The sequence below is a fragment of the Hoplias malabaricus genome, chromosome 9 (assembly GCF_029633855.1).
Source record: "Hoplias malabaricus isolate fHopMal1 chromosome 9, fHopMal1.hap1, whole genome shotgun sequence".
Classification (NCBI taxonomy): Eukaryota; Metazoa; Chordata; class Actinopteri; order Characiformes; family Erythrinidae; genus Hoplias; species Hoplias malabaricus.
Genome location: NC_089808.1, coordinates 2306653 through 2414440, shown reverse-complemented (window position 1 = coordinate 2414440; position 107788 = coordinate 2306653). Strand labels below are relative to the sequence as shown.

Here is a 107788-nt window from a genome sequence, read left to right as displayed (position 1 = left end):
GGTTTCCTCCCACAGTCCAAAAACACACGTTGGTAGGTGGATTGGAGACTCTGTAGGTGTCCATGTGTGCGTGTTGTCCTGTGAAAGACTGGCACCACCTCAAGGGTGTATTCCCGCCTTGCACCCAATGATTCCAGGTAGGCTCTGGACCCACTGCGACCCTGAACTGGATAAGATTTACAGACAATGAATGAATTTTTTTAAATCAGTGACCAAGTTACTAGTTTGCTGAACCAGGATCACTTGATTTCTCCAACTGTATTACATGTCAAGTCAAATGTATATGTATAGTTATTTGTAGGAACCAAGATTTACAAAGAGGATCCATCTCTGAAATCTTGTGTGAGCAGTGGGGCAAAAGCATCAGTTTACCAGAATTCCTGCAGTGGTCAACCAACCCCTGGGTCTACAGCCTTTATCTAAGGGGAAAGTTTAATTACTGAAAGCTATGCTAAGCAGGTACGTTTCCAGCCTCCAGAGACTTAGACAGACTGTCCTGAACATTAACTGGAAGATTATTCCAGATTTGGAGGACTTTATATTAAGAAGCTTATTCCCCACTGAAATCTTAATAGTAGAAAGCCAGAGTACTGTGACTTGAGTGAATGTGGTGATTTATAAATGTTTTTGCAAGTATTCAGGGGCAGGACCATGACGGGTTTTGTATGTCAATAAAAGAGTGATAATACAACATTTAAGCCACCCCTGGCTGCAGCATTCAGAACTAGCTGAAGTTTGTCAGGAACATCCTGACAACAGTGCATTACATTATTCCACTCTGAAAGTAGTAAAATCACGCATTACTGTTCCTGCTTCATGAGGGGCTAGGGCATTTCTTAATTGAAGATAAAGAAAAGTTATCCTAGACATGTGTATCTCAAAATCTGACACCAGGATTTTTTTGCTGCTGACCCAGGTGCTACAGAGAACTATTTACTCTTAGTGTTTTACAACTATTAAACAGTCAGTGGTTTATCATTTGGTTTGGCTCTTATGTTCAGCTGCGTATTATTCACACAAGGGAAACTGACATCATATTTACATACATTTTAAATCAAGCAACTGGTTCATTTAAACCAGTTTATCTGAACAGCAACAACAGGTTGGCCTTAATTTTTGAATAATGTAGTTAGGCACGGCTTTTATTTTGCTGACCCAAGCCAGCTACTTCGGAACACAAGTCTAGTTGCATTACTAGATGACAAAGCAGCTCATTCATTATCTGTAACCCTTATCCAGTTCAGGGTCGCGGTGGATCCAGAGCCTTCCTGGAATCATTGGGTGCAAGGCAGGAATACACCCTGGAGGGGGCGCCAGTCCTTCACAGGGCAACACAGACACACACATTTACTCACACCTACGGACACTTTTGAGTCACCAATCCACCTACCAACGTGTGTTTTTGGACCGTGGGAGGAAAACTGACTCCTCCACACTCCTCACAGACAGTCACCCGGAGGAAACCCACGCAGACACAGAGAGAATACACCACACTCCTCACAGACAGTCACTCGGAAAAAACCCACGCAGACACAGGGAGAACACACCACACTCCTCACAGACAGTCACCCGGAGGAAACCCACGCAGACACAGGGAGAACACACCACACTCCTCACAGACAGTCACCCAGAGGAAACCCACGCAGACACAGGGAGAACACACCACACTCCTCACAGACAGTCACCCGGAGGAAACCCACGCAGACACAGGGAGAACACACCACACACCTCACAGACAGTCACCCGGAGCGGGAATCGAACGCACAACCTCCAGGTCCCTGGAGCTGTGTGACTGCGACACCTACCTGCTGCACCACCGTGCCGCCCAGAAAGCAGCTCACATTTTCTGAAATGAAACTTCCCATTTAACAGACTCCATCACTCACTCTTCTACTCAATGAGAGATGCCACACATGGTCAATTCTCAACATGAACTACGGATGTGCAGATCGATACTGAAATATCGGTACCTCCGATACCAGACCTTTATGCTCTAAACTCGATTCTTAAATCTTAATTTTGATACTTTAGTAATTGGAGATAATGTGTTTCATTAACTAGAACACAGTGGAAAGTAACTAAACTAGATCTTGTAAAAATGATACACAGTTTGTGGGAACTACTTTTTCTTCCGCCTGGGTAAGTGCCTAATGCTTAAGGGCAGCGGCAGTCACTCAATCTGAAGACAGACACAGTGGCAGAGCATAAACAGAGTGATGTGGAGTTATTTCAGCTCTGTCTCTCTTCAGTCTCTGGCGGAGTCCTTCGGTGCTGCAGGTAGGCACTATCCAGGTACAGAGGTAACAAAATAAATAAATGCTTCAACAAATAGCTGCATGAGTTCAGCTTGGAGTAGTAATATGTGTATCACTGAGATAATCTCACATAGACAAAAAAAAAACCTAGATTTATTCAGGCAAGGGTTCCTAAAGAGCTGATTATTTAAAGTGGATTACACAAACTAGGTGTCAGGAATTTATAGCGAGGCTATATTGTAAATGTGGCCGCTACTCTCTATGAAGCTATGATTTGAAATTCACCACTTTTTTATTTTTAGATGTACCAGACACCCCTAATAGCAAGCAGACAGCGGACATGGTTAAGTAAATAAGTAAAATTTATTTATACAAATCCACAAAGTGCTTTGTAATGACATGACACAACATGAAATACAACACAACCCATCAAAAAAAAAAGTTGGTAACATTGCTGTCTTCTCCAATTACCCAAACGCCTGCTTCAAAAGGCAGGTCTTTAGTTTCTTTTTAAGAGTTTAATTTCCTAGTCACATCTTCTAAGCTGGTAGGCTGGAGGGAATCCAAAACAGAAGGAGATGATGAGAGACTAACATTTGAAATGCATGTCACAGGCTTAATGCTGGACCAAATGGCCATGACCTGATCAATAAAAAAAGAGAAAACCCTATTACAATCATTGACAGAAAAACATGGCCATGATGCGGGTGGTGGTGCAACAATATTATTAATAGTTTTAAATAAAATCTTAGGATTTCTCTTAGAAAGTAAAATTAAATTAGCAAAGTATGCAGACCTAGCCTCCTTTACTAAGGCATTGAGCCTTCCATTATCTTTAGACCTGCGACACTTCTGTCTCAAAAAACGAATCTCATCGGTCATCCACAGAGCTTTATTATTGATAGCCATAGATTCTGACATTTAAATGTGGCACTTTCTCCAGTATTATATCTCTCATAGTTGTTGGCAATGCAAAACAATTTGTTTTCCAGAATAAAAGTCTCTGTGAATGTAAAATCTGTGTGAGGAGATTATGAAAGAGTTCTATCCTGTACAGGTCAGTAATCTGAGGGGTCCGATGGTGGACTAGCAGTGGTCTACAGTCAGTGGTGTGCAAATATCTTATGCCAGTGGATCGATATATGCTCGCTGTCTGGAACATTAGGCACAATTGCACACAGTATCAGATCTGTATCGCTGATACCAACGGAAAAGGAAATCGGTGATATCGAAGATCACTACTACGGATGACACGCAGGGCCAAATAGAATTTGCGTTAACGGCACCATTTTATTTTTTTTAACCGCGTTAATGCGTTATTATCGCATTAACCTCGACAGACCTAGTTTGATCATAACTGGTAGTACTTCTTTAAAGTAGGTTTGTTGGAATTGTGTCGAGTGCACAGGTTGCGGAATTTGATGAAGATATATATATATATATATATATAATTTTTTTTTCTTATTCTGGCTGCTGGAGTGGGGGAAAATGCGTCTAAACTCTCTTCTATAAAATCTGCAATTTGAAAAAAATATATATATAATATATGAATATGTGAATATTTACTGACGTGCAAACCGACAGATTTGACGATATGTTTAGCAAGAGGTTTTATTTAAGTCAGCCTTTTGGGTGGCTGAGAGAGATTACTGAGCGCTAGGACATCCAATCACGGGTCGAGAAAAAACCGTGGGGTGGGACAAGCGTACGCCTGTTCCCGTTCAATCAGAGTTTAGAATGGTGTGATTGACGCTAAATCTGACCAATGACAGCGCTAACAGCCTGACCCTGAACCTCCTTTGTCCACCTCAACAGACGCCATCTTAACCGACCGTCGGGCGTCAGAGCGGTTGTATAGTTAACGGCGAGCTCGGGTTGTTTTTGTTTGAATAAAATAGCAGTCTGTGATAGGATTAAGAAAGGGAGATATTAGCCAACGAGAGGCAGATACAAAAGTGCGAAATGGCCACGGGAGCGAACGCCACCCCGCTGGGGAAGCTTCACCCGAGCATCGGCGCAAAGCGCGGCTTCGACGCGGGTCCCGGCTCGGGGCTCATGGCTGCGCCCGGGCCCGCCGTCTCCTTCCCACTGCAGAACTTCCAGCAGCATCCAATGCCCAGTGTGTCCTTACCACAGTTCGCGGGAGTGCCCGCGCCCACATTTGCGAACCCTACCTCAGCTGGTCTGCCGAGCCAAGGAGGAGGTAATGTATAACCGCGTGGAGTGAAACGGTAACCTAGAGGTGGGCGATATATCTAAAGAAATTACAATACCACGATAACGATAGTCGAGGATGCGTTTGTAGTAAATTATATGACGGAGATATCGTTTTGATATGTTATAGCAGAAAACAAAAGTGTAGTTATCACATATAACATTAACACTTCGCGGTAATGCCCAGTATTTGACATGTCATTGTTCAGCTAACCCTCCCTGATAAAGTCTCCAGAATGTTCTGAAACTGCACCTGAGGGGGGGGAAAGGTGTCGTAACATTAATTCACTGATAGCAATGGTGTATTAATCCGTCTTTATTTAAGCAACTGAACGAGCTGTGGTCTGATGGGACCCGTTTGTTCGGTGCTCGTCCTAACGAAGAGGTGCAGTAAACGGCGTGATCTCTAGGGCGTTGAAGGGACTGTAACTGTAACTCTGTCAAGCACTGCGGCTGAATAATTAATTATTTATTTAAAAGAAGTAAACAAATGTATCCCTCATATAAATAAACCCTCATTTATTGTGGTTGCCTCCAGCACTTGATTTAAAACATTTTGCATCCAAATCCTAGGTAAACCCGGGATAATTAAAAAAGAACTGAACACTTGTTTAGCAATTAAAAAAATACATATTCAGGGAACACACAGTAACATTTATTATTGTTGCTCCTGGGCTTTGCTTAGTGTTTCAGAGTGTAATACACCTTTACAGCAGTGTCCTGAAATCGGTGGAGATGGAGGTGGTTTCATACCTTCCTCCAAAAGTTACATAGTACAGTTTCTGCACTGCTGAGCCTGGGGTATCTTCTACAGATGCACTATTCTCCCTGTTATTGGTCATTGAAGCATGCCCATGGTTTGAAAGCTGTAATTTTTAGGTTAAAAAAAAAATACTAAACACTACCTTGTGTTCCTTTTAATATTGCATTTCCTTTTTTTGTTTTACAAACATTTTTCCCCCAACATTAGGGACATTGTAATAAAAACAAAATGAAATGATGTGCAAATCATTTAAACCCTGTATTTAAAGAAGCACTGTCGTATTTTAACCTTAAAGGCTAAGCACCACTTAATGGACCTCCATGAATATTCCACATTATTGTAGTTACTGACAGATATAAGTATGAATTAAAATGAAAATAGCAGCTTAATTTGCTTTAAAACTGACAATTTTATTAAATTGACGGAAAAACCCGAGCTCTCTACAGAAATTCTCGAACGCGACCGTGACGTCACTGGTGGACAACAGCCGAACGACGCCGCGGTAAAACACCGTTATGACCGACTGTTATGACAGTATCTAGCTAAATAACCAACATTATTCATGACAATAGCCTAGCAATAAGCTAAACTCAAATGTAGAGGTACCGTTATTCTTGTAAATGTGATCGAAGTCGAACTCGAATTCATCCGACACTATAAACCTCCGTAATGCAGCTACGTAGCCGAGTATAATCTGAGCCACCGAGTTTAGCGAGTCAAGCTAACGTTAACTAACACCAACTAAAACAGGCGAAGTGAGTGTCCTTAGCAGTATTTTAAACCTTATTCCTTAAATTAGTAAGAAATAACATGTTTTCTGACTATCAATAAACACAAGTTAGGGACTCATTCCACTGTATTTACTTGTTTGACACTTACATGTAGCTGGTGCTTAGCCTTTAATATGACAGCTTCAAAATGATTGAGATGCTCCTCTGACCTGTAATAAGGAGAATAGAGCCTCTCTCACCTGTGTGGCTGCTTGTCTAAATTTTTAGCTGTGCAACTTCAGAATCAGGAATCGGAAGCTCCCTTGAGAACTGTGTAGCTAACTCTTTTATGGCAAATCACTGGCAGCTTGTACTGGTTTTGTGCATTGTACCTTGCCTTTAGAGATTTCTGCAGGTTCTTTGAAGCCTTTAATGATATTGAACTCAATTAAATATGCTGACCTATTAACAATTACCCTTTAATTCATTATAAAATATTAACACAATATCTCAATTTCAACACACACAATTTCGGCTTTGTTCTATGTCCTGTTTGTCCAAACTGTTCTGGAAGTGTTTTTTTTCCCTCTTAAATATATGCTGTGAGCATAATTGAAATAAATCACAACAGTTGTTTGTCCTTTTGTTTTGTGGGATTAGTCCTGGATATTTTACCGTGGTGTATTCAGTATATGATGCTAACTTTATTATGCTAAGTTATTTATTTATTGCTAACCAGTGTTTTTACAGAGTAAACTCAGTTAATTTTATTCTTTTTGTTTTTTGTTACATAACTTTTGACAGATGTGGGTCAGAAGAAAAGGAAAAAGAGCCGCTGGAGCAGTGAGACACCTGATCAGAAGACTGTTATCCCAGGAATGCCCACTGTTATTCCTCCAGGGCTCACCCGTGAACAGGAGCGAGCTTATATAGGTAATTCTTGATCACGTTTCCTCACCTAAATGTCTGAAATTCTATTTGCGTTTTAATGGTGGACATTTTTTGCAAAATATTTATACTCCACTCCGCTCCTTTTTAATTTCTTTTCAGTCCAAGTTATGTGCCCATTGCTTCATAACAAATTGCACATCATACAGAGGACGTGGATGATGAATATCTTCAGTTAAAAAAATATTTCCCTGGGATGTTCAGACATTACTGATTGTGCATGCTAAAGTTCTGCCCACAAAAATCAGACGCAGTTCATATGCAGCTATTTGCCGTAAAAGTCATTAATGTCTGATCATGCTCACCATGCTTGAAACACTAGTACAAGGTGCCTTATTTTAAATTTCTCCAGTTTAAACCCGACTATTAGTTGGGGGTGTGTTATGATTGCATGAAAGGTTTAAGAAAGGCACTGGTTCTCATGGTTTGGAATGGTTTGCATTCTTGGTAAGGCTTGTGTTATCAGATATCTATAATCAGACACCCACTGTCACTCTCTGATGTTGCTACTTGTTGTGAATTGTCTTCTGGCTGCAGGATGTCATCACTGCTCATGTTAACCATGGAAAATGCCTTAACCAGTCAGATTGGGCAAAGAACAGGCAATGCAGGCCTAACATGAATTGCAGTCATCTTCATCTCCAGTGTTTGAATGTACTGTGTAATGAAATCACTGTCCCCATTCCTGTTGGGTGCTTGCTCTGAAGTGGCATGTGGTTTAGTTGTATTTAAATCCCCATGTGACTAATGCATCATGTACACTGGTGTTCTCTATCCTTGATCACTTAACATTTTCTTCAACGTTTGGCCACTTGATTTGATGTTTGTCCTTTTAATTTTCTCTCAATTTACTGAGTATAAAAAATGTGCTCAAACAAAAGTGGTCTAATAGCTGTTCCACACTTGTCTTGTTATTCAAATGTTATTTATATTCTAAAAATTGGGGATGGGGCGGCACGGTGGCGCAGCAGGTAGTGTCGCAGTCACACAGCTCCAGGGGCCTGGAGGTTGTGGGTTCGATTCCCACTCCGGGTGACTGTCTGTGAGGAGTTTGGTGTGTTCTCCCCGTGTCCGCGTGGGTTTCCTCCGGGTGCTCTGGTTTCCTCCCACAGTCCAAAAACACACGTTGGTAGGTGGATTGGCAATTCAAAAGTTTCCGTAGGTGTGAATGTGTGTGTGTGTGTGTGTTGCCCTGTGAAGGACTGGCGCCCCCTCCAGGGTGTATTCCTGCCTTGCGCCCAATGATTCCAGGTAGGCTCTGGACCCACCGTGACCCTGAATTGGATAAGGGTTACAGATAATGAATGAAACATAATATAGATAATAGAAGATGGTTTGAGTCCATGTAACATATGTTAAATAATAAATTCAAGTATGAATATTAGGGGTACATAATAATGTAGTTCGCATGCCTAAAGGATCATTTTTGTTTTGTGTGTGGTTTAAAAGTTGCTACATGCTGTAAATCTAAAACTAAATGTTTGGTTAGGCTTCTGCTCTAATGGTACATCACCACTCAAGTGGCCTGTCAATAACAGTGTTATTGACATTGTTGAAGTTTGTGGTTAAATTATTTTCCCCACTTGTAGTACTGACTTACCTTTTTGATCTCTTGACGTTTGTTAGTTTTTGCATTTTTCTTGCTCGTTCTCGGCAGAAGAGACAGTCCATGGAACATAACTGTATACCTGTAAGGCTTGTAGGTTAGCGCACAGTCTGTCAATCATCAGTTTCCATTAATTACATCCACAATGTGTGTAGCCCAAGTCTTATCCTCAGCCTAACTTTATTCTTGTGCTTTCTTTTTGGTGAATATGCAAATGTGGTGCATTCACATTTTTTAAACTAGCATGCTTTGTTACTCCCCAGTTAAAAGTGTCATGGCCCAAGTCACTGAGCTTTAGGAATGATAATTTTATGATGTTTGCTTTGGCAGACTTCCTATTTTTGTGACCTCACACACATCCCTATAAGTCTCACATTAAATGGGAGTGATGTTTTTAAGCAGAAAAGATTTATACAATTGTGCAGAAATTAAAAAAATATTGTATTGCAGTGGAAGCCTGCCTCAGTGAACTATCGTTAAATATTTTTCTTTTTGTTTCTCCCCTCCCCTCAGAAATTAAATGCTTATTTCAAACCCTTCCTGCATTTCTTATTTCTAGTTTTAATATTTAGTGTGTTTTTCTACTGATTATTAAATGAATGTGTCTTAAAATGCATGCTTGTTGTGTAGTACAAATTACTAAATATGTTTTCCATAAATTCCCTGAACTTAGGAAGGGGTTCCGATTTTTTTTTTGTAGCATTGAAGGTCTTAAATGTTGACCTTGATTTATGTCAAATTTTCATTTGTTTTAACCTTAATGATTTGTGCCACTGAAGTGAAATGCACTCTGTTTTGAGGTATTTTTTGCTGCTAACCGCATTTTTCTCCATCCTTGTTTTTTCTTTTCTTTTTCTTTTCTTTTTTTTTTTCTTTCCTAACCTGATTTCTTCCAGTCCAACTGCAGATAGAAGACCTGACTCGTAAACTGCGTACAGGAGACCTGGGAATCCCTGTTAATCCTGAGGACAGGTCGGAATAACCATTTAAACCCAACAACAGTAACTCTTTCTTTACCTCTTCCTCAATTATGAAGTGCAATTTTAAGAGAAGTGTATTTGATTTATATGCAGTGCATATATGAATATATATATAGAGAGAGTTAAAAAGAAGTTAGTAATTATCTTTTAGAAAAGGTGGCATATAGATTTCAAGTTATTCTTGTTTATTATGTAAGTACTCCGTCAGGGAATATCATAGCTTTGCTTCTCCAGTTTTTACGTTAACCTGTAAAATTTAGGAATCCTATGCCACCTCTTATAAGGTAGCTTTCTTTTTATAGCAGTGTGGAGTTTGTTCTCCCTCTCCCCACCTAGTATTTGCTTGAATTCAGTTTTTAATTTTGGTTTATGGTGAGTTAAACATCTGGAGAAGCAAAGGCATGACCAGACTGTGGCACTTAAAGGAGAATTCCATCCACAGATAATTTTCATATTTGTCCGTCAGTGATGGGCACAGACAAAAAACAAGAACAGAACCATGCTTTTCAGTATATTGAATGCTTGCTACAGAATTATGAATCACCAGGTCTGCCAAAAAGAGATTATTTATTTATTTTAAGAAGTAAAAAATGAGGTTATCTTCAACGGCAAAGCCATTTCTCTATCTTGGAAAGCATTTAGCTTCTTCTGTTATTGGTAAAACGCTAAAGACAACAAATATGAAAATACAAGGGACATTATGGTTGAAATTCCCCTTTTAACTAAGCTATTAGCTTTAAAGTAAAGGAAGCATTTCAGACTGCTCTTACTGCCATTGCAAGATAAATTGACTGTGTCGTATTAGGCCGCTCCACATAAAATTTTTTGATGTAGATGCTGTGTTGTTGCTGCATAACAGTGACCTTTGCATTTGGATGATAATACTTTGTATTTGCACAATATGATTCAGCGCACATGTATCTCAGTATTTATGTTTATTATTATTCATTATTTGAATGCATCTGTTTATAAAAATGCCTGGTAAGAGTAAAATAGTATGTCCAACTTTGGAAAAAATATTTTAAAATGCATTTTACCAGATTGAACATGTGGTAAACGTAAAGATATGCATTTTTCTTATATGCTTCCTTTATTTTAATTAGTCCACTTATATTATACAGTCCCTTTAATCCAGAAAACAACTTATTCAGTTAGGTAGAAATATACTTTTTGTTTGTTTTTTTATGGTTTAGAGAGGTTTTACAGTTTGTAGATCATATAACCTGCAGTTCATACAAAGGTTATTTATTGATATTATTCTTAATTCCAGTAATTATTCATTTTCATACTAATTTAGATGTTGTGACAGTTTAATTTTCTTTTTATGATGTTCCTCTTTGGAGCATAGAATTTGTTGTAATGGCATGTCTTCATGCTGTGCTTGAAGAAATGTTTCTCAGAGTACCAGGGGACACAGATTTTGGCTAATTTCTTCTCTTTTAGTTTTATCCATAATTTGTGCACACCCGATTTCCAAACAGGTTGGGACAATGAGCAACTGAAAATAAAATAGAATGCAATGATGTGTAAATCATTTAAATGCAGTAAGTACAAAGTACATTTTATATGTTGCTGCTGAAATAATGTAATTTTTTAATGTTTGCCCATTTGATGCCAGAAATTCCAGTTGATACAGGGGCATGTTGCGTTCCAAATATTTTAAATGTTTGGGAAGTGAGGAGATAATTGCTGTCATTTCGAAAGTGAATTGTTTCCCATTCTTGCTTGTTGTAGGAGGTCAGCTGCTCAACCACTCAAGGTCTGTTATAGTGTTTATCATTTCAGTGGGTGACAGGTCTGGGGTAGTTTAGCAGCCAGAATCTCCTAAGAGCCATGCTTTTCGAATTTTAATTCACTGCCAACTGAGGGCCTGAAGACCACAGTTGTCCAATAGTGGTTTTAGACTTTGTCCTGTGCGTACATAGATTTCTCAGAATTCTCTATAAAAATTATGTACCGTAGAAGGAAAAAATTTGAGTTATTCTTGAATTATTTGCCAATACAGTCTTTTCTAGAATGGTGAATCCCCCTTTACTTCTGAGAGACTCAGCCTTTGTGGGGTGCTTTTTTTAAAACTCAATTTTGCCAATTAAGCTGATTTGTTTTTGTAGAATTACACAACTTGACCAATTTTTTTGTTTCTGGCATTACATTTAAAATGGGCACATTTTAAAATAACCAACTAAACAAATTGTTTCAGTTTCAACATGTAAAATTTTCAATTAACTATGGGGTTTAAAAATGCATTGCATTCTGTTTTATTTTGTATTTTGCATAGTCTCCTAAATTTTTCCCATCTGGAATTGGGGTTTGTAATTTTTGTAATAATTCATCTGTATACTGTATAATTGAATGTATATTAAAACATTGCATATGGACTGAAATTAGTTGTTCAGTCTTAAAACTTACAATTTAAGTAGCAAAAATTATTATAATTTATTTAGCTGTGCTTGTTGTTTTTTGTGTAAGGATGAAAGTATTATAAGCTCTCTTTAACCCAGATTGATGATCAGTTGACCCAACTTGCTAAAAGTCTCAATTACGCATTAAAAATACAATTTTGTTGGTTGTTCTGACGGTCACTAATGATTTTCCATAAAGGGACTTCCATGGTTTTGTCCAGGAATGCTAACATTATTCCAGATTTCCACACTGGAACACTTCTCTTGGAGGAGAACTCTGACGCTGTTTTCTGGAGTAACCATAACCCTAATAACAATGGCTTGCACTTAGTTTGCATAAGCCTCTAATTTTAAAGCAGGAATATTTAATGTTGCTCAGATGAGAGTGTCTCTTTGCTAGCCACAAGCCCAGCTCTCTCTTCCTGCCGTAGTCTGTCCAACATAATCTTAATCCAAAGTTTTTACAGCGCAACAAAAACAAGGTCCTTTCTGAAGATCAGTTTTACTCCAGGATTTAGGAATGATCACTTCCCCATTTCCAATAAGCAAAACAAATTCTGGGGGTATTTCAGGTTGTCGACGGTGGAGTTTGTGATCCAAACAGAGAGACTTTCCTCTATCTTTTTTTTTTGTTAACTTTTATTATTTTTTATTCACTTTCCTCCTCTTTGAGTTGTCTCTCATGAACATGTTAACACAATGCAGCTCTCTAATTTTTTTGAGAGTTATCTGAAAGGTTGACTTCTTAATCATTATTCATTTTCTCTAACCCAAATTCCCCCTTTCGTAACCTTTTTCAAATGCAGAGCTTCGTAACGCAGCATAACAGCAGCTTCCAGGGGTAAGGTAATGATTGGAGCCACCTCTAGAATGCTCTTCAGGAGTGGAAAGTCTGCCACAGACAGCCAAAGATATTTCATGTGCCAGATGTCCACTTGCTCCAGTGTGAATGGGTAGTTCAGCTTCCACAGAGACACCACTGCAAGTGTTGGTGGCCCCACTTGAAAAATAGAAATGAATATATTTCTTTCTGAGAGTCCAATAGACAGATACAACTAAAGCTCCAGACAGGGATCATATACTGGCATCTATCAGCATTTCTTTTGGGAACACTCACTTTTTCTTAGACCTAGGTAACAGATTGTTCCCATTGTTGTAAAATTCTGCAGTGGAAATCCTCCATTATTTTTTCCCTTATCTGCCAGTGTTGGTCTTTTTTTCCCCTCATTTCTACTTTAACTCTACCATGCTTTGATACTACTCTGGCATTCTGTTTTCAAGTGACCAAAAAACAACAAAAAAAAACCATGAATTCAGTTAATAGCTAGGGCTAGTGACATGAGCAAATTCTTTTGGTATTTGCCAAACCTTAAACAAAAATGAACTTTCAGAAATTAATGGCACTTGAATTTTCCTGTCTGTTCCTCTTTTCATCAATAGATCCCCTTCTCCTGAGCCGATTTATAACAGTGAGGGGAAGAGGCTGAATACACGTGAGTACCGTACCCGCAAAAAGCTGGAGGAGGAGAGGCATTCACTCATCACTGAGATGGTTGGGCTGAACCCGGAGTTTAAGCCCCCTGCTGACTATAAGTAAGCGTTTCCCTTATATAGATTTGTTTTATTTATCTATCAATCTATTAACATAATATACAGTGGAACCTCTACCTACGAACTTGATCCGTTCCGTGACCCGGTTCGTAAGTGGAAAAGTTCGTTTCTCGAGTCAATTTTCCCCATTTAAAATAATGGAAAAGCAATTAATGCGTTCCAGCCCCCGCCCCGAAAGTCACCCTTTTTGCACTGATATATGTTTACGACGCTCTCAAATTAGTAAAAAAAAATACATGTAGCGTTACTAAAAAATAAAAGAGAAATACAGTGGTAACAGTAATAAAAAATAAATAAAGTTGTAAGTGGTTACACATCGCTACCTTGAAGACGTGACGACTGGCTGGAGGAGTAACACAGGCACTGGCTGTATGACTGGGGGTGGGGGGAATAACGGAGAGTAGGTGGTGAATGTGGGGAGACGAAGCGTAGATACGGCTTAACTTAGCACGAATTTCAATGTCTGGTATTTACACTAATGCTACAATGTGCTAATCTTAAAAGCTCACTCAAGTCTGGGCACTGGGAGACTCACCTATTGGGGTCAGTGGCCATTTACAGCCGCCGGCTCGGCAGAGCCTCGTGTTCGTTTTTAGAGTCGTGGTTTGTTGGTGGAGGCAAAAAATATTCAAATGCCCGGTTCGTATCTTGGAAAGCTCGTTAGTACAGGTTCCACTGTAGCAGAAAAAAATTATAATGTAGAATGTCAGTATGTGACCATATTCTGGTTGGTATAGCTGTGGAAATCTGGATTCTTCCCTAAAATTTGAGTTTTCTATTTTCTCTAAGACCTCCAGCCACCAGAGTCAGTGATAAGGTGATGATTCCACAAGACGAGTATCCGGAAATTAACTTTGTTGGACTTTTGATTGGGCCACGGTAGGTATTATATGCACTTGGCAATTTGCTTTAATTCTAAGCGAGTGGGTACGTGTATAATCAGAGCATCTGACACACTGTCACATTTATAGACTTCTTGGACTTTCTATGTATATTATGTAGATAAATGTTAGTCACTGTTTCTGCTACTTTGTCCCATAGTGGCAATACGCTCAAAAATATCGAGAAAGAATGTTGCGCCAAGATCATGATTCGTGGTAAAGGCTCTGTGAAGGAAGGGAAAGTGGGCCGTAAGGATGGGCAGATGCTTCCTGGGGAGGATGAGCCTCTACATGCCCTTGTCACTGCTAACACCATGGAGAATGTCAAGAAAGCCGTAGAGCAGGTGAGGAATGTTTCTTTGAATCGGATTAAAACAGTGTAGAGAGATCTTATTCAGTTTTTGTCATATCAGATTATTTATTATATATTTTTTGCTGCCAATTTTTACAAAACTCGAAAGTGTCTGTTAGTTGATGTTCTGTTGTTTCCTGTAGATCCGTAATATTCTAAAGCAGGGCATTGAGACACCGGAGGACCAGAATGACCTGAGGAAGATGCAGCTGAGGGAGCTGGCTCGACTCAATGGCACTCTAAGAGAAGATGACAACAGGTAAGGGTTACTTCATATCAATCTGCCTCTACACGGGACCTTCTAAGGTGTCTAAATACACAGTTGGTTGATTTGTTTCCTTGTTTATTTGCTTGGTTAGTGAAGTATTAGCTCTGAATCTAATAAGATCTGGTTAGATAGTCTGGGTCGTAGTATTTCGAGATAAAATTAGTTTATTATTTAGAAATTAACGACTTTATTTGTTATTTTTTTTTAAGCTGTTCTTTAAGGCTGCAGTGAGTTTTTCTGATAAAAGAAAAGCTATGGATGTCATCCATATTACCTTTTTTAAATCCTTTATGATGTATATAACCCATCACCAGCATGTGTTTATTGTTATTTGTCTGTTAAATTACAAGTTAAAATACTAGTAATGCTTTGTAATTGCAGTTTCATGTAATTGTTTAAATTCTGACGGAGCATCGATAATAATTAAGCCGCAGCCTGCCGCCGCTGCTAAATATATGTAGCGGAAACACTGCTCGTGCATTGGTGTGTGTGTGTCACTCTGCAGTTACACTGCCACAACCCCAAAGCTGAATTTCAGCATCTTCCTGTAAACCAGGGGTCTTTTTGAAACTATAGGCCGTATACATTTGACTGGCCCCTTTAACTACAGCAGAAAAGCATGTGGTCTGGCCAGGGGTAGATTTGGGTAGAGACGTATGGACGTGTCTCTAAACCAATTCTGCGACTACTGAATTGTCCCAACAATACGTTGGTCTGTCAGTGTTTAGTCAATGTATTTTTGTACAAAGACCTTATTCTGTACTCTGAGTCCTGCCCCGTGAACTAACACCAGTAACAGGATAGGCGTTAGTGTTTCGCCTTAACGTGTGAGAGGCTGTGGGTGTAAGGAGACAAAGCATTTTAAACACGCAGCTGTGTGAGAGGCACCGTCCGCTTTGTGTCTCGTATTGATTGAGGGACACTGCCACCAGCTATGATCACGTTTTAGGGTCAGTTCAATCCAGTGTTTTGGAGATTCAGCAAAAAGGTTTTCCCAGTGCACTACACTCACACGTGCACTACAAAACTCAATATGCGTTCGGAAACGTAACGAATTGCCATCCTGTCTTCAGTGCTGTTACATTTTTTGAAATATTATGACTTTAATCTTGAAATAAAAATAGCTTTAACTTCACAGTATTTATGACTTTGACGTGGTGTATAGAGTGCTGCAGTACAGCCTCCTGAAAGGCTGAAAAACTGAGGTGGCCCTTTGATTAAAATGTTTGAGGACCCCTGCTCTAAACTGTATTATTATTTAAATATAAATCTTTAAAGTGTACTATTTAGGGTGTAGGGCACTCTTTGCAACGGGAGTTAAATGTGGTGCCAGGAAAGAAACAAAGGCAGCATATTTTTCACATTCCTCGTTTTCTATCTTCTGCCTTTTTACTCATTCCATAATTCCAAACCACGCCTGAGGGAAATATCTGGCGGTGAATTTTCTGCTGTCTAGCGTTGTTCATTTTTTTTGGTCTTCATTTCAAATTGAACCATGTCCATCCAACTGCAGACTATCACAGCTGTTAGCCTGACTCTCAATCCTCCACAAATTAACACAACAACTCTATGGTGTAGTCTGTCAACTCTGATGTGACCTCAGTGAAGCTGGTCCTTCGTATGATCAGAAACTGACAAAAACACATTTGTTGAAGCAATCATTTGTGCTGTTATTGCTTTTAAGGAATTACTTTTCCTTACCTGCTATGTAATGCAGTGGCTAAATTGCACCAAAGTGGTCTCATTTATTAGGGTCTTGTTTCTGTTGGTTTCTATCACTGCTCATTGAGCTCCACTGGTTTCCGGTTGCTGCTCGCATCAAATGTAAAGCCTGCACGATCGCTTACAAGGTGACGACAGAGTAGGCACCCTACTACCTACATTTGCTCCTAAAGGCCTATGTCTCGCCTTGGCCACTGAACAGCGCCTTGCTTTACCCCACATCCACACTACCCAATTCAGACTGTTCTCTTCCATAGTTCCCAGATGGTGGAACATGCTGCCTAACTCCACCAGAGCAGCTTTTAAGAAGCTCCTAAAAACTGAGCTCTTTAGAGAACACCTGCATTAGCCAGTATAACTATCTGATGTGTGTAGACATACTCTTTTATTGTTGCATTGTTTTAATTTTTATATTTTTGTACTATCGTTGTAAGTCGCTTTGGATAAAAGCATCTGCTAAATGAAATAAAGTATCATTCAAAAGTAATGTTTGTGATGTCACTTATCCAGCTGTAAAGTTTGTGAGTGTTGTCACGTAGTCCCCCACAATTGTCCCGAGTAGTCTCATTCATTTGTTTTGGTTTGGCCGTTTTAAACAAATATTTTCTTTAAATTCTGTAGTTATGGGCTAAGGAACGTTTGAGCCAGTGACGCCACACATTTTGATTAGTGATTATTAAGCACTATTTCATTATGTGACATTGCACCAGATTGGTATCGTTCTTTAACGCTGGGGGCTTGGGATGTGTATAGCTTGGTCCTAAATATATACCTCTCAGGCACCTCAACATCTGCGCCTTTCTACAGCATGTAAAACTGCTCCCAAATGTGGGGAGGCTTAGGCCAGAGATTTTGACATATTTATATATATGTCAGGTTTTTTAATGACATATTTGTTCTATAATGAAACCGAAAATGAATGCTATTGGGAGTTGATTCCCTAGGAGCTGGTTCTTTGATAGGGTTTGTGTCCTAAATATGTCCCTGGCACCATAACACCATCTCATCCTGGGTAAAATCCTAGTGCCCAATGCAGTCCTCCAGGTGGACGGTCGTTTCTGGTTGAGAGTACGCTGTGCGCGTTTGGCTGCCACTTCTCACCAGTGTGTGAATTGAGCGTTCTGAGCAGTGTAGATTGTAAAGCGTCCTTGGGTATCTGCAAAGGCTCTATATAAGTGTAACGATAACTAACTAACTAACTCAGCACCTCCTTTCTACAGCAGACAATGTAGTTTCCAAAAAGAGAGGCAGAACATTTGACCTGGTAACAATTTTGCTCAAAATAAAATTCCTGTAGAATGTGGAAGGGGGAAGTGTGATTGGTGGGAATGTGCATTTCTAAGACAGTGCAGTTCTACCTCCTAATTTTTAAAATATTATATAAATCTTTTTAGAGAATGCTGTTAATATTGGCTCATACTAAACTGCATTTTACTTACAATTTAGCATTCACAGTTAAACAATTCAAAACAGAACATTACATTAAGACATTTCTGTTTGTATCTTACAAATATCTTCCAATAAGACCATGCTTCCTGCATGACACCTGTTCGCTGTAATGGAGGACATTTGTCAAATAAATTATGCAACTTTGCAGACAGATCAGAGGCTGTGCCTTCTGTCTTTGTTCACGTCTGTAAACTTGTGAAAGGTGCAAAAGAAAGTGTCAGGTTTTTAAGGTTTGGGCTTTTAAATGTGCTGAATTTTTCTCATAGGATTCTGCGCCCGTGGCAAAGTTCTGAGCCTCGCAGCATCACCAACACAACCCTGTGCACAAAATGTGGAGGAGCTGGACACATTGCCTCAGACTGCAAATTCACCAGGTAACTGACAGTGTCTGAGGGTGAATTCTGTTTTTGTTTTCTACAAAGTACTGACACATCTGACAGCACTGGTGTTTTCCAGAGGGCAAATAAAAATAATAACCACCTTTTTATTGTAGCTCTTATCCCCAGAGGCAAGGTGAGCCACCACAGTCAGCTCAGGATAAAGCACGTATGGATAAAGAGTATCTTTCTCTAATGGCTGAACTTGGAGAGGCTCCGGTTCCTGCCTCCAGCGGTGGGCACAATACCACCCAACCCAGCGGCCCTCGAGGAACTGGGCCCAGTAACAACCAGCCACCTCCAGTGAGTGCAAAGCTTAAATTAGAAAGCCTACAGCATCTAATTCCAGGTCTTTTAAACCTTTATTCATTGAATTGGTAAGAAATAATGTTTTCTGACTATCAATAAACACAAGTTAGGAACTCAAATTCCACTGTATTTATTTGTTTGACACTTTCATAGAGCTGCTGCTTAGCCTTTAAACATTTACAAATATGTGCTGAAGCTGACAGGGTTAATTTCAACTGATGGAGAAGACAGAGTAAGGTAAGTATCCAGAGATCAGAGGTTTAACTGAAGATAGATGTGGGTTTGATATTTGGCAAACAGCAGGTCACTGTTGTACTTTGTCTGTGTTATAAATGATCATTAATGACTTAAGGAACGTCTACGGTTGTGGGCAGTCGTAGTGCTCTCTGCTTGTTTACATTCTGAGGCTATGTGTCTTTTTAAGGTGGAACGGCACAATTTTGAGGGTAAAGGGGTAATGCAGCTGTATCCTCAATTTGGTTCATGCTTTTCAACATTTGGAGTTCTCTCCGTTGTAAAAAAATACTCCAGATGCCTCTGCCATGAGCAGAGAGACGGAGAAAGACTAGAAATCCAGGACTGAGCCAGTTTGCCTTTACACTCATTTGCAGACACTGGCGCTTCCTAAACATGTCAACCTAGTTTCCATCATGCAAATAGTGATGTAATAGTAATCAAATAGTGATTACAATAATGAACTATGCCTTAACCATTAATAAACACATTGTAAACCACTTTAGAACAAGAATACACATTTAAAAGGTGTATAAAGTGGTACCCCTGCTTCTGTTTTACCATAAACTCTGAGATTGTTTTCAGTAAATTCACCAGGGTTCTGCACGTCTACAATGCTGAAACTTTATTCACTGTTTTAAACCGTCCCTCTCTTCTCAGACACGTCCTCCCTGGATGAATTCTGGCCCCTCTGATAACAGGAGCTTCCATAACATGCATGGTGGTCCAGGTGGTCATGGAGGCCCACACAACTTTCCTCCTCCCATGCCCAATATGGGTGGGCCACCAATGCCCCCCAATCCAAATGGCATGCCCCCACCATGGATGCAGCCACCACCTCCCCCGATGGGCCAGGGCCCAGCTCCTCCTGGACACCCAATGGGTAAGTAAAGTAAAAGAAGCAGCAGCACTTCTGTAAGTGTAGTATGTTACTGAGTGTTCAGATTAATTTCAGGAGGCACCTTTTTTTAAAATTGTCCCTCCAGGTTTGATGCCACCACCAATGGGTATGATGCCACCTCCTCCACCTCCTCCCAGCAGTCAACCACCTCCGCCACCATCAGGACCTCTGCCACCATGGCAACAGCAGGCTCCTCCCCCTCCACCAACCAGCAGCATGGCCACCAGTGCACAGCTACCATGGCAACAGAGTAAGTGTATGGTAATATCTGTAAAAGGCCGTGTTCTGTACATGGAAATCTTGGTGCTTTTACATATAAATTTGTTCTGAACACACCAGTATCCTTTATTTGGTCGCTGTGGGCCCCGCACCTTTTTCCTGCAGTGAAAGTACACGAAGTATTCATCCTGTTTATGTTGCATTCCCGTTTTTCATTGTTGCAGATACCACTACCACATCAACTCCAGCCACAGGAAACCTGCCTCCCTGGCAGCAACCCCAGCCTTCAGCTGCATCCGCAGCACAGCCCCCACCTCCCATGGGCAACCCCTCTATGGTACCCCCTCCCCCTGGAGTTCAACCCCCTCTGCCCCCTGGTGCCCCTCCCCCTCCTCCTCCCCCACCTCCAGGCTCAGCAGGTATGATGTACGCCCCGCCTCCCCCACCTCCACCTATGGATCCAAACTTTGTCACCATGATGGGGATCCCAGGGATGCCCCCTTTCGGTATGCCCCCAGCTCCTCCACCTCCACCACCCCAAAATTAAACCCCACGTTAAAGCGGTGGCCAAGCTCAACCACAGAAGAATGAAGATGGACAACAAAACTTGGATCTTGTTGGTGCTTGTTGTATTGATAATGCAACTGGCTTTGGACCAGCTCTTGTGTTCAGATTTTCCCCCTGCTTGAAAAATGGAAATTGAGAGGTAGGCGTGGTTGAAATGTGTACATTTGCTTAACTTAATTTGTCTCTGATTTTAAAAATTGTAGTGTTTGATCAGTTCATTGGTTCTTTGTGTTTGTACTTTGATGTGCAGGGAATGGTCTGTATGTATGTATTTGCAGGGCCTTTATTTCACAGTTGGCTCAAATGTCAGTGCAAATTGACATTCCAAACCACAGTAATTGAAGTTATAATACTAGGCAGGAATTTTTTTTTTTCCTTTGTAAAGATTTGACAAAACGTATTGTATTCAACATCTTTTGTTCATTCATATCCAAAACCTGAAAAGCTTTTGTTGAAGATGTTGCCTTCCTTAAGTATTTTTGTAATGCTACATTCAGCTAAATAAAAGTTGAAATGGCTTTAAATTAAGGTATGACAAGATGTACAGATTGACAGCTTATTTTGCTAACGTAGTGCTTTATCAATATTTAACGTGGCTGATTTCACTTGTACGTTTAACTAAGATGGGTATTTGTTAATATCTGCCGAAATATAATTGAAAATTTAGTCTTTAGGTTTTGAAAAGGACTGCAGCCTTGTTTATGTTCTTGTCTCGTCTCTGCACTACTTTGTCCCTTGTTAACTACTTGCGTAGTTTGTTACACTTTTGAAAGACCATTGTTGGACTCCATGGACGCCCACTGAGGAAATCTTTGCAAAACGTACTGCAAACTTTAAAATATGGCACAGTTGAAGTTAAATAACTTCATGCCTTGATCTCCAATTTAGTTTTTCCCTGGTGGTTTTCTTGTACATCCAACGTTAGCCTGCTAAATATAAGGCAATGTAAGTACATTTCAAACCTCTTCCTGTTAGTTTTCTTTTCCTCCTCAGCAAGCCGTTACTCAATTAAAACGGGAACCGCGATACAGATTCAATAGTGGAGAGAGCCACTGAGAAAAACTGAACCTACACAAATGAGTGCAAGACATGTTTAAGAAATGTAGACAATAATGGGTAAAAGGAAAGTGCCATAATCCACAGAGTTACACAAGTGTATATTTCAATAAAACGCTACAGAAAAGTTTAAAAATCTGAAGTAGCCGCCACGATTTTTCCTGCTTTTACTACACATTATTAAATGTTCTAAATGAGATGGATGTTATCTATAATTTTTGTTTCTCTTCCACCATAAATGCCATTTTAGGAGGCAAATCTTTGCTTCTTATTCACAATTTTTATATTCTCGTATGTAGTTCCACATTAATTGGTTCAGACTGAGTCTTGTAGGTGTTATTCTCCAGCTTCTTACTTGAATTTGTACAACCTTAAACAGGTGGCTATGCAAAGTTAACGATGGCGCTAGTTTTGAAACAACTCTCAGACAAAGTGTACGTCATGTCACTAAAATATCCACCTCCCTAGTGACACACTTATTGGTGTTATTTGATGGCATTGATGCTTTTGAAATAACTCTTACTCCTAAAGTTGTTTTTAAAAATGCACATTGGTATTTACAACTTTGTGTAAAGCATGAAGCGCAGTCTTTAAACCTTTCAATTAGGGATTGCATAAATACCTTTTTTTCCCCAACCAAGTACGAGTATTTTTGTACTTGTCGATACCGATACTTAGAATTAAGCAATCAGGAGCATTGTGCAATAGTGTAGTTATTAATTACATTTTTGTTGAACATTGTTCACTACTGGATCTGTCCATCTTTTATTTAGCATTTTCCCCACGTTACACCACCAATTATTTGAATTTCCCTCTAGGATCAATAAAGTATCTACCTGTAAATTGGTAAAATGAGATGCAACAATCTCTTGATATGCGTTTGCTCAGTGTTGTGCATCTTTGGTAAGACAGGTTACGTTATACAGTAACAGCTGGGAAGTTTTGAGTTGTTTGCTCATTAGCGCAGCAAGGAACAGGGGGTCCTCGACTTACGACGTTGATCCGTTCCTACGTCGCGTCGTAAACCGATTTTCGGTGTAAGTCGGAACATACGTACATACTGTACGTAAATAACATACTGTAAGAACTTATCCTATCCTAACACCTGTCCTCCTCGGTCCCGAGCCGCGTAACCGCGTATTCTTCCGCCGCGCCGCACACACCAAACACGAAGTTCACGTTACGACGTTTACGACGCAAAACCACTTAAGTCGAAACAAGGCTTTATACAGTAAATGGGAGATGTGTCGTAACCACGAAACATCGTAACTCGGGACTTGACGTAACCCGAGGACCTCCTGCATTGGGAGCCTTGCTTGTGATTACGAGTACGAGAAAATGAACATGGTATCGGGCAAATATCGAATACTGTTATTCAACTAATGTTTGTCAAAAAGACGCATGGCTTACTTGGACTATGTCAACGAAGACCAGTGTACCACCAGCTAGATACGTTCTTGCTGACAAGTGACCCATTTCAACATAATAATAACATTAGTTTCAAGATCATTTTGGTGAACCAACAGTATGTAAAGTCATTCATAGCGCATGCAGAGCCTTTGGTAAACTAAGGACCATGCATAAACCCTGATGCTACAACCCAGTTGAACTACAAAGTGCGTTTCTATGAATATGGACCCTCTCCAGGAGTCATAGGCTGCACAGATGGAAACCATATTCCCATAAAATACTCGTTTACTCCAGATTTATTCATTGTCGGTAACCGTTTATCCAATTCAGTGCCGCTGTGAGTCTGGAGCCTACCCACGAGTTGTTTCAGTGCCTTTCAAAAACACTCAGGTTCAAGCCAAGATCATTGCAACAGATGTTCCACACAACCACCTGAAACACGGTGGAGGCCCAGTTGAAGAGGATGACAATCCAGAGGTACCACCATTTGCAACAGATGCCAGAGAAGATGCTTTTGCACTGTGTTATTTTAAGTAGATATTCTCAACAATATCCTTTTTTTTCCCCTTCTGCTCAAATCATTTATATTTTACATGTAATAAGCTAGTGCATTTTAATTTTAAAGTGAATGTGTACATTGTTTGGTCCATTGCAAAAACAACTATTACAACCAACATATATATTTTATTGTTGCCCTGTGAAGGACTGGCGCCCCCTCCAGGGTGTTTTCCCACCTTGCACTCAATGATTCCAGGTAGGCTCTGGAACCACCGCGACCCTGAATTGGATAAGCGGTTACAGATAATGAATGAATATATATTTTATTGATTAATGTACTGCTGTGGCATTTGAGATAATTGCACGTCTCTCTCCATCTTCATTTCCAGTTCGACTTGCAGGATCTTCATTTTCATTCATGCTCCTCGTTAAGATATTTTACCTTATGTTCATGAAATTCAATCGCCAACCTTTCCTCGATAGTGAGTCTTGTTGTACGGATCAGTAGGCCGACTGGCAGACACTGCCACACTTCAGGATGTGGAGAAGAAACTGCTTTGCAACTCTACTTCCGTTCTGTACACGACATTCGCCTTGAAACCAGATCAGTTTCGATAAAAACACATTAAATGACACTGACTCAAAGGTGATTAGACATTTGTAATAAAACATCTCTTTAGAGGTTTGAGAGGCATAGTGTTGTATGTTAAAGATAATAGAACTCAGGGTTCTCCTGGATCATAAAATTGCCCTAGTTCACTCATGTTTCGGGGTCCTTGTTCTATTTGCCTTGGTCCAGCATGATCAGGTTCCTCTATATGGGCAATACAAACAGGCTATAAATAGCTTGTGAGCTCAGTTGTCTGGCTGATGCACTTGCTGAACCACATTGTGGCTCTATATAAGTCTTCATTACAAAGGAGACAAAGTGATGAAAAGAAAGATTAATCCAGAGCTTTAAATGACGTAGATCTCTTGATTTTCAAAGTGGTATTGATCAGGCAGCGTGTTATTGATGATACTTCCGGATAGCTATGTATGTTAAAATTGCTTTGAGGGAAGTGATAAACGTATCAGAGATGATACATGATCTTTAGAGGTGGCTCTTTCATCATCTAATGAAGAGAAATACAGAAACTTCCATCCTTTTGGGGCCAGTGTTCTGAGTTCTCTACTGAACTGTGGATGACGTGGAAGCATTTCCATGCATTTACCAAACCATTACAAAATTATGGCTATCGTCATGAAAACGCAGGAGAAAATCTCAAGGCTAATTTTTGCAAAACTGAGACAATTCCAGGTGTGATTTGTATGATGTTACTTGTAGTAAAACTAAGCATTTTTTTTTCTTTTCATACTATTATTTCTGTCTATTTACAACAAAAAAATAAAATTGTAATGAAATCTAAAGAACAGTTTTAACTGATGCAGAGAACTAAACGAAAGACCAATTAAAGAAAAATATATATGGTTAAATGCCTAAATATGATGCATTAATTAAAAAAATTACCTACATTAGCATTTTTAGTTAAAGGGCCACATAATCTGTGATTTAAAAAAAAATCAGATTTATTGTATTATTATTTCATGTGTCAGGCTTTAAAGGGTTAATTGCACAACACCCATTTTTGCATTATGCTACTATTTGCACTTATTGTAAAGGCTAACTGCATTTCATGTTCTTCTACAGAGCAATGACCATAAAGTTGAATCTATCTATTCATTCATTCATCCATTATCTGTAACCCTTATCCAGTTCAGGGTCGCGGTGGGTCCAGAGCCTACCTGGAATCATTGGGCGCAAGGTGGGAATACACCCTGGAGGGGGCGCCAGTCCTTCACAGGGCAACACACATACACACATTCACTCTCTCACACACACACCTAAGGACACTTTTTTTGAGTCACCAATCCACCTGCCAACGTGTGTTTTTGGACTGTGGGAGGAAACCCACACGGACATGGGGAGAACACACCATCTCCTTACAGACAGTCACCCGGAGGAAACCCATGCAGACACAGAGAGAACACACCACACTCCTTACAGACATTCACCCAGAGGAAACCCACGCAGACACAGGGAGAACACACCACACTCCTCACAGACAGTCACCCGGAGGTAACCCACGCAGACACAGGGAGAACACACCACACTCCTCACAGACATTCACCCAGAGGAAACCCACGCAGACACAGGGAGAACACACCACACTCCTCACAGACAGTCACCCGGAGGTAACCCACGCAGACACAGGGAGAACACACCACACTCCTCACTGACAGTCACCCAGAGGAAACCCACACAGACACGGACACCTGGAGCGGGAATCGAACCCACAACCTCCAGGTCCCTGGAGCTGTGTGACTGTGACACCTACCTGCTGCACCACCGTGCTGCCCTGAATCTGTCTATCTATTGTACTGAAATGATTTGTTATTGTTTAATTTGTGTTAAAGGCTTCTAGACATGACACAATTGTCACATATAAGAAGCCTCTAAAACGGCATCTTTCTATAATAACAGAATGCAAAAATAGTATTAGATGTCCTTTCATTAGTACACTATGGAGTATGCTGGAACATGCAACCTTTGTGTTATCTCCAAACAATTTTATTGATTGGTTACATCTGTCAGCCTCAAACATTGGCTGTGTACTACATGCACCACACATGCCTCTTGGGCATTTTGTATAGGACTGCTTTCTCGGTTCACGTGATGGGACATTGTTCTAGTTTTGCCTGCCTGGAATGTGCAGCTAGCTATAGTTTCCCCCGTTGCATTGGGATACACTAATATGTATATGTTGATGAATGGTGAATATATACCTGCAGTAGAAGTTATCTCCCTCTTTCTGTTTCAGGATTGGCCTATAATACCCATCCTTGCCCTGTGACTGATAAAATATAATAATGTTCATATTCTTGCACCATGACTAATACTGTTGTCCCTGCATCACGATTCATTAACACTATATCCCTCAGGACAATGATGGGTTGCACAAAGGTTAGTCAATAATGTTGACCGATATAAGTAGTCTTCCTGCACTATGCATTAATTAATGTATGGATGCGTGAACAAACGAACGAACGAATGAATAATAAATCCCCCTCCTGTGTTTGTTTAATAATATTCCCCCTGATGGACTATGATTGGTTAATATGATTCGTTCTTCTTCAATGTGATTGGCCAATAAGATTCACCCTCCTGCACTGTGATTGGTTAATAATATTCCTACTACTGGACTATTATTGGTTGGTAATATTCATCCCTCTACGTTGCGATAGGTAAACATTGATACCACTTCCTGGATGATGATTGGGTAATAATATTCCGTTAGCTGGACTGTGATTGGCGAATTCTTACCGTATTCACAATAGTGTGCAGTGATTGGCTGACAGCGTCCCTGGCGCAGAAGGCGTGTCTTTGCCGGAACACTGGTGAAGGGAATTGGGATTTTCTTCTGCCTCAGACGCCGTCCGTGTCACGTAGCCCGGCATCCTCGAGCACAGCGAACAGCAGGTATACAACCCGTCAGCAGAAGTCCCCGCTTGTGAGTAGACATGCCGAAGCCCCTGACAGACCAGGAGAAGAGGAAGCAAATCTCCGTGCGAGGTCTCGCCGGAGTGGAAAACGTCGCCGACCTCAAGACCAACTTCAACCGTCACCTGCACTTCACTCTGGTCAAGGACCGCAATGTGGCCACGAAGAGAGACTACTACTTCGCCCTGGCGCATACCGTCCGCGACCACTTGGTGGGAAGATGGATCCGGACACAGCAGCACTACTACGAGACCGACCCCAAAGTACGACCCTCCGCTCCTACAGACACGGCAGGCAGCGACGGGGGGAGGGCGGGGAGGGGAAATAAGGATGCTGACATTGAATTCATATTACAATTATCCGTTCCACCTTAAACGGGCAACAGTTTAATGGTGGCGCCCGCAGTGATACTCAAATTTACTTATTATACAGATTGTCCGCTCCACCTTAAAATGGTGCAGAGGTTCCATTCAGAATGCCTCACCATTAAAGGTGGAACGGACAGTTACAGACGGAGCTGTGGAGCAAGAGGAGTCTGAGGACATTGCTGTTGTGAAGTGCGCGCGCATCGTCCGTTAAACAATGAGCATTTTTTAAAAAATAACCGTTACATCAACTAATACTGCTGACTGACCTATCATAGATGACCTGTTACTATGCTGCAGTCCAGTCTGTCTGAGGGCCCTTATATAGCTCGACTGGCCTCTTACATAATGCTGCACATTGTCAGGATGTCCGCTGTTGACATTGGTGAATCAGACTGCAGAAGCTTTCGCAGCACTTTTTTATCGTGATTTAAACGCTGAAAGGAAATCTTTGTTGTTTACCGCAGTGATGAAGCGCAGAGAAGCCGCCAGGCATCAGGCCTTATTTAGTCAAGTGTTACATAATCGTCCGCCAGATTAATTACTTGTCTCTACAGCCTCTTTGTGTGCAGCAGTCGTGGAATACAAAAGACCATTTTTTATTTAGATTGGAAGGCTTGCAAGTTTTACAACACAGATAAATGGTGGATTTAGAAAATGGCTTCTCCCGAAGGAAACCTAAAGCCTATTAGTCTCTGTCTTTGTGTGTGTGTGTTGTATTGTGTTATAGTGTTGGTAATGTGTGTGTGTGGGGTGTGTTACCACTTGGGATGAATGGCTGGCATCCTCACAGATGGTCTAACCTTTTTAGAGAGATCACAAGTGTAGCTATATATATGTATACGCACACACACACACACACATGTGCAAATGTCAGGTCGCGCACACATTTTGTTTTACACCCTAATTCAAGCCTATGGAAGAACATTCCCCAAGACGTTTTACCCCCTTTTCTAGCAGAGATATGTCCCAGTATCTTGATTATAATGCTTTATTTTCTATACTAATACAAACCTACAGAATGTGTTCTAAAGAACCGTAGCTGAATGGGTCATCAGACTGATTCTGAACCAGCCATTGTTTTAAGATTTTGGTTAAAACGAAACTCTGATATACTACATCTAAATATCAATTTGTTTTTATTAAGTTTTTCAGAAAAAATAGCATGGATAGTGATGCAAGATCATTTGTTTATTGATCTTAAATGTCATTAATCTGACTATTGAATCATAATAGATCTAACATTTGACGTATTGCTGTTCTTTTTCCCCCCTTTCCCTTGTTGTAATAGGCTTTTATGAATGCATTCCTGCCTGGGACAGTTAATAAAAACAATTTGATGTGATGCTGGCTGACTCTAGGTGTGAGTGTAGGTCGTTTGACCGAAGAGAAAGTGTATTAGACACTAAGTGATTGTCCAAGCTCTGAAGGCTCAGAGGGTGAGTAGACTCGGTTGGTTTGACTATCAAAGCTACACTCGACACCCACACCATTGCATAGCAACGTGAGCCTCCCTGCGTGAGCATCAGATTACAGTGTCCACGTCTTGAGCTGCACAGCAACCACAAGAGTGCGATTCAAAAGCTTCTGCTTTGACATGTAGCAAACATTATGACCTCTAAGAATGGACCTTTGCCTCTCTGTCTCCCTCTGTCTGTAGCGTGTATACTACCTCTCTCTGGAGTTCTATATGGGTCGCACTCTGCAGAACACCATGGTGAACCTGGCTCTGGAGAATGCTTGTGATGAGGCCCTGTACCAGGTGAGAAATACACAAGCAATTGTTGCTGACACCACTGTTTTTTCACCTGTTGCCACTGCTCCTTATTTGTCCATGTCTTTGTTTACTGTAAGCCAAGTCACCATTTGGCTGACCTAAACCATCTGTTTGACAGAACTAAACCGTCTGCTCACACCAAGAACAAAAATTTAAGCTACTTCACCACTTCCTTTCCAGTTTTTCTTTAATTCAACCACATTTTCAAATAATCTTCCACTGGAGACAAGAAAACCTGCATCAGTACATAATTTTAGACATCAGCTGAATACCAATTTGTACAAACAACGTTGTTTTTATTTTATATATTCTACTTTTTAAATCACAAACATTGCTGGTTTTATCTTAAATTACAATTTTTTTAAATTACTGTTTTATTCTTGTTTTACTATCTTACTTTGCTTATTTGCCAACATAAACCTAGCCTTACTTAAAGGCTAAGCACCACTTAATAGACCTCCATGAATATTCCACATTATTGTAGTTACTGACAGATATAAGTATGAATTAAAATGAAAATAGCAGCTTAATTTGCTTTAAAACTGACAATTTTATTAAATTGACGGAAAAACCCGAGCTCTCTACGGAAATTCTCGAACGCGACCGTGACGTCACTGGTGGACAACAGCCGAACAACGCCGCGGTAAAACACCGTTATGACTGACTGTTATGACAGGGGATCAACGGTCTTTTAAACCTTATTCCTTGAGTTAGTAAGAAATGACATGTTTTCTGACTATCAATAAACACAAGTTAGGAATTCAAATTCCACTGTATTTATTTGTTTGACACTTTCATAGAGCTGGTGCTTAGCCTTTTTTTGTGGTGGCAATGGGAATCAAAGTTTGATGCTTGTAGCAAAAATAGAGCCTCGTAAGTATGATCCACCACCCAAAAATACTGGTTGTAATTTTTCAACTGTGGATACTGTTGAAGGGGTGCTAACAAAATTGCCAATAATGGTAGAAACAGTGCATCTGTGTCTAACGCACTGGCAGCTCTGTATCACTTGGAAATAAATACATATACAGATCTTAACTTGCTCTTTTCTTCGTAGCTGGGACTGGACATGGAGGAACTGCAGGATATTGAGGAGGATGCTGGGCTGGGCAATGGAGGATTGGGCCGATTGGCAGGTCAGATTTTGTTCCCAATTTATCCCTAAACAGTATGTAAGTGTGTGATATTTGGAGTACGGTTACACAATGTTTCCTTTTAATACTCCTCTGTTCTCTATCATAGCTTGCTTCCTTGACTCCATGGCTTCTCTGGGCCTCGCAGCATATGGCTATGGCATTCGATATGAATTTGGGATCTTCAATCAGAAAATTGTTAACGGCTGGCAAGTGAGTGACTGTGGGGATATCTGTTTAGAAGGGCAATAATAATAAAAGTAATATAACCTGCTGATTATTCGCTAGCACTGCATTTCATTGACCTACTGATGATATCTGATAGGCAGAGGAGGCAGACGATTGGCTGCGTTACGGCAATCCATGGGAGAAGGCTCGTCCAGAGTACATGCGTCCAGTTCACTTCTATGGCCGTGTGGAGCACCATCCTGATGGAGTCAAATGGGTGGACACACAGGTAATAACATAAAAATCAATCAGCAATGCTGAGCCTTGTTCCTGGAACGTAGATTAGTGTACTGCGAGGACACAGACTCCTGATTGTGGGAGGAATAAAGGAATATAGACCATTAGCTGTGCATTTAATGGTGCAAATGTTCAGAGCAAAGTATTCTATTACAAAGTAAACTGTAGGGCACTGTATTATGTGAACTTCATAAATCAAATCACAACTGTATAAGGGTCATGCAGTTGCGGTACACTAATCTGGGCATGTGTCATGTGTATAGTACTCACTAATTATTATAAAGCATTGTGAATGGCACAGACATCTGTCAGGTTCAGCCTTATGAGATACCTCTGTTATCAGCTGTAATGTGAATTTGTTTTTACAGGTGGTGTTAGCTTTGCCATATGACACTCCAGTGCCGGGATATAGGAACAATATTGTGAACACCATGAGACTGTGGTCTGCCAAGGCCCCCTGTGAATTCAACCTCAAGGACTGTGAGTACTCAATCAAGAAAACTTGAGGAGTATATTTAAGGAAATGGAATCGCAACATGTAGTTTTAATTTTTCTGTGTTGTCCAAAAATGTCTGCCGTTTGATGAAGTCTAGCTAAATGAAGCTATATACTCTCCTCCGTTAAGTTAATATTATACACTCTAAATGTCATAGCAAATCTGACATGGCACCACTGGTTGTTTCTCAACACACACCATATCATTCAACAGTCAATGTCGGTGGCTATATCCAGGCTGTTTTGGATAGAAATCTGGCTGAGAATATTTCACGTGTGCTGTACCCCAACGACAACGTGAGTAAAGCTTCATACTAGAGCAATGGTCAATTTACAGCCCTTAGGATTTGACACAGAAGTATGGGTAAGCATCGCTCTGCAGCCGCTGTGTGTTTGTGTATGTATGTTTGACAGTTCTTTGAGGGGAAAGAGCTGCGTCTGAAGCAGGAGTACTTTGTTGTGGCTGCTACTCTTCAGGACATCATCCGACGTTTCAAAGCATCTAAATTTGGCTCCACAGAGGTGGTGCGCGTGGACCTGACCAAATTACCGGACAAGGTAATAACACACCGCTGGAGGACAGATGTAGTTAGATTTGCTGTTAGCTTCTTAGATTATAGAAATGTTTGGCTTACAATCTGACTGAGGATTTGTGGCATTAGATGGAAAAAAAAAATCCACAGATCCATGAATATAATAATAATAAGCCGGTTGTGTTTCAGTGAAATCTGTATTGCGCAAATTTAATGCAGTGTATTTATGATGCTATTAATCCATTTCAACCAGGCTTCAGCTCCTGGAAGAGATTAAATGCTGTCTTTGTCCTCATCCTTGTCCCCTCTACTTTGGCGTTTTCCAGGTGGCTATCCAGCTGAATGACACACACCCAGCACTTGCCATTCCAGAGCTGATGAGGATCTTGTTGGATGAGGAAAAATTGACTTGGGACACGGTGAGTTGGAACAGTGTTATTAACTTGCTAACCCTTCAGCAACCTGTCTTTCATGTTTGGTCTTTCTTTGATATGTCTCAGGATGGTTTGATATTAATTGATTATTCCTTATACATTCTCCTGCAGGCCTGGGATATCACTGTGCGTACCTGTGCTTACACAAATCACACAGTGCTGCCAGAAGCTCTAGAGCGCTGGCCTGTCGACCTCTTCCAGAACCTCTTGCCACGCCACCTGGATATCGTTTTTGAGATCAACCGACGCCACCTGGAGGTGAGCGAAGGAATTGTCTCTGCTGTAATTTACTTCTGCAGTCTCATTCTCAGCTCTGGATCTTGCTGATGTTTTATTACATTTGTTCTTCATTAGACTCTTAAATGTTATCATGTAACAGAATTGGGAAGATGTCAGTCTCATTTTCTTCCCATCTCTTTCTTCCTCTCCTTAGCGCATCTCTTCTCTGTACCCGGGTGATTTTGACCGTTTGAGGCGCATGTCTCTGATCGAGGAAGGAGGACAGAAGAAGATTAACATGGCTCACCTCTGCATTGTCGGCTCCCATGCTGTGAACGGAGTAGCTCGCATCCACTCGGACATCATTAAAAACACAGTGTATGAGCCTTGTATCAAACACACATAGAGAGTTTAAGGCTAGACTTAAGTGTCAAGAACGTGAGGAAGGTTCCTGTGGGAAACAGTGTATTAAGGAAGTGTACAGCAAATCGGACACACAAACTGATAACCAATATTTATACAGCATGAACGGGTTGAGGAAAAACAGTGCTGTTTATTTATATTACTTGGCTTTGCTTGTTAAATAATTCTTTGAGTTTTACAACTGTAAATGATTAAAGGAGTGCTTTGTCAACACTGATATTTTAAGATGATGGACCGTATATAAGCTGCACTTAAAATATAACTGTAAATGAAATAAAAACACATTGAAAGATGATAGTTTTTGTGTGTAGATATACAGTTAATTTCAATGAATGTCTTCTCACGAGCCCTGTTCTAGACTTTTCTGAAATCTTGTGTGTTGTCTCTAGTTTTAAGGACTTTTATGATGTGGACCCTCAGAAGTTCCAGAATAAGACCAATGGTATAACTCCACGTCGCTGGCTGGTTATGTGCAACCCTGGGCTAGCTGAGGTCATCGCTGAGGTGAGGACCTAGCAGTAAAAATGCTGGAAGGATACAATTTAAAGGGTTTTTAATGGTAAAAGGGAAAACGGTACTGTTTTTGTTTATCCAACATATAACGGGCAACTGTGGCTTTAGCATTTTTGCTGCTTATTTATGTATTTTATCCCCTCCTCCCTCTTAAATGCATTAGAGGATTGGTGAGGACTACATTCGTGATCTGAGTCAGCTGAAGAAACTCCTGAAGTTTGTGGACGATGATGCCTTCATCCGAGATGTTGCCAAAATCAAGCAGGTGAAAGTCATCTTTCAGTGAATAGTCACACATTTTGATTTGTTTCTGCTTAATAGACATATGTGGTTATTATAGGTTAAAATACAATGAAAATATTATCCTCCTCGTTCACACTAGCAGGCGACAAAGTGACAAGTGTCCAGTCATTTCCGGTGGAAGACCGTGATTCAGCAGCAAGCGAAAGAGCGAAGATGAGATTTTCACAACTTTATGCAGATGAGTTATGACGTGATGAAGTGACATTCTAAACAATTGGCTGCGAGAAATTGGGTGAACCAATTATAGACACAGGGTCCGAAGTTCGGTCAGCGCCTGCTCTCTGAACCACTCACCCCGGATACAACAGGAGCCCACGAGACAAACCTGGGGCAACATAACCGAGTTGTTGACTGCTGGTGTGAAAGTTAAAGTTATATTAGCATCTGGGAATTTAGATTTTTTTTTTTTTTTATCCTCATGTTAATTCATGTTAATTTTTTTTCCAAACACAATTGTGTGACTCTTTTGCCTAAACTTTGATGCTTTTACATTTGACCTTTTACCCATATTCCGTCCATGTTGAATCATCCGTGTATATAATTCTTCCATCGTTTTAATCTGTGTATGCTTTCATTTCAAAAAGGAAAATAAGATGAAATTTGCCGTGCACCTAGAAGAGCATTATAAGGTGAAGATAAACCCCAACTCCATGTTTGACATTCAAGTGAAGCGGATCCATGAGTACAAGAGGCAGCTGCTGAATTGCCTGCACATCATCACCTTTTACAACCGTAATTACCGTCTCCTAAAGCTCTTAAGAACACCCTTTACAGCTGTAATTACAGCACCTTATACACCTCTATGTCAAGCACAAATCTAGATTCTGTCTAGTCTCACTCTGAACTGAAGACCACAACTAATTCCACATTTCAGTCTCGTTAATGATTTTTATTAAGTGGTTTCAGAAATGTGCTCCACAAGAAAGTGCTTAGAATTAAACAAACAATCATTTTTATTTCCTTTGTGTGTTAAATTTAAATTGACAGATTCATATGATTCATAGGTAATTTGAGTCAAACACTTTCTCTTGGTTATGTTCCATGAGCCGTTTTACTTTAGCTGCTTACTTCGGCTTTTATAAATGGAATATATGTAAAATAAAATCACATTACCATTAATTGTGATACTTAATAATGCTGGCCCATACTTGACAATTGTCAGGGATTTCCATGTGTTTGAGCCAAATTATTCTCATAGTGTAGAAATAATAGTAAAATATGCTTTCTGTCTGGACTCATAGGTATCAAGAAGGAGCCTAACAAGGCATGGACACCAAGGACGATTATGATTGGAGGAAAGGTGTGCTTAAATTTCACTGATAACTCATTTGTAATTCGCCATTTTTAAATTAAACTCAAATTAGAAAATATTGGCCAATATTTGTTCTTAGCTCTTCAAACTACTCTCAAATATCTCTTTCTGCTCAACTTTGATGGTGTCACTAAGTTATTGAATGTTCCCCCAGGCTGCCCCGGGATACCACATGGCTAAGATGATCATCAAGCTCATCACAGCTATTGGAGATGTGGTGAACAATGACCCAGTAGTGGGCGATCGTCTTAAAGTCCTCTTCCTGGAAAACTACAAGGTTACGCTTGCTGAGAAAGGTGTTACTGATGATTTAGCAATCACAGATTAGCTTTAGGGAGTCAATATTTATTATGATACAGTAACATAAACAATCAGGCACTGCTGATGGAAGTGGAGTATAATTTAAAACACTTGTATTTTACATTTAGCACATTTTATTGTTTATTGAAAGAGATTTTCTGAGCTAAATGGTGCATTAAGTCATTGTTTCTGATTTTTTCCTCGTCTTTTCTGTTCCCTCTGTTCTGTCTGTAGCCATCCCTGCGGCTGACCTCTCCGAACAGATCTCCACAGCTGGGACAGAAGCTTCTGGAACAGGAAATATGAAGTTCATGCTAAACGGTGCTCTGACCATCGGCACAATGGATGGAGCCAATGTGGAGATGGCAGAAGAGGCTGGAGAAAAGAACCTCTTCATCTTTGGCATGAGAGTGGAGGATGTTGAGGCAATGGATAAGAAAGGGTAAAACTAAGAGAGAAAAGACAGGGTTGAGCTATAAACCTAGGTACATTAATGTATTGGTAGTTCTTTATTTGTAGCATGGATTTTTTTAGCCTTTGAAACTAAGCTCATGGGTTTCAGCATTGTTTATAATACCATTGTAACTGGCATTTTACCTATATACCTCTCACCAGGTACGATGCTCTTGAGTACTATAATCGTATCCCGGAGTTGAAGCAGGCCATGGATCAAATTTCAGGAGGGTTCTTTAGCCCCAGCCAGCCAGACCTCTTCAAGGACATTGTCAAGATGTTATTGCACCATGACAGGTCAGAACCAGGTCTTTTACCTTGTCCTTCATGTTGTTTTCAATCCACTGATCTCATTTTCCCCTCATGGCATATGAAACACATGCTCACATGGTTGTATTGAGTGTTGTGGTTCTTTTTGCAGGTTCAAAGTATTTGCTGACTATGAAGACTACATCAAATGCCAGGAGAAAGTTAGTGCTCTGTACAAGGTATGTTTTTACAAATCTCATTTAAGCAATAATACACTGAAGTGTCGCCTGTGACCTTGTGCCTAAGACTGCAGTACACCAGTGCCAATATCTTGCGTTATAGCACGAACCTCGAGTGTATTATTGTGTCTGCATGGGTTTCCTCCTGGTGACTGTCTGTGAGGAGTGTGGTGTGTTCTCCCTGTGTCTGTGTGGGTTTCCTCCGGGTGACTGTCTGTGAGGAGTGTGGTGTGTTCTCCCTGTGTCTGTGTGGGTTTCCTCCGGGTGACTGTCTGTGAGGAGTGTGGTGTGTTCTCCCTGTGTCTGCGTGGGTTTCCTCCGGGTGCTCCTGTTTCCTCCAACAGTCCAAAAAACAAAAACACATGTTGGTAGGTGGATTGGCGACTCAAAAGTGTCCGTAGGTGTGAGTGAATGTGTGTGTGTGTGTGTGTTGCCCTGTGAAGGACTGGCGCCCCCTCCAGGGTGTGTTCCCGCCTGGCAGCTGACTATGCTAACCAGGGATAGAAATTAAGGCTTATTAAGCTCTGTTAGCCACAGCTTATCATCATTATCAAGCAAAAATTAATCACAAAGCATATCAATATATTTTTATCCCCCAGCATTAATTATACCATAGCTCTGTTATCACTATTTATTTATTGTTAGACTGTAAGATAAAGAACACAGGAAAAAAAATTACTAGCAATGTCTTGTGAGTGCTGGCATCTTTGCTCTGTTATGTGGAGGTGTAATACTGAAAGAGCTTAGGTCAACAAGCCGTAATCACCCTAGAAAATAATCCTAATCAAATTGCTAGGCCAGGACTAACCGTGGTATAATTTCATGTTTTTTTTTTATGACCGATTATGGGGTGTTCTCCAAACAGAACCCTAAGGAATGGACCAAGATGGTGATCCGCAACATCGCTGGGAGTGGCAAGTTCTCCAGCGACCGTACCATCTCCCAGTACGCCCGTGAAATTTGGGGTGTGGAACCTAACTTGGAGAAGATTGGTGCCCCAGATGACCCTCGCTAGGCAGCAAGCAGGAGCTCCGTACACTAGAGGCATTATTACATCCAGTTCATTTGCCCATTGTGAATGTTCTTCTGTCACCAGTGGTTTTGTAATTGTTTGATTATGTGAGAGTTGTCTCCCTATGGGACAGCAAAGGTACTTAACACCACCTGGTTTATTATGGTTCTCTGGACTCAGTCACAAAAATGTAGTGTTCTGCTCTCAGTGTGGTGTGTTTTACATGTGTGTGAGAATAGCGCGCCTTTGATTTAAGCTTCTGGTATGACCCTAATGAACCAAACCCTTACCTTTCCAGCAATATTAGATGAAGAAAGGCTTCAGTTTTGGTGCAATATGTTTATGTAGTTAATAATACTATGTCTTCCTATTTAAACAGAAAGAATGAAGACACAATCACAAACACTGTGACATTACGGAGGATTTTGGCTGAAGGTTAAATTTATTGCTCATCCACCAGGGTTGTTGTTACAAGCATGGACTCCTACACGTGTAGAGTGTTTGTAAAGTGTTACATCATGTCTCTGCTGAACATTTTATTTTGTAAATGTATCACAAAAACTGAAATATTCTCCGGTTGAAATACAGCTGTTTTTCCACGAGTATTGTTTTACAAACAGTATAGACACTGAGATAATTTATCAAGTCTCTACACTGCCTTCTCTCCTACATCTCCTGTACTTGCCGCACATTTACAAAAGCTGCCTTAGTGTGTGTGTGTGTGCATGTGTGCGTATGAGAGAGCTTGTTGATTGTCATCTGCAGCTTCCTCTCATTCTTCCTAGTCCTCAGCTTACTCTGAATCATGAGTCACATTTAATGATTTCAAAACTGTAATCCAGATCGCCACACAAGGCTAGTATATGGTCTATTAATCTGTTATAGGAAAAGAATCAGGACTACTATAAAGGTTTTAAACTGTGTAGAAAGTGTTACCACTGGCTTTTATATATGATATAACGTGTAGTTGCTGATTAAAAAAAACACTGTAGGTAAACTATTACGTTAAGAATGTGTTAGTGAAGAGAAATGACCAAGGGAACTGCTGTAAAGGGTTGTAGTCCTCTGCAGGTTGGTGTAATAATAGTGAAAATATCTTATATCTATGCTTCGAATGTTATGAGTAGTTGCTGACAGGGCCCTCAGAGACATCTAACTGCTATCACTGAAAACCAATGAAGATATATTTAAATAAAGATTAAATGATCATATCACACAGACTCACTGACTGTTATTTGTGGCGGTTAGGGGTTTTAGATTCCCATATGACACACACATTTTAGTTTTATCAGAACTTAACAGTGCTTTTAGGTGGATTTCCACTTATTTTACAAAGTATGTACAAAGATTTCAGTTTTTGTTTTGCAAACATCAGGGCCTTGTTCTATTTACTACATCTGTAAAGAATCTCTAATCCTGCCTTCATTCAAAAAAAACCCAGCAGAAACGAATCCACAAGTCTATTCCCTAATGAACTCTCCATTTCATAAACAAACACGAGGATTGTGACAGAGCAGCACCCCCCACGGCAGGTGGCAGCATTTACCTCCAAAGTTCTGAGTAGGAATTCGGTTCTGCTGTAGAAAGAGTTCGTGTCAGTGATGGAACATTCAATTCAACTCAGTGAACCGACTCTTTCAAAGAGTGCGTTTAAGTAAATGTACCTGATGAAATGAATGTATACATTATTTATTAAATACTTTTAAATAATATATTTATATTTCAACACGGTTTCTGAACTGTTAGTGCTTTACTTAAGGAAATGTACATCTGTTTGTTTAATTACAAACAGGGAATCATTTTCGTTATAGATGTACACATATATATGTTTTTAATTTAACAAACCTCGTAAAGCTAAATCTGATATAACGTATTTGTGTGTGTGGTTGTAACGAAGCATACTGTGTATGGTGAAAAGCAGGATACCGTGGTGTTTGTCATAATTCGATTCGGTGTTGTGAATCGGTTCGTCTGATTCATTGAAAAGAACAGACTCAGAAGGCTGACTCGGTACAGATTTGTGTGTCAGTAGCCAGTAGACATCAGCCAGCTGTGAGGAGCTGCGCAGTGTCCGGTCTGTCAGAAGTGTTTGTGTTTGTGGAGTCTACGTCTGAATGGACTATGAAAAACGACTGAGCAGGTCTTGAGATGTTTTACTTGAGGCTCGATGACGCGCAAACCGGGAAGACTTTAAAATCCAAGTCACAAGACCGCACACTGTCCGACTCTGAATGCTGGGGTGCTGCTGAACCTGTGATTTATTTTTCTGTTACATTATCTCATTAAAGGTATGTATTAGCAAGTAGCACGGCTTTCCTCCTGAAACCGAGCGTTTGTTTGTAGTGTACAGTAGTCTATTACACTTCCTAATCTCCGGCTGTAACGTATCTAACGTTCGTGAGTTCTTTCCTCTCAGAATCAGATACAGATATAAACTCACGTATTGGCTCTGAATCCTCTTGTAATCACGTAAAACATGTAAAGACAAACATTCTAAAGTTTATCTTATGACGAGTTAGAAGTTGGCTTCTTGTTTTCTAGTTTCCATTTTATACTTCCACCTTAAATGGTCGGCTATAGTCTCTGCAGCACTTAAGGTGGAACGGGAAATTTGAACAAGATGCTCGCGAATAAAGGTCAATGTCAGCTTCTTGAATTCCTTCTATAGTCTTTCCCCGTGTTTTTAGAGTTTCCTTAAAATAATTGGGTGACATTTTGTGTTAAATTTTCTGTATCTTAACAGTTTTTGAGTTACAGTGCATTTAGGACCTGTGTTCCTCTCTCATGACTTGATTCTCTCAGTCCTACAGAACATACAGGACCACAGTATTGTCTCCTGCTCTGCATACTTTTTTAACCCCTTTCACCCTGTCCCTCAGTGGTCAGGACCATCACAGAGCAGGTATTATTTTGGTGGACCGTTCTCAGTGCTGCAGCATGACATTTTTTAAGGTCAGTGGGTCACACACACACAGCAGTTCTTCTGGAGTGTGGTGTGTTCTCCCTGTGTCTGCGTGGGTTTTCTCCGGGTGACTGTCTGTGAGGAGTGTGGTGTGTTCTCTGTGTCCGCGTGGGTTTCCTCCGGGTGACTGTCTGTGAGGAGTGTGGTGTGTTCTCCCTGTGTCTGCGTGGGGTTTCCTCCGGGTGACTGTCTGTGAGGAGTGTGGTGTGTTCTCCCTGTGTCTGCGTGGGGTTTCCTCCGGGTGACTGTCTGTGAGGAGTGTGGTGTGTTCTCTCTGTGTCCGCGTGGGTTTCCTCCGGGTGACTGTCTGTGAGGAGTGTGGTGTGTTCTCTCTGTGTCTGTGTTGGTTTCCTCCGGGTGACTGTCTGTGAGGAGTGTGGTGTGTTCTCCCTGTGTCTGCGTGGGGTTTCCTCCGGGTGACTGTCTGTGAGGAGTGTGGTGTGTTCTCTCTGTGTCCGCGTGGGTTTCCTCCGGGTGACTGTCTGTGAGGAGTGTGGTGTGTTCTCTCTGTGTCTGTGTTGGTTTCCTCCGGGTGACTGTCTGTGAGGAGTGTGGTGTGTTCTCTCTGTGTCTGTGTTGGTTTCCTCCGGGTGACTGTCTGTGAGGAGTGTGGTGTGTTCTCCCTGTGTCTGCGTGGGGTTTCCTCCGGGTGACTGTCTGTGAGGAGTGTGGTGTGTACTCCCTGTGTCTGCGTGGGTTTCCTCCGGGTGACTGTCTGTGAGGAGTGTGGTGTGTTCTCTCTGTGTCCGCGTGGGTTTCCTCCGGGTGACTGTCTGTGAGGAGTGTGGTGTGTACTCCCTGTGTCTGCGTGGGTTTCCTTCCGGGTGACTGTCTGTGAGGAGTGTGGTGTGTCACCGCGACCCTGAACTGGATAAGGGTTACAGATAATGAATGAATGAATGTAAGATACAGGCACAGTGCTTAAAAACTTAAGCAGCACTGCTGTGTCAGATCCACCCCTACCAATACAATACACACTAACTCTCACCAACGTGTCAGTATTACTGCAGCACTGAAAATCATCCACCTCCCAATCTACCTGCTCTGTGGTGGTCCCTAGAGGATCCTGACTATTAATGAACAGTCCATGGAGCTGATTAAATGCACATTAAGTGCAGTAACCATGACAGCCAGACTGAAACACTTCATATAACTTCAGAATGCACAACCAAATGTACCGTAGCATTTCCCTCAAAACACAACCTTATATCTCCAACATAGCAACCTTTACAGGAAGAGATAAAAACCTTAATTTTGGGCACAAGTGAGCTCATCTTAAATCAATATATATTCTCTATATATTTTCTCTATTATAATTGAGATATCCTCATTTTTTTCAAATGTGTTTAGAAACAGAATTGCGTAAGTTGCTTGTTTGTGGTGAAAATGTTGGTCTGTCCACAGAGCGTGATGGAGATTATTGTGAAACCTTGATCATGATGTTTAACACCACTTGTTTATACACTTACCCAAATCTTGCTTGGTTGTTTACTTGGTTTACTAGTTTAACTAGTGAGCTAACCTTCTTTTTCCGCTATTGCTGTAATCAAACAAGGCTTGTGATTGCTGCTAAGATTTGTTTGATTTCTCTTGATGGCCCCCATAAAACAGATGGAGAACGGCGGCTTTTGTAAGGACAATTCCAACAGCTCTGATGATGAGTTAGTGGATCTGAGCGGTGCGGTGCCAGATCTTGCTCAGGATGTGCCTTTCCTTGACCAGGACCTCAATGCAGGTAAGACCCCAGACACAGTACTGATCTTGATCTCATGTCTCTGATGAATACTGGAGATTATATAGTTTTGTCCTGGTGAAAAAGGGCTTAAAGGGAATGTCTACAATTGTGGGGAAATGCATTTCACATCTTTTAATGTGGAACAGTGTTTGATGGAAAATAATGACTATTGTTTATGTGGCTGAAGGTTAACTTGTTTAACTGTTTTGTTGGGACACATTTCCACCGTAAGTGATCCGAAACTGCAAAAATTAGCACCTATGTAGTAGGCATAGAGCAATATACTCATTTCAGTTCATGTATTTAATGTTTGGAGTTCTCTCCATTGTCTTAAAAAACTCACGAGGCCTCTGCCAAGAGCAGAGGCAGAAAAAACCTAGCTGTCCGGGACAGAAACAATTAGTATTTTACTCATTTACAAACACTGGGGCTTTGTAGACACATTAGACTGGTTTCGAACGTACAAACAGACTGGAGAGCTGGCAAAAGGTGAGGAAAGGTGGGCGACACCGTGGTTTAGTGGTGAGCACGTTCGCCTCTTAGCGCTGGGATCTTGGGTTCAAGTCCCATCTGGGTGGAGTTTCCGTGTTCTCTCTGTGTCTGCGTGGGTTTCCTCCCACAGTCCAAAAACATGGAGGGTAGGTGAATTGGCTTCTCTAATAACTGTCCTGGTGTGTGAGTGAATGTGGAATCCTGGGTGAAGCCCTAGTGCCCGATGTGTGTGGACGGTCGTTCCTTGTCGTTCCTGGTCGTTCCTGGCCGAGAGTATGCTGTATGCGTTTGGCTGCCGCTTCTCGCCAATGTGTGTGTGTGGATTGAGTGTTCTGAGAAGTGTGGATTGTAAAGCGTCCTTGGGTGTCTAGAAAGTGTGTGTGTGTGTAAACAGTCAGTAAGTTACATGTTTCATCTGGTGCTGCCTCTGATGTTGGGTTATGACATGGGGGATGGGGAGCAGAATAATTATCAAAGAATCTGTTGGAGAAGATTGAGTGGAATTATCAAATTAAGTGGAAAATGAGGGTTTCTGTTGAAACCAAGCCAAGGTCAGGTAGACCAGCAACAATTTCAATTACAGCTGCCAGGAACATTTTTCGGGATGCAAAGAAAATGAACAAAGAACGTGGGCTGACTTACAGGACTCTGGAAAAAAAATGGTTTGGCTGTTTCAAGATGCACAGTAAGGAGGCACTTGAAGAAATACAGGTTGCATGGTCGAGTCACCAGAAGAAAGCCCTTACTACACCAAAGCCACTAAACAGCCCACTTGCAACATGCCAGACAGCACAAGATTTCTGGAACATATTTGAAGTGATGAGACCTTTTGGACTGACATTTGGAGGAGTCAACATCCCATCCCTACTGTAAAACACAGAGGTGGGTTGCTGAGGTTTTGGGGATGTGTGAGTGACGCAGGCACAGGGAACTTGGTCAAAATTGATGGCAGGATGAATGCAGCGTTTATCAGAACATACTGGAGGAACATGCTCTCATCAGCCAGGAAGCTGCGCATGGGACACACTTGGATGTTCCCAACATGACGACGATCCAAATAGGGAAGGTTCTGAAGCGCCCATCTCAGTCTTGTGACTTCAATATCATTGAGACACTTGGGGGAGATCTCAGACATGCAGTTCATGCAAGAAAGCCCAAGAGTTTACAGGAACTGGAGGCATTTTGCCAAGAAGAATGGGCAGCTTTGAAGTATGTAAACTTTTTATGAGGGTCATTTGGGTAGTTTCTGCTGTCATTATGATTTTAAAAAGGCAAAAACTATTGTTTGATGATAATAAACGGCTGGACCCAACCACTAACCATGAATAAAAGAAATGCTGTTGTATTTTCGTTATTATTTTCTGAAGAAATATCCAAAGATCACAGATTCTCCCAGCGTATGAGACTTATGAGCGCAACTTTATAATATCTATATATCTGCAAGCTTAAATTAATATAGATTATATTTTTAACTTTCAAATATGGACTTTAATTAGGTCATTGTTCCAGAAAATCACAATTTTAGCACTGGGAACAAGCTAGAGATAGGAAAGTGTAGGCTACATTTTGGTGCTTTTGGTTGAGTTTGGATTTGCCCAAGTCAATAAACATAAATAAAATAGCACAGCAAGGTAATTGCCGTTCATGTATTATTGCTGTAAATCTATGATACTTATATAAGCATTACCAAGCTATCTGTAGTATGTCCTGCTCAAACAGTACCTTCACTCTCCCCTGTGCTGCTTCTCAGATACTGGTGACGCTTTGATGATGTCAGACACATTCCACTAGAGGAAGTCTTCTGTTAGTTGTGTTAAGCGGTCCCTGAGCTGAGGTTTACTTCAGTTCTCACTTCTGTTTTTTTTTCCCTGACACTCACAAACACTTTTTGAGGTTTTAATACTTTCTTCTCTTAAAAGTCACTGCAGTATTTTACTAGAGAAACATATTGTCTGTAGCTGCAGATATAAAAATGTGAGGTGTTTGGTTACTTTCAGTTTCTTGTTGACAGCTTTGCATGTTATATGCATACGTGAGCACACACATCTTTGTTCATGTGTGTGTGTTTCAGTGGAACGTACATGGGTACACTGGATGAATATGTGCCAAAAGCATTATTTGGACTTAGTCATTAATAGATTGTTTTCCAACTTTTAAAAATCTGCAGAGAAATTGCTTTCCATTCCAGTACCAGTACTGAAACATTGAGCATTTTGTGCCTTAAACCTTACTAGGATATAAATTGAGCAATTTATATTAGGTTATGGGTGGGCAGGTAGGTGTCGCAGTCACACAGGTCCAGGGACCTGGAGGTTGTGGGTTCGATTCTCGCTCCGGGTGACTGTCTGTGAGGAGTGTGGTGTGTTCTCCCTGTGTCTGCGTGGGTTTCCTCTGGGTGCTCCGGTTTCCTCCCACAGTCCAAAAACCATACGTTGGTAGGTGGATTGGCTACTCAAAAGTATCCGTAGGTGTGAGTGTGTGTTGCCCTGTGAAGGACTGGCGCCCCCTCCAGGGTGTGTTCCCGCCTTGCGCCCAATGATTCCAGGTAGGCTCTGGACCCACCGCCACCCTGAACTGGATAAGGGTTACAGATAATGAATGAATGAACATTAGATTATATATAAATCTACATGCAAAATTTCACTGGGAACATCAACAAATTGTGCAATTTAAACTTCTGCTTAACATTCTAACATTATGTATTTGTCTGGTTTGGCAATAATAGTGACTGCTCGACTGAGGGGGAAAAAGTTACAGTGATATGGGTTGGCAGTAAGACACTATCAGAATTGTGACCAAATAAATCAATGCACTTTTCTGAGTGGGCTGCAGATATCCGTGTTCTTGCGGCGTAAACAACGGCACGTCATGAGAAAATTGAATCAGAGACATTGTAAAACACAAAAAAACAAAAGATTAATCAGTGTTTAGTACACAATTAGCTTAAACATTCCCAGTAACAAGCAGTTAATTTGTTTTAAATACAAACCTTTTGTTGTACTTTTTTAATGTCATACTCCTTGTGGATTATTCAGTGTATTTTATAAATGCACCGTTTTATTATACTAAATAAACCACAAAAGTAGTGTATTACAGCAGTCACAGTTGTAAGAAATGCTACGTACCATGAACACCTTAAGTGTGAAGGCAGAAAAACCTTCATTCTGTTTCAGAAGAAAGTGCCTCAATTCACCAATTACCCTTATGTCAGCGATCATGAAATCTCAGTGGAGGTGGAGCAGCTGCAACAACAACAGAGAGGTCTGTAGTGGAATTATTGACGTCTCGATTGTTTTAAAGATATTGAAGCGCTGAGAGTTGATTGACCAAGCAATATTGCGACTTTGCTGACGTGCAGAACATTTGAGGCAGTATCAAACAAAGCTAAATTTCATTAGACTTATAAAATATCTGTTAATGAGAGAACTGGGGAAACTCCATCAGATCACTTTACTGAGTAATTTATATCCTCTCTGCTTTGCCTGGCTCAGTTCCAAGCCTCCATGTTTGGAGCCAGACGGTGTCAAAGGCCACGAGAACTCGCAAGACACTGAGCTATTTCCCATGCCTCCAAACTCTGTGTGTGTGCTCGTACTTCCAGGAACCAGGGAGCATGTTAGAATTGTGCAAGAAAATGGGCCTGGAGGAAATCAAATGATTCTTTTCTGAGCAGTTGTTTTATAAATTTTTACTTCTTTTACTCGGGGAAAACAGTAAAGAGCCTACTGCGTGAAGAATGTCCCTTCTGTATCATATACATTACCTTTATAAGATAAAAAAATTGAGGTACTCTCAATAATTAGGTAAATATTATTTTATAGTTCTATCATTTAACTATTGGAATATCAAGTGATTTGGATGTAAAATTCAGAGAGGAATAAGATGTTAAATCAACATGAGAGAGAGATAGAGAGGGGGGGACAGAGACAGAGGGGGAGAGAGAGGGGGGGAGGGAGAGAGAGAGAGAGAGAGAGAGACAGACAGACAGACAGACAGACAGAGAGGGATGGAGGGAGGGAAGGAGAGAGACAGAGAGGGGGAGAGAGACAGAGAGAGGGGAAGAGAGTGAGAGAGAGATTTGCACTGTAGAATAGAATAATCCTTAATTGGTGGGTGTTTACTCTTAAACATCTTCGCTTGTGGCTTTACTAAGCATCTATTCTTATATCATTCTGATATCAAAAAACATTAACTGGTTCGATGGTTTGAACTGGGCCGGTTCGATCCGCAGAGCTGGCAGTTCATGACTGAAGTGCCCTTGAGCACGCCACCAAACCTAAACTAGGGCTGCCCACTGTTCCGTTTCACTGCACGGATTCTGTGTGCAATATTCTGTGTGCAGTGGCCAATAAAATGATTCTAATTCTAATCTACTCTCTATTGCCAAAGGTATTCACTCACCCATCCAAATAATTGAATTCAGGTGTTCCAATCACTTCCATTTGTGAAAAAATCTCTCAGGAGCTCAGTGAATTCCAGCCTTGTACAAGGATAGGATGCCACCTGTCGAGGTCGGGGTGGGGGCGGGGGCGGTTCACGAATCAAGTGCAAATTCAAATCAATAATTTAAAACATTGCTTACAAGCATAGGCTGCACATGCTCTGACCTCGTGTGTATTTTATAGTTCTAAAACTCAGAGACGACACACAGCTCGCCTTAAACACTATATTTCAGAACGTGTGCTTGTCACTGGACAACGGAAGCCTTGATAAGAAACTGAACTAATTGTATGAAACAAATTGTGGGAGTGGGGTGAAGATGGCTGCCCTCACAGTAAAGCACGACGGGAAACTGTACTGGGAACAACAGCAACTCAGCCAGGATGTGGCAGGCTATATAAAATGATAGAGCGGGCAGCAGATGTGTTTTTTCTTCTGCAGTCAACTTTCTTCAGAGTCAGTTGCTATAGACCTCCAAACTTCATGTGGCCTTCAGATTCGCTCAAGAACAGTGTGTAAAGAGCTTCATAGAGTGGGTTTCCATGGCCAGGCAGCTGCATTCAAGCCTTACATCACTGAGCGCAATGCAAAGCATCGGAGGCAATGACGAAAAGCATGCCAGCAGTGGACACTTGTTCTCTGGAGTGATGAATCATGCTTCTCCGTCTAGCTTTCCGATGGGAGAGTCTGAGTTTGGCGAATGCCAGGAGAATTGACAGAGAGAGAGAGAGAGAGAGAGAGAGAGAGAGAGAGAGAGAGAGAGAGAGAGAGAGAGAGAGAGAGAGAGAGAGAGAGAGAGAGAGAGAGAGAGAGAGAGAGAGAGAGAGAGATATGAAGTTTGGAGGTCTATAGCATCTGACTCTGCAGAAAGTTGACTGCAGAAGAAAAAACCCATCTGCTGCCCGCTCCATCATTTTATATAGCCTTATATAGCTCTCTCTCTCACTGGAACTAGGAAGCCACGCCCAACTCCTGAAAAACAACCCCACACCATAATAATCTAGATAAAGCTAGACGGAGAAGCATGATTCATCACTCCAGAGAACAAGTGTCCACTGCTGGCATGCTTTTCGTCATTGCCTCCGATGCTTTGCATTGCGCTCAGTGATGTAAGGCTTCCTGAAAGGAACCCTTAACGCTTCAGCATACCAAGAGATTTTGGACAATTTAACTCTCTCAACTTTGTGGGGACAGTTTGTGGATGTCCCCGTCGTGTTCCAAAATGATTGTGCACCAGTGCACAAAGCAAGGTTCATAAAGACATGGATGAGCGAGTTTGGTGTGGAAGAACTCGACTGACCTGACCTCAACCTTGGGATGTATTTGAGCAGAGAATGCGGTCCTGACCTTCACTTCCAACATCAGTGTCTGACCTCACAAATGTGTCAGAAATTCCCATAAACACACTTCTAAACCTTCCTATAGGGTTTGAAGCTGTTATAGCTCACATTTTTTTGGTCCATTGTTCATGAGATTTTCACACAGTGTAAAGAACAGCTGCTGTGTTCATTATGTAGTAAACCAAAACTTGATGGAAATGTTTCTCTTTGGAGAGCGATGTTAAGTACCTTACTCTGTTCTGGTTTCCATTGATGATTATAATGGAGATTTTAAGCTTCTCTTTTCTTTGTCTTTGTCTTTTACTGCTGTGGTGGAGTTTTTTTGTCCCATGTTCTGTTCCTGATATTTTATCCTTTTTTCAGTTTGTCAGACATAACTGTAGCCTCTTGACTTTTTTGTACAATCAGTGATTTATTGTCTAAAACAGAGTCATTGTAAACATTCTCAATATGAGGTATTTTCTGACTTGAATAATGTTGGAATTTTCCATAACGCATGCTGTTGTAGTTGCCATGCATTTGGGGCTTGATCTTTGTCTCATGTATTGATGCTGATCTTGTGCCTTGTACAAACACAGTCCCTTTTCTTGAATATTGGCAATGATACAAGACAACAGCTGATATCTACATACCACAATAAAATTGTTTGTCATGAGCTGAAATTTAACAGTGATTTTATCTGAAATTTCCATGGCAGTTAACAATAACAAATTTCCTCTCTGTAGTAGCTTTCTGTTCATATATTTTCTCACTATTTATTGCTTTCACCGTTATTGTGCATTATGTACTGACAAAAGGCCTCTATGACAATTGTGTAGGTACAAAAGCTTATAATTTCTCATAGTATTTCACTCATCATGATACATATGATCTATAAAATGTAAGTATTATGACATCATTTTGAGTAATTTAAATTATGTTCCATAATTATTTGATGAGGATGGTAAAAGGTGATGCTGGAAATGTTGGCAATTGGCTCAGTTTATAAATTAACTGAAAGAACTATAAAACAAAAGCAAAGTAAACCGAAAACAGCTTGAAACAAACCAGAAGTTTGATAATTATTAGCACCCCTGCATTAAATATTTGTGTAACAAACTGCACTTGCCAGTTAAACAAACTAAATAAACTAAACAACCTACACTTGCCAATTAAACAAACTAAATAAACTAGACAAACTACACTTGCCAATTAAACAAACTAAATAAACTAGACAAACTACACTTGCCAATTAATCAAACTAAATTAACTAAACAAACTACACTTGCCAATTAAACAAACTAAATAAACTAAACTAAACAAACTACACTTGCCAATTAAACATACTAAATAAACTAAACTAAACAAACTACACTTGCCAATTAAACAAACTAAATAAACGAAACTAAACAAACTACACTTGCCAATTAAACAAACTAAATAAACTAAACTAAACAAACTACACTTGCTAATTAAACAAACGAAACTAAACAAACTACACTTGCCAATTAAACAAACTATATAAACTAAACAAATTACACTTGCCAATTAAATAAACTAAACTAAACAAACTACACTTGCTAATTAAACAAACGAAACTAAACAAACTACACTTGCTAATTAAACAAACGAAACTAAACAAACTACACTTGCCAATTAAACAAACTAAATAAACTAAACAAACTACACTTGCCAATTAAACAAACTAAATAAACTAAACAAACTACACTTGCTAATTAAACAAACGAAACTAAACAAACTACACTTGCCAATTAAACAAACTATATAAACTAAACAAATTACACTTGCCAATTAAATAAACTAAACTAAACAAACTACACTTGCCAATTAAACAAACGAAACTAAACAAACTACACTTGCCAATTAAACAAACTAAATAAATTAAACAAACTGCACTTGCCAATTAAACAAACTACACTTGCCAATTCAACAAACTAAACTAAACAAACTAAAAGTTGTTCTGTAACAAACTACACTTTCCAACTAAACAATTCTCCCTTTATGATGCTAAATCAGACTGAAGAATGCAGAGTAAGGCATCAGAGATCTGCAAGAGTCATGTGTCAACTCCTCTTTAGCTCACTCCACAGGTTTTAATAACGTTCAGGTCAGCTATTTAATTTTTTTTTTTTTTTTCATTGAGTTGGATAGAGGTTTTTTTATCAGTGATGGACAGGTTTGTTGTTTTTAGGCAGATAATGTTTCAAAATCTCCTGTTACTTAATGAAGCACCTGAGGCATTGTTTCAAACTTATTTGTTTCTGAAAAGCTTTATTTTTCTCCCATCTGGCCAGAGAACAAATTCCAGTTAAAGAACTGACCTGTAATAATGACAGTTCATCCATCCATTATCTGTAACCCTTATCCAATTCAGGGTCACAGTGGGTCCAGAGCCTACCTGGAATGCGCAAGGTGGGAATACACCCTGGAGGGGGCTCCAGTCCTTCACAGGGCAACACACACACGCAGACACAGGGAGAACACACCACACTCCTCACAGACAGTCACCCGGAGGAAACCCACGCAGACACAGGGAGAACACACCACACTCCTCACAGACAGTCACCCGGAGGAAACCCACGCAGACACAGGGAGAACACACCACACTCCTCACAGACAGTCACCCGGAGGAAACCCACGCAGACACAGGGAGAACACACCACACTCCTCACAGACCGTCACCCGGAGGAAACCCACGCAGACACAGGGAGAACACACCACACTCCTCACAGACAGTCACCCGGAGGAAACCCACGCAGACACAGGGAGAACACACCACACTCCTCACAGACAGTCACCCGGAGGAAACCCGCGCAGACACAGGGAGAACACACCACACTCCTCACAGACAGTCACGCAGAGCAGGACTCGAACCCACAACAGCCCATGAAAGTTCATTATGTTATGAAACAGCCATATTATTAAACTAACACCTGTTGGCCTGGATATATCAGAGATTTTGTAGTAAACCTTTCTTTAAAAAAGCTCTAGCACCTTGTTCTTATTAATGAAAGAAAAGGCATTTCAAATTCTTTAACAGAAATATGGTGTCTTTTTATTTTATTTTTTTTATTTACAAATGTATTTATGTATTTTTAATCTTAAAGGCTACAGTAATGTGGGCCGGGGCCAGATTAGTGGTTTTGGCTTGATGGATTTGCTGGATGAAAGAGTGCCAGGGCTGGGGACCTATGAAGATTTTAACACCATTGACTGGGTGAGGGAGAAGTCAAAGGACCGCGATCGCCACAGAGAGGTGAGTCAGCATACTTTAGAAAATGTAATATTACCTGTAAATTAAAATTTACAAAAAAGGAAAAGACAAGTTACATTTTTTATTCCTTCAAATATACAATTCCTCTTTAAAAGATGCAAAGCTTCTGAACATAAATAAACCAGAGAGAACAGTGTTTTCCCACAATGGCAGCCTTTTAATAGTGGTAATATTAGTTTTGATGAGCTCTGAAATGACAACAAATAGGTAAAATTAGCTTAGTGTAAATCACAAACACCATTTCAGATATTTACATGGGGTGGGTATTGCCACTGTCGCACAGCTCCAGGGTCCCTCTATTTGTCCATCTTGGGTCACTGTGTAGTGTGTCCTCCCCATTGACTATAAAAGTGTATAAATATTGGCTATAAAAGAACCCCAGGTTTCAATTTATTGCAAACTGATGAAGAAAATTTACCTGCTCATTTGTGTACAATCATTTTCAAAAGCTGTTTAGATGAACTCAGCCAATGTTCTCTCTGTGTGTCTTAGATAAACCGAAAGAAGAAACAGTCTATTGATGCACTTCTCTTCAGTTTGAGTGATGCTTTCTCTGGGTGGCTTCTCATGCTCCTCATTGGATTAATGTCAGGTCAGTGGCCCCTGTACAAACACAGACAACATCTATCGACTTCCTGTTTACTTTCTTGTACGCTGTTACAAACGTTCCATCATTAATCGATTGCTTGAACACATAATGTGTGTGTACATTGCATGCATCATGTTATGGTCGTATTTTTGATATATTTTCGTATTCACTCTGTATATTATTTTAGTCTTTTTCTGTCTCTAGTTCTCTTACATTATTGGTCAAGATAAAGTTCCCAGTAAACATTTAGCCGTTGATTCAACGTTGAACTAACGTACTGACTGCCGTCTAATCAACGTTCTCTTAAGGTTGAAAATGAAAGTTGAAAAGACGTCCAAACACAGACATTGAAAAGACGACTATTAGACATATTTTGGACGTCCGTTGACGTTATTAATTGGTCCCGAAATAAATTACTTGTATAAAACGCATTTTGGACGTCCACTGACGTTATCGATTGGTCACCACTTAACTAACTTATTAAGATGGATTTTGGACATCCATTGACGTTTAAAATATGTCCTTGACGGACAGACTACTTTTAGACCTATTTTGAACGTCCAGGGACGTTCCTTGTTTACTGGGTTAACTTTATTGACTTAATGGTCTCTCCCTTGCTCTGCAGGAGCCTTAGCTGGTGGTATAGACATTGCAGCTCACTGGCTGACAGACCTCAAGGAGGGAGTGTGCCTCAATGGCTTCTGGTTCAATCATGAACACTGCTGCTGGAACTCCAAAGACACCACCTTCCAGGAGAGAGATAAATGCCCCCAGTGGAAGAGCTGGGCTGAGCTTACGGTGGGAGTCACAGAGGTGTGTTCTGGAAGATGTTCACAAACACAAACAGTTAACATAATCTCGTCTTCTCTCAGTGAAAACCTGATCCCAGTTTGTATGTGAAACATTGCAAACTTAAGATGTGTGAAACATGTGACATCTGTATTATTGGGAAAATGACTCGATGTATTAGGAAACTTATAAAACCCTTTAGCCTGTGTTTTCCTGTGAAAAGCCTAAAATGGTTAGACGCTGAATCACTCTTCTGTGATGATTCAGGATGTACGGTGTTAATAACTCCCTCTAGAGGCTAAGAGTTATAAACAACTGCAGAATTTTGCAACTGCAAGATCTGAAACCAGCAGTGCCCGGTATGCTAAGCCTAAACTTAAAAACTCTTACTGTTCAATCACTACACAAAGATCATATGTTTATACTTTTTTCTCCTTTTGGTTCTATTTTAGAAATTCAACTAGGACCTATTTCACGGTCGTTGTATAGGATTGGATTATTATTCTTCCCTCTGTTTGTGTTGATGGTCATAATTGTGGTGGGGTTGAATGCTTTCTCACATGGTCCAAAACCACAGTGTTAAACTGAGTTCAGGTCTGCCATAATACTTATAATAATAATAATACTCATACTAATATTTTTATAGATCAATTAGGGACCCCTTGTGAGCTATGGATTGGGTCATCATTGAACAAAGCTCTCCCATCAGGGTATAAAGGCAAGGCGAGTTTATTTATAGAGCACCTTTCGTACACACTGGCAATTCAAAGTGCTTTACAGCGTGATACAGAAAGATTACAGTAGAATTTAAAAAGTGAAAGAAAATAAAAACAAGATTACAGTAGAATTTAAAAAGTGAAAGAAAATAAAAACAAGATTACAGTAGAATTTAAAAAGTGAAAGAAAATAAAAACAAGATTACAGTAGAATTTAAAACGTGAAAGAAAATAAAAACAAGATTACAGTAGAATTTAAAAAGTGAAAGAAAATAAAAACAGGATTACAGTAGAATTTAAAAAGTGAAAGAAAATAAAAACAAGATTACAGTAGAATTTAAAAAGTAAAAGAAAATAAAAACAAGATTACAGTAGAATTTAAAAAGTAAAAGAAAATAAAAACAAGATTACAGTAGAATTTAAAAAGTGAAAGAAAATAAAAACAAGATTACAGTAGAATTTTAAAAAGTGAAAGCAAATAAAAACAATTAGAAAGTATAAAATATAATTAAAACAGAATATTAAAAACATTTAAAAACTATTTCATAAAATTTAAAACAATAAAAAAGGACGTTTATTAAAATGGTAGTAGAAATAAAATAAGTAAATCTACATTTTTAATTCGTGTAGTAAGTGCAGCTCTGCTCAAACAGGAAGGTTTTTAGTCTAGATTTGAAGGTAGTAATATTTGGGGCAAATCTGATGTTTTCCGGGAGTCTGTTCCAGGTGCAGACTGAAAGCTGCCTCCCCCTGTGTGGTTCTGATCCGGGGGAACCAAATAAAGGTTAAATAATTGAAAATAATCTCTAATTTATATGTGCAATGTACAAATACTAGAGAGACGCCAACAGCTGGAAACCAAATCTTTGTATGTGTCAAAATACTCGGCCAATAAACCTGATTGGTCAGAATTATGTGACCTGTTGTTTTGATTTGCACCAACGTTTCTGTAAGGGATCAGGTGATCTTAAACCCTAACAGCCAAATGAACCCACAGCGTAACCCAGCCTTCAGACCCTGGCTTTCTAGCAGTAAAGCAATCAGCCATGAATTCTCTAAAAAAAAAAACCTCTAACTTCTGTTGTAATATGTTGTGGATGGACCGTTTGTGCTGACACAGTCTGATCGTCTTCTAATGTTGACTTTTTTAGTCACTTGTGGAGCAGTTTCACTTCTGTTTTTTTTTTGTTTGTTTTTTTTTCTCTTCTGCATTAGTGTTACAATCACAGACTGGGGATTTTAACTCTTCAGCTCTGTTTACAGATGCCTTTTGTACATGTTAAATGCTAATGCTAATGTCACACTAGCCACTATTCAAACGCTTATTTTTGTGTGCCTTAATAATAAACCTTTTTTTTAAGTTATTGGATGTTTTTTCTCTTGATCCAAAATCATGGGCGTATTGTACATACTGCACACATTTCTGGAAACCTCTGAACTTATGGTTATGGCTCATTTATTCAGGCTTTTCTTGAATTTGAAACTATTTTTGTTTTATCCAAATGAATGATGACGCTATTCTTTGTGTATGCACCAGGGGGCGAGCGCGTACGTGGTGAATTATTTGATGTACGTGAGCTGGGCTCTGTTCTTCTCATTCCTGGCAGTCATCTTGGTCAGAGCTTTTGCTCCGTATGCCTGTGGCTCAGGAATCCCAGAGGTAAAGTGTGTGTGTGTATATACAAATATGTGCATGATCATTATTGCAATTCTGTATATTTCTTTTTTTTTTAATATGTCTCTCTTTAGTTTGTTTTGAATCCTGTTCATCTCGTTTATCCCAGTCTGGTAATGTGTAAACAATATGCCATGGACTTATCCTCTTCAGCAACTCCCTGCTATATCTCCATTCAAGTGTTTGTGTTCTGAGAGCGGATCTGAGCATTAGCAAATCTCCTTTCCTTGTCTAAGTCTGCCATGACATGTTTCTCCAGTGTGGGAGAGAGAAGGCACCTGTTTGTGTGTGATTTATCCGCTCTGCCACATTAGCTAAGCCTTAAGAAAAGGAATAAACGGCCTACAGACGTTAAATCACAGTTATTTATATAAAGTTGTGCTTCCCAAGAAAGGCATGAGCGTCAGCTGTGTTACAAATCACCCTGAGAGATAAAAGCCTTAAGACAAAAGAAACTGTTAAATCTTTAATTCCTCAAACGTTAGGAAATCTCTGAGCAAAAAGGATCTAAATGAATGGAAATGATCTATTTCCTCCATGGGCCTTTAAGTGGTAGGTTCCTGCCAAGAACAAGACACTATCACAGAAATGATAATCTGGGGAATGCTGAAGTTTCGCTTAATCCCTCCCTTAGATCCAGACATCCTGAGTGGATTAATGAATTAACAGTTATTCAAGATAAAGTGTCTCTCAAGACTCTCCTCCATTAGTATCCATCCCCCTTCAAATATTTAATACATACTGCTATTGTCTTGGGCGTCGTTTTCTTTCTCCTCTTCTCCTTTCTCTCTCTCAAACCTCCTCTGTCCTGGTCACACTCATTTATTTGTGTTTTTCGTTCTCTCCTTTCTTTCCTTCTCTCTCTCTCTCTCTCTCTCTCTCTCTCAGATCAAGACCATCCTGAGTGGTTTTATAATCAGAGGGTACCTGGGTAAGTGGACGTTGTTGATAAAGACCATCACTCTGGTTCTGGCTGTTTCTTCGGGCCTCAGTCTGGGAAAAGAGGGTCCTCTGGTACACGTGGCGTGTTGCTGTGGCAACATCCTCTGCCATCTCTTCACCAAATACCGCAAGAATGAGGCCAAGAGGAGGGAGGTAAGAGGAATGAAGTGAAGGAGGAAGTTATAAGAGGGGGGGGGGGGGTAGAGAGAGAGAGAGGGTGTGATGGTGAGATAAGGAGAAGTAGTGGGTTATTGAAGTAATTCCCAAAAAAGATAAGGGTAAAATGGATGTGAGAGAAACTGTGAGGTGGAAGGAGAACAACGAATAAGAGAGGTTTCTTTGTATTTAGGCCTAAAGTACAGTAATATAATATGTAACGATTGGCCTCCTACTCCTCCAGAGAACATTGCCAAGCTGGACATCAGGCACAAAGCTATGCTCTAGATTTTCAGTTAAAAGCAGACCCATTTGAACTGGAGCTGATATTAAAAGGAGGGCGCAGCCAAAATTGAAATTTAAGCAGTTTCTTCCTAGCCTCAGATATAGTTGATTAGTAATTGCCTATTTGGTGTTTAATGTAAATTATATTATTATTATTATTATTATTATTATTATTATTATTATTAACTGTAGCTATGAGGCTAATGTACAGGGGTTGGATAATGAAAGTGAAACCCCTGTCATTGTAGTGTGGGAGGTGTCATGGCTAAATTGGAGCAGCCTGGTGGACAATCTTCATTAACTCCACACTGCACCAGTAAGACCATGTCCATCCAATGGTTCAAACACTGTGTCCTGAAGGCGGTGCCGTGTATCAGGACGACAATGCACCAATACACACAGCGAGACTGGTGAAAGACTGGTTTGATGAACATGAAAGTGAAGTTGAACGTCTCCCATGGCCTGCACAGTCACCAGATCTAAATATTATTGAGCCACTTTGGGGTGTTTTGGAGGAGCGAGTCAGGAAACGTTTTCCTCCACCAGCATCACGTAGAGACCTGGCCACTATCCTGCAAGAAGAATGGCTTCAAATCCCTCTGACCACTGTGCAGGACTTGTGTATGTCATTCCCAAGACCAACTGACGCTGTATCGGCCGCAAAAGGAGGCCCTACACCGCACTAATACATTACTGTGGTCTAAAACCAGGTGTTTCACTTTCATTGTCCAACCCCTGTACATAAGATATGAACCACATTTCCAGAAAAGTTGGGTCCTGTGCAAAAATGTACATGAATAACATATGGATATCATTTAAAATATATTGAATGGACAAAATTACAGCTGCAATTTTTTTTTACAAACTATTGTGTGTGTGTAAATGAACAGTAATTCAAAAATGATTTTCTCAACTTAAAATAGTAAAGAACTTGGGGATTTCTTCATCTACGGTATAATAATATCATTAAAAGTTTCAAAAAAATCTGGAGAAATCTCTCTATAGGCAAAGGACAAGGCCCTAAACCGATATTGGCAGCCTGTGGTCTTCAGGCTCTGTGAAAGAATGTGAAAACATTTCACTTTACAAACTACAGCGATTGGTCTCCTCAGTTCCCAAATATTAACAGAGTGTTAAAAGAAGAGATGATGCAACAAAGTGGGAAACATGCCCCTGTTCCAAAGTTTTTGGAATGTGTTGCTAGCATAAAATTGGTAAATATTTTTCAAAAAACAATACACTTTCTTAGTGTCATTTACAGTGTTGCCTTTGTACATTTTTCAATTAAATTTAGGGTCTAAATTATATGTGCATCGGTTAATTTTGTGTAAAATGGGGTTTGTATATTAACGGGAGAGTATGCCCCAATCAATAAGCATCCTGTGAACTACACGGACAAACCTTGTGTGTTTGTTTAACAGCTATGGTTAGTAAATGTTAGTATATTGAAGTTTGTATCATTGTGTGTTAATTATTATACGGTGGAGATGATCCGTGTTGGTGTTAGTAGATTATGTAGCTCTTCTTGTGCCCTGTTTCTTTGTGTATCACACTGTCCTGTTGTATCGTCTCAGGTCTTGTCTGCAGCGTCTGCTGTGGGGGTGTCTGTAGCTTTTGGGGCCCCTATAGGAGGAGTGCTTTTCAGTCTGGAGGAGGTATGGATTGGAGCATTGAATGAGTTAACCTTCCTTGTAAATGTATTTTGAATTGATTGTAGATGCCACCACATCCTGCTACTCACTCACTTACACGAGTTTATGTAATTTAGTTTAATTTATTTGATCTGATAAATCTATTATCCTTTACTGTGACACCAGAACTATTCATCAATAAGACTTTTGGTTTATAAACTTTTTCATTATATGCATTTTACTAAGCTTTAAAAATCAAAGAAGAGTCTAACACAGTACAATCCTAAAAATCATTATACAAAATAGTATTTGAAGTAGTATTACACAGCAATCTTACGTGAAATTATTTCCCATGTATATTTTAATCAATTAAAGGAGCAGTCTGTCATATGTTTACTGAACTATATCATAAAATGACCAGAGATTAGTGAAGCATGCTTAGTTGAAGCACTGGAGTCTGTGACAGCAGTGCTGCAGCCAGTATGTTCTTCTTTAAGAGGTGTCTGTTGCAGAGAAAAACCCTATTGGTGTTTCAGTTTGTGATCCCGCCCACTGTCTAACCTCAGTAAAGTTTCCAATTTTGACACACAATAGCAGAGCAAAAACATGGCGTGCTGCAGCCATGGTTGACTGAGTATGACAAGAAACAAAAGTAAAACTAGAGGAAATACTAGCAATATATTTGAAAGATGGAGACAGCCTACACTACAGAGTGTACAGATTAGTCTACAGAGTGTGTAGCCTCTCCAGAGCGTGGAGCACTACAGAGGACAGGAAAATCTATGAAAAACTACAAGACACTATACAGTGCTTGATATAAATGTTCGCAAATAACCAGTATCACCTGTAAGAGAAACAACACACAGTGGTTCACTCAGTGGGCCACTGAACAAGAGTTTACAGCCTTCCAAATTCCAAATGTATTCTAATTTTACATTCTTCTTAAATGATGCAGCGCTGCTGCTACCACTGTTGTTTCTTAACCATTCAGTGAGGAACATAGCCTCTAGTATGTGCTATTCTACTAATCTCTTGCTAATCTAGGAAACACCAGTTGCGTTTATTTTGGGAGTTTAGTGTCATGTACTGTATTATCCCGACTCGTAAATATAGACGTTCGTTTTGATTGAAATCCCAGTCTGGTTATAATCCGAGTTGTGATTCTCCTGAACAGGTAAAGAAATCATTTCTGAAATGCTCTATAAGAACAGACACACATGTAACCATTAAAAGTGTAAACTCTGTGGTTTGTCAGTTTTTAATTCAAGAATCTGAGGAATAACATATGAATTAAAGCCTAGGTTTGTGTTTAAAATTCATAATGTGAGGAATAATGGCAAATTAAGGCGCATAATTGATTTAGTTTGTGTTTTAAATGAATGCACTGAGGAATAAAGACATAATAAAAGGTGTAAACTCAGTGGCTTTTTTGTCTTAAACAAAGAAATTGAGGAACAAAAGCAATGTTTCAGAAGCTTACTTCAGCCTTTCATAGTCACTTATTTAAGGAGGAATATTTAAGGTTAATATAGTTCTTTATAAAACCGGTAAATACAGGAAAAAACAGCACTTTTCTGAGTAAATAACTTAATTATGGCACATGCTGTTTAGCTATAAAGGTCCATTTTATAAAGTTCTTAAACTCAAATTGCTCTCATAGATGTAGGTTCAGTTTTCCTCAACCTGACAAACAGTGTGAGCTTTGTGTCTGGGGATGGGGGGGGGGGGGGGGGGGGGGCAGTGTTTGGATGTGGTGTGCAATAATTTTTTTTTTAAATGTTTGTGTGAGTGTCACTGATTGCTCCATTAATTAAAAAGTAACAGTGAAAATCAAACTATTGATGTACTTTTGCATAAAGGAATAAATAAATGTGTTGTGGGGGCACGGTGGTGCAGCAGGTAGGTGTCGCAGTCACACAGCTCCAGGGGCCTGGAGGTTGTGGGTTCGATTCCCGCTCCGGGTGACTGTCTGTGAGGAGTGTGGTGTGTTCTCTCTGTGTCCGCGTGGGTTTCCACCGGGTGACTGTCTGTGAGGAGTGTGGTGTGTTCTCTCTGTGTCTGCGTGGGTTTCCTCCGGGTGACTGTCTGTGAGGAGTGTGGTGTGTTCTCCCTGTGTCTGTGTGGGTTTCCTCCGGGTGACTGTCTGTGAGGAGTGTGGTGTGTTCTCTCTGTGTCCGCGTGGGTTTCCACCGGGTGACTGTCTGTGAGGAGTGTGGTGTGTTCTCTCTGTGTCCGCGTGGGTTTCCTCCGGGTGCTCCGGTTTCCTCCCACACTCCAAAAACACACGTTGCAGGTGGATTGGCGACTCAGAAGTGTCCGTAGGTGTGTGTGTGAGTGAATGTGTGTGTGTGTGTGTCTGTGTTGCCCTGTGAAGGACTGGCCCCCCCTCCAGGGTGTATTCCCGCCTTGCACCCAATGATTCCAGGTAGGCTCTGGACCCACCGCGACCCTGAACTGGATAAGGGTTACAGATGAATGAATGAATGAATGAATATGTGTGTTGTGGTTTAGCATTATACTCCTTTAGCTACACTGATATATTGTCACACTTTACAGTTCTTGTTATTGATTTCTATTATAATGTGTTATAACGTTTTTCTTGTTGTTTACAGGTCAGCTACTACTTCCCCCTGAAAACTTTGTGGCGCTCCTTCTTTGCTGCTCTGGTGGCGGCCTTCACCTTGCGCTCCATTAACCCGTTCGGGAACAGTCGTTTGGTCCTGTTCTACGTGGAGTTCCACACTCCATGGCACCTCCTGGAGCTGTTCCCCTTTGTCCTCCTGGGTATTTTTGGAGGCCTGTGGGGGGCATTCTTTATACGTGCAAATATTGCCTGGTGCCGGCAGAGGAAGACTACTCGGCTGGGCCGCTACCCTGTCCTGGAAGTTCTGATTGTAGCTTTCGCCACAGCGCTCTTGGCCTTCCCTAATGAATACACTCGCATGAGCAGCAGTGAGCTGATTTCTGAGCTCTTTAATGACTGCAGTCTGTTGGACTCCTCCAAGCTGTGTGACTACGCCTCACAGGGCAAAGTTGGTGAAAGAAATGCCAGCTTTAGTGAGAGCAGTAATGGGCTAGCTGACCGGCGGGCAGGTCCAGGGGTCTACACAGCTATCTGGCAGCTCATCCTTGCGCTGTTCTTTAAAATGATCATCACCGTGATTACTTTTGGCATGAAGGTATTGCAGCTAGCATATTCACACACCTTTTTTCTCAGATTCCTGTTAAATAGTGCATAAGGGATTGACTTAAAATTCAAAGTGTTAAATGTAAATGTAAATGCACACTAATATTTAGGCTCTCAACTCATTTTTTTCTTTGCCTCAGGTGCCGTCTGGTCTGTTCATTCCCAGTATGGCAGTAGGGGCAATAGCTGGCAGGCTGCTGGGCATTTGCATGGAGCAGCTGGCATACTACCACCACGACTGGGCTATGTTTAAACATTGGTGCTCCCCTGGAGCTAACTGCATCACCCCAGGCATTTATGCCATGCTTGGGGCTGCAGCATGTCTGGGTAAGGTATCTTCAAATGTCACCCAGGGTGTATATGATGTGATATATCGTATCATATCAGCTTCAGCAGATGTGAAAATGTAGCATTTCCAAAAAATGAGCTTGCTCCTAGTTTTAATTAGCATTGTTTGTTTAGCTAAGGCCTTGATACTTATTGTCATGCATTGTTGCCCATTTGTAGCATTGAACTTTCACAGCTTCAGAACTTGCAAGCTTAAAGCTGGCAGGCACATGTGCGCTCTAAACGGTTTCAGAGGCGAGCTGGGTGAAGGGTTGTTAAATGGAGATCACTGAGCTATGGAATCACATCAGATGAAGAAGAGGTGTATTCGGCTGTTTGGGTTTTCCAAATGGTTTGTTGTAGTTTTGTGTAACTGTGCTCTTTGATCCACAATCCCAACTAAGTTCTCAGCACCGGTGTTCCGTGACAGAGCAGGAACAAACATCCTTGCATATGTAAAACTTTTTCAGATCCCAGCTGTGACTGCCTCGATACTTTTGCATGAATGATTAGAATGCTTGTGTGCAAAGCCATTTCCTGAGAGCACTTGGCAGCCTTCACATGCACTTTGTCACATTTTTATTTATTTATTTATTTTTTATTGTTCTCTGTATCTCTTTATTCCATTCTCTTTCTTGATTCTTCTCGTTCCAGGATCGTCTCCTCCATTATTTTTTTTTTGCATCGATTGTTCTCTTTGATTCATTTTTCTCTCTGTATTTACTCCATTTATTCTTCTCCACTATTTCTTACATTTTTCTTCCCATTTTTCACCCTGCACACTTGTAGCTTTCCATTGTGTTGCCTTTCTTTGCTTTAGTTGTCCGTCTCTGTTACTTTCTCTCTGTTTTTCCGACACTCAGCAGCTGTACTTTTATTCATTACTCGTTTTTTTATTCTCTATTCTCTTGATGACTCTTAATTTGTTGTTTTTCAGTTTTTGTTTACGTCATCTTCTCTTTCTATATATTCCTCTCCCTCTTACCAAATGATAGCCGCAGTCCGTCTACAGCTACAGTTTTTCTGTGCATCTCACCATGCCCTTACATTCTCCCAGGTGGTGTCACTCGAATGACAGTCTCTCTGGTGGTCATCATGTTTGAGCTGACTGGTGGGCTGGAGTATATTGTGCCTCTGATGGCAGCCACAATGACAAGTAAATGGGTGGCGGATGCTCTTGGTCGAGAGGGCATCTACGAGGCTCATATCCGTCTCAACGGTTACCCCTTCCTGGAGCCCAAAGAGGAGTTTGAGCACAAAACGTTGGCCATGGATGTGATGCGGCCAAGAAGGAGTGACCCTCCACTATCTGTGATAACACAGGAAGGAATGACAGTGGAGGAGGTGGAAGGGCTAATATCAGACACGTCTTACAGTGGCTTCCCTATTGTTGTCTCACATATGTCTCAAAGGCTAGTGGGCTTCGTGCTGCAGAGAGACCTGCTGATATCGATAGGTGAGCCCAAAACTACTGTTTTACTTTTGTGAGCAGAGCCAAGGTTAGGCCAAATCCAGTGTGACATGAAACAGCACCACATGGGAAATGTGAAACATGCTTTGTCATTATTGTCATTAAATCTGTTAAATGGCAGTAACACACACACAAACAAAGAAACAAACACTCACACACCATCTGGGGAACAGTTGGGGGATTAGGTGTCTTTCTCAAAGGCAACTCACTCGTGGACTGAAGGAGTAGGAACCTGTTGATTCCTGCCGGCTGGTTTCTACCGATGATATTCCAGACCCAAGCCTGCCTCTCTAACCTTGTTGTGTTGGGTTCGAGACAGTCATTGGCTGCTAAAGTTAAGCCCCGCCCACTCAGCAGATTCTGCACACCCTAACCCTGATTGCAAAATGACTCTAAGCCTCTGAGGAGCTGTGCGTTACTAAAAGACATAATTGGTAAAAAATATTTGATGTGGCTTTACCTGTGTTTGTCGGTCGGTCTTTTTCCAATCAGGGTAATGGCTTACGTAGCCGGTTGTGCATAATCAGCTGGGTGGGCGGGGCTTAACTTAGGCAGCCAATGACTGTCTAGATCCCGCCTTCTGACAAAAGTCAAAAGCGAGAAACTTCTGGAGGCAAAAGTGAGACTGAGAAGAACTTTAGAACCTATTTTGACGCCATGTGCCTTGTACTAAATTTTGGATTGGTATTGGGTTAATAGCTTTAGTTTCTGGATCACTAACACCATTCTAACATTTGGAGCTTCGGAGGTCCTTCACATTATAGAACACAGCTTAGTTTGTTAGGTTTTAAAAATGAATACAAAGTAAAAAAAAAAAAAGAAGAAGAACACATTAATAAAGATAACAAATATTAAATACACGACAGTCAAAAAAAAAAAATTACTGAAAAGTTGTAGGCCGAAGCTTTAGCTTATTGTGCCTACCCTTCTTAAATAGCTAATTTACAATCATTTTACTTCTGTTTTTAAAAACCACATGAGGGAATTTAACATTCCACATATTTTACTTAATGCTGGGATACATGAAAATATGTCTATTTCTTTTCTATTGGGTTTCATTGGACAATGAAACTGAAACACCTGGTTTTAGACCACAGTAATGTATTAGTACAGTGTAGGGCCTCCTTTTGCGGCCGATACAGCGTCAGTTGGTCTTGGGAATGACATACACAAGTCCTGCACAGTGGTCAGAGGGATTTGAAGCCATTCTTCTTGCAGGATAGTGGCCAGGTCTCTACGTGATGCTGGTGGAGGAAAACGTTTCCTGACTCGCTCCTCCAAAACACCCCAAAGTGGCTCAATAATATTTAGATCTGGTGACTGTGCAGGCCATGGGAGATGTTCAACTTCACTTTCATGTTCATCAAACCAGTCTTTCACCAGTCTCGCTGTGTGTATTGGTGCGTTGTCGTCCTGATACACGGCACCGCCTTCAGGACACAGTGTTTGAACCATTGGATGCACATGGTCTTACTGGTGCAGTGTGGAGATAATGAAGATTGTCCACCAGGCTGCTCCAATTTAGCCATGACACCTCCCACACTACAATGACAGGTGTTTCAGCTTCATTGTCCAACCCCTGTAAGTTGTGTGTACACAGTAGAACACCTCTCTTAGTAATAGGCACCTTAACATGGATTCACTGCATTATCTATGTTATGGCGATGGTCTAAGTGCGACCAGGACGGAAGACCGATTCTCAGAAATCAGAGGAATAAAGACACAGTCAAGTATTCACGCTAGTCTCTAGTTTATTCAAACGTTTGTTGCAGTAAATATAGGACCCCAGTCACGTACACCCCACCGTCATGTGCCCCTTTTGCACGTACACCAAGCATCATGTGTACCGTTCATTTCCCAAACTCAGACATTCCCTTAACTGGCACGTATCTGTTATCTTCCATTTCACTTCTGTCAGCAAAAAGATTGCAGACGGTTAAGTCAAGTTCAAATCTATCTAGGGACCTTACTTCCCTATTCTAATCTCTCTGTTCCCCTCTCTCCTGGGTCGTGCCCTGAGGACACAGTGTAATAAGCCCTTTAAGCCCACAAGCTTAAGCACAACATGTTCTATACTTCAATCAGGATGAATGTGTCTATAACAATCATTATACAGTAAAGTGGTGGATTATTATCATTATTAGCGCATTACAATGTTGTATTCCATTTTCCCATCACAATCTACACATCATTCCTTACTTGATCACGGTTTTTCTCTTCCAGATAATGCACGCTGTTGCCAGGAAGGCATTGTAGGCGCATCGCCTATACTCTTCACTGAGCACATTCCATCACAGCTGCAGGGCGGGCCTCCACCACTCAATTTGCGAAGCATTCTGGACCTCAGTCCAATGGCCATCACTGACCACACACCTATGGAGATCACTGTGGACATCTTCCGGAAGCTTGGTCTCCGCCAGTGCCTCGTCACACAAAATGGGTGTGTGTGAGAGTGTGTGTGACAATGTGGGATATGTTAGTACTGTTTCATTTAAAACAAGCTGTGTTTATTAGATCATTACCTCAGTTAATCGTAGACGTAGGTGTAACAACAAATATCTAAAAACAGGTTCCATCATGACCCTCTGAAGGACACTGCAGAAACAGCACTATGTAACGTGTGGAAGAGTATAGGAAACCACCCTCATTGATTTCAGTACAGTGCTGTAAAAATGAGCAAAGTCCCAAATCTTACCTATTGTTCCTTTAAAGTCTTCTCAGATTATTATTCTATTCAGCTCTCTGCTGAGACGATGCAATTCTGAAAATTTACATTGAATGTGACAGGATTGATATGGATTGAGTGAGAGAGGGAAAGAAAGGGCAGTGTGTTTATCTTTCTTTGCCTTCCTGTAGCCAAACGTATTCATAGAACAACAAATGGAATCGTGGAATAATTCTAATAATCACGATAATAATACGTTGACTTAAGAAGAACCATATATTGCTCCGCTGCTTAAAGCAGGAGACACAACATAATTACATCTGTGAGTGATTGAAGGATTGAGAAACAATTTATAACACACACACACACACACACCTGAAAATTTGTAGGTGTGTTAGTGTGCACACTCTCTTGTCTTGATAAACAATAAGCTAGTAAAGTCAGCACAGGTGTTTTATTATTTCGACTTAAACTTTTTTAATCATCAATCTTAATTTCTCTCCAATTTTTATCATTCTCTCTCTCTCTCTCTCTCTCTCTCTCTCTTTCTCTTTATTTATAGGCGTCTCTTGGGGATCATCACAAAGAAGGACATTTTGAAGCACATGGCTCAGATGGCCAACAGAGACCCTGACTCTATTCTGTTTAACTAACGGTTTTCCCATGACCACACATCTGAGGATTGATTCGATCGTCCAAGCCAATGTGTGTGTGTGTGTATTGTGTGTTACTAATGCAGTTATGAGTGTGGCTCCAGGCTGCTTTTATACCAGTGGAGCAAGGCATGCCTGGACATGTCCCAGCACTAGAAAATTATTTATTTTCTTCTCTGGCCTCTCCTGAATCTGCAGAGTCTTGATGAGAAGTCATGAACTGTGTAGACACTGCTGTTGACATTACACACAACCTGCTATACACTGCTGTATTCCCAATACAAATACATACACACACACACACACACACACATGCAGTCATTCTGCGACACCACTGGAGTAACAATTACTCCCAACACTTGTCTTTAAAAAAATGTGAGATCACCAAAATATGCCTGTTCCCAAAATATAATCTATTATGCTGTTATCCCCTGAGCTGCACATCATTGAAACCACTGGGGTACCAGTTAATCCAAACACATCACCACTGATCCACATCTCTCCCTAAAGAGAGTACTATCCCCAAAACACGCCTCAACCTTCCCATAACGATAACATAAATGATAAAAAATATAAAAAATATTGCCTCATGTTTAATTAAAAAAAATGCTCATTGTAGAGAAACTTACTGCATTTTTGCAGTAATGCAAATAGGAACTAGGGGTCTAGAAATCATAAATAATACTTTTAAGGACCAGTGCACATATGTGTCTTATTATTTTCTGTATTTAAATTTGACAGTGGTAAATGTCTTTGGGGAGAGTTTTGCTTTTACCACACTCCTCACAGACAGTCACCCGGAGGAAACCCACGCAGACACAGGGAGAACACACCACACTCCTCACAGACAGTCACCCGGAGGAAACCCACGCAGACACAGGGAGAACACACCACACTCCTCACAGACAGTCACCCGGAGGAAACCCACACAGACACAGGGAGAACACACCACACTCCTCACAGACAGTCACCCGGAGGAAACCCACGCAGACACAGAGAGAACACACCACGCTCCTCACAGACAGTCACCCGGAGGAAACCCACGCAGACACAGAGAGAACACACCACGCTCCTCACAGACAATCACCCAGAGGAAACCCACGCAGACACAGAGAGAACACACCACACTCCTCACAGACAGTCTAAAATAAGTAATTTAGTCATTTTTGATCTAATAACTCTGAGGAGCGTCAGACGTCTGGTTCCTGTCAGTACCACTGTGAACAGTGTTTACTCCAAGTTTCTCTAGAGTGGAGCATTTGACACCAACTTCCTTTGAATTGTTTATATATAAATCATTATATTTTTTCTTTTCAGAAAAGAAATTAGGAAAAATCTGAAGATTTACTTCAAGAATCCTCATTCTCTAACGTGATCTCATTGTGAAACCATAGCAAGTGGTGCAGCAGTGTGTGTTCGAGCTGCAGGTGATGTGTCTGAACTCGTCTGTCAGACAATCGCTGTGGGAAGTGGGCGAGAGATGAGACGAATGTGTATCATGTTTAAAAGTCACACACGTTCTCGCACTCTGACAGTCTCTCGCTCAGAGCTCAGAAAGAGCTCTGTTCCAGTGTCCTGCTGCTGTGCTGCCCAGACGTAAACCAGAGACAGGGTTCTGTTTGAGCTCAGATACCTTGCGTAACTCTGAAATGTTGCAGTTCTGTTCTAGTTTCTGATTGTTCATGTGTGAGCCTGAGCTCAGCTGACCATCAGCCAGCGCTGTTCTATGTGTTGAAGGGATCTATGTCTTAAGCCAGGGTTTAATGTACTGTAGCGAATTATAGACCGTTATAACCACGTCCACTTGTCTTCAGACGACAGGCTTTTATGGTGCCACTCTGATCTCAGTGCTCACTGCTTTGTTGTATGTGGCTGTATTTACATGCAATGCAGTGTACGCATACTCTGTTCGACTGCAGCTCAGGCAGTGTTTACCTTCAGCAGCTGATGACCACTAGAGGTCACTGTTTCTCTCAGGACACTGCTTTCAGTGAAGCATACCCTCACTCATATTTTCTACTTCCATTTCTCTTATTTTTCCTCATAATTGCTTTGTTCTTTTTGCTTTCTTTTCCTTTCTATATGTTATGTCACATTCTCTACTCTCTCTCTCTCTCTCTCTCTCTCTCTCTCTCCCATACACACACACGCTGATGTCATCATTGCTTCATCCCTCTTCTTCACCCCACTGATTTTAATTACTGATAATCAATTCTGTATGTGTGTGGGTTTGTGCACTGATTTTTTTTCTGCTCTGCACCCACTGAGTTTGCTGTGACCTCATACAACCTCGGCAAATGATCTCGTCTGATCACTCGCTTCTTTTGTTTCACTAGTGCTGACAATCACATAACTACATTGGAGCAGGCTCCTCTGAGAGGAAGCTTAACCCCACTCTGGGAGAGGTTCCTGGAGTTTATTTACTGTATTCCTCATCATCCGCATGCTCGCTATTGTCCTCGCATGTTTTTAAAGCCTCTCCTCCAACTTCAATGAGTTTCTTTCCACGCGAAGGGCATTTCATTTGTTTGTGCAGTGTGAAAATAATTGCAGTTCTAAAACTACTCTTGGCTTGCTCTCTCTCTCTCTCTCGCTCTCGCTTACTCACTTACCTTTTTATTGCTGTTTCTCTCACTTTTTCTCTCTCTCATTTCTTATTACTTCTCTCACTCTCTCTACCCTTTTCCTTTACCTTTTTTCTATTTCTCTCTCTCGCACACTCCCCCCCCCCCTCTACTGTAATACACTCTCCGTCTCGGAGGCACTATTGTTCCCCCTTGTCTGGGCTAACAGTCGCCAGGATGTTCCCCGACTGTGTTTTGCCCCCTCACTAAAAGCCCAGCCCTCTTCCACTCTTAGAGAGCCAATTTCCGGACCTGTCGAGCAACAACAGCCAATTCTGGATTATTATAATAGAGTCAAGGAAAGAAATGCTCTCACCCTTCTCTGCTGATTGAAGCAAACATTTGTGTGTGTAGAGGTGTGTGTGTGTGTGTAAAATGTGGTGGAATGATGGCTTATGCTTTTTTAAATTTTATTATAACCCCCCCCCTTTAGAAAACAAGAGAGTGCGGTGAGAGAGGCCAGAAAGAAGGTTAATTAAACAGCGCTCGCTCACTGGTCAGCAGCCGGATCACTTTTCACAAAGGTCCCTTCTGTGTGGCACAAGGGTTATATGAGAGAGAGAGAGAGAGAGAGAGAGAGAGAGAGAAAAAAATATTGCCTAGTAGGAGCCCCACTGCTGGCTTACTGAGCCTCCACCAGCTTCTTTGCTGTAACTCAACACTGTATTGGCTTTAAGGTCGCACTCCAGGGCTGAATGAAATGTTGACTGGAACAGGACATGCCACAGACCCCCCCCCCTCCACCACCACCACCAGCAACCCCCCAACTCCTGCTCCTTATCTGCAGAATGTGGCCCACCACCCTGTGGAAGAATGTAGGAGTTAGTGCTTTATCCAGCTGTGGTTATTAACCACCTGCCAAAACGGACCTTTGCTTTAACTAATGTGCTGTTCAAACTCAGGAAGACAAACAAGCAAAAATCCAAAAGCCAAATGAACGCTGTTGAGGAGACGTTTGTGGAAAAGGCGTCTGTGTTTTCTCCCCTTGTTCTTGCTGCGGAGTGAGAGTGACTGCTCGAATCATCCCTAAGGGACTGCTGTTACTGGTCTTTGTAGATATGCTTCTCTCACGTTTATACGGAACGTCTGAGTGACACGGGCACCTTCGCTAGCTCTAGTGACAGTATTTTGGGCTGTCAATGTGTTTTCCAGTCCTTTTTCTTGAATTATTCCCTGCACTCCACCTCTGTGCTTTGTAACGGACGATGCTGAGATACATAACGATGACTGGAAGCACCCAACAACAAAATAGTTTTACGTCTGAGGCGTTGGTGGCTGTTTACGTTCATCAAAGTATAGTTTAATCAGCTCAATAGTTGGACCAAGTGTGCGGAGTATGAACAATGCCCTTAAATATGCAAAGATGGGCGCCGTAGGGATCAGGGTTGGGACCCCAGTTTTTTGTAAACAATGTATTTTGATGCTTCACTATGGATTTCATTCAGCAGACGACTATCTTTCGTCTCAAACGTTCCCTCAATAAGAATTCTAACACTAATGCTATTAATAAATTACTGAATTTCAGCAGATTAACAAGCTGTTAACAACTTGAGCGTTTGTAAATATGCTTTAAAAGAACATCAAAGCAAAGTATGACTCTGTTTTCTCACCGCACCACTTTTCTGGGCCTAGTCTCCATAGTGTTTACATCATCATCATCACCTTCAGAGTGAGCACTTTAAAGTCTTAGTGTCTTTGTTGTACACTTGTAGGAGGATGGGTCCTGAATGTTTTGAAGGTTCTTTATAGAATCGTTGATGAGGTCTATGCAGTAAAATGTCTAGAATTCGATATTTATTTTACACAAAATAGACACTGTGTACTTTACAGGAAGGTTTTTCACTGCCAGTAACTTTCTGAAATGTTCTTGAACGTTTAGAATAAATCTAAAGCATTTCACCTGGAGGCTTTTTTTGTGTGAGTGAGTGAGTGAGTGAGTGAGTGAGTGAGTGAGTGAGTGAGTGAGTGAGTGAGTGAGTGAGTGAGTGAGTGAGTGAGTGAGTGAGTGAGTGAGTGAGTGAGTGAGTGAGTGAGTGAGTGAGTGAGTGAGTGAGTGAGTGAGTGAGTGAGTGAGTGAGTGAGTGAGTGAGTGAGTGAGTGAGTGAGTGAGTGAGTGAGTGAGTGAGTGAGTGAGTGAGTGAGTGAGTGAGTGAGTGAGTGAGTGAGTGAGTGAGTGAGTGAGTGAGTGAGTGAGTGAGTGAGTGAGTGAGTGAGTGAGTGAGTGAGTGAGTGAGTGAGTGAGTGAGTGAGTGAGTGAGTGAGTGAGTGAGTGAGTGAGTGAGTGAGTGAGTGAGTGAGTGAGTGAGTGAGTGAGTGAGTGAGTGAGTGAGTGAGTGAGTGAGTGAGTGAGTGAGTGAGTGAGTGAGTGAGTGAGTGAGTGAGTGAGTGAGTGAGTGAGTGAGTGAGTGAGTGAGTGAGTGAGTGAGTGAGTGAGTGAGTGAGTGAGTGAGTGAGTGAGTGAGTGAGTGAGTGAGTGAGTGAGTGAGTGAGTGAGTGAGTGAGTGAGTGAGTGAGTGAGTGAGTGAGTGAGTGAGTGAGTGAGTGAGTGAGTGAGTGAGTGAGTGAGTGAGTGAGTGAGTGAGTGAGTGAGTGAGTGAGTGAGTGAGTGAGTGAGTGAGTGAGTGAGTGAGTGAGTGAGTGAGTGAGTGAGTGAGTGAGTGAGTGAGTGAGTGAGTGAGTGAGTGAGTGAGTGAGTGAGTGAGTGAGTGAGTGAGTGAGTGAGTGAGTGAGTGAGTGAGTGAGTGAGTGAAAGAAAGAAAGAAAATATCATATTGTGTGGACCTCACTTAAATGTTGGGTACTTTCCTTTCTCTTTGGGACCACAATGTAAATCAAGTTTCAGGGTTGGGGTTAGCATTAAGGCTAAGTTAGTAGTACTTGTGATAAAGTTACTGGTAAATATCCAAATAATGAAGTCTATATAATATCCCCAAAGATCACAAAAACGTTTGAGCACACGAGAAAGATAAAACATTTGAAGAATCAGGGTATGTGTGATTTTTTTTTTTTTTTTTTTTTTGGTCGGTCACTCAGTCAAAGACAATTAAAAATAATAATTAATAAATCGACAGTAATACAAGTTATGTAAATAATGTTTCAGATCTAGTGAAAGTCCCTCAAAATGTTGGCTTTGTGTTTGTCTTGGTATTACGCAGCATTCAAAGGAAATTGCAGGTCCCGGTCTGAACTACTGAGGATTACATCTAAGGCTTTAGCTCAAAATCTGAATCTTTGGTCAGATCATGTGATGCGGATGCTTTGTTAGAAGGGATGAATAATGATTCACAGTGGGAAATGGCAAACATTACCAATGACCTTAAAGGAACACTGTGTGATATCTCACCTTAAAATTACAACTTTAAAATCATTGTGATGTTTCTCTGAGTGGTAATAAAAAGAAAAGAGCCTCTGTGATTGCTACCCTGGACTTGGCAATGCAGAAACTGCACTGTGTAACTTTTGGAGAAGGGTAGGAAACCACTCTCACTCCCAACTACTCCTTCACCCTTCCCCATAAATTATCGTGCAGTGCTGTAAAAATGAATTTCACTAGGGGGAGCCCCAGGAACAAAATAATAATAATCATAATAATAATAAACCCTCTTATCTAGTGTTCTTTTAACACATTCATTCATTATCTGTAACCCTTATCCAGTTCAGGGTTGCGCTGGGTCCAGAGCCTACCTGGACTCACTGGGCGCAAGGCGGGAATACACCCTGGAGGGGGCGCCAGTCCTTCACAGGGCAACACACACTCAAACCTACAAACACTTTGAGTCACCAATCCACCTACCAACGTGTGTTTTTGGACTGTGGGAGGAAACTGGAGCACCCGGAGGAAACCCACGCAGACACAGAGAGAACACACCACACTCCTCACAGACAGTCACCCAGAGGAAACCCACGCAGACACAGAGAGAACACACCACACTCCTCACAGACAGTCACCCGGAGGAAACCCACGCAGACACAGAGAGAACACACCACACTCCTCACAGACAGTCACCCAGAGGAAACCCACGCAGACACAGAGAGAACACACCACACTCCTCACAGACAGTCACCCGGAGGAAACCCACGCAGACACAGAGAGAACACACCACACTCCTCACAGACAGTCACTTGGAGAGGGACTCGAACCCACAACCACCAGGTCCCTGGAGCTGTGCGACACTACCAGTTTGAAAGTTTGTTACACATATTATACCAGATAAACTATCATCATAATATGGCCCCAGTCACTCTGCTTTCTGTGCTTGTATATTTTTACCTGCTTTGACTATCAACCTCAAGCAAGGACTGACTGTTCACTCTCCCCTACCTGGAATCCCTGGGCGCAAGGTTTTTGGTATTTGTGTCAGAAGAGCAAAATCCAGGATGTGGAGCGACTAGGACCTTTTTTCCTGGACTAGGACGCCAGTGAAATATTTAGCTAGAACGGTATGTGCTAGCCAAGAACCATTTTGGAAATATTTTTCACGCAGTGTGCTATAGGAGTAAAAACTGGAGCTGGCAGTTTTCTGGCTTTCCCAGCTGTCCCTTTTTGTTTGTTTGTGTTTACTCATCCCCAATGCCTGTGCAAACACGGATGCAGCCGTTCGTCCATCAGGTCTGGACAGTGACAGCCTGTGAATGGTTTCTGATGGCATTCAAGAGCATTCCATCGGACAAGGACACATTTGTGGCCAGGAATGCTTCAGTGAATTGCTCTCAAGGGTTAAGATGGCATTAGTCCGATGAACCGCTGAATGGACTGGGCCAGAGGCGTGGGAGTGTGGGCAGTAATAGCGTATGTGGGGTCAGTGTGTGTGAAGTCAGCTCTTAGTTGCCTCTCGGGGGGGCACATGTTTGTAGTTCGGGACAATGAGGGGAGTGTATATACACGAGTGTTTGTCTGAGGGACAAAGAGGCAAACGGCACAATCAGTCAGTACTGAGGTGGTCAGATGTGTGTGGTCTGTCATTGTGTGAAGGACCGTGTAGGCTGTAAGTGTATGTGTGTGAGAACGGAGGGCTTGGAACCCCCTCCAGCAGGACTGAGTATGATAGTGACTCATACTTGGCTTGTCTGAGTGACTTATGTGAGTAGAAGGGGTTCTAGCTGCATGTGGGTTGCAGGGGGTGTGTGATCATAAACTGAAGTGTTGGTGTGAGAGCTTTAAGTCGCATACAAGGACATGATTAATGGCCAACAGTTTAGGGGGAAAATAAATAAATAAAGGGACGTTGTCTAGACGTCAACACACTCACCCGTGACTCACTGCTCAAAGACAAGCTTTTTAATGGTTAGAAATGACAATTTACAATAAAAAAAACATCCCTCGGAAAAACACAAATCACAGAAGATCAAGGAAATTACAATTCTTTTACAGTTCGCCAGAGGTTTTTACATTTTTACAGTGAGAAAACAACAGTGGTAAACAGTGCATGTTATCTTTCATCGAAGGAAAACCCCGGACCCAGATTGGTGATTAAAGACTCTGTAAAAGTGTAAAAAAAAAGAGAGCTAACGTAGCTCTGGGCAGAAAATGAAAAACAATAGCCCTTTTGTTCAGAACGGCTCGCTGGGTTCTGACTACATTCTGCTCCAAAACTCCACCGCAATCCCGTCCGCACTCCGGAGAGAGTTCAAATACACCGTCTTTATTTCAACGCTGGGCACTTGATGCATCACATCCATTGTTTGTACAATCATCTTTTAAAAAGCACAACACAAACACACATTTATTCACTTTAAGGCCTTTTGCGTCCACCGTTTTCACATTTGGCTCCTGACAACGGAGAAGGCAATCCCTTCTGGAAATCATCTGGAATTCTGCACAGTATTCCTCGCCCTATCCATGCCTCCGGTTCTTAAACGGATTGGACGGATGTCCTTATTTCCACTTGTGAAGTCCTGAAGGGTCCCACTAAGACACTGAAACACTAAAAGGAGGATAGTGAGACATAAGAGACTAGGATCCTGGGATCAGGGGGGAATCCTGTCCTGTGATTGGTTGTGGAATTCATTCCACATTCTTCGGAATGATACATCTTTTGTTGTATTGGTTTATTTATATATTATACATTTAATAAGAGTCTGTTCATTCCAATAATTATTCAGGGATATGTTTATGATGTTTATTTAGGTCACTGTTAGAAACAAAATAGAAAAAAATAGAATAGAATCGAACATTCCGTTTGAGGCTGAGATCCTCTAAACACAGCGTTCCATTAAAACTGCGCTAAGGACAAATCTTGGGAAGCAATGGTAGAGAGTTATGGCACATTTATGTTTAACCAAAGAGTCTGAGAAAGTGTCGGTTGACACTGTTTTAACCCGCAATTTCTGTGATCGGATCAATTAACCACGTACTAAACCTGCGGGGAACATCCCCAGGAAGCTGTGTGATTAATGTTTGTCATGTGACTTACACCACATTTGGATACAGTGAGAAATGGAGTATAGCCCAAGTGCAAATGGAATGTGTTTACTACGGCAATCATGACAATCCAACACAAGACGGAAGAATGTAAAAAACAAACAAACAACAGCTTAATATCTTGGCAAATGAAGTCCTTTTGAAGTCATGTTATAAATATTTGCCAGTGTTGGGAGAATTGTTTATTTGTTTACATTTAACTTAATATTCAAATGAACTTTAAAAGTGAATTTGTCTCAGTTTTGCACGTATTCAAATATGCACTCGAGAAACATCGACTGGCAAAAGGTGATAACGTCGCTTGATTTATTAAAAAAAATAAAGTGATTTAAAAATTGAAACCTAAATATTATTCTCACAGCAACTGTACAATGAGAAGTATTCCATACTTCAATAAGATTTAAGATCAATTCAACAGCCAAAATATTAATTTTGCCGTGTGAACAGAAGTAACCCAACTTTGTCAAACTGGGGACGCCTTGTGTCTAAACATGTAAATGACTCCCTTAAACATACACATTGTTTATTTTCTTACGTTCAGGTGGCCATTTTAACACAAGACTAAGCACTGAATCTGAAAAAAACAAGCCTTTGGTGAAAGAGGAACTTAGTTATTGTAGGAAATATGACTAAGAGTGGAACCTTCTTCCAAATCATTGCTTGCTTTCGGCTTCAAAAACCCGCAGTTCCTTAATGGTTTCCATCACAGTACAAGTTTAAAGCCGTGTGGTGGTGGTTTGTTTGCGTTCGAACACGGCAGGCTCTGATTGGAGGGGTCTGGGTCAGGAGTGTCGCATGGTAATAGACTCTACGCCAGCGTAGTGACGGTATCATGATGAGTGACGTTCCACATCAAACCGAGCTTAATCCTTAACGCCGGCTGCACAATATGTCTGGCTGTGGTCTGAGTTTGCCCTTTTCCGAGACGCCGCGCCAGACTGGACTGCTGCAGCTGATGGATGGAGACAGTGATTTATAACAAAGTCCAGCATGGCTCTGACCACAGTCCGCAGGAAAGGAAGGCAGATACCTCCCACTGTGTGCATTGTGTATTAGAACATGCCCCTCTGGAGTAGTGGCTTTATCAGAAAGAGCTTAAAGCTTGGAGTCCAGTGAGAGGAAGAAAAATAACCCATTTACATTTTACAGTGAGGTCCAACGGAGCCCTTTGTCTAGCTCCCATTGTGACTGGACTTAACCCTTTTGTCCATTCACACTGGAGACTTACGACCGTACCCTCACTCACTTGTCCGTCACACGGCATGCACTGGCCTTCACCGAGCTGCTCATTTTTCCTTTGCTTGCACAGAATCTGTTTTTTGAAAGCTGTTTGAAACTCTACTCATGCTTCACCCACTACAAAAGCCTCCTGTAGCAACTGTTGCTAGGTTGGACAAACTGTATATAACGCTGGTTATAATTCAATATCATTTCAGCTATTCCCCTGACGTGTCCTAACAGCGTGACCTGTCCTACGTGCAATGGCCCCGAGTACGTGGACCCTGTTCATCGATAAAGAAAACTTTATAAAATGTTGAACCCAGTTCAGACCAAAGACTTTTAAACGTGACACAGAAATCTGAAAATTACAGAAATGACATTGGAATCATTCGTTTATCACATTTTAAATATTTGTAAAACTATATCCAAATACTTTTGGGGCCCACAGTATACACACTTCATATGGCAGAATATTAATAATGCTCCCTAATCGTAGGCATTGTAGAAGAATGCTGCCTTTTTCATTGGTTGAATGGGTTTTTTATTCAGAATTCTGTAGAGTTCAATCAACTCAGCAACAGTTGCTCTAAAAGGATGCGTTTGTAGGTGGGGAATGAACTGGTCATTCATTCATCTATAGCATCCAAGGCCTCAATAGCCTACCGTACACACACACACACACACACACGTGTGGCATTTAACATTTTGTACAATTTGGCCACATAGACCAAAGATCAAGGGTGTTTCCTTTTCTATTTATCACAGATGAGCAAGAGTGTGTGTGTGTGTGTGTGTGTCTGCTTTGAGAGAGTAGGCGTACAGTGGGAGTACAAGATTTGTGTGGGAGTGTGAAAACATGTTGTTGCGCTTAATTTATACAAGAGTCTCCGAGCACTTAATGGAAGGATCAACATATCCCAGCATGCACCTGCGACTATGACTCGTGAGCGCTGCAGTAAGTGGTATCTTGACAAGAGAAAGCAGTCTAATGCTTGTCGTTATGAGACGAATATCAGAAGAAATAAACTAGAATCAATAAATTAGATGATGAGTCTATACTGTGCCAAGGGGCAGAGGACCGCGTGTGTCTCACGTTTTAGAGTTGTTTTGTACAGTTATAGAAAGACGACTGTATGTGAATAAGCTACATAAGCAACGTCGTGGAAAAGCACTGATAAAAAAGGAGAACAAGCTCCTTTAAGGCCACATGCATATATTTCATACCAGACTTCTGGTGGAGAACATTACTGAATAGCAATAGGAAGACGATGAGTGGTGTCATGGTTCTCAAGCATGAGATGAATGTTTTGGAGTGTTTAAAGGTGTCTGAGATGCCTTCAATTGTCAATATAGCATTTTTTTCCAGTAAGGGCCTTTGGCATTGCGTGTTTGTGTGTGTGTATAATTATCCCTGCTGGTGGTGTGTGTGTTAGGGCATCGTTTTAGGGCATCTGTGATAACATGCTGCTCCACTGGTTGGACTGGCCAGGGAAAATTCCTCCCCTTTTGCAAGCTGCCAGTTCCGTGTGTGTGGCAAATAATGATGCATGCCTCTCCGCTCTTCTCTTTCTTCCACATTCCTCCTGTCATCCACTCTCTTCTCACTACTCAATTCTTTTAAAAAATGTGTTAAATCCAATGCACCCCAGACTGAGAGAAGGGAACAGGCTCCATTTTCACCTCATTTTGAACATGAGACATTTACGTTGTTGGCACAGATGCAGCCTTAAAGAGTCCTGGCCGTGCTTGCAGTCCTTTTTCTTTTTTCCCCATATTTTGCTACTGTTTCCAAGCCCCACATCTTTGATGTGGTTTTAGAAATATACATACATTCTTCTGCCTTAAAAAATTCAAAATAAAACATGTCCGAAGTCTTCCAAACCACTTCCTTCACATATATAGATAAAAAAAAGATCTTGACTTGATCTTGATCAAAGTAAAAATAAACAAAGCAATGTTTATTCCACCTCCCAGGGTCATGGGACCCAGTGACATTAAGAAAAGAGAATCCTCCCAGTGCCTTATGAGTAACGGAGTCTTGGCAGAGCTTGTTGTTGTTGTTGTTGTTGTTGTAGTTGCTGTTAACTTTACAGGTCCAGACGGAAAGCTCCGAAGTAGCTGGAGGAGTCCTCCCCGTGCACCATGGATGGAGAGGAGACAGACACAAAGACCTCGTCCCCGGCACGGAGCTCAAAAAGACCACCCTGGTACACCGAGTGCAGGGCATACTCAGCGTCCGGCGCCCAGCATTTGGTGCCCACACCCTTCAGCAGTTGGATGGGCTTCAAGTAAGAGGTCTTCTTGTAGATGCACTGGACCAGCTGGTGGCTGGTGCTGTGCTGCTCACCCTCACTGGGCGACGGGTAGCGGAAGTAAACCTGTGCGTACAGGTAATAACGGCCATCCTGGGGCACACGCAGACGCCCGTTAGACAGTGTCATATTGTGGAGGTGAGCGCCAAAGCTCTGGTTGGCCCAGGACCGCACAGGGTGGCGGCAGGACTGGTGCAGGTCGGCCTGGGGGTTGGGATATAGAGTGGTCACACCTGCAAATGAGAGTTGGGAGACAAAGTCAACGGCACAGGTAGATATTTGAGACTAAATAGTACATTTACATGCAAAAATTCACTCTTGATCAAAAGAAACCACGTGTGTCGGGCAATTAACTTTAGTCAACAGCTCAGTGGTGAAGGATGATGTATAACATCCAATTACCTGTTAGCTACTCGTTCTCATAGCTGCATTTCCCAAACTAAAGAAGCAAAGAGAGAAAAATGCAGAGGAAATTGAAAAAACAGAGGCCTGTTAGTGAGATAAGGGCGGACAGAAGAAGAATGGGGATATGGAAGGGATGCATATTAATGAGGAACAGCCAGAGGAAGGTATGGATATGTAGGAGTCAGAATGAAGAATGCGCTGCACAATCGAGAACAGGGAGGATTGTGGGGACAGGACATGGAGGGGAGGGGTTGGACAAGCATTAAGAATCACATTCCTCAAAGAAGATCAATCGATCAGATAAGAGCTGCTCTTTGATACGTATTCCCAAATCCGAATGTAGCTTTCCTCCGTGCTGACAGGGAAGTCGGGAGAAGACCACAGATGAGCAGCAGATGTCTAGAATAGCCCTTTCCTTTTCATCCCCAGCTCAGTGATATAAACATTTTCAGCAGTGCCGCATTTGCAGCTCTTTGTACTTTGGCAGCATACATCAGTTCATGACGTCTATGAGTGATCCGTTATTATGCCGTATGGTATATAGTAATCTGCCGATGCCTCGAGTCATGTTTTTTGAGTTATGGTGCATCTGTTCAGAATCAGACAGGAAAAAGCTGGAGGAGAAAGAAATGGCAGCGTGCTGTGAACCGTTTTCCAATTTAATGATCGCACTTGTGACTCACGCTGTCAAAACACAGCGACTTCGGTTTATCCAACTTCTTTACGGTTTTCTCGGTCACACACATCACTTATCACTGTTTTTCCATTTTTATTAAATCACTAAACCTTTTACTCAAACGTAACCCTTGAACTACAATTACATCATTTAGACATATTTTATACCACATCTATTAAACAGTTTATATAACAGTTCATTAATATTTATTACAATATCGCTCTTGGGCTAGCTTCCCAATGCTTCTATGAATTAAGACCTGGTAGATAGCAATGCTGTCACTTCCATTTAACAATGCTCTTATCACTACGAAGTCTTTTGGAAACCCAGCTGTTGACAATCCTCTAATCACAGAAGGTTTCCCCCTGTGTACAGTGAATATATTAACCAACTACAGCTCCAGATGACTCTTCTGATGACTTAAGGTATTTATGTAATCCAAAAAGAGTGTGTTGCGCTATAAGTGCAAACATTTGTAGACACTGTTGCTAATTAGCGAATGTGTTACTTTAAAGTGTCGCTGTTGCTCACAGAGGAGTTCAACTCTACACAAACATTTTAATACTCTCCATAGAAACGCACTGGAAACAGAATGCAGTGCGGAATGCATGCGAGTCGAAGATAATCCCAATGAATAAACCCCTAAACTGTGTTATTAAGCACTGGATTCGAGTTCTCTGAAGTGATGGAGCTCCACCTAAAACCTTTGGGATGAGCTGGAGTGAACTGAACATCAGGACCTAACCTCACTAATGTTCTTTGCAATGTTCTAGCATCTAGTGTGAAGACTAGCTTCACTCCCAGAAGGGTGTAGGCAGCATAAACTCCCTAATAATACCTTTGATTTATGGATGAGCAGATCCACCACAACGTATTTTGACCAGAAATTAAATCCAAGCAAAGTCACACGGCTCACCTTGTAGGCCGCTGAGCGTGAGGTGGGCTGAAGGTCTCTGTGTCACAAACTTTGACCCTGTCGTGTTGTAAGTGCGAGGCATAGTTCTTGCTTCTGGGAAAGGAACACAGCAAAATCAGAGCAGAATTCCAACAACACGCAAGCCAAAACCCAACGAAACAGAGCAGCATATCATTCATCAGTTTTGAGTACGTCTGAACAGGCCTGCTCCCTTGGAGTATTAAAAATTTAATACGAAACAGCACTGCAACATTTCGAGTGAATTAAATTTATTGATACAAGTCGAACCAATTATCAATATTTTATTATTCGTGCACTAATGCTACGCCAACCAAACAACTAATATTATGTCATTGTTTCTGAGTCCACAAGATGGTGTTTATGAAGCCTTTGTTTTGACATATGGCTATTATCAGCATACGTGAGTGCACTTTCCAGTGCTGTAGAGTTGTTCCATGCAACACAAGTGGTGTGGTGTGACAGTATGGGGTCTCTAGTCATACCCACCACTGACGATTGCATGCGGCACTTTGACACTCACCTTGCAAAGTGTGCTTGGAGATGATATTTTCCGTGACCTGTGACAGATATAAAAGTGTCCCATTAGTACCCAATGACTCACCAAATTCCTGGTGATTATAAACTGTCTGAAGACATCTTATACGCTCTCATCAAGTTTCTTTTTCTGACAGGTGGTTTTATGCAACCTTACACTGTGTTTCTGCTTCCTGAGTGTCTTTTTTCACCCTCCCTCTTTCTGCCTCATGTCTCTCACACATTCTCCATTACCCCATACACATGTGCTTTATCTCAAGTTCTCCAACATTTAGTGTCCGTTTAGATGGCAGAAATGGGACTCAACCATTAAAGGCTTTTCCTTGAGGTCCACTTATGACATTTGTGTGCGTTCATGTCAAAAGAAACTCTCATAATTTGTTTTACATGACCGTTATCCAACCTCACTTTAGCCCTTGTGTTCTAGCTCTGTACAGTTGCTCCTTTAAAAAAAGCAGTGTAAGGTGAAAACTCATCTTATAGCTTTAGTTAGGGTGACCAGACGTCCTCTTTTACCCGGACATGTCCTCTTTTTTAGACTTAAAAAAATGTCCGGGCGGAATTTCATTTAAATAACGTCCGGCATTTTGTTTTTCTAGAGCTTAGATACAACTTCGAGAAGTTTCGTTCACAAACTAGTCCCGCCCTCCCCTACTCCGATTGGTTCGCTTGAGTGAGAAGCGGGCGTGGTGAAGTACCGTTATTGGTCGATAAACTTCTCTGTAAACATTTAATTGGTCAGTCTGCACGTCAGTAGTCCTTGTTTACGTCAGCGGCAAAGCTCATGTACCTACTAGTGATGGGAATTTCGGCTCTTTTTGGGGAGCCGGCTCTTTTGGCTCGGCTCTTCTTGAAGAGCCGGCTCTTTCGGCTCCTAAATGGCGAAACCACTTATTTCCACTGGTACAGAACAATATTACCTACATTTTACATGACTATATGGAAAAAATATTATTGTTCAATATTAAAAATAATAAATAGTGTTGCAACGGCCAATTGTTTTTATGGCTGTTTTGTAATAACTCACTGATGGCACTCACACATTCAATTGTATAAATAACTGGATTTTCATTTAAACACCTTAATAAAAATCACTTGTAAACTCTGAAGTATAGCCAATTGAACCCAAAAGGTAGGTTTTACAAAATAGCTTATTAAATTAAATAAAATTAAATTTAAATAAAGTATAAAATAATAATAAAATAAGGGTTGGAGATTGCTTGATGTTCTCTGATTGGTTGAATGACAAGCCTTAGAAATAAATGGCTCGGTCTTAAACGGGAACCGGCTCTCATCGTTCACTTACAAGAGCCGGCTCTTTGAACCGGTTCGTTTGCGACCGACACATCACTAGTACCTACCCTCATCTTGAGCAGCTATGCCGAAACGTAAACGTAATTGCTCTGATGAATTAAAAAAAGAAATTCCCATGTTTTGTGCAGTAAATTAAGGTGTAAAGGACCCAAAAGCACACATAGGTTCAGCTAAGAACACAACGGCAGCGAGGGGCTGAATGGTTAGGGGAAAAATTGTTAAATGTCAGAGTATACAGGGTTTTGTCACATAACAAAAGCTTAGTTGGACATATCTGGGTCAGTTTTCCATAGAATACCTCTATATTTGGCTTTCTATGAAACAGACCTTTAAACAATGCAATTATTAGTGTCCACATTATTCTTAGCAGCTAGCTTTGGGAGACCGGTACCTCAGGAAAAGCTGCAAATAGTTTTGAGGGGCTGCTCCGTCTGGGGGCATGTTTGCAGTAACCTGTGACGGCCATATTTAAACCAGTCACCTACCAGTATTCAGTTCATTTGTTCCTGTCATACTGACCGGGATATGAACCAGCAAACTTCTGCATAATGGGCTTCCTCTACTGCCTCCAGCCCTGTCCCCATCCCCAGACTTAACCTTGTCCTAACCTTTACTGAAAAGACAGATTAAAGTAATCAGAAGCTTAATGACTTTAAATATAGTCAAATCCAGTACAAAGGGGAAATTTCACATTTTATCATTACATTTAAACACAAAAGTATAGTTTGGGTCACCAGCAGAGGCAAGCAGTTCTGCTGGGGAAAAAAATGTCAGTAACTTTTTGCAGTTGTCCGGAAACAAGCATTTGGAACAGAAGAGTTATGCTGACCTTAACGTGTGACGTAATGCTGTGGAACATGTGTTTCTGAAACATGCCTGAACCTTTGTGTGCCGGTGTCAAATGTCCAGTCCTTACCATGCACACAATGGTGGGAAAACAAAAAAAAGGGGAGTGCGACTAGAAAAGCAACTTTCAAAAACTCCACACAAGCGCTGAAGAATTTCTTCAACACGTATCGCATTTCAAGATATTACTAAGTAGCTTCTCCGACATCCGCCACATTTCTTCCTTCCTTCAGTTCACAAGAAGGAGCTCATTCAGTAAAAGGGCAACAACTGCCCGTGGCTGCTATGATTAAATATAAAAAAAAAAAGTTATCAGCAGGTAGATTGGCTCCTGACTTCTACTCATTCGGAAGGTTTTAAGGTAGATGCTGGAATATTTCTTTGAGGATTTAACGGTATCACGTCAGTTCTAGATCACACACACCTTTCCAACTCATTCTAGAAACATATTCAGTGGAGTCTGTCAAGAACAATGGTTCACTGTCTCACAGCCCAGTGCTTGGTGCCTATATACCCCTCTAGACGATGTCTGGCATTGGGCATAGTGATCTCAGGCTAATGTGGGGCTTTAAAGATAAATGTTAACAACTGTGTCTTCAATAAGTGTTTAATTGACCAATTGTAAGGAATGTCTATAAACATTTTCTTCATGCAGTGGATATAAAACAGTTACGGCCGAACATGAGGCCTGAGATATTGTTTTGGCTTAAAATGTTGTTGCTGTAGGAGTGTGGTGTGTTCTCTCTGTGTCTGCGTAGGTTTCCTCCGGGTGACTGTGAGGAGTGTGGTGTGTTCTCTCTGTGTCTGCGTAGGTTTCCTTCGGGTGACTGTGAGGAGTGTGGTGTGTTCTCTCTGTGTCTGCGTAGGTTTCCTCCGGGTGACTGTGAGGAGTGTGGTGTGTTCTCTCTGTGTCTGCGTAGGTTTCCTCCGGGTGACTGTGAGGAGTGTGGTGTGTTCTCTCTGTGTCTGCGTGGGTTTCCTCCGGGTGACTGTCTGTGAGAAGTATGGTGTGTTCTCCCTGTGTCACCGTGGGTTTCCTCCGGGTGACTGTCTGTGAGGAGTGTGGTGTGTTCTCTCTGTGTCTGCGTGGGTTTCCTTCGGGTGACTGTGAGGAGTGTGGTGTGTTCTCTCTGTGTCTGCGTAGGTTTCCTCCGGGTGACTGTGAGGAGTGTGGTGTGTTCTCTCTGTGTCTGCGTAGGTTTCCTCCGGGTGACTGTGAGGAGTGTGGTGTGTTCTCTCTGTGTCTGCGTGGGTTTCCTCCGGGTGACTGTCTGTGAGAAGTATGGTGTGTTCTCCCTGTGTCACCGTGGGTTTCCTCCGGGTGACTGTCTGTGAGGAGTGTGGTGTGTTCTCTCTGTGTCTGCGTGGGTTTCCTCCGGGTGCTCCGGTGTCCTCCCACAGTCCAAAAACACACGTTGGTAGATGGATTGGTGACTCAAAAGTGTCCGTAGGCGTGAGTGAGTGTGTGAGTGTGTGTTGCCCTGTGATAGCTTGTAGATAGACTTAATGTAAATAATTCTTAGCCTGTTCTGTGTCTTAGTGAGGTTGATAAAACGAATGCAATTTCCTTTTAAGCAAGGTTTAATACCAGTTCTTCTTTATGGCTTTGTCCTTTCCTTATCTGTTTATGTGGCCTCTTCCAGACGCAGACCCCCCCCCCCCTCACCCTCCGCCCGAGTACTCTCCATCTTTTCTTCCTGTCCTCTGTCTAGCCCACTGTATGAGTCAGTTATGGAGACTCTGTTTATGTTGGCTGTATGCGGCCCCTCTGTTCTTCAGACTATAGAGTGCCCACACACTCTCTAATGTGACATAATCTCTCAGAGACAGCAGGAGAGACGTAGGACTTACCCCTGTTTGCCTCTCTGTAACTCAGATCGAGGGTCAAACTGCAGTCCTGGAGAGTTTTAAAAGGAACACTCCAGTGTTTTTCAGTTTAAACTTTTAAAAATAATTTGGATACTTTTCTTTGTTACTGTTCTTCACAGACAACTAAAGCTTTTAGACAGGTTCTAAATTATTTGTACAAAATTTGTATTATTTTAGAACACAGAGCTCTTAAATTAAGACGTGTAAATAAAGCTGTAAATCTCATAATTAGCTCTTTAATTTTAAAAAAATAAAAAAGCTTCCAGAAGGAAGAAATTACTGTGCACCTGTTTAATGTAACGGTTTAAATAGCTTTCATTTATCACATTTACGTTAAAACATGAGGCCGATTAAAAGCTAGTGTGTGTGTGTGTGTGTCTGAATGCGTTAGGTGTGTGTGTCTCTGAAGAGCTTTATTGTCTAGTTATTACTGAATTTTATTTCCTTAAACTTGTGATAAATGTTCAATGTTCACCTCTTGGACCGCATCCTAAATTATTTCACTGTGTTTTATAACGTCACGTAGAGGACCCCGTCAATTAAATAATCGCTCCTTTCTCTACGTCTTAATACTCCAGGATTTTCCGAATGGCAATCTTTTCCACGCTATATATCAGTACTGTCTGGGTTTAAACTCTTGGGGTTTTGTTAAGAACCTCTTATTTCATGTTTTGTGGAGTCAAATTGAACCCAGCCCTGAAGGAAACTACACAGACAACTGGGATTCACCCGTTTTAGGTTCAGAAATAGACTAAATCTGTGTGTGTGTGTGTGTGTGTGTGTGTGTGTGTGGGAGGGAAGAAGCACTCACTATTTAGACACAGAGGGCAGTAGTCAGAGCTATAAATGTATCTCAAGAATAACAGTAAACAAACACAGCATTAAACCTTTCACCCCAAAGTGTGTGAGAGAGAGAGAGAGAGTGCAAAGGACAGTTAGACAGATGTGCAAGCAAGTATTTCCTATTCATTACAGGTATAAGCGCACACACAGGTGCGGGTATGACCTATATGCATTACAGACGTAGATAGAGGCGTGTGTGTTTGTGTCTTTTACAGTTTTATAGAGTACAGTTAGATTACAGTATATATTTTGTACAGTTTACCCCTTTTTTGTTAAATTTCTCAACGTTCATGAGGTTATTCACTTGTCCAATGACATTAGATATGATAATCCACCTGCATAACGAGGGGTAAGGTCAAAGGTCAATAACTGGTGTGTTCTCCCTGTGTCTGCGTGGGTTTCCTCTGGGTGACTGTCTGTGAGGAGTGTGGTGTGTTCTCCCTGTGTCTGTGTGGGTTTCCTCCGGGTGACTGTCTGTGAGGAGTGTGGTGTGTTCTCCCTGTGTCTGTGTGGGTTTCCTCCGGGTGACTGTCTGTGAGGAGTGTGGTGTGTTCTTCCTGTGTCTGCGTGGGTTTCCTCCGGGTGACTGTCTGTGAGGAGTGTGGTGTGTTCTCCCTGTGTCTGTGTGGGTTTCCTCCGGGTGACTGTCTGTGAGGAGTGTGGTGTGTTCCCCCTGTGTCTGTGTGGGTTTCCTCCGGGTGACTGTCTGTGAGGAGTGTGGTGTGTTCTTCCTGTGTCTGCGTGGGTTTCCTCCGGGTGACTGTCTGTGAGGAGTGTGGTGTGTTCTCCCTGTGTCTGTGTGGGTTTCCTCCGGGTGACTGTCTGTGAGGAGTGTGGTGTGTTCTCCCTGTGTCTGCATGGGTTTCCTCCGGGTGACTGTCTGTGAGGAGTGTGGTGTGTTCTCCCTGTGTCTGCGTGGGTTTCCTCTGGGTGACTGTCTGTGAGGAGTGTGGTGTGTTCTCCCTGTGTCTGTGTGGGTTTCCTCCGGGTGACTGTCTGTGAGGAGACAGCTCCAGTTTCCTCCTACACTCCAAAAACACACATTGGTAGGTGAATTGGTGATTCTACAGGTGTGGTGTGTGTTGCCCTGCGACGGCCAGTGTTTCTGGTTGGCCTCCGGACCCACCATGACCTTGAACTTAATTAGTGGTTACATTCAATGAATGAATGTTCAGTCTCATCTTCACTAAAGTTCTAATGAATGATGTGAATAACTGGAAAAATAATGAAGGTTTCTGTTTAAATCTCTCTCTTTTGGTGTTTGTGCACTTGTGAGGGAGTTAGGGCAGAGGTCTGTAGTTGCTGAAAGTAATCTGAAAGGAAGCATGATGCTGCTTGAAACTCTCTCTCTCTCTCTCTCTCTCTCTCTCTCTCTCTCTCTCTCTCTCTCTCTCTCTCTCACACACACACACACACCTTTGAGGAAACTATTAGCCTCCACCCCAGCAATCCAATACTTTAATATCCGTGTGTTTGGGGGATGGAGCCAGAGTTTTTTCTGTCATACTGAAGCTCCTTTAGAGTGTTTTATTCCTCAAGGAGGGGCATTAATATGTAACTGTTAACTGTTGCTGTGATTTAGGAAAATATTAAAGGAGTAAAGATAAGATGCCAGACTTTGCACCAAGACACTGGCTGATCCTAGATGGATAACAGACACACGCACACACACTGCAAAAACACACAAAAAATAAAAACCTGACTAACAGAACTCCCAATACACAAATACACAGAGATTAAAGCAACTTGTACTGGGCACTCTTCGTTCTCACACATGTATGCATGTCTATACACACATTGTGTAGGGGCGTGTATGTGTGTGTTTGAGCCAGTGCTGTTTCCTGGCATTCTTGGCTCCAGGCTGAGGCCCATTCCTCCGTCCTGCTCTGTTTCACTTCAGCAGAGGCACTGTTCTGCTGCTCTCACGCTGGCTGCTGGACACTGGCTATAGCAGTAAACAGCCAATGAGCTGGGTCAAAAGGCTACAGAACCAGTCAGATTCCTCTAAAGATATCAACACTCAGTGGGAATTGATGGTGTATTTGACACCAAAAACATGGAGGAAAATGATTGGACCACTTTTTCATTCACTCTTCCACTCTGTCTCTCCAATGGTGCAGTGAAGTGAGGAATGGCTTTATTTTGAGTATTTGTCATGATTTTGTGTGGTATTTTTCATCTAGAGCCACTGATCCCACAGTGCCAATCAAATCTTCATATCAGTTTCAACATCTAGTGTAAAGGCTGTTATTGCAGCTAACTGAAGTTAGTTGTGTTCTCTCTGTGTCTGCGTGGGTTTCCTCCGGGTGACTGTCTGTGAGGAGTGTGGTGTGTTCTCTCTGTGTCTGCGTGGGTTTCCTCCGGGTGACTGTCTGTGAGGAGTGTGGTGTGTTCTCTCTGTGTCTGCGCGGGTTTCCTCCGGGTGACTGTCTGTGAGGAGTGTGGTGTGTTCTCCCTGTGTCTGCGTGGATTTCCTCCGGGTGACTGTCTGTGAGGAGTGTGGTGTGTTCTCCCTGTGTCTGCGTGGATTTCCTCCGGGTGACTGTCTGTGAGGAGTGTGGTGTGTTCTCCCTGTGTCTGCGTGGATTTCCTCCGGGTGACTGTCTGTGAGGAGTGTGGTGTGTTCTCCCTGTGTCTGCGTGGATTTCCTCCGGGTGACTGTCTGTGAGGAGTGTGGTGTGTTCTCCCTGTGTCTGCGTGGGTTTCCTCTAGGTGACTGTCTGTGAGGAGTGTGGTGTGTTCTCCCTGTGTCTGCGTGGGTTTCCTCCGGGTGACTGTCTGTGAGGAGTGTGGTGTGTTCTCCCTGTGTCTGCGTGGGTTTCCTCCGGGTGACTGTCTGTGAGGAGTGCGGTGTGTTCTCCCTGTGTCTGCATGGGTCTCCTCCAGGTTACTGTCTGTGAGGAGTGTGATGTGTTCTCCCTGTGTCTGCGTGGGCTTCCTCCGGGTGACTGTCTGTGAGGAGTGTGGTGTGTTCTCCCTGTGTCTGCGTGGGTTTCCTCCGGGTGACTGTCTGTGAGGAGTGTGGTGTGTTCTCCCTGTGACTGCATGGGTCTCCTCCAGGTTACTGTCAGTGAGGAGTGTGATGTGTTCTCCCTGTGTCTGCGTGGGCTTCCTCCGGGTGACTGTCTGTGAGGAGTGTGGTGTGTTCTCCCTGTGTCTGCATGGGTTTCCTCCAGGTTACTGTCTGTGAGGAGTGTGATGTGTTCTCCCTGTGTCTGCGTGGGTTTCCTCCGGGTGCTCCGGTTTAACTAGTAGTTAATTCTCCCCACTGATGCCAACTGTCCTCACAACTGCCTTCTAAAAGTGTAATAAAACAAGTCAGAAGAATAGAAAGGTCTATTTGTTGATGTGTCTCAGAAAATGCCAAACAACACATTCCACGATATATATCAGGATCAGGATGTTATTGTATCAGATCTATACAAAAACCCCATCTCTACTTCATCTGTTACCTATTCAGTCTGTCCCCTTTAACTCGCGGTCACTCAACTTTTCAACAGTTAATGAGTGGAGTTAGAGATGACAGACCGCCTTCAGTCTTGGCAGTACAGAAAACAGTGTGGTGGCTTCTAAGTCGTTAAATCTCTCCCTCTCCCCCTCTTTCTTTCTCAGGTCACTACAGTGGGCTGCTGAAATCCGACTCTAAGTAATACCAGCTCCGAGCGCTCTGCGCATTTTTGGCAGGAGGCGAGCCATCATGTAATCTACAACGGAGCAACAGGAGAACGGCAGTCGACCCAGGCTCCATCACTTTATTAACTTCTGCTCTTTTTTTCCCCTTCCTTTTCCCTCAACCACCCCCCCGGCTTCACCCAGCCCCCACACTTCAATGTCTCATTTGTTTACATGTTGCCAGGCCTCGCGCACATTCTCCCCTGCTGTGAGCTCATTTCTCTCCCTTCATCTTCTGAAACAAAGAGAAAAATCTCCCTCTCTACAATAAATACATGTGGTCTGCCTCACCACATCACTTTCACAAAGTCACAGAGCCTCCAGGGTGCAGAGGCACACAGAATAAGTGCTGGAAGGCACACACGGAGGCTTTTGGAGATGCCACAAACGTTTTTTTTCTGATAATAACACGGGTAATGTCGGTAATATAAGGGCTTCAGTTTATTAAAACAATGGATCTGATATTTTACATGCGCTTTTCTAAATGTGGCTTCGGCTTTGTGTTCATCTTATGTTTTGTTTCCAACTGTTAATTAAAAGTGAACAAAAATAACAGTGAATTAAACAATAGTGATAATATTTATAAGTATCACGTACTTATTTAGCGATAGCTCCAGGTCTTACCGTAACCGTGGGATTCGGGGATTCATGCCTGTGCACCGGGGTTGAGCTGGTTATGCCTGAGGACAGAATGCTTGCTCTCTGATTTAACGAGTCATTAGGTGAATCTGAGATGGATGTGGGACTGTGACAAGGGGACAAAAAGTCCCATTGAGTAGGGAGGGAAATTGAGCCTGGATTTAGGGATTTTCGGAGGGCTCTGGCAGCTCCTCTTCTGCCATGGTGTGTTCTCGTCTGTCTCTCTCTCTCTCTCTCAGGTGGAGTTATTGCATATGATATATACTGGCGCTGGAATGCTGATGTTATCTGGACCCCAGCCACGCTGCAATTTGCCTCGCTCCTTGCTCCACTGTCTGTAGGACCTCTCACTTCCACTGGCCTACCCCTGCCCTTGCTTGTGTAAGTCTCCACAGACAGCGGCGTCTGTTAAACGAATAAACTGTGAACAGAACCCTCACTGGATATGACTTTGGCTGACCAAACCTGACCTCCCTGTGCCTTGGCCTTACATCAAAGCCCCCTGAAGGCCATGGTAAGCAGCAGAGTAACAAAGGACCAGCCCACCATATGTATACATGTATGCACACACACACACACACACACACACACACACGTGTGTATCTGTGCGCTGGGTCCAAGGGACATTAGAAAAACACCTCCTCACTGCCCCCAGATCAGTGTACAGTCTTCAGCCAGCTATAGTTAGCAATATGTAAAAGAGCAATTGCTTTTTTTAGACCGCCCCCCATTCTTCAGTAATAACTACCAGGTGTGCTGGCATTCTCAGCATTCTGAATGCCTACACTTAATAAACTACTCTCTCTCTCTCTCTCTCTCTCTCTCTCTAATTGTTCAGTTTCATTTTGTCTTTTTCTCTTTCTTCCTTTAACTTTTTTATTTCTTATCATGAACTCTTCACCTTCTTTCTTACCTTTCCTTGTTCCTCTCTCTCTCTCTCTCTCTCTCTCTCACACTCGTTCTGCCCATTTTGTTTTCTTTCTATGTATCTTTCTATCTCTCTGTCTCATTCTCTCTCTCATTCTTCTTGCTAGTTGGACCTGTTTCTCACTTTACGTAAGTCTGTCTTCTTTTGTCTATCAGACTCTAAATCACTTTCACTGACTAACAGAGACACGCAAACACAGTATGCATTCACACACACACACATACACACACACACACACACACACACACACACACACATTACATATATATATATATGAATCAGCCAATCTCTCTCTCTCTTTCTCCCTATCTCTCTCTCTCCCTTTCCCTATCTCTCTTTCTTTCTCTTTTCCTCTCACTCTCTTTCCCTATCTCTCTCTCTCCCTCTTCCTCTCTCTTGCTCCCTTTCCCTATCTCTCTCTTTCTTTCTCTTTCTCTCTCTCTCTCTCTCTCTCTCTCTCTTTCTTTCCCTCTCTCTCTCTCTCTCTCTCTTTCTTTCCCTCTCTCTCTCTCTCTCTCTCTTTCTTTCCCTATCTCTCTCTCTCTCTCTCTCTTTCTTTCCCTATCTCTCTCTCTCTCTTTCTTTCCCTATCTCTCTCTCTCTCTTTCTCTTTCCCTATCTCTCACTCTCTCTATCTCTCGCTCCCCCTCTCTCTCTCTCTCTCCCTCTCAAGGCTAGTGTTCCACTCTGTGACACAAGAGATCTGTGTCCTCATACCATTTTTTTTCCCCTCTTTTCCAATGACTGACCCCTAACTCAATCCGGGGCATTCCTAAAGGGACCATAATTGCATCCATGTCTCAGAAGTGGCACATGTGTTTTGAATTAACAGCCAAATGCCTCTGACTCCAAGTCCCAATAAATTGTTTGCAGCCTCCCTCAATTAGTAGTGAAAGATTTGACGCTCTGAGTTGCGTATATCGCAGAGAAGCAGATCTAGGAGGGGTGATGTGGGTGAAGTCTCCTGCCATGCTGAAATGGAGTTGTGGGGCTCGAGTAAACAGCAGGGTGCCACGAACACTGACTCAAAACATTTCTCCCCTCAATGCCTAGTACTTGTTATTGCATTCACCTGAAGTAGCTCCCGGAATGTATATGTTTGTGCAGTGCTTATGTACAAAACAAGTAGTTAACAGTATGCTACATTATTCATTAGTGTTTTTTTTTTTTACAAAAACGGTCAAATAAGATGTGCTCTGAAAATCTGATGTGTTCCCAAATATTGTTGGGCAGTGTGTATGGAAACGTCCATTGTTATGAAGTAACTACACCGACTACCAGAGGAGTTTATACGTTACAGAAGGTTTAAAAAAAGCCCTTGAATGATTATTCATGACCAAATCTTTGCACTGGTCTATCCTCTGCTATCTCATGACATGTGAATTTGAGGAGAAGCAGAGCACAGAACACTCAGTAACTGTTTTCAGTACTAACTGTAGGCATGGGCTTTTTAGCAAAGCCATTTAATTGACTCTTTTCACAGAAGAAAACACATACCCAAGCATCGTGGTAAAAATCTATTCATTTGTGTGGAGCAGCTGAAAACATAAGGCTAACCAGATGTGTCAGGGGAAGTCCAGGCAGCTTCCTTAAAATTTCAGCTTATGGCTAGTCAAGTGGTTTGTAAGTAGGACGAGTGGGTGACTCACTCAGTTTAGTGCTGAGTAGAACAGACACGGGAATGATATGCCTTAAAGCACCTCGTGAGTCAACCCTGCCACTTTTCCAGGGCTAAGAGATCTGTACACCATGTCTGGGCACATGACTGGTAACAACAGACTGTCTCATGCAGTGGGATACTTCATTAGTGACTGTCTGCTGATTTTGTCTGAGCATAGCATTTTAAAAAACATGATTCAGTAGGAAGGCCACCTCTTGATAGACTCTCTGGGGATTTCTGTTGATTCAGTTCGTGTGTCTCTGCTATGTCCACGGCGTAGACTCACCTTGGAGATGTAGGCCTTGATGCCTTCAGCAAGTTTGAGGCAGGGCTCTCCAAAAAGCTGGGCCAGATCCTCTGGGATGTCCCTGTTCTTGTCTAGGGCATTGAGCAATCCCAGGCATCGCAGCTCCTCTGTCACTCCCTGGTTCTTCACCTGAGAATGGGCAAATCACAGTGAAGATTAATTGAACTTCTCACAAAATGCAATAACATGATGCATAAGGATAGGAGACACCCAAGTAACAAAATGATGTCACATGTAAACAATGCTAAAATTGTTTTTCTATTGGAATGATGCATTGTGCCCTGTATGTAATTAAAGACGAAGAGTTTTTCTCCAGGAATTCTGACAGTAGACACAATGGCTATGCCACCAGAGAGGGTGACTGTCTGTGAGGAACGTGGTGTGTTCTCTCCGTGTCTGCGTGGGTTTCTTCCGGGTGACTGTCTGTGAGGAACGTGGTGTGTTCTCTCCGTGTCTGCGTGGGTTTCTTCCGGGTGACTGTCTGTGAGGAGTGTGGTGTGTTCTCCCTGTGTCTGCGTGGGTTTCCTCCGGGTGACTGTCTGTGAGGAGTGTGGTGTGTTCTCCCTGTGTCTGCGTGGGTTTCCTCTGGGTGACTGTCTGTGAGGAGTGTGGTGTGTTCTCCCTGTGTCTGTGTGGATTTCCTCCGGGTGACTGTCTGTGAGGAGTGTGGTGTGTTCTCCCTGTATCTGCGTGGGTTTCCTCCGGGTGACTGTCTGTGAAGGAGTGTGGTGTGTTCTCCCTGTGTCTGCGTGGGTTTCCTCCGGGTGACTGTCTGTGAAGGAGTGTGGTGTGTTCTCCCTGTGTCTGCGTGGGTTTCCTCCGGGTGACTGTCTTTGAGGAGTGTGGTGTGTTCTCCCTGTGTCTGCGTGGGTTTCCTCCGGGTGACTGTCTGTGAGGAGTGCGGTGTGTTCTTCCTGTGTCTGTGTGGGTTTCCTCCGGGTGCTCCGGTTTCCTCCCACAGTCCAAAAACACACATTGGTAGGTGGATTAGAGACTCAAAAGTGTCCGTAGGTGTGAGCGTGTGAGTGAATGTGTGTGTGTGTGTTGCCCTGTGAAGGACTGGCGCCCCTTCCAGGGTGTGTTCCCGCCTTGCACCCAATGATTCCAGGTAGGCTCTGGACCCACCGTGACCCTGAACTGGATAAGGATTACAGATAATGAATGCATGAATAATTTATATTTAGCTTATATAGCTTTTTATAGTCAGTACTTTTATATGTATAGTTAAGTCAGTGCTTGTGGGAATTGAGGTACATCAAATGGTTCCTGGTTAATCCTCAAATCGCTTCAGAAAAACGAGAAAATATCTACAGTTGGGAACAGGTCTAGAGGGAATTTTGGGGCCGAACCTCATAAACCAGGCCAGAGGTCATCCTTGACCCTTTCAGTCAGGATATGGACATTTGCTGTGGGGCTTTGCTTTAGCACATCCAGCCTGGGCATGTTCCGTTCAAAGATTTCTGAGCCAGCTGGAGCAATACATTCTCATGGGGCAACTTGGAGTGACCTTGCTCTGAGGCAAGGACTCCTCTACATCTTCCCCTTTTCATTCCCTCCTTCCCTTATCACCGTTTCTCTCAGAATAATGTTCACTAATCCCAAATCTTTGCAAATGATCTAGTTCTTGAGTTAGAAGGAGCTCTGCATGCAATTTGAAGCCCTGAGCCTGAAACTGCTTAGCGTCACGGTTGGCGTTTGCTCCTAATGATTCTTTAACAGTTGCCTCCAGAGCGTGACAGAGAGGGCATGCGGGATGTGTGTTTTTTCCTCCTCTCGCTCCATGATTTTAACGTGTGGCAGCACGAATCAGGCGGCTAATGAGGGGCTTTTCCCCTCCGACATGTGGACCACATGAACAAGGAGCTGGCCGGGCTGATCCAGGGCCAGTTTTTATGGGCTTTGTCATGGCAGTTTGGACTTTGGTAGGGGGTGGCTGACCTTTGATAAAAGCACTGGAGCCCTGCATTGTGCGAAGCACAGTTACTGGAAATGAGGCACTGATTTAGTTCCGACCTGAGACTGGCTTTGCAGTTGCTTGCTTGGTGTTTAAGGAAATGATTTGGATCAAGCACGCTGTTATTGATACACTATGGAACAAGCAATTCAGACTGGACCTTGCAGAGCATAATCATGTGCAGGCTTTTGACTTTTGTATAAACACAGGTTGGTTTTAGATCTGCCCTAAAGTACTGGAGCTAGCAATGCTACCTCCCGACGTTGTACCGCACACTTGACTTATGAATCCCATTGTATACACGTTTGTACTCGCTTAGTCAAACCAACAGAAAGCTGGTAGACATTGTTTCTGAAACTATAATCCTTTTGAAGGAAAGCTTGGATTGTTGTGTGTGTACCTGTCATTCACAGCACTGTCCAAGAGGTGGTTTATTATAATATGTCTGTTATTGCGTTGCATGCCAGTGCTTTAAACAATATGACTGGCACAAAACCTGTTGCAATAGTACGCCACTCAAATAAGCCATAACATCAACACTCAGGCATGTAAACTCTGCCTCCACTATACATCCAACCACGATCCTTCAGACACCCTGCAGTAGGCCCCACAGCTGTGTGTAATGTATAACATGGCTTAGCAATAAACTATACAGCAAAGTAATGTAAAATGGACACAAAGCGCGGCATTAGCTCGCTGGTGGTAAGGTTGCGAGTGTGGGGTCCAGGAAGGGTGAGAGAGGGTTTTCTGATCCCAGTGAGGGTAGCAGGAAATGGGGAACAATGCTCTAGTGTTACCCCTGCTTTCTGGAGCCAGGGAGAAGAGTGGAGCAGAGACGCCACCGCTGAACTTTCTGCTTCACTCAACATTCGCTGCTTTATTGGAGGAAGGATTAAAAAGAGAAACCAGGCGTGTAACTCAAATCCATGCCAGGAGCTCTCCCCCTCTAGCTGGCTCCATTTCTCTCTCTCTCTATTTCTCACTTCTCCTGTCTCCTTCCCCCCCACCTCACCCTGCCCCTATGTCTCTCACTCAGTCTGTCTTCTCCTCCTCATCTCCTTCTGTTCCAGCACCCCCATCGCCTGTTATATTTTCCCCCCTAATTTCCACATGGTGTCAAAAGAAGGAAAACAGAGCAAGGTTCATCAGTGCTGCGGGTTATTTATGCAAGCTTTTGCAGGCTCGGTGTTGAGAAACACAGCCCTGGGGGGGTCAGGCTGGCTGTCTGGGCAGGCCTTGGAGGATAACTGCTTTCGAAAAATTATTCTTTCTTTACATATGTCAATCCCAGATGGTGAAAACTCTCCTATGCAGTGGTAATATCTTGGGGAGTCCTCAAAACCACGGTTCTAGTGGTGAACACAATCATTTATCGTGCTATTTGTGTTGGTCAAGGAAATCAGCGCTATTCTAAGGAATTTCACCCCTCTCCCTCGTGTTTCTGAGAAGCCAGTGCAAGATAAGGCACGACGGTGAACGTACTTCCTTGTATGAGTTAAGACTCCATTTCACTGTTAAATCGACTGCAATCTCAGCAGTTCAATAACCCAGGAGCTCACACCTGAGTACACAAAGGCAAAGCCAATCGCAGATCAGAGAATGCCAATGACAAGAAATCACCTACTCCAAGTTGCTACGGGAAACCATCCTTTTTCCACATAATCTCCTTTGTTTTGACCATCCTCATTGGCTCATAAATCTCTCACAAATGACCAGTGGAGACGGGCCTCATTGCAAAGTCATTGTGAGGCATTTTCAAAAGAGCTGTGGTCACTCTAACAGCTCTCGGTCCTGCTCCCTTCTGTTCTGCTTGGCTTGGGCTCTGACTCACCAAACAGAGTATATGCTCCTAGCATACTAACTATGAGCCTGATGGAGGAATTGGGCCGATCCCCTGGAGCCAAAAAACCACTGAAAATTCCTATTGAGGCATTCGAGCTCTCTCGAGAGACAGGAATTCCTCTTTTAGTTTTTAATTAATACACAAACGAGACTTGACACGGACAGCTTGGACTAATTACCCGACGCGTTTAAAGCTCGGGATGCTTGACGGCTCTGGAAGAATGGAACCTGTCCAACTCGTGCGGTGGTTCTGATTAAATTAAATTTAAATAAAATTATATTAAATTAAACTAAATTAAATTAAAACAAGAAAGCACATCAGACCTGCCGGTACAATGCAGATGATTAAAAAAAGTCTCATTTCCAGGACAAACCAGAGCCGGAGGAGCTTGAAGAACCTGCTGTGCTGTGTTCCGCTGTGACAGGGATCAGTAATAGGCGCTAATGGAGAGATAGCGTCTTATTAGCCTTACTGGTGGAGCTCCGGTTTACAGCCGTATCTTGTTATTATGGCAATGCTCTTCTCGCAATCCCTGATAACTTGGGCCTGAATGAAAGTGTTTACATGCCTTTAGGACAACATCGCTTCTAGCCCGTCCCATCTGGCCGCTACGCTGCGCTTACGAGCGGGATATTTACATTAGCCCTGAAGAACCTTCATTAGGCAGCAGCTGTGTGTGAGAGAGCGTTTCAAGCACAGTTTGTCATGACTCTCTACTCTCTGTCCACTCACTGCTTTGCGACTGATGAGCCTCCCTTTGGTAACGGATGGCGTTTTTTTTTTTACTGCCAAATTTAATCTACAAAAACATTTTCTTAACAGTGTTTATGGTGTCCCCTATGTTTTATGGGTTTAACGAGACCAAGTGGACGAAGGACACTGGCTGTGTATAGCTTAGAAATGACGAAACCTTCTGTCGACTCTAAAGTGTTCTCTGTCTGCTGCGATGGCCATAAAAAGCTCCAAATCAACATGAGTCAAAGATATTTACCCATATCTCTGTGTGCGCGCCAGCTCTGCGTTTAAGTTTGAAGCTTGTAAAATAGCTTGTGTCCCACTGGAACGGATCCATGCCCTGCTTTGGGCTGGCTGACACGAACCCACGAGGAAAGGCAGCCAAATTTAGCTGCGTAAAGGCCGTTCTGCATAAACCCTGAAGTTTAGACTAACGGTGAGGCCCGGCAGAGAGAGAGAGAGAGACAAGAAAAAAGAACACAAGAAAGGTAGAATGGAATAAAGAAGGAATAAAAGAAAGAGACGGGGAAGCAAAGAAAGGAGGGTGAGCTTGTAATACTTTGTGTGGATCTTGGCAAAGGAAAATGTCACAGGAGGTTTACATGAGGGAGTTGGATCGAGAAAACCAAACATTTGCTTGTGGGGTATAACTTTACAGCAAATTTTGTTATTGTTGATGAAGGCCTCTTCGGAGGCCCTCGCGGACCCTGCAGATTTGAGCTGGGTGAGAGAGAGAGAGAGAGAGAGAGGGACACAGAGAGGGAAAGGGGAGAGAGAGAGAGAGAGAGAGATAGGTAAAGAGAAAGACAGGGAAAGAGAGAGAGAGAGAGAGAGATAGGGAAAGAGAGAGAGAGAGAAAGATAGGGAAAGAGAGAGAGAGATAGGGAAAGAGAGAGAGAGAGAAAGATAGGGAAAGAGAGGGAAAGATAGAGATAGGAGAGAGAGAGAGAGAGAGAGAGAGAGAGAGAGAGAGAGAGAGAGAGAAAAAGATAGGGAAAGAGAGAGAAAGATAGGGAAAGAGAGAGAGAGAAAGATAGGGAAAGAGAGAGGGAAAGATAGAGAGAGAGAGAAAGATAGGGAAAGAGAGAGAGAGAAAGATAGGGAAAGAGAGAGAGAGAGAGAAAGATAGGGAAAGAGAGAGAGACGGAGACCAAGCCATGCAGCAGTGCACCTAGCTAAGACTCAGCACCGCAACAGCTTAGTCACCGGCCCAGACACTAATGATCTGACCTAAAACAAAGACGTGCTGATTCCAGTCTGGAAACCACTGTGGATACGGTCAGATACATAGACAGAAATAGGTCAGTCTCAACGCCAGGGTGATATCAGCTCCATTTTAGCCGTTCTCTACTGTTTACACTTTCCTGCTCTGACCAGGAACTGACCTTATTTTCTTTCACCACAGAGACACATTTTATTGGGCATGATGTGAGCTTATCTCATTGACTGATACTTTGATAATACGAGCAAAAGTGCACAGTGTGCTCACACAGTCTCGGCAGAATAGAAACAGTCCCTTGAATTACTTTAAAAAAAACAACAGCCACGTTATATTGTATACACCATCTATATACGACTAAAGAAATCAGACGGGGAGTTTGAATAACATTCACTGATTTTGAATCACACGCTGATAGTAATATACGATTCTGCAGGTAACGCTCCAAAACCACATTACCTCATGGAGCAAAAATGAGGGCAACTGTGACACATTACACATCACAAACAGTTCTAAACCCAAACTGTCCTTGGCCTGCCCTCGTCGGAATACAGCGGTCAACTCCCCAATCCTAACCACAATGTCTATTTTGGACCTAATTATGGCTATCTCCTCACAAATGGGAAAATTCCCTTTCCAACATTCAAAAAACAGCAATTCCAGGGTTCCTGGGACGGAACAATAAAGCAGGATTTGACCAGACGTTGGACCAGAATCTGTGCATTTGCTGAAGTTCAATAAGATTTTCCGATGGCAAACAGACTGAAGGTTTGAGCCTCCAAAAATGTCATACACTGACACAGACGCACCAGGCCTAGATCTGCTGGAGTCCCTCCAACAGAGAAATTTACAGGCGTTCCTCGAGGATTTATGTTAAAGGTGCCTGGGGTTCTGTGGAGGGTTCGCTAAAACAGAAGCATAAGCCACTGTTTTTTTGGTTTTGCCGAATAAACTACTTCCTAACTGGAGATTTAAACGTACAAGTGTCCTCCTGTTGAGCTCAGGTTTTCAGGAAATGTAATTGAACTAAATAAACATCATTTATTTTCTCTGAAAACACGCTGTCTGCCATGAACTACAGTTCCACGAAGTGTCAGAAGCCTAATAAATTTTCACTACTGTAATCTGACAAACAATTCAACAGTCTTTCACTGCAACCAACATCTGATGAGTTCCGTGTTCATTACAAACACACTTCAATCCAATGATCACGGGGTGTTCCGAGAGTGATGAGTGTTTTTCATTTATTTATGTAACGTACTGGCAACAACTCTACTCTGGCACCATCTCGGAACGATACCGTCAATAAACTAGTCTCACTGCTTCTGTCGTCTCATGTTGATGACACGCTACTTGTGGTTTCATTTCTAAAAAAAAATATTTCAAACAGAAACAAAGCCATAGTTTCACTGACACATTTCAGCCAGGTGGAGACTTACATCTCATAATGTTTACTTTCGATTTAAATTACACATTTCACAAACAGGTTATCGATTAATACGGAATGTATGATCTATAAAATGACAACATGAACCATTATTTCTACACTCAAAAAATGAGATCTAAGCAAGTAAAATGGACTTAAATCTAGTCTAAATGTCTAGTGTTATTCATTTGGAAATTGTCTTAAGAATATAATAATTTTTTCTTAATGTATTTCTTAATACAAGAAAAAAAATTTCTAAAACTTCTTTCTTAATTCAAGAATTAACGTAAAATGATGCTTAAAAGAAGCAAAAATATCTGCCACTTGATTTTTTCTTAATTCAAGAATTAACATAAAATGATGCTTAAAAGAAGCAAAAATATCTGCCACTGGAATTTTTTCTTAATTAAAGAATTAACGTAAAATGATGCATAAAAGAAGCAAAAATATCTGCCACTGGAATTTTTTCTTAATTCAAGAATTAACGTAAAATGATGCTTAAAAGAAGCAAAAATATCTGCCACTGGATTTTTTTCTTAATTCAAGAATTAACGTAAAATGATGCTTAAAAGAAGCAAAAATATCTGCCACTGGATTTTTTTCTTAATTCAAGAATTAACGTAAAATGATGCTTAAAAGAAGCAAAAATATCTGCCACTGGAATTTTTTCTTAATTCAAGAATTAACGTAAAATGATGCTTAAAAGAAGCAAAAATACCTGCCACTGGAATAAGACACTTTTTGTAGATAAAATGATTTAAAACAGGTAAAAAAATAAGCTAGAAATAAGTTGAATAATCTTATTATATTGTTACGACAATTTCCAAATGAGTAATAGACATTTACACTAGATTTAAGTCAATTTTACTTAGATCTCATTTTTTGCAGAGTGTAGAAATAATCACTGGGGATGCTCAGATGTGGGAGTCATGGGCTGATGCTGATGTTAATATTTTAAATGTATGTTTGTCAATATGTTACATAAATATCAAGTTACTGTTAAAATAAAATAGTTTTTTGTATTTACTTTTTTCTCTCCACCTTATTTGAGCTCAGTACCTGCACTGCAAGTTGTTGAGGAAGTATTATGAAGGATGCTTCTGCTAAAATAGTTTGGAATAAAGTGTTTTCATTAACTCTGAACTTTCTGGAGCCCACCTACACATTTATCAGGGTTTTTACATAGACACGGTGTCACGTGGATGCTCTAGAAACTGATGAATCAATTCCTCTCTTAAACACATTGGTAAAACACGAGGATGTCAAACGGTATTTTATAATCAAACATCTCCCGATACCGATGTGGATCTGACGTCATCGTGCATCTTTGGCATGGGTTGCGTTAGTTGTGATTAGTTATGTTCAGGTAAATAGAGGACGGAGCTCACCTGGGACAGGGACATGTTTAAATACACGAAGAGTCCCGTGGTGGAGGCTATCTGCAGGACCACGACCACGATCACCACCATAGCAATCCACAGTTTGGACGGAGGGTCCTTTCTCCTGGTCGCCGGCACCATCATGTAGGTGGTGGACTCGCTGCTAACGGACCTGAAGTAATCCTGGTTGTTCTGAGTGGCCATGGCATTCCTGGGTCGTGAGTGGAGCAGAGGGGAAAAACGCACAAACACAACAACAACGGCGTAGAAACGCGGCAGTTAGAATCAGGGAGTGTGTGTAAACTCTGTCTTCAATGAGCTCGGCGTGGGAGGAGAAAAGTTCACAAGAGCAACAGGGGAGTAGTAGGGCTGGGTTTGTTTTTTTGTTACACACCCGTTTTCAGACCAGACCCGCCTTCCTGCGTTCTGATTGGTTGTTTCTCTCCCACTTCCTGGGTTGACATTGGCTAGTGTTTAGCCTACCAATCTCACCGCCCGGACTGTATATGAACTAGCTGCCAATCAGAACACGGGTGGGCGGGGCTTTCCGTATTACGGGTGGATAAAACCCCCCCGAGTCTACTTTTAGAAGGAGTGTTTAAAGACCCCCTCCGGTGAAAATCATGGCTGTTTCTCAGACAAAACAGCAACACATTCTTACACTAAGATGAATGAGAAAGTGTAAAATTAACATCTAATGCCATCTTTAAGACAATTGAGGATTTTGTTTCTAGGCAATATATAAATAAAAGGGTACTTAGAGAGTTTATCAGGGGAGTAGAATGTGAAAAAAGGAAGTGTCAGCGATAAGGAGCTGCTTGTAACATAAAATTATTGGTTTGGGTGCATTTGCCAAGAAAACAGCACCAAAGGAAAGAAGAACATCTTGATTAGATTTTTGCAGCGAGGGTGTGATTCCACTGAAGAGTGATTTAGCTCTTAAAACTCTTTTTAGACTTTGTAAACTTTATGTGAGATACAATCATTAACTCGAAGAGGATATGTGTATGTGCCTGGAACAATGGTCAGACTGGATGTTTTTACAAAACATATCATTAATATCTGTAATAATAATCTAATAATTAAGTAAAAATTATAACAATTTTAATCTTTTACTGAACAGATTTTTTCTTCTTTTTCTTCCTCTTCTTCTTCTACTTCCTTTTCTTGTTCTTCTTCTTCTTCTTCTTCTTTGTATTCTTTTTCTTCTAATTTTTCTTCTTCTTCTTTGTATTCATTTTCTTCTTCTTCTTCTTCTTCTAGTTCCTTTTCTTGTTGTTGTTGTTCTTCTTCTTTTCCTTCTTCTACTTCTTCTTTGTATTATTTTTCTTCTTCTTCTTCCTCTTCTTCATCTTCTTCTTCTTCTACTGCCTTTTCTTGTTGTTCTTCTTTTTCTTCTTTGTATTCTTTTTCTTCTTCTTCTTTGTATTCATTTTCTTCTTTTTCTTCTTCTTCTTCTACTTCCTTTTCTTGTTGTTGTTCTTCTTCTTCTTTTTCTTCTTCTTCTTCTACTTCCTTTTCTTGTTGTTGTTCTTCTTCTTCTTTTTCTTCTTCTTCTTCTACTTCCTTTTCTTATTGTTGTTCTTCTTCTTCTACTTCTTTTCCTTCTTCTACTTCTTCTTTGTATTCTTCTTCTTCTTCTTCTTCTTCTTCATCATCATCTTCATGCTAGAACAAATACTTCTTCATGTGCAAGTAGTCCACACCTATCCATCCACTTTTCACTGCTCCGCTGAAACTCAAAAGCCCCACGGCAACTAGGTCATAGGCCTGGTTCCTTTGGTTTATAATGTAAAATATTCTGTATGTCTGAATTTCACTGTCTTTGGAACATTACAATTACAAAATGGAAATTCTAAATGATTTACCGCTCATTAAATGCATGAGGGTGTCTTTATAGTATCTGTAAGCTCACCTCTACTTGCCCAGGAAATGAACTAATCTGGATTCTCTACTCCATCAACACTAGACATTCCTTTACTCTTGAGCTACATTAACTCCACTACAATGAGTCAGATGAAACTGGTCAGTGGGTTTCTTTCATTGGTGACTGTCTCTCTCTCTCTCTCTCTCTCTCTCTCTGCGGTAAACAGCTGGAGAGGAGTACCATGAGAGAGCAGAGTGAGTGTGAGTGTTTGTATTAAACTGCTTTAGCTGCAGATAGGAGACAGATGTCGGGTCATACAGGCTGAACAAGCCTCGTAACATCCTCAGAACCTTCACTGAGGGACACAAAGACCCAGAACAACTGAGACATCCAGGAAACAAAGTTTTCAAACCTAAAGAGAAAAGGGTTGTGGCTAAAATCCAGAATAAAAGAAGAACAAATAATTTGCACAAGGATAAGACAAAAAAAAATGAAGTAAATAAAAGCGGGAGTTTCCAAAACCATTTAAAAACGGAGACAAACAGAACTTAACTTTTCCAGCTTAAGAGAGTTGACAAAACCAACCCCCACACTGACTTCAGACCTGAAAAAGTCAACACGTTTTACACCTGAGAATGTGCTGTGAGAAAAGGAAATAGATAAAAACACAGCTGATGTTGTCACAAAGCAGCTTCACAGAATTCCAGTAAAGACAAAGTTGTGACATGAAATGCACAAATGTAAAGAATGTAAAAACCCCCAGGTGAGTGAGGCCAGGGGCGACAGGCACAGAGAAAAACTCCCTCAGAGCTGAGGAAGAAACCTTGGGAGGAACCAAGGCTCACACGGGGGGGACCTATCCTCCTCTGGTCAATCTACTGGTGATAATAGTTAGGAGTCCGTGAGAACTTCAGTGTAGGGGCAGCTCCAAGGCGCTTGGTGGTGGCTGGAGCGTGGAGGAGGAGCGGACAGGTGGGCAGTCGTTTACTCGGAAAAAAGGTAGAGGGATGGAGTTAGTTGTGATCTGTTTGGGTGAATGTAAAGCAGAAAATAAGAACATTTCCAGAGTGTGGCTAATTACTCCAGCAGATCTGACTATGACAACTTTAACTAAAAGGAGAGGAACCAGAAGGACACACAGACGTGGGAGCTTCCTGAAACACTGGCATCCCTCCATTCCACCGTCAACAAACCTGAGTGATCGCGTGAAGCAGCGGGATGACAGCAGCGTCTCAGTTTACTATAATTCCCTGTGTCCATGGACCCCCTGGATCTGCCGCCTTTATTTATGGGGGAGCATTAACCACCAAAAGCTAAAGTAAAGAAATGAGTTTTTAGCTTAGATTTGAAGATTGTGATTGTGTCTGAGTCCCACTACATCAGTGAATATGTTTTGAATTGATTGGACTGCGAGAAGCGGAAAATGTGGCCAACATTTAAGACTAAACTTAAGGGAAGATAGCACTGCAGATTTGTGTCAAGAAAACAATGTAATGCAAAAGATAGACACAAAATACTGTGAAAACTTCTGTATAGTTTTGAGCCTTCAAGGTACAAGGTTCTCCCTGTGTCTGCGTGGGTTTCCTCCGGGTGACTGTCTGTGAGGAGAGTGGTGTGTTCTCCCTGCGTCTGCGTGGGTTTCCTCCGGGTGACTGTCTGTGAGGAGAGTGGTGTGTTCTCCCTGCGTCTGCGTGGGTTTCCTCCGGGTGACTGTCTGTGAGGAGAGTGGTGTGTTCTCCCTGCGTCTGTGTGGGTTTCCTCCGGGTGACTGTCTGTGAGGAGAGTGGTGTGTTCTCCCTGCGTCTGCGTGGGTTTCCTCCGGGTGACTGTCTGTGAGGAGTGTGATGTGTTCTCCCTGTGTCCGGGTGGGTTTCCTCCAGGTACTCCGGTTTCCTCCCACAGTCCAAAAACACACGTTGGTAGGTGGATTGGTGACTCAAAAGTGTCCGTAGGTGTGAGTGAATGTGTGTGTGTTGCCCTGTGAAGGACTGGCGCCCCCTCCAGGGTGTATTCCCGCTGTTTTTTCATTAATTCATTCTCTGTAAGCACTTATCCAGTTCAGGGTCGCGGTGGGTCCAGAGCCTACCTGGAATCATTGGGTGCAAGGCAGGAATACACCCTGGAGGGGGCGCCAGACCTTCACAGGGCATGTATTCCCGCCTTGCGCCCAATGATTCCAGGTAGGCTCTGGACCCACCTCGACCCTGAACTGATAAGGGTTACAGATAATGAATAAATAAATGAATATATGTGAAAAACATTTTGGCAATTTGACCAGTTAACGGCCATTTTAGCTTGACTTTAACTAAAAGACTGCACAACATTGTATGAACATATCCTGTTACAAAGAGACCGAAGTGACTTGTTTGACTTGTTTATTAGCACTTGGCTGCATTTGCATCCAAACCCATTGCTATTTATGAATACAAACAGGCAATGATTTTCAGAGCTGAAGCTTTAAAGCAAAGAAATCAACAGTCATTTAAGTTGTTAATGATTAACTAATGAAAAACCACTCTGATACACAGTTGAAAGGCTAGCAAACATTTTCATATCAGGTCTAATCAATATTGTAGTAAATAAGATAACGCACCAACGTACTCTGAGTTAGTGGTATCATAATCAGAAGTATACAAAATATGCTAATATTTTTTATGTGCTAAATATGCTAATGCTAACATGTTGAACACACTGAAAACATTTTCTCTCATTTTCTACTATTTATCTTCATCCTTTAAGTACTCCTGGGCTCCCTTCCTTCACCTGTACAGTTAAATAAATACAATAGCTTGTTCTCCATCATCACTAACCCGAATGAAGTGCAGTGGTTTATTACAAGCCCTGATTAATTGGCGCTGTGAGGGAATGTGTGCAATATTTGAAGCCCGGTTGCCACAAGGCCTGCACTGCTGGAGGGAACTATTTTCTGTGCATAGTGCAGAGTCTTGGCTCTTGAAAGGGGAAAATAAATGAATGTGTTGTAGCCCAGGGGAGAAGTGGAGGGATCGGTGCTGGGAGATTTTCCAGAACCTCTGTGATCCACTCAGCTCCATAAGTCTTAACTCTGCTGTAATCACCCTATCCCTCTCTCCCACTTTACTCTTACTCCTCTCCTGTCCCTTAGCGGTCTTATTGCAGCCGTTCTTTTTTTATATATACACTTTTCTTTGCTCTATCTCTCTTTTGTGGAGATGGAACTCCCTTAGACACTGGAACAAATACTTCTCCAGATGCTGTAACAGGGCTGGACTGAAACCCATTGTGTCTTCTCTGGAGTGCAGCTGCAATGTCAGCACCCCTGTGTGTGTGTGTGCAGTTGCTGTTATGGTT

At 41.7% G+C, this 107788-nt stretch overlaps 4 protein-coding genes across 6 annotated transcripts; 3 read left to right on the top strand and 1 right to left on the bottom strand.

The window, feature by feature from the left end:
* The first annotated feature begins 4059 nt into the window (after positions 1–4059).
* sf1 (splicing factor 1) lies at positions 4060–21988 on the top strand. The gene is made up of 12 exons (XM_066681477.1): positions 4060–4458; positions 6747–6875; positions 9393–9468; positions 13319–13471; positions 14279–14368; positions 14531–14714; positions 14866–14981; positions 18428–18535; positions 18655–18841; positions 19742–19964; positions 20068–20232; positions 20426–21988. Exons 1-12 carry the CDS (start codon positions 4218–4220, stop codon positions 20746–20748), a joined length of 1995 nt encoding a protein of 664 aa, XP_066537574.1. The 5' UTR covers positions 4060–4217; the 3' UTR covers positions 20749–21988.
* A 5125-nt stretch (positions 21989–27113) lies between these two features.
* Positions 27114–38085, top strand: pygmb (phosphorylase, glycogen, muscle b). 2 transcript variants are annotated; one of them, XM_066681475.1, is made up of 20 exons: positions 27114–27536; positions 29299–29400; positions 30473–30551; positions 30658–30761; positions 30874–31005; positions 31382–31493; positions 31723–31805; positions 31923–32066; positions 32368–32460; positions 32587–32733; positions 32909–33072; positions 33507–33621; positions 33794–33895; positions 34518–34665; positions 35175–35233; positions 35400–35541; positions 35780–35987; positions 36161–36295; positions 36420–36486; positions 37352–38085. In XM_066681475.1, exons 1-20 carry the CDS (start codon positions 27294–27296, stop codon positions 37499–37501), a joined length of 2529 nt encoding a protein of 842 aa, XP_066537572.1. In that variant the 5' UTR covers positions 27114–27293; the 3' UTR covers positions 37502–38085. The 2 variants fall into 2 exon arrangements, with proteins under 2 accessions (XP_066537572.1, XP_066537573.1); XM_066681476.1 differs by lacking the exon at positions 27114–27536 and adding an exon at positions 28923–29077.
* A 1682-nt stretch (positions 38086–39767) lies between these two features.
* clcn5b (chloride channel, voltage-sensitive 5b) lies at positions 39768–71339 on the top strand. Its single transcript, XM_066680657.1, has 13 exons — positions 39768–39786; positions 42072–42195; positions 51575–51723; positions 52234–52333; positions 52956–53143; positions 55373–55495; positions 56399–56605; positions 58468–58548; positions 61137–61703; positions 61852–62038; positions 63096–63494; positions 65733–65949; positions 66737–71339. The coding sequence occupies exons 2-13, from the start codon at positions 42072–42074 to the stop codon at positions 66825–66827; spliced, it is 2433 nt and encodes an 810-aa protein (XP_066536754.1). The 5' UTR covers positions 39768–39786; the 3' UTR covers positions 66828–71339.
* A 3381-nt stretch (positions 71340–74720) lies between these two features.
* On the bottom strand, positions 74721–102939 carry tnfsf10l (TNF superfamily member 10, like). Of its 2 annotated transcripts, none has more exons than XM_066682016.1 (5): positions 102601–102939; positions 94015–94164; positions 81944–81980; positions 81403–81495; positions 74721–79638 (listed from the first exon to the last, which is right to left on the bottom strand). In XM_066682016.1, exons 1-5 carry the CDS (start codon positions 102793–102795, stop codon positions 79181–79183), a joined length of 933 nt encoding a protein of 310 aa, XP_066538113.1. In that variant the 5' UTR covers positions 102796–102939; the 3' UTR covers positions 74721–79180. The 2 variants fall into 2 exon arrangements, with proteins under 2 accessions (XP_066538113.1, XP_066538114.1); XM_066682017.1 differs by having other exon boundaries at positions 81403–81492.
* Positions 102940–107788: the final 4849 nt, after the last annotated feature.

Excerpts from the sequence above, each read along its gene's own strand:
- sf1 (XM_066681477.1), top strand. The coding sequence starts at position 4,218 with ATGGCCACGGGAGCGAACGCCACCCCGCTGGGGAAGCTTCACCCGAGC. Across the intron at positions 9,469-13,318 it reads CCTGTTAATCCTGAGGACAG|ATCCCCTTCTCCTGAGCCGA; the intron begins GTCGGAATAACC and ends TTTCATCAATAG. Across the intron at positions 14,982-18,427 it reads CTAAGAGAAGATGACAACAG|GATTCTGCGCCCGTGGCAAA; the intron begins GTAAGGGTTACT and ends TTTTTCTCATAG.
- pygmb (XM_066681475.1), top strand. The coding sequence starts at position 27,294 with ATGCCGAAGCCCCTGACAGACCAGGAGAAGAGGAAGCAAATCTCCGTG. Across the intron at positions 32,734-32,908 it reads TCAACCGACGCCACCTGGAG|CGCATCTCTTCTCTGTACCC; the intron begins GTGAGCGAAGGA and ends TCCTCTCCTTAG. Across the intron at positions 33,622-33,793 it reads TAGCTGAGGTCATCGCTGAG|AGGATTGGTGAGGACTACAT; the intron begins GTGAGGACCTAG and ends TAAATGCATTAG.
- clcn5b (XM_066680657.1), top strand. The coding sequence starts at position 42,072 with ATGGAGAACGGCGGCTTTTGTAAGGACAATTCCAACAGCTCTGATGAT. Across the intron at positions 53,144-55,372 it reads TTACGGTGGGAGTCACAGAG|GGGGCGAGCGCGTACGTGGT; the intron begins GTGTGTTCTGGA and ends TGTATGCACCAG. Across the intron at positions 55,496-56,398 it reads GTGGCTCAGGAATCCCAGAG|ATCAAGACCATCCTGAGTGG; the intron begins GTAAAGTGTGTG and ends TCTCTCTCTCAG.
- tnfsf10l (XM_066682016.1), bottom strand. The coding sequence starts at position 102,795 with ATGGCCACTCAGAACAACCAGGATTACTTCAGGTCCGTTAGCAGCGAG. Across the intron at positions 81,981-94,014 it reads TCAAGGCCTACATCTCCAAG|GTCACGGAAAATATCATCTC; the intron begins GTGAGTCTACGC and ends TATCTGTCACAG. Across the intron at positions 79,639-81,402 it reads CACGCTCAGCGGCCTACAAG|GTGTGACCACTCTATATCCC; the intron begins GTGAGCCGTGTG and ends TCTCATTTGCAG.